At 35.1% G+C, this 107,150-nt stretch overlaps 9 protein-coding genes and 1 pseudogene across 10 annotated transcripts; 6 read left to right on the top strand and 4 right to left on the bottom strand.

The window, feature by feature from the left end:
* Window positions 1-1,774: 1,774 nt before the first annotated feature.
* LOC117916123 (small RNA-binding protein 11, chloroplastic) lies at window positions 1,775-5,842 on the top strand. The gene is made up of 4 exons (XM_034831982.1): window positions 1,775-2,010; window positions 4,796-4,864; window positions 5,414-5,520; window positions 5,613-5,842. The coding sequence occupies exons 1-4, from the start codon at window positions 1,890-1,892 to the stop codon at window positions 5,652-5,654; spliced, it is 339 nt and encodes a 112-aa protein (XP_034687873.1). The 5' UTR covers window positions 1,775-1,889; the 3' UTR covers window positions 5,655-5,842.
* A 1,251-nt stretch (window positions 5,843-7,093) lies between these two features.
* LOC117916122 (nicalin-1) lies at window positions 7,094-31,120 on the bottom strand. The gene is made up of 14 exons (XM_034831981.1): window positions 30,657-31,120; window positions 25,502-25,671; window positions 24,972-25,075; window positions 21,311-21,377; window positions 19,690-19,782; window positions 19,442-19,606; window positions 19,180-19,320; window positions 19,005-19,082; window positions 16,964-17,076; window positions 16,807-16,867; window positions 13,439-13,606; window positions 9,349-9,450; window positions 7,839-7,928; window positions 7,094-7,677 (listed from the first exon to the last, which is right to left on the bottom strand). Exons 1-14 carry the CDS (start codon window positions 30,931-30,933, stop codon window positions 7,615-7,617), a joined length of 1,692 nt encoding a protein of 563 aa, XP_034687872.1. The 5' UTR covers window positions 30,934-31,120; the 3' UTR covers window positions 7,094-7,614.
* Window positions 31,121-31,417: 297 nt separating this feature from the next.
* LOC117915636 lies at window positions 31,418-39,720 on the bottom strand. 2 transcript variants are annotated; one of them, XM_034831249.1, is made up of 9 exons: window positions 39,498-39,720; window positions 37,556-37,722; window positions 34,551-34,655; window positions 34,342-34,398; window positions 33,220-33,300; window positions 32,820-32,854; window positions 32,306-32,395; window positions 32,035-32,191; window positions 31,418-31,881 (listed from the first exon to the last, which is right to left on the bottom strand). In XM_034831249.1, exons 1-9 carry the CDS (start codon window positions 39,631-39,633, stop codon window positions 31,762-31,764), a joined length of 948 nt encoding a protein of 315 aa, XP_034687140.1. In that variant the 5' UTR covers window positions 39,634-39,720; the 3' UTR covers window positions 31,418-31,761. The 2 variants fall into 2 exon arrangements, with proteins under 2 accessions (XP_034687140.1, XP_034687141.1); XM_034831250.1 differs by lacking the exon at window positions 31,418-31,881 and adding an exon at window positions 32,491-32,507 and having other exon boundaries at window positions 32,041-32,191; window positions 32,306-32,400.
* A 6,018-nt stretch (window positions 39,721-45,738) lies between these two features.
* Window positions 45,739-46,905, top strand: LOC117916266. The gene is made up of 2 exons (XM_034832216.1): window positions 45,739-46,391; window positions 46,806-46,905. Exons 1-2 carry the CDS (start codon window positions 45,739-45,741, stop codon window positions 46,903-46,905), a joined length of 753 nt encoding a protein of 250 aa, XP_034688107.1.
* A 4,238-nt stretch (window positions 46,906-51,143) lies between these two features.
* Window positions 51,144-60,094, top strand: LOC117917118 (protein phosphatase 1 regulatory subunit 7). Its single transcript, XM_034833339.1, has 11 exons — window positions 51,144-51,338; window positions 51,510-51,581; window positions 51,689-51,781; window positions 54,690-54,771; window positions 54,898-54,954; window positions 57,977-58,041; window positions 58,126-58,221; window positions 58,412-58,498; window positions 58,595-58,675; window positions 58,783-59,432; window positions 59,887-60,094. Exons 1-10 carry the CDS (start codon window positions 51,240-51,242, stop codon window positions 59,389-59,391), a joined length of 1,341 nt encoding a protein of 446 aa, XP_034689230.1. The 5' UTR covers window positions 51,144-51,239; the 3' UTR covers window positions 59,392-59,432; window positions 59,887-60,094.
* Window positions 60,095-68,082: 7,988 nt separating this feature from the next.
* On the top strand, window positions 68,083-69,337 carry LOC117915882 (F-box protein At2g27310). Its single transcript, XM_034831623.1, has one exon. The coding sequence runs from the start codon at window positions 68,125-68,127 to the stop codon at window positions 69,133-69,135; it is 1,011 nt and encodes a 336-aa protein (XP_034687514.1). The 5' UTR covers window positions 68,083-68,124; the 3' UTR covers window positions 69,136-69,337.
* A 13,799-nt stretch (window positions 69,338-83,136) lies between these two features.
* LOC117915723 (photosystem I subunit O) lies at window positions 83,137-84,802 on the top strand. Its single transcript, XM_034831382.1, has 4 exons — window positions 83,137-83,301; window positions 83,387-83,459; window positions 83,569-83,748; window positions 84,489-84,802. The coding sequence occupies exons 1-4, from the start codon at window positions 83,199-83,201 to the stop codon at window positions 84,577-84,579; spliced, it is 447 nt and encodes a 148-aa protein (XP_034687273.1). The 5' UTR covers window positions 83,137-83,198; the 3' UTR covers window positions 84,580-84,802.
* A 4,125-nt stretch (window positions 84,803-88,927) lies between these two features.
* Window positions 88,928-91,786, top strand: LOC117915974 (uncharacterized protein At5g41620). Its single transcript, XM_034831753.1, is given in 4 exon segments — window positions 88,928-89,442; window positions 89,586-89,708; window positions 90,094-90,613; window positions 90,616-91,786. Coding segments are annotated over 4 exon segments (1,956 nt in total). The 5' UTR covers window positions 88,928-89,049; the 3' UTR covers window positions 91,536-91,786.
* Window positions 91,787-94,867: 3,081 nt separating this feature from the next.
* Window positions 94,868-102,066, bottom strand: LOC117916262 (bifunctional nitrilase/nitrile hydratase NIT4B; the record flags this gene model as incomplete). The annotated part of the gene is made up of 5 exons (XM_034832212.1): window positions 94,868-95,225; window positions 96,781-97,059; window positions 98,394-98,687; window positions 100,672-100,851; window positions 101,853-102,066. Coding segments are annotated over 5 exons (1,119 nt in total), but the record flags the coding sequence as incomplete, so codon positions are not given.
* A 1,143-nt stretch (window positions 102,067-103,209) lies between these two features.
* Window positions 103,210-103,957, bottom strand: LOC117916261 (annotated as a pseudogene).
* Window positions 103,958-107,150: the final 3,193 nt, after the last annotated feature.

The raw sequence follows: 107,150 nt of genomic DNA, 5'->3' as shown, positions 1-107,150 counted from the left end.
CATGAAATATAATGGTCTGTTTGATTGATAATTGTTTTTTAAAATAATTTTTTATTCTCTAAAATAAAAAATTAAAAAGAGATGTTTTGCAAGGCAAGATGTTTTTAGATAATTATCTTTTAGTTGTTTTCATTTTTTTTAAATTATAAATATAAAAAATTAAAAATAAAATACTTAATATAAAAATTATTTTTAAAATATATTTAGAAACATAAAAAAATGGATTTAAAATATTTTGGGTTTTCAAGTGTATTTATTGTATAAAACATTTGTTTTCATAATTGCTTTTAAATAGGGAATAAGTAATTTATTCTTTACTCCTCTTTTTATTTTCATACTAAATGAGATATATATGCATATAAAATAGAAGTGCTGAACATTAGTTCATTCTTAGTGCAACTTTTATGATATCAAAGTCATCAACATTAGATTGAACCAAAAATATATTTAAAAAAAAAAAGGAATAAGGGGAAAAAACCATTGGACAGCCATGGCATGCACCTTATTGTAACTAGGTGTCTTGGCAAGGCATGTACCATGGCCAAGCTGGGGGCTCTGCTCTTTCGTTTAGTTTGAAGAAAAAGATGAAGGGAACTATATACATAACTTTTCCTTTGAAGAAAAAAATATGCATGGTCAAATTGTCTTTTATTGATTTAAAGAAGGATGTGAGTTGAATTTAGATTTTATCCTCTACTTCTTCATTTCTTGGTTGGTTGTTAAGCAAATTCTTGAAGAAGCTTGATCTTGAATAGACTGAGTTTAATTTGAGTTTTGATTTGATTTAATTTTGAGACTAAAATCTTGTTTTGACTTAGACTTAAGCCTTTGAACAACCTTTGATTTGACTTAGGCCTTGACTTAACTTAAGTCGAACAACATTTACCAAAGGCTTAAGCAACTTGATAATTTGAGGCTTTGATAATCACATTTAAATAAAAAACAAAATTTAAAGATTTATTGAAGTCTCTTTTAAAAATTCGAAGAAATTTTGAATTTTTCTTGAATATCTCCCCTTATGCTTCATGTCTTTTGAATTTGTCTTCTTCAAATTGTATCTTGAAAGCTGTAAAACAAGCTTTATACCAATTGAAATATCATATTTGGATAATTTTTTAATTTCTTATAAATATTTTTCTTGATTAAAATTAATATTTAAGAAGATTTGAAAGACCATATTTGAAAGTTTTATCCCCTTAAAATATTATATTTTAATTAAAATAATATGTAAGGAGATTTGAATGACTATATTTGATAGTATTTTTTTTTTTAAATCCAAATTGATAATTACCTTTTCAATTATTAAATTTATCATTTTTATTTATTTTAATAATTCTATTTTAATGGTCATGTTTTCTCTTTTTCTACCTCTTACTTTATTATAAAATTATAAAAGGTTACATTTTGGCCTTACATAGTAAGGCAAGACCAAGGGAAAAGAAGGAAAATGAAAGGGAAGGGTGTTGACCATATCAAAATTTAATTAAGAAAAATGAAGATTTTAAGATGCAACAAAAAGTATTTTATCTATCAATTCATCATTTTTAGCATTCAAAAAAATCCAAATAATAAAAAATTGAAGAAATAAAAAAAAAAAAAAAAAAAACTATCTAAAATCTTCAAACAAATTATTCTTAGCAAAAAGTTAAAAAAAATAAATAAATAAGTAAAAAAAAAAAAATCAAAGAATACCTTGGTCACCTAATGACTCTTAGGAAGATGATAAAAACCGTGGTAAAGATGGTGATGAAAGTAACATTTAGTTGAAATCATGGATTGAAGACAAGGGTTTAAGGGTTGAGGGGTTTAAGGATATTTAAGAAAGAGAGGGCTTGAAACCCAGAATTTTACACAAATTTTTTACAGTCTTGCGGCTCCGTCCATCTCTCATGATGGCGTCATTTAGGGGAATCAGCAATACCTTCCTCAGATTCTCTTCCCTAAATCCTTACCTTCTCTCCTCACAACTCATCTTCTGCAGAGGAATCGCTTCTACGCTCTTCGTTAAAGGTACTCTTTCTTTCAAATATTCATCACCCTTTGCCCTTTGCTTGATCAGATAATTTGTAGCCTGTAGGGAAATAAGATATTATTATTATGAAGTAATTTTAAAATACTTTTGAGTTGCTTGGAATGGTGATACAGTAGTCAACCCCTTCCAGTTCGAATGTGGTTGAGATCAATTGAATTAAGGAAGCCCCCTTGAGTGGGCATTGTGGGTTTTGAGAAAAAGAAGGTGGAGAGATAACGAAAATAAAGAAATGGTTTCAACAAAGAGGGTTGGTTGATCTGATTTCAAGAAAAGAAATCCTCTCCAAACAAGCAAGCCAAATTTTCTCAAGGAATTATGAATTGTGACACTAGTGGCTCTCTAATTGCTGATGCACAAGTTCTATCTCATCCTTTTCAAGAGGATTTCATTCATAAATTTTTTTTCAAATTCAGCTCTGATACTAGGTGTAGATTATAGTAACATCATATTTTCATCAAATTTCCGCAAACAGGCTATGATCTCTAAAGGGAAGGTATTATGTTTTTAGTATAGCCTATCCAATCTGCATCAGCAATGTCCTTTACTTTCACATGCATGCGCTTTCTATATAACTTACACCCTAACCAGAAGATACCTTGGAAGTAGTAAAAATTTTATTGCCAACTTTAATCGTGCCTTTGGAGGGTGCTGTAAACGACTGATAACAATGATTGTGTTTACGGTATCAGCTCTATTTCACATATATAGAATGACTTGTTACTCTGATGACTATTGATGGCAGCAAGGGATATTCCTCTTTCTTCATTTCTGATTTGGATCAATGGGTTTAGTTTTGCTTTGCAACTTTAACATATAAATATCTGTTAGAAGATGAATAATATACTTTGTTCTTTGACATTGAATCCTCAATCTGGGGAAAAAGAAAAATCCTTAGTGGCATCAAGTCCTTGATTCTACTGAGTTTGGTTTCCAGCCTACCATCTCTTCTAATACCAACATAAACTAGTCTTATGGTTTGGTCCTTTTGCATTGATTTTTTTTTTATTGGCTCCTTTTGCATTGATGTAGGATAAAGAGGAGATTATAAGCTTTCCTGTATTCTATATTGTATTTGAGTTTCAGTCTACACTTGCCTGTCAAAAATAAAATCTTAATTCAGTGACCGCTAGACCTCTAAAATCTTGCCTGTAGGCGGAAAAAAGGAAATTAACTCATCATCCTTAGATGAGGACCTTTTCATATTCTAGAAGACATAAAACAGGTTCTTTATATGCCATTTGCCTTCAATTTTATGAATTCTAAAACCACTCTTTTAATTCATAGGTAACTCCCTTCAAGTTTGTACTGCAGACTTGAGTTCCAGTTTCAAACTGAGGTTGAACTTCCTTTTCCTCTTCTTTTTCCATCAGATTAAGAATTATTGGCATCAAACTTATAAGGACAGGTTTAGTTCCATAGGTTCAACTCTAATTCATCTTAACAAGAATGTTTAAGGAACATTAATTAATCCATCCAAAAGTGGGATGGCTATCTGGAAAGCCATTAGAAAGGGATGGTAGGAGTAAGGTTAGGAGTTCAATCTTGATGGGGAATGGGTTGAGGATCAGCTTTGGCTGGATAGTGGATCGAGAAGTGCTCTCTAAAGGAATCTTTTCCAACTCTTTGTACTCTTGTGCTGGTAAAAAATGCAAGAGTTGCATACAGATAGGTAGTGGAGGGTGATAAAGGTCATTGGAACTCCTGTTTTCACAGAGCCGTTCTGGATTGGGAGCTAGAGATGCTGGGTCATTTTATGGAGTGCATTCATTCCATTAGAGTGCTAGGAACAGGAGTGTATAGGATGGTTTGGAGAGGAGTTTTATAATATGTCTTATTGCAATTCTTTTACACTATAAGAGCAAATCTCTTTCCTATAAAGGAAATGTGGCTCTGGTCCACCTTTGAGGGCGCCTTATAGGCTAATTGGGAGGATATTTTTACTGTTGACCTGTTGATGAAGAGAGGAGGTCATTTGTTAAAAGATGCAGTTTATGTAAGAGGTCTGAGGATCCAACAAATCACATCCTTATTCATTGTGAATAATACATGTTTTCATGTGAGGGGCTTAGAGAGAACAATGAAAAAGATGTGGAAATTTGCTTTGCTTTGCCTATTCTAGTGCTTGTGTAAAGTGAGGAATGGGAGTGTTTAAAAATGAGTATTTGTCAAGTTGGTGCTATAGTGGTCTATAGCTCCTATAGGGTTAAGAGTCTCACTCTTTTTTGATGTTATTAGCTAAGGCTGTGTTTTTACTGAAGGAGCTTTTCATGTACTTCCTCTCTGTACATGGCTTGTGCCCCTTTTTTGTTAGGTGCTTCATGCTGGAGTGTATAATTTGCAATCTAGAGAGACAATTTAGTGCTTACGAATTTAGTGAGATTTTCAATCTGAGCTTTCATTCCTCATGTTTGAGGACGGTTGTGAAATTTGTGGCTCCTTAGCGGTCATTATCAAACCAATTCTTGGCCAGATGGTGTTGTTATTCATTAAATTATTCACAGTTCATGCAGCTACAATTTTTTAGGCAGTAATTCCCATGTAAATACTTATTTTGATGTTGACTTTTACTTGCTGCTGATTCCACAAGTTAATCTGCTATCTTAAAATTTGGAATGGCCTAGAAGGAGGAAACATAAGTAGATGGTTTTTTATGGCACTATTCTTTAATGTCATAACTCCCTGCATTTTTACACTTGATATCCTCTGGCATTCCCCAACATGTCAGACTGATTTGGTATGATGTAACCAATAACTTTATTGTAGGTATATCCTTCTCAACCACAGAAAAGACTCTAGCAGAAGCATTTTCACAATTTGGTGAAGTCGTTGAAGGTATGACTCAAATTCCTCAACCAGTTGAGCTGATCCCTCAATCGATTGAGTTGTTTTTGGCTTAACAACAAATTTTTTCAACTTAAAACCTTTTAAACAAGTTTGAAAAGCATTTAAGATAAGGTTTTAGTTGAAAATATGAAATTATCCAATTTTAAATATTTAAAACAAAATAACTCTTGGTTGATTTTGGTGCATAAGTAAAGAATGGAATGTATGAAAAACCTAGTGTATCAACACTCTTACAAAGAGATCTTATAAAGCTTAGGTCTTGAAAAACAATTCTCTTTAAAGTTTTCTTCTTCTTATTGATTTCCCTTTAGTTTGATTTTATCTTTGTGATTGTCACTTTGGAAATCATTTTGTCTAATGACACTTAAAATATAATTATTAGTTTCAAACCTTGTTTTGTTATCATCAAAACCGAGATTAACCAAACCTTGATTTCACACTTCCCATAGGTTCAATTCAAACTAACATCATCCTTTCTCCTAGTTATAAAAACCTTGAAGCATTAAGTGCTAATTCATTTGTTTGTCTTTTCTGCAGCTAAAATAATTATGGACAAACGTAAGCTCAGACCAAAAGGTTTTGCCTATGTGACCTTCACTAGAGAGGATGAAGCTGAAAAGGCCTTGACAGAAATGAATGGGAAGGTAAAGCTGCATCAGAGTGGTTTGTTTTACTCTTTAACTAGAAAATGAAATGAGAAATTCAAGAATAAGAATGTGGGTTGATTAATTTGCAGGTGGTGGATGGACGAACGGTTTTGGTGGACTATGCAATGTGATGAGGGTATGCCAATAGCAAGGGGGCCTCCTGAACCAGCAAGTAACAATTGATCTAAACTATTTATTCCTTTTATATAAATATGGTATATCATCTGTTGATATACGGTAGCAAGAATTGAGAATTGAGTGTATATAATGTTATTAGGGAAATGAAATGGTTCCATTGTTTTTTTTTTCTATCACCAAAGCATGGAATCTTCATAGTTTTCACCAATCCCCATGCATCTCAATGTCCTTTTCATTAGCAAACTTTTGCCAAAAATTCTCCCTTTCTTTCAACTTTTATTTTTTACTTAAAGTACTGGAAGTCGACTCCCGGAGGACATATTACTATATTATAAGATCACCTAGTACATAAAGCAGCACTTGTGTCATTAATTTTATGTAGGTAAAATATTTTAAATAAAAATAAAAACAAAAACCCTTATTTTTTTCGAAAATAACTTAAGGAACCCTGATTTCTCAAAATATTAATAAATCAAACTAAAATATTATCTTATTACCTATTGAACCCCATCTCCTTCCAGTTAAGTCATGGGCTCCTTGGGTTGTATACAGCAACCGCTTCATCTAATTGACCAAAAATAGAAGGAAGAGTTGCAATTCAAGGTTAGGCACATGGTAAGAAGTGAAATCCCATGGTAGCAGGCCGTTAGCCCCTCTAAGTAAGCATGCGGAACAGAGGCCTCATGGGATTTCACGGGGACAACATCTTGGCCCCATGAACGCAAGCAAAGCAAGGTGCAACAAGTGATTCGGACACCTCAGAAGCGTGCACAGGCTGCTGGCCCGCATAGGCAGCATGGGCAGTGCACAAGCATGCTGGCACGGCAGCATGCATGCCAACGCACAAGCATGCTGGCTTGGCAGCATGCATGGCAACGCACAAGCATGCTGGCTTGGCAGCATGCATGAGCAACACACAAGCATAGACACGGTGCCTTCATAAGGCCCAACCCATGGGCACGGCAACACAGGGTATGTACGAACTAAGGGTGTGTGCCTCGCCCAAAGGTAACATGTTGCAGCACAGGACAAGCACAGCCTTGGCAGTGAGGCATTACTCATTAGGAGGCACATGAGCCCAGCACGTGCGCAGGCTGCCTAGTGAGTAAATCTCTTGTTTTTCGTGGGTCAGTACTTGTGTGCAATGTCGTGCGGGTTTGAGTAGCCTGACTTAGACGGCAAAAAGTTGGTGTCTGATTTTGTGCCTGTGACAAAAGCCAAAGGCATTTGCCCAATGCCCCCGCCTGTTTAGAGCATCATGGGCTGATGAGAAACCATGGTCCTCCAGACGTCTTCAAGTCATGGTCCTGAGCAGAGAACCCAAAAATGGAACCACATTCCATGCTCTAACTAGTATCAATAAGCCAATCTATTAACTAGTATTTGAAAGCATCTTCATAAGGGCAAGGCATTGGATTTAATGTTATCATCATGAATAAAAAACAGCAAATCATACCACCTTTCTATTCTCCCACATCTGCTTGTCTTGCCTTTTATCTCATCCAAATTCCAATGCCTCCACCCCAAGGGCCAGGGCTCAGTCTTTAGAGACAGTTTATTGAACATATAACATCAGAACTTATGTTACCACAACCTCTGCCATTGTCTGTCGACAACTTTGACACTTATCTCTTATCATAAGACATAAAAACACAGCCCTCATTCTCATCTCACTTTCCCCTCTGTAAAAATGCTGGCAGCAGTATTGGATGAATAAATGGTTGATTCTTAAAACAAAATTTTTTGGGCACCTTTGATTTTTCTCATCCTTAACAATAAATTATCCTAGGAAGCAGGAACCAGTCACTAAAATGATTCCCTGTGACACGGAACTAACCAACACAACAAGAAACCACCAACAAACTCATCCACGGTGATTTCAGTCTAAGCTACGGGAGAGAATTTTCAGCACTAAAAGACAAATGGCTCTGACAAACTATTCTGCATCAATCATCAAGCTGTTTTCAGCTTCCGAGAGGGAGGTCGGCGGAATAGGCTGATGAGATCATCCAGACCCTGTTTCAATAGCATTGTTAGAATGTTTAGATTACTTTTATTTTTCCATTCCATTCAGTCTACAAGGGCACTAATTTGTAAAAGTACACATGATCATTATGAAACAGACATTTAGGGAAAATAAAAGATATGCTAGGTTTTGGAAAGAAAAGAAAGAATACCCTAGTTGTGATGACAAGAAAGCTGAAGAGCACTATCAAATATGATCCCAGCACTAGGAGCAACAGTAAGTCAAAGGTTACACTAGCAACCTGCAATAACAACAATTGACTTGATAAAAATTCATGCAATAAATAAATACAATTATCATGTTCTACTACTTTCTTTGAATGTTTTTCTCATGAATAGAAAGGAAAATAATACATCTGAGTAGAACTTTGCTCGGAATTGATTATAATGAAGTAAATTAAAAAAGTTATCCAGAATGTGGATCATGCAAAGTAACTGAAAAAACATTGTCACAACACAATTCAGTTTGTACAGTTACAAAACAGAATCCAACTCTCATGATTAGGAAAAAAAAGAGGGATGATGAAACCTAGCCCCAGGGTTGGAACTTCTTAGGATTTCTGAGACCTATCCTCATTTTAAGTTGATGATTCCACAGTTGGTTGTTTTTGCCCCTCAAAGTCATACTTAGTTTAAATATGGAGCCCCAAAAGAATAAATACATTTTGACATTAGCCTATGTTCAGGTATAAAATTAAAATTAAAATTAGACATTGGTTATTTACTAGAAAGTCTAATTTTGTTCTCCACTCTGTCTTTTTCTGGTTGTATTTCTAATTTGACATGGAAACTGGCTATTATTAGTAGGCCAACATCAGATTTCATCAGCCGTCCAAATCCTGTTGATGTAAAATCACAGAATGTAAGCTTCAACTAAATTAGATCTTTTAAATAAGTTTACTAACTTAACAAAGAATTTGAGCAACTAATCTGTAAATTCTCATCAAACTTGGTTGAATAATTAAGGATTCCTAGTTCGGAGAAAATCTTCAATTTGAACAAAAAATTGGCCACTGAAAAAAAATTGCCAACCACTTGCAACTATAAACCATCACTCAGATACATCCACCCAACCGCAAGTCTGCAACCACATGCACAAAGGACATTTTCCAACACTTGCCTAACCATCAGTGATTCTCTCTCCCCTAGTGGGCCTGAGAAACCGAATATGTTAATCCTCCTCAGAAAAATCATTTTGTTCAAGTTTTCTTCAAGTAGGCAAATATAGACGTGATTTGGTAGAATCAAATTAAAACAGAATGAGCTCACATGAAATTAGATTGTGTGTGTGCGCACATGCGTGAGGGGGAGAGAAAGAGATGAGTATGATGCACTTCAGCTCCATTTGTTTCCATGGAAACCAAAACCAAGAAAATTGTTTTGTTCATATTTATAAATATGCTGTTCATTATATCTTATCAAAAAAAAAAAAAAAAAATGCTGTTCATTATTGAGAAGTGAGAACACAAGATTGTTAGGTACATTATTCTATTGATCTTAATGTTATTCTCATGGTAGAAAAACTATATTTTTGAAGATTTTAGATACAAGAGTTGAATAAAGCTGATGTGTATAGTCTGTTAACAGCAAAGTACTTAGCATTTTCCTTTTTGATAGATAATTTTTCTGTCCCCAGCCAGAAAAATAATATACAACTTGTACCTGGTAAATGTTAAGTCTGGCCTTTGTAGAATCATAGAAAGTGAACATCCCATCAAGCACCTCATGTTGCACATTCACCTCAACAGTATGATCTGCTAATTCCTGCCAGAAAATAGAAACGAGCAGACATATCAAAGTCAAATGCTGAAGACAAAAAGACTTGTTTTCTAGGTATCATAACATGAATCACATATACAAGGGCACCAAATGGCAAACAAGATGGTAAGAAACAAAAAAGTTTCCTTCTCCTTAACTAGATCCTAACAAGTCAACTGGATCTAGAATAGACATGGAATTCACATCCATGGATCTCTTATTGCACAACAGAATAAAAAAAAAAATGAAATTTTGAAGGCTTGACCGGATTTCCTGTTCAATATTGTTTTGTATTAATGTTGATTGCAAATATATATTTAACCACAGACTACATTTCACCGGATGATAACCACACGAGCACAAATAAAGTAATTTTTTTTCACATGCTGAATTTTGTCCCTATTTTTTTAACCATATTTGTTCCTAGAATATGAGCATGGTTGATACTGAGTACACAAGAAATAACAAGTTCAGTACAGAGGAGCTATTTTCACAATATCCCTGATATTGATAATTATTGTTGATTGCAAATATGTATTTAAGAACTATTTCGACAATATCCCTTATATTGATAATTATTGTTGATAGCAACAATGCATTTAATAGTATCTGAGTCATAACATTAAATTATGGGTTAATAAATTCTTTCAGCATCAAGGGTATGTAATTCTTCACTAGTACTTGTTTGGTTACAATGATGACCTAAATTAGTGCTACAACAAGACAACTGGTTTAGGCAAAATTGATACCTAGACAACTTTATGAGTGGCACAAATACTGGGCCCGAGACTTCTTTAGTTTTTCAACAATATAAGAAATATTATCGTTCACAGTAAGACAAAAGCATTTGTATTTTGTGCATGAAGCATGGGGAATCAACAGATCACCTTTTCCTACATTGCTCCTTGACAATTGGGTTGTGGCATAGATTATTTCAGTTAGCCAAGATGGATTGGGTCCCCCCCCCCTCCCCGAGGAGCATCTTTGACATGATGTCCATCAAATTTAATGGTTTTGGTTCATCTAAGAGGGGGATAGTTTTGTGGCAAGCTACGAGCATCGCTTTAATTCGGGTTGTGTGGTGGGAAAGAAACACGAGGATTTTTGAGGATAAAGCAAGGAATTCATAGTATCTTTGGGATTCTATTGTTTTCCTTGCTTCTCTTTGGGCTTTCTGTTCCAAGGTTTTTAAGGGGACTCCCCTTAATGTGTTACAACTTGATTGGTTAGCGGTGTGTATTCCATAAGGAATGGTCCAATCTAGAGAGTTTGCTTGTTTTTCTGTGTACTTTCTCGTAGTTTAGTTTTCTTTGGTGGGAGGATTTCTCATCCTTCTTTTGTACTCCTTTTTTCTATCAATATATCTATTTTTCGTTTCCAATAAAATAAAATAAAAAAACAGTAAGGCAAAACTCTAGAGAGGGAGAAGAAAAGGACATTAGGGTTTGGAATTTAATTTTGGGCTTCAATATTTTCTTCTTCATTAGATCAACACATAAAACCACTTAAGAGGCAAGTAGAAACCTCCTAACTTGTTTAATGTTGTTTAAACATGGGATATATGCCCTAAGGTTATTGAACAATATTTAGAATCATGATAATGATTTTTGAGATTAATTAATTCTTGCATCTGTCTTGGAGCATAAATTGTATCTTTTCTGAAGTGGTAGCAAGAGGAAATTTTAAAAATTAAAGGAAATTTTGAATTTGAAATTTGTTTCTACAGTGACCTCATAAGAGTACCAAAAACTTTCTAGATAGTTCCAAAATCTTTGAAACCGGTATCTAGGATGTATACAAGGAACACCCCATTCCAACCTATCAACAAAATCTAGAATAGAGAGACTTTCATACTCCAAATGGACCTTCGACCACCCAAATGATGATTAAGGGAAAAGAAAATCTACTAGGTTCAAATCAGATAGCACCAACCCTTCAAAAGTTCTATAGTTTTTTATTTATATAAGTAAGAAATTGTATTAAAAAAAGTGTGAAAAGAGCGCAAGAGTATATAGGTCTTATACAAGTAAAACAAGCAAAAAGTAGAAAAGAGGGTGCAAAAAAATACTCCCTCCCTCACTTGACCCATATACACCTACCTCCACATAGAGAAATTGTTTAGGAATAAACTTTTTAGCCTTTGATCAAACAATTCCTCACTATCAAAAAGCTCTTGTTTCTTTCCTTCCAAAGCGTCCAGGAAATGCAAGTAGGGGTTGCTCTCCAAGCCTTAATGCACCTTTTCTCTATAAAAGTCTCATTCCACCCTAGGAGGGTTTCCCCAATTGTCTCAAAAATAACCCACCAAACACAAAAAATGGAAAACACCAGCTGCCATAGCAATCTCGCCTTGTCACAATGAAGAAGGATATGATCTATGGTCTCTAACTCCACTTTGCATAAAGCACATCTATTGGCCAAAGTCCACCCTCTTTCTTGAAGCTGATCCAAAGTCAAAACCTTTCCCCAACAAGCCTCCCAAGTAAAGAAACTCACCTTTGAAGGAATCCAAGGGTTCCACACTATTTTTAAAGGTAAAGGGGTTGTACTACCAGTCTCTAACACAGAATAAAGCCCCTTAACAGAGAAGACCCCTTTGTTCCCACCCTTCCAAACCACTCTATCCTCTTGTTCCCTTTTCACCGAATATCCTTGAAGTACAGAAAGAAAGCGCTCCATGGCACCTAACTCCCAATCATGCACGTTCCTAACGAAACGGAAATTCCAATTGCCACCTTCTCCTCTATGCTCCCACAGATCAGCTACCCATGCCTCTTTAGAATCAGATAAGGCAAACAAGGATGGAAAAATCTCACATAAAGGCTCCTCAGTACACCACCTATCTTTCCAAAACTTCACCCTCCTCCAATTACCCACTATAAAGGAAATCATAGAATTAAAAATCTCTCAATGCTTCTCAATCTCTTTCCATACCCCAACTCCATAGGAATCTCTCACCACTTTTGACCTCCACCCCCCTTCCTCCTCCCCAAACTTTCCTTTCAAAAGTTCTACAGTTATGCTCCAAAACACAAGAAGATGTGCAAAATTTGTTTCTACGATGACCTCAGAAGAGTACCAAAAACTTTCTCAATAGTTCCAAAATCTTTGAAACTGGTATACAGGATGTATACAAGGAACGACCATCCCAACCTATCATCAAAATCTAGAATAGAGAGACTTTCTTACTCCAAATGGACCTTCGACCACTCAAACAATGATTAAGGGAAAAGAAAATCTACCAGCTTCAAATCAGATAGCTCCTACCCTTCAGAAGCTCTATGCTCTAAAACACAAGAAGATGTGCAGCAGAGCCATCTCAACACTGTGAGATTCCTCGTACTAATAAAAAAAAAACCTATCAAACTTGAAAGGACATTGTTCACTGTGAAAGAGACAACCACAGAAACAAAAACAATATCAAATAACAAAACCCACAAACGATGCAAACTGATGATGAATGAGAAAGGGGTTTGTTGAATCCTTAGTGTTTGCACATGATTCACCAATTTATGAGTCCTACCCCTTCACATAAGCTGGACAACAGCAAGGATCTTCCCCCAAACAATTAATACTGGCTCAGTAGAAATGTGGTTCCTAAGCCTCTTCTCCAAAGGAGAAACTCAATTTCTTGAACAATGTAACTTGCAGGATTTGACTGAAAAATACTTGCACTAACCATCCTCCTCACACTCACAAACCACAGAATCACAACAAGGAGCATTATATGCTTTCAGGCATAATTGGCAGTCCCTACAAGATGGGAGGAAAGGCTGAAATTGAAGATGAACATGAATGCAAATTCACAGTATCAGTGGAATTTTGTTTCACCTATAAATGAAACTGTGGAATGATTTAAGAATTTAAACATGGCATAACATCAAGTTGAAATTTCCAGCAAAACTTCAAGTGAATACCATTGCCATAAACAGCAAAGAACACAACAGACATAATCCGAAAATGCACAAAAAATAAGTACGCAAAACAAACAAACCTTTTTCAGTGCCAGGATAAATGGGTCATTCTTTGAGCAAAATGGTGCCACTCGAGGTGTCCGTGACAACAGATGCAACCACGATTGAATGTAAGAAGGGTTAACAGCCAAGCTACTGTCATCTGCAAAAATTTGAATGTTCTTTCCCTCATGGCCATAGATGTGCCTCTGTGTAAGGGAGAGATTACATTAGAGAAATAAAACCAGATGAACAAAGTCATAACTAAAATTTCTTAAAATTTTTTTGGCTCTATCATGCATACCAGCATGCAACAAATGAACAATCAAGGAGCATTTTGAAAAGCTGAAAATAATTCTCAGCCAGCTTGAAACACATGTGCAAAATCCCACTACATACCGCCTCATGTTCTTTTGTCCAAGCAGGTAATGTTGAAGCTTTAAGTGACTCCTAAGGACTATTTATCTAGCACATGGATCATAGACTTGGGTGCTACCAATCATATGACAAGCCACTCCAATTTTCTTTTTCCCCACTTATGCAATACTTCCAAGTAGGCCAAAGTAAAGGTAGCTAATGACACTTTTTCTTCTATAACTGGTCAACACATAACCTCCATCAATCTTTCTTTGTCCTTGAAAAAAGTGTTACATGTTCCAAACTTGTCTTGTAATCTCTTGTCTATTAGTAAAATTACTAAGGACTTGAATTGTTTCGTAACACTCACCCCTTATTGCATTTTTTGGAACCAAATAACAGGGAGGATGATTGGGCATGAGGAAAGATGGACTCTACTACCTCAATACACATTGGTAGATTAGTGATCCTATTCCACAAGCTCTTGTTTCCACCATTGACCCCTCAAAAACTGATCAAATAGGGCTATGGCACAAACAGTTGGGACACCACCTTTCTGTTTCTTGGAAAAAAAATGTTTCCTACATCGTTTGGCAAAACTAAATCCCATGATTTTCATTGTGAGGTTTGTGAGTTTGCAAAGTACCATCATATACTTTTTCCAATAAGAAATGAAAAGAAAAAACTTCTTTTAGTTCAAGACATGAATATTTGCGAACCCTCTAGAATTCTAAAGATTTTGAGTTTTAGACAATTTGTTACCCTCATTGATGACTACAATCATACCACTTGGGCGTATCTCTTTAAAACCTAAGTTAATTCCATCTTCCCGATATTCCATAAATCCGTTCATACCCAATTTGGTACCAAAATTCACACCTTAAGGTCAGATAATGGGAGGGAATATTCCTATCATGATCTTGTCACCTATCTCCAAAATGAAGGTATTGTGCATCAATTTTCATATGTAGATACAAAAAAATGAGGTAGCTATGAGAAAAAATAGACATATCTTGGAAGTTGCTATGTCTTTACTCCGCCAAATGAATATTCTAAAATCATATAGAGGAAGCCATTTTGATTGTTACATTCCTAACAGATCAAACGCCTCCTCAAGTTCTTGACTTCAAATTCCCTATGGATGTACTTTGAAAGTCTTTTTCTAAATTTAAGGGTATTGAAACTCTTCCTCTGAAAATATTCGGGTGTCTTTTTCATTCACATTTCCAAACAATCTAGAGATAAACTTGACCCAAGAGCTCTTAAGTGTCTTTTCAAATTATTGTTCTACTTAAACGGGATATAAGTGCAACCATCCTCCCAAAAAAGATCATATATCACCAATGATGTCACATTCTTTGCAAGTCAACCCTATTTAACAGACACTTTCTTCAGGGGGAGATTGGAAGAATTGAAGATAAGCCATCAAAAGTTTTTCCTACAAATGGTGGGAATGGTGGGGATGTCCTTCCAGAACCAGTTGTCAAATGCCTCTACCTCAGATTTCACATCAACTTTACCAACTGTTCAAGATTTTTTCAGCCTAAAAAAAATTGGATTTTGTGCCAATATTCTTGGTTGTTTCAAATGTGCTAGCCTTGGATCCCTCTATTGAATCAGCCAGTGAACATGAGAAATTCCAGCAGATTTCCAATGAAGCAGTACCAAAATCTGAGGAAATTGTAGAAAATTTTTCATTGAAAATTCAGCCAATGAACTTAACAATCAGCTCAAGGAAAGGGAACACCTGCTGCCAAAAAACACCTCTAAACTAAAAGCGTATTGGAGGAATGGAAAATCAACAACATCCTCTCATATCCCATCATCTTGAATCAGGAAATGAAAATACTTATTCTAGTTCTATGAAAATTGTGTTCTCCTTTTGCATTGAGGAAAGACAGTAGAAAATGCACTTGGAATCCCAATTCAAATGCACTTGGGTATTATCTTCCTCAATAAGAGACTCTATTGGGTTGGTGTGGGTCTTTTGTTGGAAGGAAACTGAAAAAAGCGTGGGAAGCAACTCCTTTGTCCCTCTTTTAGACAATTTTGAAGGAGAAAAATAGAATATTGTTCAAAAACCAGAAGCTCTCTGTCCTAAGACTAAAAAACTTGCTCTTCTATAACTTGTTAAGTCGTACAGAGCTGCAGGCCCAATGTCCTTGGGTGATTTTATTGATTGGTTGGGTTCTCACTAAAGGGGGGAGTGGTTTTTTGTTTTCCCTTTCCCCTTTTTTTGGACATCTTTTAGCGGCCTTTATATACGTCCTGTTTACTTTGGCTCACTCTTTTTGGCATTTTTTAATGCATTTCTCTTTTACATATCAGAAAAATTGCTTATCTTCTACATATCATACGTCACCTCTTCTAGACAATTAGCAAAGGTATTAACCATGGGCCTATCAAGTCCCCATATTTTATACAATCTTAAACAAGTTGGAGATGCAAAATATTTTTACACCAGCTTAAAGGGGATTGTTAGACGAATAACCCCAAAAAAACCAGCAAATTATTTTGGATTGCTGTATGAAGATTCATATGTATTGCTATTATTTTTCCTGCCAAATATTATTCCATCCTAGTAAAAAGTTGACTCAATATTTTGTACCAAGAAATCTGGGTAATTCCATAATAGAACCCTAGAAAACAGATTGGCTGATTTAAAGGGATCTTGTCAACCCTTCTTTTGTATATGTGTTGTAGATCAGAATGCAATGGAATACAAGGGACAGTACCCTTTTTCTCAACAGAACGTATTATTCATCCCAATGAGATAGTGACTTATCATTCCCCTCTACACCAACCATTTGATGATATCTCCTCAGATGTGAATAGACACGAGTACCTGATTCCACATCCCTAGAGTTTCATGACAAAACCCAGCTCCTTTAGGTTTAAGGTTTCATGAAACACTGAGAAAATTTTCCATTTTCTTAAGATTATGCATAATTAAACAACAATAGGGACACCACAGAATTAGAACAAAAGTATATCAGCATGATCAAAAAGAAACTCCACAATCAAGTTCTAGCTCCCAATATAGAGATCTTACCGCAAGACTCTCAGCAACTAACTTTATACTTCTGATAATTGCAGCTTCATTCAAAAAGTGTCTGTACAGAATACCATCTCTCAGGATATGGCTACCTCAAAGAGAATAGAAATTCTAGGAATAAGAAAGAAAAATAATTCAAGTTCCAGAGCACAACCTGCTCTCAGACAGACCGCCAGTTCTTTCTAACAGTTCAGGTGCAACAGAGAGTTCAGAAAGGGTGGCAGCAGTAACTCTTAGCCTTGAAAACTGTTCATGCTCCCAAGCTACCTACAGCACGGCAACAGATTTAGCACCAAGTCTAAACAGTGCGATCTCAATATGGGACCACACTGAAAGCACTACATATTTACAGCAGTTTACAAAAAAAAATTATAAGTGTTATAAACTGATTATTTACAGGTATACATGAAAAAGAAAAAAAAAACAGAGTAGCTTCATATTTGTTGCAATAGCAAGATGAGAAAATGGCATATTTCTTTCAAAAAGTTTAACAGATTGCAGTCAAACGGTTTGTCCTAACAGGTCAGACAGGTAAATGAGGAGTTGTACCAGGGAGGGATAATTTGTGTTGGTGATGACACCACCAAAAATTAATGAAGTTATGTATCAATTCTGCATGAAAAATCAGGACAGACATTTACATTATAGTGTTAATTATACATTAAAAGTTCCATCCATTTCCACAAGTTACAACAATTTTCATTGTTAGTATCATGATTATTCCTAGATGACATTCAAGTTCAAGCATGTCATCATGGTTTCTCTTCCAAGCAGATTTATCTAGATTAAGAATCTGTGAGGCAAGAGTATCCAATTAAGAATGAAGCTTAGTCATATGATTCTTCGATGATGGGATGAGCATTTCAATTTTTTCAAAAATGTTATTAGAACATGTGGTTCTGTGGAGTCTAGAACTCTACTAACAATGTCTTTTGAATCTTGCCCGAACTGAATTAGTTGTTCTCCACCATTGCTCCATTGCCTGTTTACTACATAGTCAAGGTTTCTGTTTAGGATCTTCATATCAAGGTTCAGAACCATCTCCAATTCTACAGGTGTTTTTTTTCCTTGATAGGCAAATGAAAAGATATTTATAAAAAGCGCCAAGAAAAGAGCACCAATTCTACATGTTAAGCAAGTCAAACTTCAGGCACATGAATAAAGGAACAACATGAATTTATTTTAATTTTAAACAGCAAGCATGATAAACAATTGATGTGTAATAAGTTCCTCCACTAAAGTAATGTCTATCAGTATTTTTATTGTAAATAAAGTAGCATTCCTATATCAATAACTATTGTCAATCATTGGCACTTTAGATGCCAGGAAAGGCAGGAAATAAGAACACAAAGCTCAATTAGAGTTGATAAAACTGGAAAGAAACTGAAGAGAGAAAATGATAAAGAGAACAATAATAGAAATTCTAAACAGTGAGCCTAAATCTTCTGGTTTTAGCCTATCATAACATCAGTAACATTTTTTTTTTTTTTTTTGATAGCATCAGTGACAGTGAGCCTATTTTATGATCTATTTGAAAATAAAAATAGAACATAAAATTTACTTTAAAATTTCAAAAGCAACTAACAAAGAATAATTGAAATTTGTCATGCACCTTTTCTACAAAACCAAAAAAAAAAAGATCTCTCTTATAGATTTGTTTACCAGTAAATACCAGTATATCAAAATCTCACACCTAAATTTTTAAAATTTAGGTCACAGGAATAGATGCAGGCTAACCAAGATACCAGAATAGAATGAAATAGAGGTAATCAAGGAAAATAATTGAGATAGAGCAAAGTTCCTAATGAAAAATTCACCTAAAAAATCCATAGTAGTAACTATAGGCCATGATAAATAAAACAATAGCAATTCCAAAAATATATGTGCATGAACATCCTTTCTTCTAATCACACCATCACCTTTCGGCTCAGGTTGTTTAACTAGGTCATTTTAGTATATATGTCAAAAAGGATTAGAGGAAATAAAACAAGATCTATTTAACATATAACATAAATCTTCCTTTCTTTAAGCATTAAACTTAACTCTTGTGAATTTTCACAAACCAGGATCATAATTAGACTATGTTCCCAGCTGGTTTGCAAAGAAAGAAACCAAAACATGATTGTAATAGATAAGAACATCTAGTTTGTTCATTAATGTATAATGCAATTCCAACTTCCAGCAAATCCACTTACTCGAGGATTAGAAATATTTATTTTCTTGTGCTTCAAGCCAACTTTAAGCCCCAGTTCTTCTGCTACTTCTGTAAACCCCTGCACAGTTCATTCATCAAATCATATAGCACAGTGACACAACACTGTAAGTTAATAGTACCATTTTTATCTTCTATGTCAAAATATTTTAACTTACTTCAAACATTTGCTTTATGTAGGCATTTTCTGGAGGTTTAGACACATGAATCCATAGTTCATTATCCCATGAACCAATGCTATTCAAGCAGATTGCATAGTCAATACTCTCACGCAAACGTTGATCAAAACTTCGAAGCCACTGCACAAAGTAGAATATAAAAATATAACAAAGCAAGAAAAAGAACGGCAATCTTCAGTTTAAGTATATCCAACTTTAAAAGGAGAATTAAAAGTATAATCCACCAAAGGGAGGTAAGCACCTTATGTGTTCCATTGTAGTTATAAGGTCCACCCGATGTTAGTCCAAAAAGTAAATTGTACCTTCCTCTTGTCTTAGGATTTGAATAAAGTAGAGAGAATAATCTAGCTATCTCAAGAAGTGCCACAACTCCACTTCCATTGCTATCACTTCCCACTGACAATGCCTAAAAAATATATTTTCTCAGACATTTATACGGCTAAAAAGTTTATTTATTTAGATAGGAATGTTAAAAAGGAAAATACATACTGGGGCAGCCCCAAATGTGTCATATGACGCTACTATAGCAATGGTTGGTAGTTGGTTCGCATCTCCATCAACTTTCAAACCTGGCAACCATCCCTGTATCCACTCACAGGAATTGTTCAAGTCAGATAGGAATTCAAGAAAAATAAGCACATTAATATTATATTTAAAACCAAAAAAAAAAATGTTCTCAAGATCTTGACCTTGCAGTAAGTGGAAACAGTAGCTTAAGTGAAAGGAAGACTAGGCTCATATAAACCCAAATGTGCCAATTGAAAACACAAGGGCTGATAATTTGTAATAATTATGAATCTGAAAGTAGGCATACATAAGCTATGGTCTGCACTGCACTGTTACAAAGAAATGGTCTTCAAACATTCATTTCACATTCTTACATTCAGAATAAAATTTTGGACATTTTAAGAAAACTCATAAATATTTTTCTTTTCCACTAAGAACAAGAGAGACCCAAATATAGATGTGCAGTATACAGTGAAAAAGAAAACAAAATTACAACTTAAGAGAGTCAAGAAAGTCAAGAAGGAGCAGCTGCAAACATAGCTGATGGAGCTATTCCATAAAATTTAAAAAATATATATATTGACATCATCAAGAACCAATCTTAATTTTATAATTGCTCCTCTCTAAAGGCACCAAAATATCTTATGAAAAGGCATTCTGAATCTGAATTTTTCAGCTTTTCAGGTAACCCAACCTGCCCCTATTAAGACAGGTTTGTGTACACTTTTAAACAAGTATGAGAAAATTTGGGGGAAATGCTAGAACCTTTGCAGGGTTCCTGGGTACTGTGTGCCACCCAGCCCCCATCCTGATAGAATTTATATTATTATAATTATTTTATAATTAATTAAAAACATGCCATTATATCTAAAAAAACTCAGGGTCTGCTTATTAACTGTTCTAAAAATAGAATTTTTTTTTAATAACAAAAAAAGAAAAACAGAAAAAACATGTTTGACAACCACAAAACAAAAAACAGGGTGTTTTCTGAAAATATATCTTAGTTGTTTTCACTTGTTTTCTAAGGGCTATTTTAAAAAATAATGGGACATGTATGAATAATAATTGAAAATAAAGCACTACATATAAAATTTATTTTAAAAAAATATTTGAAAACATAGAAAAAAAGTCGAAAACATTCCAAGTTCTCAAGCAAACTTCGTTCTAGAAAACATCAAAAAACTGTTTCTTGAGAACAAATTTTGAAAACGTTCCCAAGCAAACCCTCAATTTCTCATGTCTTAACACTAATTGAAAACCAGAATATGCCTAAAGATGGACCTCCAGATTGAAACAATATCAACAAGACAATAAGAATCTAGAATAACTTCAATGATAGTTTTAATTCAGAGAACTGAAAGAATTATATTTTGATTTGGACAACTGAAAGAATTATACTATGGCATCAAGGATGTTCTCTCACAAAAATATTCAATGCACAGTCCCCTTACCAACAGGAAAAGGCACAGAAATTTACAATTGCAGACAGAGAGAATTAATGATTCTCTTTCTGGTAATACAAAATAATAAGTCTCTCATGCAACATACTCAATCCCTTTATAACCAGAAATCCAAAAAGAGAGGAAAGATGTTGAACTAGGACCTGAATGTTTGTGATGGTAGGAGATACAATTTTCTTAGGTTCTGGTGCTGAGACAACAAGCTTGTATCTGAAATATTTGACAAACAAAGTTGCAATCAGATAAGCCCATTGACAATAAAAGCATCAGTTCACAATATTCAACAAGAACCATGAACTAGGTGATACACAAGTAAACTGATATGAAGATAACTGACAAGAATTATCTATCTAAATGTTGTTACTCACATTTAAATATGGAAAGTCATAATAACACATTTGATACACAATAAGATCAATATTAATACGGTGAGCAAGAAGTCAAATCAACAAAATATCTAATGCAGAAAGAGGATTCCTTCATGCTATAGATTCACATATACAAGCAAAACGAAAGGCAGAGATCTCTTAATTGCTTTTAAACTCTATAACAACCAAGGGCTTGCATATCCTGGCATACATGTACCCTCATTTTTTTTTTCCTTTCCAATTTCATCTCTCCTAGAACAAATGCCCTCTAGATTAATTAGAAAGAGAACCCAAGCAACATTTTCCCTCTATCATTGTCTCATTCTCCTAAGCTGGAGAAGAGTCATCCTAAGGATTTAGAGTATCAACTCTCAAGTATGTGGAACCTTAAGATCGTAAAAATGCTAAAAAATTCAAGAAACAGAATCTCTAACAAACTCTCAGGTTGCATTCCTGGAATCTTCCAACCCTGCAACTTTGAGATCCAAAGTCATTAACCAAAGACAATGCCCTCACAACCCCATAACTAGTTGCGCTAAAAGCTCAAGATATATTGTTAATGAACTGTTGCTTCAAAAGATTTGATTCTGTAAACTAACCATCAACTACCTTTTTAACTGAGCTTTCATCACGGGCTCTTAAGATCAAGGTAAAAACCTAGCATATGCCCTATCTGACTAGCAAACATACATTTTCATTTCTGCATAGACAAATTATATGAATATATTAAAAGGACACCTAAGAGAAAAAGGAGCATAACCAGGTCAAGGGGATAGACAAGGTGCACAACAAGCATATATGCATTTGAGTTACCAGCAATGTCAACTGCAGTCATAACTTTCTCATGCACAAATTATATAACACCCTTCTTCAAGATATTAGGCATTCACATAAAATGAGACATTAAGTATTGAATGATTGCATATTTGGAATCTGATGGTACAATAAACAATTAAGAAAAATATCAAAGGAAATTAATACATAAAGGTGGTAAGTGTGTGTTATTCTATCAATGGTTTTTTTTTTTTTTTTTAAAGATCTTGAGAGCATCAACTGATCAGGATTTGTGCATACTATATTAATATAAAAAACATTTTTTTCCTTCTTTTTTTTTTGGCTTGATAATGAGAAATTCGTGTACCATATACTCACCCATGCCTTGTAAGGGATGGCAGGTGAAGCCCTAAAGCTCCAAAGACCACAACTTAAAAGATGAACTGTAGATACTTGGATCTTTGACTGAAACCTCACAAATTTGTATTCTTCTTGTTCAGATTTCTTTGGTATCCAACAATAACATTTCAAAACTTTTATCCTCCAAAGCAGTAGAATCTGAATCTCACATCCTCCAAGAACCATTTTCTTTCCAAACCTATTAAAGTGTGAGCAACGAAGCATTTGCTATTAGTGTGTGTGAAAGCACACACATACTTGGTTCCCAATCTGATGTAAAACTATAAAGTTGGCCTAATTCTAGAATCTAGACTTAAAAATTACAAAAATAACTAAAGGAAAATTTTAACATTGAAATGAATTAGAAAAAGAAACATCCCCCAACACATACACACACTCAAAAAAATTCTCTCCCTAAAGTTCTCTTGCTTTTGGAGCTTAAGAATCTTCATTTTATGTTGATCACATTGAGTTGCATTGAACCCTTCTACTGTTTGGGAAAAGGAACTTTGTCCTCACAAACCCAGACAATTATGTTTTTAGGGTATCTCCAATTCAAGTTAATAGAAAAGGTACTTTTTCCTTTTTCTGTTACATGGAATTGAAGTTGGAACCTCCCCTATCTACACCCCAACCCTTTGTCACTTGCCTCCAGGGTCACCTTTTTTTTTTTTTTTTTGTGATAATACATTATGATTGAACCGCAAATATCTGAAACTCTTCCAAACAGGAGGTTTGGAGTGAGAAAATTACTGCAGAGGATTAGCCAAGGTGGTATTTCTTACCAATCCTACTTGTCCCATTGTCACATTGTAGAAAATAGCCAAAAAATAATAATAAAAGAAAACCTCCTTACCATTTACAGTCCAATTCTAAATGCTGGCACGGAAAGAGAGACTAAGGGAGGGTTCCTGAGTACTTTGGGACACTCTTTTGGCATTCCTCTTTTATAATATTCTCCTTTTTACCCATCAAAAAAATAGAGAGGAAGGGAGGGAGTGAGGAAGGGAGGGGGGGTGGAGAGAAAGAGAGAGATTGAGCGAATTAAATGCTTTAAGGATGTAAAACATTGGAAAAAGGGACTGTTTTAAAAAGCAAAGCTATTTGAAATTTGAAATGGGGCTATAAACAGCCATCTTACTAGTTTGTATAGATCATTGTTGTCCTATTTAATTGCACCCAGGAGGTGCTCCTCCTGAGGGACTTTAGTTTAAGGGAAGGGAAAACAAGTTTTGGACATCAGATGATACCCAGTGAAATCCATGTTGGAATAAGTGGTAGTTCTCAAGGTGGATTACAAGAAAATGAACAACCATATCTAGTAGGATGTTTTACATAACTCCTTAGGATGTGCTTGGTGTAAAATTATCTTAACTAGGCAATGAGTATCTTATCTCCAAATATGAGAAAAATCATAAATGCAGTGCAATAACTTGGGAATTTTTTATCTGCCTGGACGTAAGATCTCCTTAAAATTAGGAAAATCCTTTACTCACGTAGGACCTGGTATCTTTTTATCCTCATTCCTAGGGAACAAAAATAACAGGAAAGTAGACAACCACTTTTTATCCCTTCTTTCTTTATAGCCAAATCTAATTTTTATAAATATTATTTAAAGGGTTGTTATGTAAGTTGCATTAATTGCAAGAAATTCTTGAGATAACCAAATACTATAACGAGAATATAACATGATGGGAATCTCAAATTCCCAATTTTAACAAAACATCAGAATGGTAATCTTGTATGAATTACATTTTGGCAATTCATTTCAGAAAATAAGATTTCCATTCCAAGTTTTGATGTCAGCTATTCAAAAAAGCCCTTTGTTAAGGCTTCTACATTGGTAGATGAGGGTTGCCTTTCCTCAACAATTTGCTATTCAGATCAACAGGAGTTTCAGGGGTTAGATTGAGGCCTCTAGAGGCCATTTGTAGATGTTTGGTTGGGATTTAGGTCTTAAGATCAACATGGCAGAAGGCACCTTGCATGAAGTTAACCATCTAATTTTTTGCACTACATCAATATATTTCCCTGGAGAATTTTCTGCTAAAAAAGGGCTGTGCTCTTGCACAGTTAAACCACACCTGCTTCTCTATTTGCACAGCTCCCTTCAGCTAACAAGAAACACTTGCAATGAGCATTAACAGCTGGTACAAGTTTTTCCAATAATCACAATCATACTACTTTGTAGTTTACCTTCTAGTGGATATAATTTTATATAGAGTTTGGAAATCTTCTTTTTATTGTAAAATTATCAACTAACCCGCCAGTTGTTGCAGTAGCAGGCTGACTAGTAGCATCATTCCTCTTGATGTCGGTCAACACATCATCAATATTGTCATCCTCAAAAGCAAAATACACAGGATACTGTAATATAAAAAATAAAAATAAAAATCATTAGGATAAAAACTAACATTAAAACGACATGAAAAAAATGAAAAGGTGAGAAGCACAAAGAGGCAGAAATCAAGAAGTGAAACTATACTATTCCATCATCTCAATTGCAAATTTAGATGTATCTTAAGAAGGACATGACATAGAAGTCGGATGCACCAAAAAACTAGTGTCTTTTCCATTTTAAGGAAGAGGAACAGCATTTCATACATCTGAAAGCACTGTAACTACAAATGCGTACTACACCTTTGTAACATAACAGTTTTCTTTGGAGAACATTAAAAGCAAGCCATAAATATCACAGTTACTATTTCCAAGAAAATGCTTCTTCAAAAGTGTAGGAAGAAGTAATCATGTGCCTTGAAGGAGAGTAATTGAAGTAATCCATGTTTCACTCACAGGTATACTGGCATGGATTAGTAACTGTTCAAGTTCCACCAACATGTTCCTCATAAGCTTTTCTTCAAAAGTTCGGTCACCTCTCCCCATGTCATCTCCGTTTTCAGAACTAATCATCCGAGGAAGCAAAAATAATAGACCCCCCAGAGGCTGTTTCTGTGTAATATAGTCTGCAATATGGTTGCCATAAAGATAGATACTAATTAGAAAATAAATCAACGAGTCATTAAATTTCAGCCAAACAGATACAGGTTGAATAACCGGTTAGACCATAAGGGGCTGAACAGATATTCTGAATATTTGAAAAAAGGATTAGCAGCATTCCAACTAGACATAGTACCAAGATTTCACAACCAGGCTACAAAAATCTCATATCATCATCATAGACACCAAATCGCTTCACATATTTTCCCACCACAACCTTCTCCATAAGCTATTCTGTAAATTGCAAATCTATGCAACCACTTACAAAAGGGTTGTACTAAACAAATCTCTTTTCTTTTTCTTTTTTTTTTTTTGATAGGTAGGGTTGTGCTAAACAAATCTTATCCACAACCCAGAGTTCCACTATGTACATTTTGTGGTTTTGGGACCTCACAACAGAAATAGAAGCAAAGTGCCATGTGCCTTCCTTATGTTGATTTTTGATCTATTTAGTTGGAGAAAATTTCTAGAGAATTTGGGTAAGAACAACACAGAAGACTTGGTTTTAGATGAAATCGTCTTTTTTGGCCTTTTTTTCTTTTTTCTTTTTTTGGATAGGTAAAGAAAAGTTGTATAAAAAGTAAAGAGGGGACACCAAAAATAGTGCCCTCAGAGTATACAGGAAGTATACAAAAGAAGCCAAAAGGCTCAAACCAAAGGGGGAGGGATAGAAATAAAAAACATCACCTTCCCTTACTCAGAGCCTAACCAATCAATGAAGCTTACAAGTGAAAAATGGCTCAAATCTACAGACACCCTAACCCAAGATTGCAGGTTACATCGTCTTTTTTGGCCTATTAAGCACATCAATTTCTAAAATACCCAAAAAGGTGCAGCATTCTACATTTTGAAGGATTAGCAAGAGTCGAGTGACTTGTGAAAAATGAAAATATGAAGCAGCCCCCCCTATTGGTCTGAAACCCTCAAGTCCTCCGCCCCCCCTTTCTTCGGGATCAAAACTAGAAAGGTAGCATTCAAGCTCTGCACAAAACAACCCGATTCATGAAATTCCCTTAAAAAATTCATCACCTTATTCTTCACAAACTCTCACGAAAACTACCAAAAAGCCATGGAGAACCTGTCTAGGCCTGGAGCTTAATCCCCGCTAAAGCCCGACAATGCCCCATGCATCTCCTCCTCCGTGAAAGGCCTTTCCAGCCCTGCCAACTCAAGATCATTCAATCTCTCAAAGGACAACCCACTTAGACTGGGTCTCCAATTGCCAATGGTAGAGAGCATAAGTTGGAAAGCTCTCCTCAATTCCTCTTTAATTTCATGTCCTCTATGATCCACATACCATTCATTTTGATTTTAGCCATCTAGTTCCTTCTTCTATGAGGATTGATCATTCTATGAAAGACGCTCGTGTTTCTATCCCCTCATTCAACCAAATTTCTCTAGATTTCTATCTCCAAGACATTTCTTCAAAAAGAACCCACTTTTTATAATTCTTTCTAGCATCCTTTCTAGATTCCTCCTCTTCCAAGATAGAGGGCGAGCAACCTCCTCCTTATCCCAAAAATCCACCCAATTCAAGGCTAGCTCCTTCTAAACTTCAACCTTGCCAAAAACTTCCTTATTCCAAATTCTCAAAACAGGTTTCAGAGCTTTCGACTTCTCAACCAAGATGAAACTGGCAAACCCACTAAAATTAAGCCCCTCCCACCACGTCCTCAAAACGCTTTTAAAGCCCTCCTCCTTTAACCACATGTTTTCAAATCTGAATGATGTGGGACCTTTCTTTAGCCCTCCCCCATCAAGGAGAATCGGAAAGTGGTCTGACACCGGCCTAGCGAGAACAATTTAAACAACCCCAAGAAAATGATCTTGCCAATCTTCATAAATAAGGAAACGATCAATTCACGATTTAGATCAATTATTTAGGCCACCACTCCAAGTGAAAAGACCTCCCTGAAGGGGCAGGTCCCTCAATTCTAAATCTTCAATCACGTTTGAAAATCTTCTCATGGTTGAGGACAATTTGCCTCTTCTACTACACTCTAAGGGGAATCTGATCATGTCGAGATCGCCTACCACACACTAGGGATCACTCCACAATCCTCTAACAGCCCCCAGCTCACTCCAAAAACCTTCCTATCCATCTTCAACGTGGGGCCATAAACCCTTGTAAAGCTCCAACAAGAAACCGTCCTCATAGTTCTTAAAACAACAAGAAGCTAAAAAGTTCCCATCTCTAACTCCAACAACTGTAACACCCTATTGTCCCAAAACACAACTACCCATCCCGCCACCCCCCTTGAGTTCACAGCTCCCCATTCTAAACATCTTCCCACCCCTAAACTTCGCACAATCCAACTGGTCATTTCCTTGATTTTAGTTTCTTGCAAGCATACTAAATCCGCCTTCTAAGATTTAATAACAGCCTTTATCATCTTTCTCTTATCTTCATCATTTGCCCCTCTAACATTCCATGATAGGATTCGCTTCATCTAACTCAAGTTGGTTCCCCCAAGAGCCATCCCACCCCCTCGGGCAACCCACAATAATTCACCGAATACTCTAATAAGGCTTTATTAAGCAAATGGTTATGGAGACCTGTTGAGAGAGAATCTATAGAGGAGAATAGTAATTGCTAGTGGGAGTCATTAGGGAGCTAGAGTTGCAAAGTGGAAAGAGAGGCTCATGGACTAGTTTCGGAAAGCCATCAATGGAGGTTAGGATGAATTTCGAGCAAGGAAAATCTTTTGGTGGGCAATAGAAATACAAGGTTTTGGCATGACATATGGTGTCCAAGGCTCCCTTAAATTACATTTCTAACATTAACATATTGGTAGCTCAAAAAGATGTATGCATGGTGTAGTTGTGGTTTGAAAAGCAAAGGCTCACTAGTCATTAAGCTCCTAAGATGAAGCTTGTAAGGTTAGGAGATAGATGATGTAGTCTTTCCTCCAACCCATTAACTCTTGCATCATTTTATGCCTTAATGAGGACAATTTGGTTCATATGACCTCTAAGAAGGCCTATTCTCCATGGTGCCTTCTACCTATCTTTATCTTCATGTATTGCCACCTTATTTCCTTCGAGAGAAAGTTGAGCACCAACTACTCCTTCTAAGGTCCTCTCTACAAGGACGTAGTATAAGGAAAGACAATATTAGCCAAGTGATGACGCAAGACTAGTCTCTTGCGAATCACGGTTGCTTGTACAAAAAAGAAAAGAATCATCCAAACACCTCATTATTCACTACCACTGAGCTAGAAGTTTGTGGGCTTTGTTATTCTCTCTTTAAATCGTTGGGTGCTCCAAAGTGCAATTAAACAACTTTGCTTAGGTGGAATAGTAACTTCAGGGGAAATAAGCACAAAGGCACGGAGAATGGACCCCTCATGTATGCTTTGGCTTTTTGGAGATATAGAATATGATGGACTTTCAAAGGTATCAAGAGGTCAAGTTTAACTCTTAAAAACTACTTTCCTCAAACCTCCTTCATCAATCTAGGGAAGTAAGAGTGCAACCTAGTATATCCTCTCTAAATTTCTTCATCAATCTAGGGTCTCTTGTACTTTCTTTTGTTTTCTTGTGTGATGTTCTTTGTATACTTCCTGTTTACTTGAGAACCACTTTGAAGGTTAGTTGCTTTGCATAGGAACAGTCTGACATTAGGTGGGCGAGATTCTAAGGAGAGATTGGGACTTAGTTTGGATATCATTTATGCAAGGACCAGGACAAATTGGGCAACCATATTCTCACAAGAAGAGGTTCATATGTGGTTATCAGTTTACTCATTATTTAGCATTATTTGGGTGCTTCCTAGATTTATTTTGTGGGTGAAAGGTGCTTGAAATTATCAAAGATGGCTCCTTAGTGTCTATTTTGGTTTGTGGAAAGAGAGATAGAAAGATTGTTTGATGATATTGAGATCGATATTAAGCATTGAAGACGTCATTCCTAAATACATTGTTTGTCCTATCAAGGAATTAGATAGGCGTGGATAGTCTTAATATGGTAGAGTTCATTGATTGTTTGGGGAATGATATTCTGTCAGGTGGAACTTTGTAGCCTTTTTCCTGCTTTTTCCTTTTATTAATTTGGCATTTTCTGAATATTTTCAATGCACTGGGAGTGTTCTCTTCCTGGTCAGGTGTATTTTAATAAACTTCATATTTTCTTACCAAAAAAATAAAAAAGAAAACTGGTTATAGAACAACAATCTCCTGCATTTTTTCCCCTTGTCTAATTATGTGAATTTCACCAATCCAATCAGTAAAAAAAACAACACTGGTCATCTTAATCTGGCATGATCATTTTAATATGGAACACCCAATAATTGTAATTTCACTATGGATCCCTGATTTTCACATAAAATTTATCAATATCAATAGTAAATGCAATTCTCAATTTGATTCGAGTAAGAATACAAAGGGATAGCAATTCAGCACTCGCAAATGCCAGAAGAGAGTGGAAATAAAATAAGGTCAAATTGATTCATTTCTAAACCAATTGCTGCATGAATGAGGGCAAGTTGGGTATGAATTTTGACATCGGCCACATATCTAGGCTTCCACCAAACAGAATATAAGTGGGTGAAGATGGCATCTCGTTTCTTCAATAGAGTGGTTTACTTATTAACTGATGTTCATTAGAAGTTCAGGCAGACTACGCAAGGTTATTTTCTTTTATGATCTTGATTAGTTATGTTGCTACTAGATGCATTTTTCCCAGTGGGATGTGAGTATCAATCGGAATTTGCGGATTCTGAAAAGTTGAGCCTATTAAGATAGTGATTAGAACCTAAGAAGTAACAAAACTTATATACTTTGTAACCATCAATCTACTTTCGGTTTGGTCATCGAGAAAATGCAGGTAAAAGGAACGAAATTATAGTACTCAAACTAACTTCATTCACTTCTCCACAGCTAACCAAAAGAGAGAAAGAAAAAAAAAAGCCTCCCCTGAAGCAAACACAAAACACCAATAGAGCGACGACTACCTCCGATGAAAGTGATGTTAATGTCCCTGACGGGGACGATAACCACAGTCCGGGAGAGATCTGCGGCAGGAGCAAAGCCGGAGGCGGCGTGGTGGTTGAGGTTGGCGAGGCGAGATCCGAAGGGAACGCCGGCGAGATCGTATTGAATGAGGCGATAGACATCGACGACAGTGGCAGCGTCGCAGAGCTCGACGCAGGCGACGAGCACGAAGACAAGTGCGATGACGGAGTAGACTGATTCGAGCATCTCGCCCTCGCGACCTTTCCTTGTCGCCATGGGACTGTAGGCTAGGGTTTTGGAGATCCGATCAGCCTCCTTGGATTGACACAGAGTGATTGATCCGAGCAAAATATAATAATACAAACAATGCTATTAATATTAAATTTTGATGGTGGTGGTCGGAGCGGGGCTTCCAGCCTTCGCTTGAGTCGGCTCGGGTGCAGTCAGATTGGCTCTGGTGTGTTCCGGTGCCCTCTCTCCTGTCGACACGTGTATAGATTTTGAAGAGACCCGAGCCACTTGGTCTCTGGTTAAATCCTCTACACATGTTTGTGCTCACTCGTCCAAGTAATTATCCTTTCAAAAACTAATGAGACGGCATAATTATTTTTAAAATAAATATTTAAAAAATAATAATAATAATTTCTTAATAATCTGTATGATTAGTAACATGGATTATTTAATCAATCATCACACTCATAGTTAAAATATGTAATAAAATTATGTAAAAATTGCATTAAATAAGAATTAAAAGGAATCATAATTGCAAACAAGAGAACTCTACTTGCATTGTTGAGAAGAGAACACATGCATTAAATTGAAATACACCCACTTGCATTGACCGTGTGACTGACCCATGAATTCTGTATCATTCCACCAGCTGGTGAAAGGTTTTTTATATACTCAACATAAATCTTTACCATTTACATTTACAAAATTTTTACTAAAAATCTGTTGTTTCCTCAGAACCCACCCACTATTTTGGATGCTCAAAGCAGCCCAATTTGTAGCCTTTCAAGCAAGCTTCTGAGTGCCCAGCTGGCTTTGGAATACTAAGAAAAATGGGCATCAATGCACTCCTCCAAGATATCTAAACTGGATTTCTTAGTCAATTGAGCCTTCCTCATTGTCTGGGAAGACAAATTGTAGATCTTCATTGTCCCTATAAACTTGAACCAGAGCAGCAGCTTTATATGCAAACATCCCAAACATGGCTGGCACCAGCTGCAAAGATGGAGGAACACCGCAGTAAATGACATGCATGGGAATCATCTGGTTTTTTCTTTGTCATGCTTTGAGCTCATTTGTATAAAACGTTATTGGAATATCATAGTCGGAAGAGAGTTGCATTGTGTGGAAAGTAGTTCTAAGAGCTACCTGAAAATCAAAGAAATCACCAGCAAAATGCTGAGACAAGATCCACAACCCATATATAGCTGCAGGGATCACTAGCCTTGGAGATGAAAGGGCAATGCCACTACCCTTGATGGTTTTCTCTAACAGATCCTCCAGGTCCTGGCTTCTTATTCCAATTCTGGATTAGGAAACAAATGTTAGCTTGCATAAAAGATGGGAGAAAATAATTAGTGAACTGCAAAAATTACAACATAGAGTGCGCATAATTCAAGGCGGAAGATTCTAGCTATACTTCTTTGACTTCTTTTTCATGAAAATCTGAGGAACGGCTTCCTTGGATAGATTGTCCGCATGTTGATACAAAAGCTGGAGGTACAAGCAACTGCACTGAAAATGACAATGGTTAAGATACCTGAATAAACCTGAAGCAAATGGATCACGAAGATGTTGGTAAAATATCAAGTGGTTTTCCCTAACCACAGTCCCTGCATCCTCTGTTCGCAAAAGGCAAGAATAAGCAAATGTTAATTAGGTTCACAAAGTGACCATCAGTCTGTGAATTAACAGCTGACTGAGAAAATATTATATGATACTCATTCATCCCAGTAGCAAACGTATTCCCATCTCTCTTATTTACATGTTTGAGGAGAGTGACATAATGATACCCGTTAAAGATTAAAAAAAAAAGTGAACAAGTGACTATTAGACAACTGATGCTGGGTAGTCATTAAAATTCACAGGTATAAATGTTACAGCTTGGCATATTGAGAGGTACTATTCAACAACAAGGTCCACAGATGACAAACCTGAAAAGAACTCCTGCTGCGTAACTAATAGCTGCCTGTATAGTTAATAAGTAAAACATGTCAGTTTTCTTTCAGCTTATAGACTAGGCTCCTATTCAATAGAAAAATAAAAGAATATGCTTGAACAAAGTTCCTAGTAACTGAGAGAATTTAAGATAAAAAGAAAACTTGGAATCAAATAGTTGTGCTGGAGCAGTTGTTTTCTGATTCCAGATATTTTCTTTTCCTCCATCTTCTCAACAATCAAATGGAGACCTAATGATAATATGTAGCAGCCATTTGATGTGTCAGTTTTTGAATTCCCCACAAATAATTTGATGAAAACTTCCTTTCATATCAAACAGGAAATCTAAATTGAAAAACTTCAAATTGAACCTCATTTTTCCTGTGTGGAATTTACCTGGGCTGACAGAACTATCAAACAATACCCACTACATGCAGTTCCAATGCTAACAGATAAGAGCAATATTTCCCTCTTAAGCTGCAAGAGGAAGGATAAAAGATCAGCATTTCCTTTAATATGAGTGATTGCAATTCTTGCATGGATTCCAATGCAGAAAATTGCAAGATAATTGTTATAAAGACACTTCCACATTAACATTTTTTTGCATTGGCCATGGGCAAGGCATGGCCCAGTCACAACATGTGGAGAAGCCTAGCAAAACAAGTGTCATGGCTGCAATGTCTATAATGTCATGGGTGGGCCTGATGGAACCAACCATGGTAAGTGAATCCAAGGGCCAAGTGTGTGAAAATTTGATGATGCAGAACAGGTCAATGATTGGCATTGGCAGCAAGGCCAAGAAACTGAGGGATGACAGGCAAAGGTCAGCATTTGCAGTGGCCCAAGCAGTCAAACAAATGGAAGCGCTGACATGGATTGGTTTGGCAATGGGCCAAGGACTTAGGGCATAGACAACATGGGGAGAAATCAGCATTGTGCCACACAACCAGCAAATATGGGCTTACCAATACATGCAATTGGTGATCAGTGTTGAGGGGCAACATGGCTTAAGGTAAAACCATGACTTAGTTACAGTGGACTGAGGTGGATGATGTCAGCTGGTTAACTGACACACCAGCCAAGGATAGCGAGAGCTGGTTGGTTCAGTAAAGCCCAGGCAATTGAGATATAACTATCACTATTGCCGATTTAAGGCATTATCTGGCATTACTTGAAGACATCTGTCCAGAGAACAGTGCTGGTGTGAGGCTTTAGAAAACCAGAACCAATTCTGTGTAACCTTTATCAGAAGAGAATAAAAGATAGGACACTATGCCTACAAAATGTGTGCTTTAATGCAATTGATATAAACTAGGATTGGCGAAAAAAGTATAAATAATTTATTGCCACACAAAGGCAAAAAATTCAAGAGAGAAACTAGCCTAGGTGAGAGCTGCCATGTTAGAAACTTCCAGAAGGAACTATCATCCTCTGGCTTTTTAGTAGGAAAAGAAACTCATTCAAGAAACAAATCAGAAAGAACCAAGGAAAGAATTGAGTTCATGACAAGTATCATACAGCTTCATATTTGAGAAGGTTCAGTCTCTTCCTTCTTTCACTGTCATCCTGAAGTACCTGCGAAATATATTCATGAATAAGTAACTATCATGTTAGAAGCTCCTATCCCACATTCATGAATAAGTGAAAATCATATTAGAGATTTCTTTCTATAAGGTACTATTTTCTAATTTCTTTAAACCAATTTGTGAGGCTAACTAAAGGCATACCTTAGCAATGGCTTTCTTGTTGATTGGTGCAGAGTTGTCACCTAGTACCCATTCCTGCGTTCTTGTCAGTTTCAAAAATCCACCTTCATATTCGGTTTCCTTGACCTAAAGAAATAAAGGGCATCAAAAAAAAGAATATGTAAAACAAGATAGTTTGTTCACAAAAAAATAAAAATTAATAATAATAATAAGTGAGTGTTTGGTAAAACTTAATATTTATTACTTAATGACTTAAGTTGATTTTAAGTTAAATTGTTCTTAAGTTGTAAACTTAAAGTTTGTTACTTATTTTTTTTTTTTTTTTTGATAAGTAAGCATAAATTGCATTAAAGGGCAAACCGCCATAAAGCATACAGGGAGTATACAAACGCAGCCACACCCCAAAAAACAACAGAAACAAGCAGCCCCAAATGGCCCCTAATAAGCCGCTAGCCACTCCAAAAAGGTTAAAAGCGAAGAGGACTCCTCTCCCATGTACAATCTAGCCCAACTCCACAAATTACAAACAAAATAATTTTTGAGTTTCTGTATGTCTAACGAGCCCCCCCTAAAGGCTAATCTATTTCTTTCCTTCCAAACCGTCCAAAAAATACACACCGGTATGGAATTCCAGATTTTTTTCCTCTTTTTCCCCACAAAGGAGCCCCTCCAACTAAGTAAAAACTGTAAGACCGTCTCTGGGAACACCCAATGAACACCAAACAAGTTTGTTACTTATTTTTTACTTTCAGTATTAAGGTTGTTTTGTAAAATTAACTTAAAATTTATTTTAAGTTATCAAATTGACATATTTAGCCTTATTAGTTGTAACTAATTTTTATCATCATTAATTTTAATTAATACTTATTTTCATTAATTTAAGCAATAAATTTGTTTATTAAGCATCCATACTTAAAGTATTATAGATATGTAAGAAACCTTAAGATATTTGCTATAAAAAATAAGTCATGGATGTGGAGTCATAGTTGTTCAATATATTCTCATTAGATGTGGGCAAATAAGACAAAAAAGATTTGAGATTAAGAATAAGTCAACTATTTTGACTTAACACTTAAAAGTGATTTTTAACTTTAAGTTGTGAGTAAGTTATTTTGCCAAACATACATAATATAATTAATGACTTAAATTAAGTTATTAAGTCATTAAGTTGATTTATCAAACACTCTCTAACACTTAGTCTTGAATTTAAAAAAAGAAATTCAACTAAAAAAAACACATAAACTGAAAGAACCTGTGCCATTAAATTAACTAGAGCCTCAGCCCATTAGCAGTGTTGTAGAATTTAGGAATATCTTGCAGTAACATATACACAGAAATTATGCAATCGAACTAATAGATTTTCAAACAAATACCAAGGAAGTGAACATCATAATTACCAGTTACATACCAGGACACAAGAAAGGTTCTTACTAAGATGAAGGAAAAGCATTTTGGATAATATAAAGGGAATCCTCCCTCAAATTCATCCTATTTTTCAATAGTTTGGTTAATTGCAAAAAATCATGCTCATGAGGCTTGATTGTCAGGCTGTACACTTTTGAACCTTACCTTAGTCTGACAATCCACGTTGATCACCCATGCAGACAGTACTGGAGTGGGTTAAATGGATCTATGCCAGCCTGCTCCTGTTGGTTTAGGATAATCACTTCTTAAGCACAAAGTTGAAATGAAATGTGGTACAGGCACCCACAATAGAACCTTTGTGATGTTCCAGATCTGTTGGTATTCAATCATGGCATTTTTAAGCAACCTAACAGGGGGGAGAAAGGCAGTAGTTTTGGCTAAAGGTTGTCTTGACTCTTGAGGATACAAATTGTTTCTAAGGGTGCATTTTCTCTTTGGATAGCAATGCAATACATACAGATTGAACATCTATCTTCTTGAAAGTTTTAGAATCTAATGCACATCATATTGGAAAAGTTGGGGCAGTAAGCATGCCTAGCAGTGCTACCAAACCCTGACTGAACTGGGCAGTTGGACCCATAATCAGTGACTGGGTACTGGAGACATGGTCGCACCATCTTGCATTGAAGCAAACCAGGCAGGTTAAGTTTCTTTGTTAATTTGTTAAAAACCAGAGAGAGAGAGAGAGAGAGAGAGAGAGAGAGAGAGAGTAGAAAAGATCAGACTACAAAATGTTACATCCTTGTTCAACTTTTGTTCCTTTTAACTTAATTGTAGCAGACAAACACATTTATGCAATTCCCAAACATAGATAGAAAGCTTAATCCAAAAATGCATAGTACTAACATAAGGTCACTTATTGTTTACTTAAATGCATATGGAACTAGAAATACTGAAATATTAATAATTTTTATAATACACACATTTTCATTCAAAAAATTAAGCATTTTTAATTTACATAGTTTATAAAGAATAAACATGTTCATATAGAACACTTGGTTGGAAAGACCTTTATTAATAAAAAATTTAAAACGTTAAATATTTAAAGAGGAAAAAGAAACAATGAAATCAAGAATTGTCTGATTCTGCATATAATTTCTTTTGTACATTTATTTAAATTTAAATATGGAATAGATTTATGATGTCATGGTCGAACAGTGTGATAATGTGATCTGTGAGTTGAACCAGTGACCCATGACCTGATTTAGACCTGTCTGATGACATGATAATATCATATTCAGTTTGTTCACAACGTCAATAAATTGGGTCAAGAAAACTGACTGTCCAGAAAACCAACAAACCATTATGAAAATTTCCCAATGTGAAAAAAGAAATTAAATCTTAAAGGAATAGATTGAAGTGTTAATTATGACCAGACGTTTACTCCCAAAAGGCTGAGAACCGATAGTGGCATGTTCTCTGCAAGGGAATGATTGATTTAAAAACTTGTCATACTGGAAGCTTTATGTTTTTTCCTTTTTCTTGTGCAAAGGAAAGGGTAGGGTCATATATATAGGGTTCAAAAGCAACAGTTAGAATTATACTACAATTCTAAACAAAATACCAGATCAGGCACACAAAGTTAAAGGAGCTCATCATACCCCCTCTGGTTGTTGAGGAGTGTCAGGTGGTGTGCCAGCTTCTGCATCAACAAATTTCATGACCTCCCTCTGCCAAAGCATATCAGAAGCTTTTGAAATAAAATCCCCATTCAATTCTCTCTCCTTAAAGAACATTCGCAAAACATCCTCCCCTGCAAGTTCACCCACTGGAAATGAAGAAAACAAAAGGAGAGAATCAGCATACATATAATTGCTTTGGGTGAAACCTCAAAGAGCTCAAATCTTAAAAGGTCAAAATCTCTAATTTTTGACTAATGATGAATATTATCCCAGCTATTTTGCTCAACCTCTACAATTATAACAATCTACATTGATTTGAAGTGGTAAAAATAAGAAACAAGCACAAGTACAATCAGGATATTAAGGTCGATGAGGATGAATCTCTAAGATATACATCAAGAAAGGGAATTCGTATTAGTTGCAATTAGAGTCAGATTGGTATCACTTGGAATCAAATTAGGATTAATATTAGTTGAAATTAAATTAGAATTAATATTAATTGGAATTAAATTAGGATTAGTATTTATTAGAGTCAAATTAGGATTAGTTAATTAGGTTATAAGATAATTAGAATTAGAATCATAATAGGTTATTAGAATCTTAGTAGACTTTGGATTTCTTAATGAAGCCTATTAATAAGGCTAATCAATGTAAATCAAAGCAATGAATGAATTGATTGATATTAATAATATTATGTTTTTTTATTGCAAGTGTTGCAATCCTCAATGATAAGATTCCATTGATTTTCTTCTAGGTGAGACTCCTAGACGGCCTTAGTAAGATTCTAAGATTTTCATCTTTTCTTTGTTGTTTCTTCTTTCTCTCTATTTTTTTTATATTATTTTTTCTCTACCATACCATGTCGAGCTCAGCTCTTCCAGTACCCTAATTTGGTAGCAACGATACCAGGTAAAGGTCATATACTTGCTAGAATTGTTACCAAATTAGATCATATGCACACCCTACAATCAATGACCTTATTTAACTGGATGGCTTAGTGGATTCCAAATCCAGCCAAAACAATGAAAACCTTCTAAGTCTTGAAATTTGAGCAAACATGACAACAAGCCAACAAATTCACACTGATTATCAGGTAACAATATGAACTTTAGTGAGCACATTCATCCTCAATTTGCATCTTCTTCCTAATGAACCCAATTTGTAGTTCACTAATTATTTTTGAACCAATTAAATTACCTGGATCTATACTACTTTACAAATTGGAACAGCTCTGCTATTTCAAGGAGTATAGCCCCTAACAAGTCTGCCATTTTTCCCCAAAAGATTGCTAATCACTCTACTTGCTTCAGTAGTGATTATAGTCAACCCATCTAATTTTAGCATTTCTTTTTTTTTTTTTTCAGCCACAACCACTCCCAACGGATATTTCAAAAACCTTCCCTCAGGTTATTAGCAATAATGCAAAAAGAAACACCAAAAGGGGGTGAATCTCAAGTATATGGCAAGAATACGCATAACTTAGCAACACCAACCAAAATTCTAATCTATATTGATTATACAGTTCACATCACATTCTCGGGCTTTCAATGGAGTGATATCATAGTCTTCCTTAGGCTATCACCTCCCCAGTTCCACAATAAACCCAAGGCGAAGTGTTCCCAAAATCTCACATCCGCCACTATCCTCACCTGCAAATGTTTGACTCTTCTTTATGGGATTTTGATTAGATAAGGCTCCAATTTATTGAAACCGTCCCACCATCATATAATCCACCCACTACTCGACCCACAAACAGAAATAGAATTTAAAAAAATAAATAAATAAATCAAGGAACTCTAGCAACTGTAAAAACACTTAAAATAAAATAAGCAACATACTCCGTTTGGTTACTGAGAAAAGAAAAATGAAAACTCCAGTTTTGTTAAGAATAGAGTGAGAACAAGGAGAAAAAGGGACCCACCTGGACGAGGAGTTCTAAGGACAGAGAGAGATGGAAGTCTGGTGGAATGGGACTGAGGAGGATAAATTGGAGATGAAGTTGGGAATGGGAAGTGCGTACAGTTGGTTAAGCAGCCCACCCTCGAGAGGGTCTCCATTTCCAATACAACTCCGCTATCCTCTTCTTCCTCTGTGGCTAATGGAAAGCAGAAATATCTCTCGATTATTTTCTGCTCTTCCCAGGCTTCCTGGTTTTTTTTTTTTTTCGCTGCTCTTTTTATTGAACGCCTAAAATAAAATATATTAAAAAATAAATAAATTAATTTTGGAATACTTGGCTTGTTGCACGTACAAACACGTGTTAGCTAATAGCATTTTTTTTTTATATTTATATTTAATTATTTAATGAAATTTTAAAAAAAATTTAATGTTCATATGTTTTAGGGTTGTATTTAAATATATTTTATTTTAAAATATTTATATTTATTAAATGATTATATTAATAGATCAAATCATTTTTTTAAGGAGAGAAGATAAAATTAAATTTTATTTATTATTTTAAAAAAAATATATATTTCAAATTGTAATTCTTACCCTTCATATTAAAATTTGAAATAAATTATTTTTTATTAAATTAACAAATTATAGTTAATTTTATTTATTTTTATTATTTAATAAATCCGATATATTTTATTATTTATTGGATTTTAAAAATTAAAATAATAATCTTATTCATATAACATTTATAACTCTTATAAAACTAAAAAAAATACGTTGTTTTCCATTGACTTTCTTTGTTCATGATTTTATATTGGTATAAAGTCAGAGACATTTATTTAATATTGAAATTTTTATTCAAAAACAATAAAATAAATACAAATTTTATTAATTTATTTTAAAACTTATTTCTAATTTTAATATAGATAGAATTACAATTTTAAATTATTATTTCTTTAATAACAATAAATAAAAGTTAATCTTATCTTCTCCCTAAAAAATCAAGATTTGACATATTAATATAATCATTTAATAAAATATAAATGTTTTAAAATAAAATATATTTAAATACAACCACAATCCACGAAAAAAGTGAAGTGCTAAACATAGTTTTTTTTTTTTTTCTAAAAAAAAAAAGTGCTCTACAGACCACACAAGCCCACAACTCTTTTTGTTTGTTTTCCCTATTTCCGTTTGCTCTTCCTCTCTCTAATAGAATCTCTTTCTTTCTCTTTTTTTTTTTTTTTTTCCTTCTTTCTATGTATTCTTCTTTCTAAATCGAAATGGTTAAATGGAAAACTGAAAGATCAAAGTAAAACCTGATCTATTAGAACTCCAAACCCCTAACTTTTTTCGGTTTCTCTATTTGAGTTGCAAAAAAATTTATTGTTGAATATAGTTTTTTTAAACATATATTCTACATTACTAAAATGAAATAATAAAAATATGCACACACAAAAAAAATAGATAACTTGCTTAGATTAATGCAAACTGAATATATGATAATAAAGCAAATTAAAAAAAGAATAACCTGATTAATTTGAAGGACAACCAATGTAGCAAAAAAGACCAAATTGTTGGGTGAAATTAGACTTTCTTGGTACAATTTGATTGTATTTTATGTGATGTTAAAGTGGGATTGAATGCACTAAATTGCAATGTTCCTCAATTCCATGTGAATACGAGTTTGAACAAAATAAGAAGAAACCTTAATATCGAGCCTTCTAACACGGAAGAAGAAAAACCTTAATAGGAAGAAGAAATCAAGAATTCTTGTGGTGTGAATGAATGGAATGACAATTCAGTAAATATTTGAAGAAAATATGGTGGAAAAACAATCACAACAAAACTTCTCCAACACTTCTCATTGCAACTTTTATATATAGTATAGATATAGATATAGATATGACTTATAATTTGGCTAGTGAAAGCTTATATACCCAAGCCCCAATTTTTCTTTTTTCTTTTGTCTCGTTTTAATTTTTTTTAGGACAAAAATACTCCTAAATAAAAATATTATTATGCTCTTTCAAATTCATATATAATACTTTTAAAGAGAAACAAATGGATCAGAAAGCCAAATGTTGCTTTTTTGGATCACATTTGCCCACCCCTAAAACTAATCTCTCTCATATTGCCCTTCCCACCCTCAAATCCTATTTCAAGCTCCGCCCCTAATTATTTTCCCTTTTTTCTTCTTTCATTTTTTTTTCATCCAACCTATTCATAACCTTAGGAAAAGCAAGAAGAAAAATTATATTTTTTAACATTTGATAAACAAATTATCCACCCTAACAAATGCTAAAAATGAAGAGTAAAGAGGTATGATTTTTGAAATTTTAGCATTTTCAAAGCTCATTTTTAGGAATGATCGTCAATGGTTGTCCTAAATTTTAGGTCTACACCCCTCATTAAAGGTGTCTAATATGTAAATCCAAACATTTATAGATCATTTGAAACCGTAGTTTTTGACACTCTTACAAATTCCATAAATATATTTTCTAGTCCTAAAATATGATTTTGGATGCTACAAGGACAATCTTACTATTTGATTATATATTGTTAACTTTTTTAAAATTGAAATATTATCCACTTTTTATATAAGATGATGTAACTAAACTAGAGTGATGATAGACTACACAAGTATCTTCACACCAGATGTAGTCCATCACAACAAGGAGGCATTGATTGAATGGACGTGAGGGACCAATAGAACAAGTAGGATGGTTATTATAATTGGTAAGGTTGATATGGGGGAAATTCATGAAAAAAAGCCTAAAATAACTTTTAATTGTAAAAGAAGTAGAGTGCCTAACGGTTCTTTGAAGGGTCATTTCAAAGATGAAAGTAAAAAGAGAGTAGAAGATTCACTAAGAAAGATAATATAAGTTCATGTTTGATATGTTTTTTAAAACTGTTTTTCAAAACAAGTTTTTAAAATTGTTATATAATGTTTTGTAAAATAAATGTTTGTGTTGAGAACCTAAAATATTTTTAACATGTTTTCTATATTTTTAAATATGTTTTAAAAATAACTTTTATATGTAATGTCTTATTTTTATAATTATTTTTTAAAACAACTCTAAGAAAATAAGTAAAAACAACTAAAATATATTATCTAAAAACATATTTATTTTAAGAACTGTATAACTATATATATATATATATATATATATAAATGCAAGAGAGAGAGAGTGCGACGGCGAGTGCGATGGTAAGGAGGGAGAGGAGAGCTCGGCGCCGCGGAGCAGAAGGAAGGAGTGCAATTTCACAGTGGAATCCAAGGCGTTCGAGATCATTATGGAGGATAGAATAGGAAAAATCCAAGGCCTCATTGTGGAAAAGAAAGGAGAGGTTTCGTCATGGGTCCGATTGGGATCAGATAGCCTAGGGTTTTTCTTGGAATGACTGAATCTCTGCATCAAGGGTGAGAAAAAAGAAAGATGGGGAAGGGAATGGAAGGAGCATGGGAGAATATATTCTATGACACTAGGGATAAACAGAGCGGGGGGGTTTATATGGCTAGGGGTCTCCGATATAGAGGGGAAGAGGTATTGCATTTTCATCCCGAGAGGTAGAAGGGATAAAAGGGGGTGGATGACCATGGCGGAGAAGCTTAACCAGATGGTAGGGCTTCTTGGCAAAAAAACCAGAAAACCAGGAAGGAAAGGCTGTGGAGAAGGCTGTTGTGGGAAGATCGTATGCAACAATGGTGAAACGAACACTGTCGGGTAACCCAAATGTCATTGTAATGAAGGTGAAAAGGGAGGAATCAATAGGATTATTACAGAAATTGGAACACTGTGTTGTGGCGAGTTGGAGAGATAGGTCAGGGGGAGAAAATGATCTTGAGAAGTTGGGGCAACTCTGGGCAAGGTCTTGGGACCTTAAAGGTAGTTTAGGGCTGGCTAAGCTGGATAAGGAAAGAGTGCTGCTGGAATTTGAAAATTTGGAGAAGGCTAGACCCGTCGTTTCCTTTGGGAATCGCGCGATGGAAGAAATCCAGGTAAGGTTGGAGCACTGGAGCCCTAGGAGTGGATGTTGGGCAGAGTAGGAAGAGAGAAAGGAAGTCTGGGTGAGGATAGTTGGGCTCCCAATCTCGTTATGGAGTCCAAAGATATTGAAGAGAGTGGAGGACGAATGTGTCGGTTTTATTACAGCCGATGAACATACAAAATCGATGGGTGAACTCCAATGGGCCAGAATCTTGGTGAGATTGAGAGGAGAATTTAGACCGAGCGTTTTGGAAATCGAATTGGAGGATGAGATTTATGCAGTGTCCTTATGGTGGGAATGCTGGCTGATATGAGGAGGAAGCGCAGAAACGAAGTCGGTCGTCATAGCAGTGAGGTTAAGGGTAAGGAGACCTCACGCGCGGGGCAGCGAGTAACGAAGGAGTGGGTGAGCGTGAGGCTCGAGACGCTGAAACCGTCAGACGAAGGGACGGACATGCAAGGGGCCGGGTCGGGTCGGGTTGAGGTCAGTCCAAATCTAAGCTCGACAACTCGGACTTGGGCTTTAACTGGCAAATTGCATTCTTCAAGTCCAATCGCGGGCCCAAAGGAGACAAGGAGGGTTGGTGGGCCTGGCCTGGTGAGTGGGTCCATGGACTTGAAAATGAAAAGTGTGGCTGCAAGTGATTTTGACCCAGATGCAGGCCCGTCGAATAGGATGGAAGATGTGGGCTGCTATGTTAAAGGCCCAGCTTCGACTATAGCCCGATCGTCAAACGAAGACCCAAATTGTTCAAAGGGTTGTTCCCAACAGTCCGATCCAGGTGGAAAACTAAGGGAGGACCCAAAATCATCAGCAGCCCAAGAGGAGACGGGCTTTCTATTGAAGTGTCTCGCCTCTAGTTATCCTCCTGAACCAGAGCCTTTTGTTGCGAAGGAGTCTGAGGATACAAGGAAGCTTCAAGGTGTGGTTAGGTTGACAGAGACGGATAGGGCACTTGAAGAGAAATCAATGAGGTATGGAATGGGGTCTGGTTCTTGGGGGAAAAGGGCTTTGGGGGATTCTCATCTCAATTCTTTTCTTTTTGATTGAACTCCGGGGGGAGGGGGGGGGGGAGTTTTACGATCATTCTGGGGATTTGGATGAGGAAGCTCAGGTTGATAACTCAATGTGGATGACAGTGTATGAGGCTTGTAATGAAAGGATTAATGGTCATAAGGAATTGGGTGTAGCCAAAAGTAGTAGTGACAAAGGCAGGGGGATGGAAGGGGTCGGTGACACATATGATGCTCAAGTTGAGAGAAGTGAGCTGGAAGGCAAATGGGAAGAGAGTGGCTTGGCGAGGTTCAGCTAGTTCCTGGGCTTCCCCACGGAGGGGCTGGAGAAGGAAATATTGAATTTTTTGACCAAAATCAGAAAAAGACGAGAGAAAATTCATAGCAAAAAGCTACTGGAAAAGTCTAAGTTTGAAAGGGAGCAAAAAAGATTGGAGTGTTCCATAAATTATGAGAGGGGGATGAAACAGAAAGGCTCGGTATAGGGCAAAGGGCGCCAAATTGTGATTGTCCAATGAAGGTGAAAATTCTGAGCTAGAACGTGAGGGGAGCAAATGATAGCTCCAAAAGAAAAGTGATTAAGACGTTCATAAGAAATCAGAGGGTGGACTTAATTTGTATTCAGGAGACAAAAATGCAATTTATGACGGATAGCATTGCGAGAAGTTTAGGCTTCGGGAGATTCCTAGATTGGAAAGCTGTGAATGCGGAAGGAGCTTCGGGAGCAATTTTTATATGTTGGGATAGAAGGTCTTTGGACATTCTAGATTGGGAGGAAGGACAGTTTACATTATCTTGCAGATTCTGAAACGTAGAAAATGGGGTTGTCTGGGTTTTTACGGGAGTGTATGGTCCTTTCTCCAAAGTGGAAATGGATGCATTATGGGAAGAGTTTGGGGCGATTAGAGGGCCGTGGGAAGACCCTTGGTGCTTAGGAGGGGATTTTAATATCACTTTGTTTCCAAGGGAAAGGAGTAGCCAGAGGAGAATTAGCTCAGCAATGAGGAAATTTGCTGAAATTGTGAATGATCTTGGGCTGGTGGATCTTCCTCTTTAGGAGGGAGAATTTACTTGGAATGGGGGCCAAAATAATCAGACTTGGGCACGATTGGACAGGTTCCTTGTGACTCCTAGCTGGATAGACCAATTCAGTGGGATTAATCAGTGTAGGCTGCTCCGTCTGGTATCCGATCATTTCCCAATCATGTTAGTGGGGGTGGGATAAGATGAGGCCCGACTCCATTCAGATTTGAAAATATGTGGCTTAAGGCTAAGGGCTTTAAAGAGCTTGTGCGCAGCTGGTGGCAAGGAATTGTTGTTAGGGGCAATGCTAGTTACAAGTTGGCTACTAAGATGAAGGAAATCAAACAGAAGCTGAAAGTTTGGAATAGAGAAGTCTTTGGTAAGCTGGAGTGCAACAAATCTGTAGCCTTGCAGCAGGTGGAATTCTGGGATAAGGAGGAAAATGAGGGAATTCTGACAATGGAGGAAACAGAGCTTAAGAAAGAGGCAAAAGAAAATTACAGAAAATGGGTGATTATGGAGGAAACTCACTGGAGACAGCTCTCAAGGGAAACATGGCTGAAGGAGGGGGATAGAAACACGGGGTTCTTTCATCGCATGGCAAGTGCTCACCGTAGAAATAATTCATTGGAGAGAATTAAGATCAATGGGGGATGGTTTCTAGAGGAGCAGGAAATTAGGGAAGGAATTGCTAATGCGTTTAAATATTTACTCTCAGAAGATACGGGGTGGAAGGCAGATATTGGGAGACTTCAGCTTGATCAGATTAGCCAACAAGAGGCTGTGAATTTGGAGAGGCCCTTTATAAAGGATGAAATCCATGTGGCTCTGATGGAGATGAATGGGGATAAAGCCCTTGGCCCGGATGGCTTCACTTTGGCTTTTTGGCAAAGTTGTTGGGAGTTTATTAAAGAGGAGATTCTAGAAATGTTCAAGGAATTCTACGAACATAGCTCTTTCCTCAAGAGCCTTAACAATACTTTCTTAGTATTGATTCCCAAGAAAAGTGGGGTTGATGACCTGGGAGACTTTAAACCTATTAGTCTCCTAGGGGGGGGGGGGGGGGGGGAGGGCTTTACAAGTTATTGGCTAAAGTGCTAGCCAACAGATTGAAGATAGTAGTTGGAAAGGTCCTCTCTACTTCTCAGAATGCCTTTGTGAGGGGAAGACAAATTCTTGACGCTTCCTTAATTGCAAATGAAGTGATAGACTCGTGGTAGAAACGAAAAGAAAAGGGCCTTATATGCAAATTGGATATAGAAAAAGTTTATGACAGTATCAATTGGAATTTTTTGTTGAAGGTGTTGCAAAAAATGGGTTTTGAGCCTAAGTGGGTGGGATGGATGTGGAGCTGCCTATCCTCAGCTAAATTTTCAGTGTTGGTTAATGGAGTGCCTGTAGGCTTCTTTCCTAGCACTAAAGGTCTTAGACAAGGAGATCTCTTGTCCCCTTATCTCTTTGTTATGGGAATGGAAGTGCTAGATGTTCTTATTAGGAGAGCTGTGGAGAGGGGTTTTTTATCAAGGTGTAACATAAGGGGTGGTAGTGAACCTCCTTTGAACATCTCTCACTTGTTTTTTGCTGACGATACAATTATATTCTGTAAGGCCAGAAAGGATCATCTAACTCATTTAAGTTGGATTTTATTCTGGTTTGAAGCGGCGTCAGGTCTAAAGATTAATTTAGCCAAGAGTGAAATCATTCCAGTTGGAGAGGTGGTGGAGATGGAGGAGTTGGCTGTTGAGCTAGGCTGTAGGGTGGGGTCCTTACCTTCTCAGTACTTAGGTCTTCCATTAGGGGCTCCCAATAGAGCGCCTTATATGTGGGATGGGGTGGAAGAGAGAGTCAGGAGGAGACTAGCTTTTTGGAAACGACAATATATTTCTAAAGGGGGAATAGTCACTTTAATAAAAAGTACTTTGGCTAGCATGCCAATCTACCAAATGTCTATCTTCAGAATACCCAAGATTGTTGCTAGAAGGCTTGAGAAAGTGCAAAGAGACTTTTTGTAGGGAGGGAGAAATATGGAGGGGAAAACTCATTTGGTAAATTGGGAGGTGGTTTGTATAGATAATGATAAAGGTGGGCTAGGCCTTAGGAAGCTAGCTATGTTGAACAAAGCTTTACTTGGCAAGTGGATATGGAGGTATGCTTGTGACAAAGATAATCTTTGGAAGCAAGTGATTAAGGTGAAGTATGGGCAGGAAGACTTTGGTTGGAGGCCAAAGAAGGCTAATGGGGCGGTGGGAGTAGGGGTTTGGAAAGAGATTTGGAAAGAATTAGAGTGGTGTTGGGATAACATGACTTTCAAAGTCGGGAAGAGTAACACGATCAAATTTTGGACAGATGTGTTGTTCAAAGTCAACGCCGTCCCACTGTTTTCCTCATCTCTTTGGTATGGCGGTTCAAAAGAACTCAACGGTTGAGAAAATGTGGGATCAAAGAAATTGGAATCTAAATTTTTTGAGGGACTTCACTGATTGGGAGCTGGAGTTGGTTGGGGATTTTCTCCATATATTGAGGGGTCACAAACCCTCTTTGGAGGAAGATTCAGTCCTATGGAGGAAAGGAAGAAATGGTCAGTTCAGGGTCAAGGAAGCTTATAGTTTGTTGGTGAGGTCTGATGATACAGGCTTTCCATCAAGGAGCATTTGGGTGGCAAGGGTGCCAACTAAAGTTGTTTTTTTTTTTTTTTTTGCGTGGGAGACGACGTGGGGGAAGGTTCTTACTTTGGATAGACTTCAAAGAAGAGGACTGCAACTTCTAAATCGCTGCTTCCTGTGTGGTTGTGAGGAAGAAAGTGTAAATCATATCCTTATTCATTGTACAGTGGTTAGAGCTCTATGGGATATTGTTTTTGGTTTAGTTGATGTGAAATGGGTTTTTCCAGAAACTGTAAAGGAGGTTTTAGCTAGCTGGAGGGGCTCGTTTGTGGGAAAGAAAAGGAAAAAGATTTGGGATGCCATTCCATTGTGTATTTTTTGGACGGTGTGGAAGGAGAGGAATAGATTAGCTTTTAGGGGGGGTGTGTTGAACGTTCAGAAGTTAAAGAATTTTTTTGTATGTAATCTATGGAGTTGGGCCAAATTGTATGTAGGTGAGGAGGCGTTCTCCCTTATAGGCTTCCTAGAGTGGATAGCTTCCACTTAAAGGGAGGTGATTTTTTGTTATTGTTTTTTGAGGCCCGAGCTGCCTTGTATACTCCCTGTATACCTTGTGGCGTTGTGCCTTTTGAATGCATATCCTTTACTTATCAATATATATATATATATATATATATATATATATATATATATATATATATATATATATATATATATATATATATATTTAGTTGCTAAAAGTGTTTTTGTTTTCTTTTTGGAGAATAGAAAATTGATTTCGAAACTATTTACTAAACAAGACCTAAACTTCTCTAGTATTAAGAAATATAGATGTCCATTTTCTCTTGAGAGTGTGAAGATATTGATTGATGATGATAACTTTAGTCCTTGTTCAAATTTTGGAAGCTTTGTTCTAAATGAAATAGTGTTGTTCAAAATGCATACAGGTTGCTCAAAATCTTATTTTGAAATCCAAGGTGATTTTGAACAAAGCTTATGCCATTTTGGTTCCCCTTTATTACTCATTCAAATCATTTTTCAAAATTCAAGATAATATCAAACAAAGCTTTTAATGCTCCCCCTTGTTTATTCCCTTATTCAAAATTGACATGTCCAAATCAAAATTTTCAAACTAGACTTTACACAATTCTGCTTCAAATTGTCATAATTTCCTTGTTTCAACTTCAATTCTTACACCGTTTGAAGCATTGTATTCTTGACATTTTAAGATTTGCACCATACCCAACAATCACCAAGAAAAAAACTCATCAAAGGGAGTTTAAAATTAGATTCAAACTCATGATTATTACATCTAGTTTGAGTCACTTTCTTCCGTGATTTCATTCTTGCTTTAAACCATTTTCAACATGATTGCATATTTTCTTACCATCTCCATGACCTTCATTACTCATCTCTCATGCTCATACCGTTCCTTTGCATTATTTTCATTCCCTTATTTTACAAATAAACTTAAACTAGATATTAGACTCATGGCTATGGTGCTAGCACTAACTAAGTTAAATTACATAATTTGAGCCTTATTCATTTTCAATTCAAAATAAATGAATCAATACTTGGTTTGTTCCATTATCCCAACTAATGAATCATCAAGGCTTGTTTTCAAGAGAATCTTTTTCATTCATAGGTTTTCATTGTTATTATCAATTCTTGATTAATGGTTAGGTTTGAATTCCACAATGAAACTCTTGTTCTTGAGTGAACTAAAAATTTATTTATTTTCAATCAATATTTTTTTTTTGTTTGTAAAATGAGTTGTTGGTGCATAAACTATTGAACCTTGGTCCGCTGCTAATGTCTCCAATGGCTCTAGTGGTTAACCACTCAAATTGGTGAAGAATCCTCAAGAACCTGTGACAAAAAGCAAACTAGAGGACAATCTGATTCTAAGTGAATGGTACAAGATGGAAAGAAACCATGAACATAAATGTTGATCAAGGGATTTAGAGAATTGGAAGAGAAGGCATCTCTTCCTCCTTTTGTTTTTTGGGAACCAACCCCTCCTCTTCGAGCCCAAGTTCTACTTATATAGCTTTTTGTGGTTTGATTGGTTAGCCCCTTGATCAACCCTCTCATTGAAAAGGAACTAGTCGATAAATTAGATTTAAGATATTGTATTGAGTTCATTCTTTGTTGATCAATCTTGTGTTAAGTGATGCTTAACAACTTACCTAGGATGTCATCTATTAGTGGGACATGTCATTGAGTTGTGTTTTAACCTTTTTGTACATGGTCATGAGTGGCAAGGCTTAAGGATAGTGGTAAATTCATTTCGGTACTAGGCTATGAGTAGTTTAACATGTTGAAAGGGGGCTTGCATGTGCTACTCGTACTCAAGTTGAGTGGGTTCATTGGAGACCTTTTATCAAGTTAGACCAAGCATCGATTGTCAGGTTACATCATTCTAACAACTATTGGGCATTTTGCATGCTTTTAATTAAGTTGAAGCTCCTTAGGTAAGCAAATTGCTTTGCATTTGGTATGGGCGTGTCTCTTTTTGTAGTAGTATATGTAAAATGCTTTCAATGGTCTCCATAATAAGGGAATATATATACTTATATTGGTTTTTTTAGGTAGAACTTTTTTTTTAGTGCATTTTGATCTATTCTTCTTGCTAGTCCTTTTTGGTCAATCCTTTGACCTTCAACTATGAACAAAATTTCGATTTAAGTAATCATCGAGTCTCTTAAGATGGGTGTGCCCATCCAAACACTTGTAACTCCATGAGTAATATAAAAAATTTAAAAATGATACAAAAATAAATGAGAGGAATAAATTAACGGTCAATGGAATATGTATATCTTGAACTTTGAATTATTATATTGTATATAAAATAAATATAAAAAATAAATTACCTTATCATTTATCATATCTTAAATTTAATTCATTTTTTAATTGCCTCTCATATTACCAAATAAAGTTTGGAATATTGCCTCTCCATCTTTCATTAGATGTATTACATATGACATTATTTTTTAGAAAAATGTTTCTCTTGCTGCAGTTTTTTTGGGCACCAGATTTTGGATATAAGTGGATATCAAATCCTGAATTATATTATTAAGTGGGAGTCTAGGGTTTTTGCAGGAATTGGAGTTTGGAACTTCGAAGTTCAGCATGACCCGCTTGAGCTCCAAGCAGATATTGCAGGAGAATCAGACTGACGACCACAACGCAATCTCTGCTCTTTCACTCAATCACAAAGCTCTCTCCCATGTACTACGTCTTGTCGTTCTTCCTCATTTTTTGTTTTTATTGCTCTCCTCCTAAAGCCCTACCTGTTCTTCTCTTTTCTTACGTTTGGTTGCTTGGAAAACAGAGAGAAAGCCTTATTTATTCTATTATTTAGTTTGATAATTTTATTTTCTTAAAACTATTATTGGGCAGATTTCATGCTTGGCTGACTTCAAGAACTTGGAGAGGCTCGATCTTAGCTTTAACAATCTTACATCGCTCCAGGTTCTTCTTCTTCATCTTCGACGACGACCATGATTTTTCTCGTTCTTTGCTTGGAATGGATAAGTGGCTACATTGGAAATTAACTTGGATTAACAATCTTATTTCAGGACTTGAAGTTATGCGTCAATTTGAAGTGGCTATCAGTTTTACAAAACAAACTCCAAAGCTTGGAAGGAATTGAAGAGCTTTCTAAGCTTACTGTAAGTTTTAAGAAATTTCACAATTCTCTTCTTCGCTTCATTTGCTATTAAAGCTAAGAGAATGTAAGGGCTTCTTTGGCGGCAGAAATGAGGATTTTTCTTTTTTTTTTTCTTCTTGTTCAGAAGCAGGAAAAAAATGGAAATTATGGGGAAACATGCTTAGTTTTGAATGTTTTTTTTTTTAAAATGTGGGCACTTTCACAATTGAAAAAAAAAAAGGGGAAATGTTCTTAGTTTGTGATCCAAATATTTATTTGCATTCTGCTAAAAAAAAAACAAGTCCTTGAGATATTATTTTTGTTTTCTTTTCGTGGATTGCTCTCTGTTTTATTTTACCCATTGCTCCCTGGGACTTTGTTTCAAACATGGGAACAAAATGAGGGTAAGGAACACATTGTTATTTGTTGTTTGGATGTGATAAGAAATATGAAGAAAAAGAAAATGTATAGACTTAGGTGAATTTGAAAATTTGAAAGTTTTATGTTTAACGAGGTAGGGAAACTAGAAAAGATGGAGGAGAAATCTATTGGGTTCAAATTTGTTTCTTATTTTCTTTTTCTTTTTTATCCTTTCCTTTTTCCCCTCCCTTTTCTTTTCCATTGTTTCTAAGAAACAAAGAGTGCCTGGAATCATGAATCCATGAAACTTTAATGCTCTATTTGGATAAATAAAGTACTAGGCAAATAAAAAATAAATGTAGGAAGGATCAAAGTTTCTCTTGGTTGGTTATTGTGATCAGTACAAAGGATAATCATAGATAATAAAAATTATTTAAAGATTTATACAATTTCAAATTCTTCATTCTTTTTATAGAAGAGTAAAAAAGAGAACTAAATTTGGAGAAGTATGTATGAAAAGTTTATTGAGTTTAAACTTTTATTTTATTTATTTATTTATTTTTTCTTTCCTCCCATTTTTCCACATTTTTCTCTTTCACTCACATTTTCCTCAAACATTCCAAGATCCAAATGGAGCCTAAATGTTTGGTAATTATAGATGTAAGTTTTAATAATCATTTCTCTTTCCTAGTGTATCTTGAATTGTTATGTAATACTTATATGTAAAGTTAGCAGCCGTTGAGATGCAACCTTCTAAGTGAATGTTTTGTCTTATACCCTGGACTAATCAGTCTCTGGGAACCTGTTCTGCAGTTCATGTGGTTTACGGAACTGTATGCTTTGTCTCATTATATAAAAACCTGTCCCTTGGAGATTAATAAGACATTCACATCTGTTTCCATCTTTCTAATTTGCATAATATTTTTGGTCAAATTTCAACTAAATTGGTGAGGGTTTATAAAATTTCGTAATGCTTGTTTTCCTGGTATAACTCATTCTTTAATTATGTGAATCTGGAGCCTTATCACTGAAAAAATATTCATAGACAAGTTATAAATAAAATTTGGAACATGAAATACATGTGATGCCCGATGTAGGTGTCATCTTTCACTGTTCATCAGCTGTAAAACTAAATGGGCAAGACAAGAGGTACCTACCAGCTTTGTTCTTTCTTATCTCTACCTTAAACCATCTCCCATTGTCTCTTAGCTCTCCTTAAAACAATTTTTCCATTTGCAACAATGGCCCAATGATGCTTAACAGCAAAGCCAGGCTCCTGCTCGTCTTGATCCACCTTGAATGCCCTTTACCTCTTTCCTCTTATCTTTATTGCAATACACTCCTATACATTGCTGGAGGTTAACTCAAAGGACTTTGAATCCACATAGACCAATTTTGATCCATCTCCCATTTTTTTCCCACTATGCCAAGCAATTTTGAGGGTTGTCCATAGTCAGCTGTAAGTTGCTAAAATTCAGACACTGCAGTTTAGGTATGTAATCCATCTCCCATTTTTCCCACTATACCAAGCAATTTTGAGGGTTGTCCATAGTCAGCTGTAAGTTGCTGAAATTCAGACACTGCAGTTTAGGTATATGAAAAATTATTTATCAATTTGCACATGTTTGATAAAATGTACAAGTATCATAAGTGAAATTGAATCCCAAGGGAGGGAATGAGGGACTTTAAAAATTTTGTGCTTCTTTTGCATTAGTTTCCAGAGGTTGGATTTCGCCTTCATGATTTGTGGAAATTAGGACATACTGGTTCTTTTCCTGCCATGTTACATATATTAAAAATGATGGATAATAGTACTATCCTACCCTTGAAGCATGTATTTTTTTGGCCATTTGATGTGAGAAGTTATAGGTCAATTGATAGTGTTTTTTTTTTTGATAAATGTCAATTGATAGTGTTTTTATATGATACTTTCTATTATTTTATTTTTTATTTCTTGTAAATAAATGCAATTGCATTCCTGAAAAAGCTATGTACAGAATGTAAACATAGAAAAAGAGAGAGAAAAGAAGTAAAAAAAGGAAAGAGCATAGCCAATCATGGACAAGTCAAATATCCTTAAAATTCCTTAAGCTAAGAGATAAGGTGTAAAGTCATATGCTGTCCAAAGTAAACCTGTGCTTGTCATTGGAGTGTTCCCCTCCTGCACCCCTTCTCTTCTTCCTAACACCCACTCCTATCATAATCATAATCAAGATAAACAAAAATCTCATGGTAAAAACAGAGTTCTGTCAATATGTGCTAGAGAACTCTTACTGCAATGGGTTATACAGAAGTTTATCGCATTTCATTTTTAATAATCTCCTTATAATTTGAGTTAAAATGTGGAGTCACAAGTAATATTATTGATGAGATTAATTTTTTCTTGTATGCGATTTTCAGTTGTTATGAATAACACCAGGTTGAATCAGATTATCCTCTTTACTTGTTGAGTACTGAAATCAAAAAATTAAATTGGGTTAGGTCAATAAATCCTACCACGCTCTTTAGCAATTAGGACTTTTGTTATGTTAATTATAACAGGTTCACATTTTGCCAATTTTGAAAACCAGGTGTTAAATGCGGGCAAAAATAAGCTTAGATCAATGGATGAGGTTAGGTCTCTTGTAAGTCTACGTGCATTAATCTTGAATGGTGAGCTTTTTTATTTAACCAACTGCTTTGCCCATTATTTTTAATTTTTAATATTTAAATTTGATTAGTTGGTATAAGTACAAGAAAGTTTACTTTTCTCACTCATGCTTTCCCCCCCTCTTGCAGACAATGAGATTGGTTCCATTTGCAGACTTGATAGAATGAAAGATTTGAACACCCTTGGTATGGTTTCCATTTGATGTACTGATGGCACACTTAACCCTAGGAATTTCTCTATACATGTGCTTTGAAAATTTGTAGTCCAGGATATCCACATTTATTTTAATTTTAGAGAAAATGGAGATATAACAGTAGAAGAGATCTCCTGAAGAACAAACACAAAAGGCAGTAAGAAAAGAATGGGGAGAACCACTTCCATTGGAGTAAAATTAGGTAGACATCTCTAGAATTGAGTGCTAATAATTTATTGCCTGATAATTTGTGAACTAATAACTGTTTGTTTATTATGGAACTCTTTGCCTTCACATTGGCTCCTAGGGGCATCCAAGAGAGGGAGATCATTTTATGTGGTCCTGATTGGGGAGAGGTGTTGGTCACAGATCTGTAGTGGTCAGTGGGACATATTCTAACTGTGGTGAGACCCACCATACCTGAAATAACTGATGGCCTTTCTTTCAATTGTTCCACTCAGTCTAGGAGGCGGTATTTTAAAATATTTCTCTCTAGTGGACTCCATTTTAACCTGAATGTTAAACATAGATGAGTTGATAGGATGTTATTGCAAGTAGGCATTATTCGAAGAAGTTTTTTGGAGACAAAAATCTAGAGAGATTTGGTTGAAGGAGGGTGACAAAAACACCAATTCTTTTTTTTTTTTTTCACAAAATGGTTAATGGCATAGAAGAAGAAACTTTTTGGGCAAGACCAAAATTAATGAGGTATGGCTCAATGAGGAGAATGAGATAAGGGAAGGGGTGGCCCAGGCTTTTCATAATCTATTGTCTAATTTGAGGGTGTGAAACCTAGCATCAAGGGTATGCCTTTCAAAGGCCTTAAACGGAGAGGATACTAAAGGGTTAAAGGTGCCTTTCTCTAAGGAGGAGGTGTGTAGTGCCTTGTCCGATTCAAATGGGGATAAAACTCTAGGCTAAATGGTTTCTCTACGGTCTTTCGACATTTCTATTAGGATTTTGTGAAAAATAAAACGTTGGGTCTTTTTAAGGAGTTCTATGACCAAGAAAGGTTTATACGTCTGAATACCAAGGATCCGTTTGAGAACGGTTTTCAAAAAGTAGTTTTGAGAACAATTTTTCAAAAATAGTTCTTTTATGTTCTCTAGAACAAAAGTCTATTTGGGAATCTAAAATGTTTTTAGCATGTTTTCAGATATTATTAAAAATAACTTTTATATGTAATGCTTTATTTTCAATTATTTTCCATATTTGTACAATTATTTTTTAAAACAATCCCCAAAAAGCCAATTGAAAACAATTAAAATATGTTATTAGGAAACACCCTATTTTTAGAACAAGATTTTAGAAAACTATTTTTTGTCAAAAATTATCAAATGCGTTTTTGAGTTTGGAAAACAATTTTTTGTTTTTTAAAAGAGTTTCCAAAAAGGGTCCAAGTTTTTTGTGTTAATTTCCAAGAAAGGGGGTGTTAAGGACTTGAAAGATTTCATGCCAATAAGTTTGGTGGGTGGGTTGTATAAGCTTCTAGCCTTTAGTGTAGGCTAATGGATTGAAGAAGGTGGTGGGAAAAGTGATTTCCAAGTTCTAGCATGCTTTTGTAGAGGGAAGGTGGATCCTTGATGTAGTGCTCGTAGCTAATGAGGGAATAGATTCTATGCTGAAAAGCAACTCTAGTGGTGTAATTTGTAAGCTTGATATCAAGAAGGTGTATGATCACATTAATTAGGGCTTCCTACTACCTATTCTTAAAAAGTGATGTTTGGCCAGAAATGAATTAGATGGATTGATTAGTACATTTTTACAACAATTTTTTATGTGTTAGTTAATGTTACCCTCTTCGGCCTTTTTCGAAGTTCTAGAGGACTGAGACAATGGGACCATCCTTATCCTTATTTATTTTTGTTGGTGATAGAAACACTTGGCTGTCTTTTGGACAAGGCTAGGTAGCATGGTTTTCTATTAGGATTTAGGGCAAGGGGATGGTTGTGTCTTTTCTGTTGTTTGCTAATAATACCCTTATTCTTTGCAAGGCTTCACAAACTTAGATGGTTTATTTAAGGTGGTTGCTATGTGACTTGATGCTATATCGGGTTTGAAAGTAAACCTTGAGAAAAGCAAATTAATCCCAATTGGGGGTTTGCCAGCATGGAGGTATTGGACTTGGAGCTAGGTTACAAGATAGGAGACCTTCTATCTACTTACATGGGCTCCCATTAGGAGCTCCATTCAAAGCAAAGTTGGTGTGGGGTAGTGTGGAAGAGAGATTAATCTGAAGGTTATGGAAAAGACTGTATATTTCAAAAAAGGGAGACTTACTTTGATTTGAAGCAACTTATCCATTTTGTGTATTTACTTCATTTCCTTTTTCAACACTCCTCAAAATGTCACATTGAGGCTTGAAAAGATTCAAAGAGACTTCCTATAGGGATGTGATGCTTTGGAGAAAAAGCTGCTTTTAGTGAAATGACTGATCATCTGAAAAGATAAGATAAAAGAAGGATTGGGCATTAGAGGTTGGTCTTCACTTAATGGGGCACTCCTTGGAAAGTGGAATTGGAGATGCCTTTTAAGGGAGAAGCATTCTGGAAACAGGTCATTTTTGGAGAAGTATGAAGAGGGAGAAGGCGGTTAGAGTTCTTGTAAAGTGAAAGGTGGGTATGGGGGTCAGGTTATGGAAAACTATCAGAAATGGATAAGACCTTTTCAAAAGCAAAGCATCCTTGAGGTGGGAAATGATAGGGGGTGAAGTTTTGAAAAGATAAATGGCATGTGAATAAACCCTTATCTGTGATCCCTTGGTCCTTGGGTGTGTTGCTTTTTGATGTTTTCAATATATTAATTTTGCTTACTTAGAAAATAAAAAATAAGTAATTAATTAAATAAAAAAACCTCTATTCTACCATGCTAAATGTCTGCTGATTTTTTCAACTACTGGGTCAGAAATTCCAAGATAATGAATTTTCTGCTAAAGATCATTTTTGTGTGTCAGACAGTGTTTTAATAGATTTAATTTGAATCTTGATTTTGGGTTCTTGGATGTTTATCTGCAGTTCTTTCCAGAAATCCAGTCCATGAAATTGGTGAGTCTTTGGTCAAGTTGAAATCAATCACAAAGGTATGGAGTTGTTTGCTGATTGATCCCTTCAATAGGAAGTTTGTTTATAGAGACTTAACGTTCATAAGATCATCTTTCTTTCAGCTTTCTCTCTCTAAATGCCAAATCCAATCCATTGGCTCTTCACTTAAGTCCTGCATCGAATTGAAAGAGCTTCGACTTGCTCACAATGATATCAAGGTATTGTTTAAGTTGCTGCTTCATTTCTATGGCAACCGAGCTCCCTCAAATGTGCTCTGCCAGAGTTATTGATTTCATTGCTCCTTTAATAAATACTTTAGTGCTTTTATCTGGACTTCTTTCTTGGTTTAATATTGTTAACTTAAATTGCTAATTTCCTTTTCCTTCTTTTTCCTTCTGAATCCATTAGACACTCCCTGCTGAGTTGGCATATAATACAAAGCTCCAGAATCTGGACTTGGGAAACAATTTAATCACTAGTTGGTCAGATCTGAAGGTAGCCATTGAAGGCAAACTTATTTCTAGCCCATTATTTCTTCATCTGATTGGAACATGTTTGACTTTGTATCTTGGCTACATGCTGAAATGGCAGGTGATACGTTCACTGGTTAACCTGAAAAACTTCAATTTACAAGGAAACCCCATTGCTGAGAAGGAGAAGTTAGCAAAGAAGGTGGTGGTTCTTACCATAATTTTCTTTTGTTAATCTCTTTCTTAAGCTGAGTCTTCTACCTTCTGGTCATTGTTATTTATTTATTTAGTTTAACAATTTTACTGCAGACAAAAAGGCTGCTGCCGAACTTGCAGATATTCAATGCAAGACCTACAGATAAAATCACCAAGTATGAGAAGGGTGACAAAGTTGATGATTTCCCACTTAATGTTGCTACAGAGTTAGAAGTTAAAAAGAAAGATAAAAGAGATCATGGCAGGGCAGAAAAGAACAAGCATAATTCGATGACTGAAAGTGGACTTGCTCGTCTTGTTAACAGTGATCTTGATGTGGAGAAAGAACTGAAGAAGAAAAAGCGGAAGGCAAATGATGAAGCAAAGAAAAAAGTTCCAATACTTAAGGAGGATCACACAATGGTTGAAAGGGAGTTAAATAAAAAGGCAAGGAAGGTAGAGCGAGGTGGACTTAGTGCAATTGATGATGGTGAAACTCCATTCATGGAACTTTTTGCTGCTGAAACTGCTGAAAACTCAAAATATAGTGTTGAAGACAGGACAGATAAAGCTTTCCAAGACAGCAATTCAGCTGGTGGCTCAGTTTCCTTCGGGGCTAAGAAAAAGAAAACTAAGAGGCGGGGCATCAGTCCTTCAATCCAGTGTTTATCCCTGCCAGTTGAAGTTGGATTGGGTGGGCCATCAACATGGGATGATGAGTAATTGTAGCATTAAGAAGCCATGGAAATGCACTGGGCTTCTAGGTACTCATTTTCCATTAGAAACAATGAATGTTATTTTCAAACTTATGCATATTCTCGGGTTAGGCTACACTCCTGTGAGATACCTTGGGTAAATTCCATGTGCTTATGTCTATTGAGTTAATCAAATTTTTAAGAAACCAGTTATGATGAGTTTTGACATTGCACTGTTTTTGCGAAACGCTCATGCCCTCCAAGAATTTGGTGGAAATGAGTGGCTGCTGAAATTATTAACTCAATACTGTCATCCAGTGGCTCCTAAATCCAGCCTTCCCGACCAGTTTTGATGGATACCCGTGATGAATTTGTTTCACCACTCAGCGCAAATCTTTCTTTTCTTTTCTTTTCTTTCTTCTTCTTTGTCTTCCTTTTTTTTTTTGGTCTGAAGTGAGATGGAACTCATTTTGTCAGGTGACAATGCATAGTGCTGACTATTGAAATGATGTCTGATGTGCAGATTGCTTGAAATCTAAGACATGGGGATGCAAGTTGGATGGAGTTGATAGCCTTCCTCAATCATATAACCAATGTAATGAGTATGATTACCCCAAAAACTGTTGTATTTTTATGTTTCTGCTAACATTATATTAGTACAATCAGAGTTTTTACATTAATTTAATGCTAGCATAACATGCATATTAGTACCTCCTGTGTCACAGAGGTCAGCCTTTGTAGTGTGACTCGAAGGAAATTACCAGGACACAATTTTGGCATGCACCAAAATCTTTGTCACAATTTTAATTCAGTTCATACATTCTCCATTATGTACTTAAAGGTATTAGGTACAGTTAGTCTCACTCCCTCTTAGAATTCATCCTGATCTTTTAGTCGTGGTCCCAAGCCCTGCAAGTTGCAACTTTATAAGTATCTTCAAACCCTGCAAGTTGCAAGATATACTTATTAGCCCTTATCTTAAATCCTTTCTTTTTTCCAAAAACTATCGATTTGGAAGTCCTCTTCAGTTACAGGTACATGAACCTTGTGAGAAAGCAAATACGCCTTCACACAGCAAAATCAAACCGTGTTTAGCCAAATTAAATTGAATGATATGTTATACAAATGAAATATCTTTGACTAAGTATGCTAAAAATGCTGTAGGACATAATGGTTGTCCCACTTCATTTTAAAACAAATTATAAAAAATTATGCCCTGGTGGAGAATTTTGGATACCTATCTTTTGCTTGCTAATAATTTTTCTTCTGTTATTGTGTTGAATGATATATTGTTATCTTATTTCCTGGAAAATGATTGATAAGAAAAGAGTTAAAAGCCCATTATTGGGGAGAGGCCACCACCATCCTCAGCTCCATTGCTCTTGTTGGCTTTTAGCATCATTTTCCACATTTTTTTAGCATCACTGAACCTCTTGAACTGTCCACATATTATCCTATAATTGTTAGAAAGCTACTAATCAAATCAGCCTTCTAGTCACACGTGTTCTAAATATGAGGCACAACAATTATATACACACACCCATAAACGACCGAATTTTGGCTATCGTGGCCTGCATCATTATCACAATAATGTAGTTCTGCCTAATAGATGTCTTTTTTTTTTTCTTGGTTTCAGTATTTGGCACTTGTCCTCCATCTTTATCCATTACAATTTCCAATAGACCGTCCAACTACTTAGAAATGATGGGCGGCTGTTTATGGTCTTAGGGTTGGCTTTTGTCTTTTCAACTCTATTCGGTTCTTTGGATGTTGCATTTAAAGTCTAACGCTTCTGATTATGAACAACACAAACCATGTTTGCTTTGGATTTGAAAGTTCCTAATGAGAAGAAGATAGAAGGAAAGGTTGTCTCAATGGTGGATAGTATTACATTAAAGAGGGAATGACTCATGTCTGAATATTCATCATGGGATGCTGGGATAATATGACCTTGATTCTATCCTTCATATCTCCATATGATGTCTCTATCCAACCTATATGTATAAGATTAAACTACTTAATCCATGGCTGTTGGGGTTATGTGTTTGTTCCCGAAATTTCACAAATTGGAAAGGACGATTCACCTTTTTTATAAGCCAGGGCTTCAGGCCATGACTTGGTACCCCTTTTGCATTATGACCAATATTATGGATCTTTGGATCATTGTACTTCTATCATGAATGCTTTTAGGAAGAATCAATTAGCTTTTAAATGGAGCTCAAAAAAGTATTTTTATTAAAATTTTTTGATAATGAAAGCCCTTCCAAAATTTCAAGAATCACTCCTTATTGGAGTTGGGTTTGGGTGTCCAAGTAGGCTGACCCGATCCAACCCAACTCAATAAATTTGAGAAAATGGGAGAGTAGTTATGAGAGTTTTAAAATTATCTAGAAATTGCCACTATTAAAATAAAATAAAATAAAAAGTTTTTATTTTTCTCTCTCTAAGAGAAAACACTCTCTCTGCGAGAATTCTCCTTCCTTGAAAAAACCAGAGAAAGAATACGTTTTCTCTTCTCTTTGAAAACCAAAAAAAGAAGAAATATATTTTCTTCTCTCCCTTGGAAACAAAAGAAAAAAAAAATATAATTCTTCTAAAGAAACAAGTCATTTTCTTGTAAGTTTTGTTTTTCTTTGTGAAAATGAAGATCAAGACTTTTGTGTTGTGAGAAAAAATTAGGTTGTGAGAAAATAATGCTTTTATTAAGGAAAACACGCAAAGGGGGGGGGGGGGGGTGAATTGAGTTTTTTTAATATCTTTTCAAACACAACAAGTTCAAGCACAATATAAACAAAAATAAAGAGATAGAGTTAGAGAATTCAAACTCAGTGGTTTAACACTTCCTTGCCTACGTCCACTCTCCTCAATCTCCTAACCGAGTGAGAGTTTTACTAACTTGAAACTTCAACCAAGCTTCCAATCTTTTTACACTTGGATTCCGGCTCTAATGGGCTCTTACACAATCTCGGTTGGAAGCTTGGTTGAAGCTTCAAGTTAGTGGAATCCTCACTCGGTTAATAGATTGAGGAGAGTGAACGTAGGCAAGGAAGTGTCAAACCACTATAAATCCGAGTTTGAGTTCTCTAACTCTATCTCTTTATTTTGCTTATATTGTATTTGAATTTGTTGTGATTGAAAAGATTTTAAAAACCCAATTCCTCCTCCCCCCCCTTTTTTTGTTTTTCTTAATTAAGCATAACCTTTGTTTTCTCACTTATCTCTTTATATTTGCTCATCTTGTGCTTAAATTTGTTGTGTTTAAAAAGAATTTTTAAATCCCAATTCACCCTCCTCTTGGGTGTTTTCTCTTTTAAGATTAGTCTTTATTTTCTCACATGTTTACTAAATTATTCTTCTTATTTAAACAAAATTTTCGATTTGTTCAATATTCAATTCTGTACACACTCAATAAATATATACAAACAAATATTTACAAAAACTAATAAAAATAAAATTAAATAGTAGTGAGAAATAAAACGTGTACCCAAACAAGTTTACAACAAGTTCAATGTCTTCCTACGGATTTTTGAGTCTCATTTTCTTTCATGAAATTTCATACTCTACGTATCATAAATATGTACTTAGCCAACAAAATTACAAAATGGGTCCATGTAAAAACAAAAATAACTCAAATGTAAATTTCTAGAAATGTATAAAATTCACAATAGATATTTAAGCCAAAAATCAAATTTCAAATTAGTCTAACAAATTTCGTCAATCAAGATGGGCCCAAATTAGCAAATATAACCCAACAAAAAATATCTCACATGTCATAAGCCTTAATCCAAAAATTTCAAATTAATAACCAAAATATAAACTCAATTAATTAAACCCAAAACATGATAAATTAAAATAAATTCCATTAGACCTAAACTTAATATCCCATAATTCAATCCTAATTTTATATATAAACCTAAATCCACAACCAAAATCAACCCAATTTAATATGCAAACGCACATTCAAAATATACCACAATATTATATCATGTCCAAATTAAATAATTCAAATGAGTACAATCATATAAATTATTGTTAGTCCAAGGGTTCTCCTAAACATGTTTTGATGATAACAAACCATGATTAAGTTACTAATTTGTTTGAATTATAAAGAATTTCAAATGTTAATTTGAAAATTCATCAAAAGACCTAATGGATGCAAAATCAAGACTTTTGAAAGACATTTTAATCATAGGAAACATATATAAGATGAATACATAAGTGCACTTAGGATTAACATATCATTTCACGCATCTTTGAAAAACTCGGTTTATGCTTTAAAGTTACATTTCCATCAAAATTATAGTTCTATCAAATAAACCTTAGGCAAAACGTTTCAAAATTGACATATTATTTTGCCTAAAGACCTTGCCTAAGTGCCAAAAGCAAAAATACTAGAAAAAATAGGTTTTCAGGCAAAAAAATGATGAATTGGTCAAGGCATTGGCCAAACCGGCTCAACCAGCTAAGGTACCTGTCAACCAATTACCCTTTCTCGATCGAGGTCCAGTTAAGAGATGCAAAAAAACAATCTCTCTCTTCCAGTAGCCTTTCTTTCTCGGTCGAGGGATTTGCCTTCCTGGTCAAGGTCCGGTCGAGGGTAACGATTACTTGCCGAGCATTAAATCCTCTAATGGCTAGTGAACCAGTTGACCCCTAACTCAATTGGTTGAGACTCTTTTTTGGTTTTTTAGCTCTTGAGGTTAGAAACCTATAAATTGAAAGCATCACTTCATTTATGAGTAAGAGAACACCTACATTTATTTGTTTACTTACTTGCTCTTGCCATAAAAGCTCTCATTTTTTTCTTAGTGCGTCAAATCTTCATTTGAGCCATTGTGATTCATCCTAGCCTTTGAGCTGTATTTGAACCATTGTTGAGTTAGGTTGAGAAATTCATATTTGTTAATTGAGTGTTAAAGTTTTCAAGAGAGTAGATACTTGAAGAGATTGTGTAAGAGCCCATTGGATCCGGAATCCAAATGTAAAAAGTGATTAGAAGTTTGGTTAAAACTTCAAGTATAAGTGGAACTCTCACTCGTGGATGTAAGTAAGGAAGTGTCGAATCACTATAAATCTAATTATATCTTTATATTTATGCTTTTTGTGCTTAATTTTATTGTGTTTAAAAAGATTTTTTTAAAAAAACTTCCAATTCACCCCCCTCCCCTCTCCCCCTCCCCTATCTTGGGTGTTTTTATCATTTTAGATTAACCCTTTATTTTCTCAATTATCAACTATTTTAGCCCAAATTAATAAATTCTAAATTAATTCACCAACAATAAATTAACCCAAATTTCATATTAATTCAAGAATTCAAATTTCACAAACAACAATTAGTATTAAAATCAAATCAATAAAAATAAATAGAAAATGAGTGTGATGGGAAAGTGAGGGAATGAGAGAAAAGAGAAAGGAGTCGCCGACTGATAGTGGCTCGTTGGTGGCGATCGGTAGGTGGTCTTGCCGGTGGCAGTGATGGTTGATGACTCTTTTGAAAAACGAAAAAAAAAAGAAAAAAGAAAAGGAAGATAATGAGAAAGTGGGAGGAAAAAAATGGGAGAATAGTGGGGAGAGAAAATGAAGGGTCGTGCGTGTGGGAGTGGTGTGTGCTGCTGGAAGTGAGTGAATGAAGAATGGAAGAAGAAGAAAAAAAAAAAGAATGGGGGATCGGGTGGGTGTTCCCGTGAGTGGCCGCGTGGAAGGGAGGAAAAAAAAAAAGGGAAGAAGAATGGAAGTGCCTATGAGGTGATGTGCCAGTGTAGGAGTCATGTGGCCGTTGGAGTGGAGGAAAAATCTAGAAAAAAAATTGGGGAAGTTAGGGCAAAAGTAAAAAAAAAGAAAAAAAAAAAAAAGAGGGGGTAGGTCTTGGATGTGGGGGGTATGGGCAGAGAAATGGGGGTAGGTGGAGGAGAGAGGAGAGAAAGCAGAGAGATGAGAGAGAAAAAAAAATAGTATAATAATAATAATAATAATAATAATAATAATAATAATAATAATAAAATAATTTATAAAATAATAAAAACTAAGAATTAAAAGTAAATGGATAAAAAATATCATATGTGATCAGGATTTAAAATCTAAGAATAAAAATTGAGTTTAAAATTAATATAAAAATAAAATTGAAATAAATTTTAATTTTCCATAATAATATTAGACTAGGGTGTGACTTGATTGTCACCTTTGACATTTGAACTTAATGACATTGAAATCTTGTGGGAAGTTTCATAATCTATATCACATGCTATCCCCTCTCTATGTTTTGTTCTATTTGTACTTCACCTTTCTCCTTAGCACCTATACTTATTTTTTACTTTAGTGAATAAAATGTTGTGTACTCTTCCTATGCTTGACTCTTCCCTCTCATGAGCATCGGATGTTTGGCTTTGAAAGGTAGTACATGGGTGGGTAGAAAATAAATGCTACTCCAAAGTCTCCACTGAAGGGTCATGCCATCAAATATCTATCCTATTCCTACCTAATAATCCTTATATGGGCCTTGTTGTCTAATTAAACTGTGGACGGGATTTGGGCCTTTTGTGAAAACGAGGTGGGTCTGAGCTAATGATGATGTATTTGCCTCCCAAACATCATAGATGGCAGGGAGTGTGAAAGCAAACACAGCCTTCGCACACCAAAATAAAAAGCTAAACTGACGAACATGTTAGTTTTGATGTGTTGGTGTGATCTGCGGGATCCATTCCATTGTATTTTATAATCAATTCCATGAACTATTGTCTTATTTGTTTCAAAATAATTATCTTTTGTCCTCTTCTCATCTGATCTGGCAGCCCCCTGTTTGTTGTTGTTCTTTTAAGTGTCCTTCTGTTCTTCACGACAGAGCAAAATTCTTTTCCAATGATTGATTCCTAAATTTCTTTTTATTTGGATATATATATATATATATATATTTAAAAAAACAAAAAGTCTCATACAAATATAAAAAAGTACATATTTTATGTATTTGAAAATATTTATTAAATTTTATTTTATTTCTTCAATTTTTTTTTTTAAATTTTGAAAAGAGAGATCTAAAAACAGATCTTATTTAATAACTTTTTTTTAAAAAAAAAAAAAAACTATTTTTGAGAATAATATTTGAAAATTATTCATTAATGTTTTATAAAATAAAAATCTATTTAAGAATTTGAAATATTTTTAATATTTTAAAATATGTTGTAAAAATAATTTTTATATAATACTTTATTTTTAATTATTTATATATTTATATAATTATTTTTTAAAACAGTCTTTTAAAAATAATTAAAATGCATTATTTGAAAATAAAAATAAAAAATAATTTTTTATATTAAAAAAGTGTCTTCCTTTTTTTTTTTTTTTCTAAAAAAAAATTAACTGTTTTCAAAAACAGTTGTAAATTATATCCCAAAAATTTTAATTTTTATAAAAGAATTTTTATGTTTACATAAAAAATTATGCTAAAAAATAAAAAATAAAATATGTATTTGAACAAATTTATGCTAAGAAACGAAAACTTTTATATATTATTAAAATATTACTATTCTATCAGTAGTACTACAATTTTGGACCCTGTCTGCCCCGTTTTTTTTGTAGGTAGCAGCCCATGTGTTTGAATGGCGAGTCCAAGCCTTCAAATATATGTTTCCCTTTTAGATTTCACGCTATGAAAGGTCAATAATAAAGTCCATAGCCTAATTAATATTTAAGCCTAAAAATGAAGGCATTTGTGTTTTGTATGCCGATTACTTTCTTCCTTCTCATGTTAAGTTTTGGATTTACCCACCAGAAGCCTAAAATGGTTTATGTGTGAGTCTGTGACATTGCCTGCTTGCCCGCAGCTCACCAGGATGACTCCGAATACAATATTATCACATTCTTTGCAATTTCTTTTCTTATTAGTTGATGGGTGATTGTATGATATAATATGGATTATGGAATAAATAAACAGAGAAAGATGGTGATGGAGGATTCAACGCGCTAATAGTTTAGTCGTCCACACCCCAATTCAGTGGCGTCTTTGACCCCTACAAAACATTTATTGTGTGAAGAGTATGCATGCGAGCAGAGAAAGTAAAAGAGAGGAAATAGCCATGCACATCATCGATCTGGGGGCTGACGTGACCTCAACTCTCTCTCTCCCTCTCCCTCATATATTAATACATATGGATAAGATTAATCTTCTCAGTCCGTGGGTGTTAGCAGCAAATTCATCTTACTTAATTGTTTGTATGAGACCATAACTAATAAACTAAACCGTGGGGCTTTGGCCGACTTAAATACGTTGAACGTCATTCAAATTGAGTAAATTATAAACTAGGGCAGTTGCAAAATTCTGTTCAAACTTATCAATCAGTTGAAAATACGTGGATTAGACACTGACAAGGGTTGGAGTCAGATTTGAAAAATTAAAGATCAAAGGAGGGTGGATTTAGAGCGAAATGTCAAGCGGACGCAGCCCGATTTCTACGCAGCCATCGAAGTGGATTCCGTTCGAGTAATGACTCTTCCTTTTGGTCAAAGCTCCCTAGTGGTCCCACAAAATTGTAAAATTAATCTAGGGCAGATGAAAGAAGATGATAAGTGTAATACATCATCATCGTCATCATCATCTTCACATTATAAACTTATAATACATGCAAGTGTTGACCGTGCCCCACATAAATCTCAATTTGAACCCCTCCTCTTGTTATTATATAAACCCCTCACTCCCTCCCTCCTCTTTCTCATTGCAATTCTCAGTTTCTCCTCCGGAGTCAGGACTCAGGACTACTTCAAATTCCCTATGGATTCTCCTTCCACAACCATCACCTCCGTCCATCCGGACATCATTCAGACCCATATCCTCACCCGTCTCGACGGTCCCACTCTCGCCGCCGCTGGTGCCGCCTCCTCACAGCTACATGCGCTCGCCACTGTAGACAAGCTCTGGAGGGACATATGCACCTCCACCTGGCCTTCGCTAAATGACCCAACCCTCCAAGCCCTCGTCTCCGCCTTCCCCGGTGGCCACCGCTCCTTCTTCTCCGACTCCTACCCCCTCCTCACCCACCCCCTCGACCAGTACCACGGCCAGTCCCGAAAAATTCCCCCCACTACTTCGTCTCCCACGTCGGAGCTCATCTCCGCTGTGGATATTCACTACAAAAATAGCCTCATCTTCTCCAAGGTCGAAGTCACCGAGACGGTCACCGGATGGTTCCAGTGCTCGCCCTTCCGTGTCGACCTCCTCGACCCAAAAGACACGGTGCCGACTCCTGTACAGTACTCCGTCGCCGGCGATTACAAGTGGCTTAGCCACCTCGAAGATACCCTCACCCTGAACTGGATCCTCATCGACCCAACCCGGAAGCGAGCGGCGAACCTCTCGAGCCTGAGGCCAGTCTCGGTGAAGCGGCACTGGTTGACCGGAGAAGTTCAGGTACGATACGCAACGGTGGTGGGCGGCGATCGGACAGTGGGTTCGGAGGTAGTGCAGTGTGGGATAGTGGTGACATGCGCAGGGAAAGAGGGAGGAGAGATGCAGGTGAGGGAAGTGAACTTACAGGTGGAGGACATGGAAGGAAGGCATCTGAATGGGAAGGAGAGTTTGGTAATTTTGCAGGAGGCATTAGAGAATGGTAGGAGAAAGATAGCGAAGGGAGAGGAAGGGAAAGCGAGGTACGAGAGATACTTGGAAATGATGGGAGAGAGAAGGGAGAGACGATTGAGGAGAGAGAAAACTTTGGACATGGTCTGCATTGCCCTTGGTGTCACCATTTTTCTGAGCTTTTGGTCATACTTTCTATTCAGATAGAAATGTAAATATATGATTGGGGATACAGTTACAGCCTATGAAAATTGAAAAGAAGAGAAAGAAATGAATGAATTATTAATTATTGTATCGATTTAATTAATTTTTTTATTAGGAAATGATATGCTAAAGAAAGGACGGCTGTTGTCTTATTTGATTGTAACAATTCTTGTGGAATATAAGAGAAGACCCATTTTTAATTTTACTATTATTATTTAAACAAAAAATGATTTGTTCTTATTTTAAATTAATTATTAATATTATTTGATAAAATTTAATACTTATGACTTATTAACTTAATTGTCTTTAAGTTAAATTATATTTAAATTATTGATTTAAAATTTATTACTTAATTCTTATTTTAAGTATTAAAATAATTTAATAAAATTAACTTAAAATTTATTCTAAATCATCAAATTGACAAAATAATAATTATAAATTATAATTAGGGCAAAATGGGGTGGTTGAGTAACAAAAAAAATTGTGGAGTTCACAAGAAGATTTGGGAGTAAAAATGTATGAATTTAAAAATAAGTTAATTATTTTTATTTATTACTTAAAGTTGTTTTTGACTTTAAGATGATATTTTTTTTTCACTTAATTTTAAATAAACCTTAAAACTAAATAATGTTTAATAATGTTAAATGTTAAGTTGTTTTTTTTTATAATATTATATTTTTATTAAATATTTAAAAATAAAGAAAAACTAATGTGTTATCTTTTCTCATTTAGAAAAAGCCAAATATTTTGATTTTTCTATTTAATAAAAAATTTATAATAAGTTATAAAAAAGTAGAAAAATAACAACCTAAAGTTTAAAAACAAATTACCTTTAATAAAATGTTAAAAAAAAAACACTTTTTAAGTTATATCATTAAGTTATTTTATTAAACATGTTTAATCATATTTAAATTAAGTAATTAAGTTAGTTTACCAAAAAACCTCTTGTATAAGGTTTTTTTTTTTTTTTTTGTTTTAAATTAGTTATAAAATATATATATTTTTGACATTTATTTTAAAGGAAAAAGAAAAAACCCTTAAAATAATTAAGATTTTATTCCTTCATATTACCCATTCAAATTAATCAAAGTAGTTACATCAAATATATGAAATTTTAATTATTTTTAATTGAATATATTAAATTTAGATTTTATTGAATACTTTGCTTTTTACCTTTTTTTTTTTTCCAATGTATAAGCTTATAAAATAAATTAAAAAAAATTGGAATAGAGGAACTCAATACGACTACCTTTCCACTTTTAAGTTGAACTAGCATCCAACCCACCTATTTAATGGTCTAACCATCAAATTATAACATCGGTTTATATTTTAAAACTTTTTATAATTAATTTTAAACTTAAATTATATTTGATCACTGAAAACCAAACATGAGAAAATAATTTCCTTAACATTTTTTTTTCTTTCTTTGATACTTTTTGAAAACCAAACATAACTTAAGTAAACTAAAGGGTAAAACCACAAAAACAAAATAATAATAATAATAATAAAATTTAAAAATTAAAAGTTTTCCATCAAAATAAAATTCTACTAGAGGTACGATTATATTAAATGTAGGTACATACAAAATTAGTTTAGTTTAACATTAATAGTCCTAACGGTTGGTGGTTGTTCAATCAAACTAGATTTGCGTACAATCAAGGAAATGTAAAATGTGGTAAGCAATCCCTTTTCTTTCTTGAAAGGCACCACACAACCAATTCATTCAATCTTGAACCCCAATAATCCCTTCAATAGCATCAATTTCATGCACTGCTCATAAATAATGATTAAACTTTTGAGAAATCAATATTAGGATCAAATTTGTACCCATCAAACTTCCCATCTAGGCCATTAAACATGTTTGAAATTTAAATTATTAGATGATAAAACAAATAAATAAGATCAAGAGATAAGATCAGTATAGACATAAAAGATTTAGATACAAACGAATAAGATTAACTTGCAGATGACATCATTTAATTGATGGTAACTTTTCAATATTTATCGGAAAAATATCCTTCATATGGTGTAACATGATCGAGCTCTATGAGCCTGTGGTTCATAGTAAACTAGTTGGACTTAGAAGATAAGGTGAGATTAAAAAGAAGAAAAATGTGAATCCCACATGCACTGTGAAAAGGGTAATAGATTGAGTACGCAGACTGGTCAAAAGTGGGAAAAGTTCATGAGATGGCATTCATATCATCTATACCTTTATTAGAGACTTGTGTTGTAGGTTTGGGTTGTTTCAGTTTTCCATCTTATAAATATTTCTCATGTTTCTTTCTTCAGTTCTTCTCTCCATGGCTCAAGTCATCCACATATCCCGTTCAAGCTGCTTCTATTTCATTACCACTCTTTTGGTTCATCAAATTACTGAATTCAGCTCAAAACTCTTCTGCAAATGGAGTATTAATTGCAAGTTGCAACCCCCCCACCCACCAACTGGTGGATATGATAAAGAAGCTCTCCCACGCCTCATGCTCTAAAATTAGGCCTCTTGGGCATGTCGGCTTCTCCCATGGATTGAAGTCAATATATATGTATATATTTATGATTCCCTTTTTAGAGGCTTTTAATTGCATGCATGGAAAGTAGGATTGATGAGATAAAGGCCGTCTTACTTTTAAAAAAGAAAATTTTTTAAAAATAGAAGAGTCTAGTTGTATGAAAAATTCTACTGAACCAATTTTTTTTTTTTTTTTTTAAGATTACATCTTGGCCATCTATTTTAAATTTGGAACACAAAATCAATGCAAAAGCTATAATAATTCACATTACTTAAAAAGAAGTTGAAGGAGCTACATTGAAAGCAAAGTGAAAATATGGGAATAATTTTTTGTAACATAAGAGTACTGAGTTAGAAGATATTATAAACAAAACCGACAAGACACGACTGACGAGAGGTGATGTAAGAATGGTGTGTACCATCATCAATATCAAAAGAAGCTAAAATAAAAATCTAGCCATATAATAAATTAGTTGCTATGCGCAATCTTTGGCCGACTTTGGACCCATCTTTTGTTCCCTAAAACTAAACCCTAGCAGAAACTGGGGCCAGGTTCAATGGAAACCCTCAGAGCTGGGCAGTGGGAGTTAGAGATAGCATTGATTGGGGCATCAAAATTGGGTGCTGAGGTATATCTCAAACTGAAAGCCGTGCCGTATTTCAAAAACTTTCAGAAAGTGCAAGTGGTGGCTTTTATAGTTGTGGTGATGCAGTGCATTGACAATTGGTGACATATGATATTGTTGTATTATCTTATATCAAACAGTTGTGACGTCCTTTGGGAAACATCTTGGGACGGTCTTACAGAATTTGCCTGTAGATGCATGCATGCGTGCCTCCAGTGATCACTGTTGCTCAAGTCTATTTCACCAAGTCTTATACATATATATAATCTATGCTGATCTAGGGTTAGTTTTGGTCCATTTCTTCAAGTTGGGCAACTTTTTATCTTAGTGACAACTAATTCTGAAAATGTCTTAATACGAGAGTCAACTCATCCTCTGGGCAAGTGGCAACCAAGACGTTGGATTGGACATATGTATAGTTTTTGTTTTTGTTTTAATTTTCCTTTAAAAATATTCTCAGAGAGAGTAATTTTGATATGTGTGACGAAACATGGTATCTATAGAAGAAAAAAGCATAGAAACATGGTGGGGTTTGAAGGGACATATTTGTACCATAAAGCATGGAGCCTATTTCGGTGCTGTTTCTGATAATTAAATGTGCGCGGTTCTGGGTTTGGCTCTACCAATAGGGGACAGTAGGTGGAGCTGTTTTGTGTTTGAAATACCTTATATTTATGAATTTATACATCCTCATGTTTTTATTTCAAAAATAATTTCTTTTTGACATAGATACTTTTGATTATTTCAAGTATTTATAATATATTTTTAAAAAAAAATTTTTACAAGAGAATAATGATATTTATAAAAAAAAGTAAAAATAAAATGTTATATTTCCAAAATTAGGTCTTTCTTCTTCTTCTTCTTTTTTTTTTTAAAAAAAAGATAGGTGCAAGAGTTTTTAGATTTTTTTTATGAAGTATTTTGAGAAAAATTGAAATTATGGAGAATACTTTACAAATTGTTTTTTTTTTAGAATGGTTAAAAAGGCCTTTGTGAAATAGAACCATAGTATTTTGATCACTGTTATTGTTATTTTCTGAGTGGTCATTACATAACAATGTAAAAAAACTAATTAGTTATTAATTGTCACATGCAATCAAGTGACAAGTCACAAAATGACATGTGTCCACTAATGACCAATTAAAAAATTGTCACCCATCATAGAACATATAATGTTGTAAAATAAAAGTTGTCAGTTGTTATTTGGTACCCACCATTTATTTTGGGGCACCTACCCACATTTCACCCAATATTAAATGACATTAAAAAATTTTAAAAAAACTTATAAAATCGATAAAAATTACATATTGAGAAATAGTCGTATGGATGTTATACATATCTAAATATTATAACTTTTTTTATAATTTCTATATTATATAATAAAAGTTGGAATGCACTTTTATTGTGATTGGTTTTTACTCTTATTTTCTTCAAATATTTACCATATTGTCATTTCTTTCATTTTATGATTAAGTTTGTACCATGTGCAAAACAATAGAAAATGGCAACTTCATACATTGTAATAATAAAATATATTAAAATTTATTATTACATAGGAGCAACATATCCATGCAATACCCAAAGAACGCCACATTTCACACACGCCACCAACACAACCACATATCCATGTAACCATTCATGCGTGCTACACATGAGCAGTACATGTGCATGCAATACCCAAAGAATACCATGTTTGGAAAAGTGGAAAATAAAAAAAAATTGTATAATATAAAATAATTACACTTATTTGACTAAAATAATATATTTTTGAAAAAAGAAAATCTTAATTACATCATCTTTTCACTTTTATTTTTAATTAAAATAAAAAAATATTCATCACGGACAAATAATAATGATAATAAAATTAATTGTAGACCCTCATTTTGGGTCATTCTTGCAGCTGCTTATTTTGCCACATGGAAGAACCTTAGAGATCCACTTGTCGTATTTGGAGAGGCCAATAGAGAATCAGAGGAGTGGGCTGAAGGTGTAGTGAAAATATGACACATTGTATGGGAATCTTTCGGGCTGTTAGAGAGAAAGTGTTTTTGGCTAACTGGGAGAGCTTGGGAGGCAAGCAAGCTGAGGTTACAGAGAGAGGGCTGTGGTTTGAGAGGAAGAGGGAGAAAATTGAGGGGAGAAAAGGGCAACGGAGAGAAAAATCGGGTTAGGGTGGGGGCCCAACATACGTGATTTTATGATTGATTGATCAATTTGATTGCTATACATGATGGATTTATTATGTTCTATGGTACGCACACGATTATTCTATGTTTGTTCACTAACATTTGCTTCCCATGAAATAAATCGATTCATCACTCAGGTACGTTCTTTGCCTCTCATATTCATTCGGGTATTTTGTTGTGATTTTCATTTGGTATTCATTGATTTACTTATCAAACGTCGTACTTACCTCATTTTATTAGTAGAGACCCATCTTTAGGGACTTAGAGGGGTGCTACGATTTTTACCATACCTTATCGATAAGTAACCTGACTCCCGAACCCGATCTGGTTTTTCATAGACCACATTTTCCAAAATAAAGAGTCACATTTAGGGTTTTCTTTTTTATTTTGTTTTTCCTTAAAAAAAAAAAGCTAAAATAAGTGGCGACTTTAAGTCATTTTCTTAAAAATAAAATCATTTTTCAAAATAAAAAGCGAGCTCGCCATCGAGTGGAAGCGTATGAGCAGGAAATAGGGGGTCCACAAAATGACGACTCCACTGGGGATCAATTAGAGGGTCAAGCTTGAACTTGAGTTGAGGCAAATATGACGTTTGATTGGTCGATCAGAGGGTACCTACCTCTCTTTATGCTTTTGTTTGCTTGATTGTTTATCATATATTAAGAGCTCTTGACATCACTATCCTTGATGCATGACTAATTATGGTATTCGTTTGAGGCATTGACACGTTGATTATATTGATTTATCATTTCATTTTTCCTCTCATATTGACTCTGTTGTATAATCACTTTGCTCACCTTGACATGTACATTTTTCTTGTTGCTTATCTCATTTATCTTGACATGATTGATTTTCTTGGTTGTATATTACCATGATTGTTATGGAGCATGTTATCCTTGTTAGATATTCATCTCGATTAGTTGTGTGTAGATTTGGATGATATATACCTATTTTGCATGACTGTCTATTGTATGACTTCTCTCATTCCATGTGATTGCAGGAGTTGCTTGTTTATGAGGGACACACACTTATCCCTTTATTTCCAAGTCTCTAGTCTCGATTGACATTGTTTTCCTTGATCTCATATTTGATATGAGACTTGTTGCTTTGTTTGCTTTTCGACCGAGCTAGTGATTAGGAGTCGGGTCTAGCGATGGGCTATATCTATGTTTGGGAGCATTCTGGAGGTGGTCAACATAACGATGCTAATTGGAATCCGAACTTTGAAGACTTGTATAGCCCAGATCTAAATTTCAGGATATTTGTGTAACCAGTGTGTTTTCTCTTAGTTTCATAGGATTTTCGGATGCACCCACACCACTCACTGAGCACCTTAAATCGTCAATGAGTGATCAGAGTTGTGAGATGCACCAGCCATTAGGAGAGCCTTCGCCATAGGAAACGCCCTAAGATGTGAGGTAGTGCATGTGTTGAGGTGATGACCACCTTGCATGGAAGCGTCCCATCTCTTTGAAGGCGTGCAGAGGGTTGCGTACCGTTAGAGGGTACGATCGCTTCTACTAGGGACCTTTTAAAGTTTATCATTTTCCCTTTAGGGCCACTTTGACCTTATAGGATGAGCTTAAATCCTTTGATTATGATTTCTTCCTCACATGTGGGTGCATCTGAGAGTCTTTAGAGTAGCTTTAGTCACCACCTAGGTTCAGTGTTTTTTTTCTTTTGGGTTTCCATTTGAGAGTGTTCAAAGATTGGCATGAGTTTGAGTATCAATTGGATTACTTATTGCCTTGTCGGCTTAGATTCTTGCTTTTCACTCGATGAGTTTAGCATGTTTTCTCCCTAGGGCTTTCATTTTCATTTCTTAGCTTGACACATCCTTTCGATTGGTTGTCACTTGTTGGATGCTTTAGGATATGTTCATTGATCATCTTTTTAGGCTATATACCTATCACGGCTCAGTATCTCATTTTTTGTTTGATCCTTGATTTGATTTTCGACTCGATGCTCATATTTTCATTATGAAATGGTGAAAGACACATTTTCACATTTACACGCTTTTCGAGAGATTTGCCTTGATCACTTTATTTTTTTTCTCTTCATGGAGCTCGGGTTGAAGGTTGAGTCAAGGATATGTGGTTATAAATGGAGTATCAATCTCGTGACAGCGTGTTTTTCACACCTCTTTCATCTTGGATTGTTGATGGGAATTCTCTAGTCACATTTGTAGCCATCTCACAGTGGACACCTTTATGACTCTAGAGTTCTTCCAGATTTTGGATTGCCACCACAGGACCATGTGCTTACATGTTGTTCGGTTGTCTTCTAGGGTTCTATATTGTGTCCTTCATCCATTTTGTTTGCATTGTAGGGAGTTAGTTTAGGAGTTGGTTGAGTTTGGAGTTACATTCTTAGAGAAGAGTTGAAGGTCGGTTGATTAGAGCAAATTCACACCAAAGTTTGGATAGTTCAATTGAGATGTTAGATGAGCTAGCTTCTACACTTGCTTCTATTTAGGAGTTCATGGTAGGAGTCAGTAGACGCTTGGATCAGATAGAGAGTTCTCGTCAGGATCCTCATCTAGTTGGCATGGTCATTGATGAGACAGTTCCTCATGCATTTTAGACAGCACGGGCTCTTCCACCTAGGGTTTTACTTGGTATTCCATTCCATCTGGCATATCATTATGAGACCATTCCACCACCTACTGTCACAGTGCCACCCCCCATTGTTCCCACTACTGATAATACTAGATTGGTCGAGCAGGAGGCTAGGGTTGAGAGACTTGAGTCCAGGATGAGACAGATCAGATTGCAGGATGGTGGTTTGACTTAGGATGATAGAGATGGCATACCAGCGGCTACCTTGCCCGCCAAGTTTCGCATTCCAAACATTGAACGCTATTGTGGGATTGGTTGTCCCAAGATCCACTTGAGACTATACAACACAATCATGAGAGCGCACGAGATAGATGATGCACAGTTGGTGGCCCTCTTCCCTATGTCACTCAGTGGAGCAGATCAAAGATGGTTTGCTTCAATTGAGTCTTCGAGACTTCGCACCTGAGAGGATGTGGCTCATGAGTTTCTGACTCAGTTCGCTTTTAGTGCCGACATTGATGTATCTAGACGAAAGTTGGAGGCCACCAGGCAGAGACCAAATAAGTCTATTTCTTCCTTTGTTAGTCGTTGGAGGGCAAAAGTGGCTGGTATGATAGATCGACCTAAGGAGCAAGATCAGATTGATATGGTTCTTCGGAACTTATAGCTGAGGTTCACTAGGCACCTTGTGGGCATTCCATTTCAGGATCTTAAGAGTCTGGTTCATGCAGCTTTCAGTGTTGAGGAGGCCATTGCTCGAGGATTATGGACAGACACTGCTCCTTCCCATTACAGTAAGGGGAAGAAGCCGGTTGGATCATCTACCAAATCTGAAGAGGTTGGTGCTATTAGCTATCAACATCAGAGGCCTGCACATCACTCATCTTACAGGTCTCCGACAGTCAGGGCTTATTTATTTCATCCACAGTATCAATATCAGTCGGTTTATGTTCAACAGCCTTACATTGCTCAAATTAGCATGCAACCATGACCATTACATCCGAGAGCCACTACTCACCTGCCACCTAGACCATATGCATAGAGGCCCGTGAGATAGTTCACTCTATTGGACATGACTTTGACTAAAGCTTTCGAGAAGCTCAGAGACGTTGGATTGATTGTTCCTTTGGCGCCGCGCCCCTTTCCACATCTTATTCCTCCTCATTTCCATTCACATGAGCACTGCTTATATCATCAGATTCAGGGACATGATACTAAGCGTTGTTCGACACTCCATCATGCGATACAAGACTTGATTAATTCAGGTTTGGTCAACTTGGCTGGGCTAAGTGTGACCATCAGTCTTCTGCCTCTGCATTCTACTCATGCAGTTCCTTCTCCTCCTAGTCTTTAGTAGATTGATTTGAATATTGATGGTACTGATGGCATATGGTATTTCGGGATCTTCCAAGTTGAGGACTTGACTCAGTCGACATGGGTACATTACTTTGCAGTAGTTCAGCTTAGAGCGTTTTTTTTTTCATTCTAATTATGGTCGTCATCAGAGTCTTTTTTGTTTTGTTGAGTTCGGTTTTTAGTTCATCAGAGTTATTTTTGTTTTGTTAAGTCCAGTTTGGTTCAGAGTCATTGTTTATAGTTCATGTTGAGAGTCCAGTCGTTTGTAGTCATTTACTGTTTCACACATGATGTATTCAGTGTTTCATTTAGTGATATGATCTTTTTATCCTAAGTATATGTTCTTTTCTTTCTCACGAGTATGTTTTACATATCTTGTGTTGATGTGTGTTATGCTTTCGATATGAGACATATTTCACTTACATCATGATCACTTGGGTCTGACCTATCATGAAGGATATTGAGCCTATTGACCTAAGGATTAGGAGATCGACTAGTGAGTTTGAGATGGTGACCCACTTCACCTTTTGATCAGAGTAATACAATTTCTATATCCATACCCTGACTTTTTAGACTTGATGACCTACCCATTTTGAGCCTGACATGACACCACCCCTTGGTACCATTATACGACTTTACCATCCATTGTACGCCTTAGCATATTACAGTACCATTGCCTATTCTTTCCATTCCTTCCTTGATCTGACAAAGTAGAGTTTGAGATGGTCAGACTTGAGGCGAGCTTTGCATGATGATAGCTGGATCACAATGAGAGAGTGGTTTGACTGCTTGATGATATTGTTGAGGTAGAGGGGTCGTCATGGAGCATCCAGATTTGAGTCATTGCACATGACTTCAAATGTTTTGGTATGATCAGAGAGACTGATTTTATGAGACAATGGCAAGTGGCATATGATGATAAAGTAAGGAGATCGTCAGAGGACATTGATGGTTATTACAAAGCATTAGTGGGAGCTTTCACATGATTTTAGAGGAGTTGTCATGACCGTGTTTGATGGATGCCAGTCTTTAGTATTAGTCATGTGAGATCTTGAAAGCACGATGTTCGAGGTTGTGGTCATAGGATGGGTGACCATCATTTCAGGAGCTTTTTTACTTTCTCACCCTCGCATATAGAGTTACTTGTTGCTAGCCCATTGAGCCTCACACGAGCACATAACCTTTTCTTTCATCACCTCATTTACCTATTACACCGAGTTGGGGACCCCGTAGTGCTTGCATGCTATGATTGGATAAATCATGAGTTCCAAACCTAACATACATATTCAAGCCTCATTCCTCACTCTTTATTGTGACATTTTCCACTTGGACATAATTTCATAACTATTTTCCGATATCACATATCACTACTTGTGATATTTGTTCTCTGCCATTTCTTTCATCATTGCTTACTCGACGTTATCCTTGTTTCACCTTGAGTGGTGGTTTTTCACACATCACTACATGGAGGATTGTCATATTCTTCCACCCTATTCACCTTATGGGCAGTGGTCCAGAGATCTTATTTTGAGAGGTTATCTTATTAGTGAGGATTCATGTTACATCAGTACATGAGGATAATTTATTCATTTATTTTTATTTTTATAATCATAGATGTCCGAACCAGCTTACGGGTGACCATTGGGGAGCAAACTTAAGACTGGACCTACTGAGCTACCCCTCAGAGTTCTCCTTATCTTCAATGTTGACATTCTTAATAAAAAATTTAACAAAAATATTTTTCATTTATTTATTTATTTGTTTGATGATAAAAAAATGTTAAATGGATATACAATTTTTATTTTTTTTTTTTTAATATTTTTCACAAATCTTATTTCTTAAAAATATTACACAAAATAGGTTGTTTTTTTTATGGTCAAATGACAAGAAGACAACTTTGTTGGTTTCCGGTACTAAAGTGTAGAGGCTAACAATCTATAAGGAGTCCGAACAAGTTGCACATGGTGAGGGCTTGGAGGGCAGTAGCATGGGATAAAATTATTGTCCCACATGTTTCACATGCTGGCCCATCAACGCCAATTAGGCACGTGGCTATTTTCTGGCCGAAATCCAATTAAGATTAGACACGTGTAATATCCTACCAACTCACATTGGTGGATCATAAATAAATAAATCCTACCAACTCACAATAATGTTTGGAGTGATTGGAGGAGTGACCTTTGGTACACTACCAACTCACAGAGTGGAAAGAGTCGAAACTATGGTTTGGATGGTTCTATTTCCCAAGAACGATTCCTACTCACGGAGGAGTTTGGAATGAGATTACTCGGAAGGTTTACCAATGGAATCCTCACTTGGTTAGGAGCTTAAGGAGAGTGGATGTAGGTAAGGGGCGTCAATCCATTATAAAATATAAGTTTTCTCTCTCTAACCTCATCTTTTTATATTTGTGTTTCTTTTACTTGAATTTATTGTGTTTGAAAAAGAATTTTTAAAATCCAATTCACTCTCCTTCTTGGATGTTTTCCTAATTAAAATTAACCTTTATTTTTTCAATTGGTATCAGAGCTATGCCTCTTGTTTAAGACTTAACCGTCTAAGAGGTAATGACTAATCCATCAAGTTCATCTCATATTGAAAGTTTTGCAACCAATAAACCCCCGTTTTTTATAGGAACCAATTATTCCTATAAGAAAACTAAAATGACTTGGTTTTTACAATAAACTGATTTAGACTTATGGAATGTCATTGAAGATGACTAAACTATTCCTTCAAAACTAATTGATGAGGTCATGGTTCCAAAACCCAAACAAAAATGGGATGAGCGTGATAGAGAAATGCTCAATTAAATGCTAGAGTCGTTTAAACTTTGCAATGTGCTATAGATAGAAATGGATATAATAAAATCTGTCAATGCAAATGGGCTAAAATTTGGAGATTACTTGAAGTAACTTATGAAGGAACAAATCAAGTTAAAAAGTCAAAAATCAATTTACTTGTTCATAGTTCTGAATTGTTTATTATGAAAGATAATGAAACTATTGTTGAGATGATTACTAGGTTCATCAACATTGTCAATGGTCTTGAAGCCTTGGGAAAGACCTACAAGGAATTAGAGATGGTGATGAAGATCTTGAGGTCACTTCCATCAAAATGAGATGCAAATGTCACTGTAATTCAAGAAGCCAAAGATTTGACTAAGCTACCTTTGGAGGAGCTCATAGGGTCATTGATGACATATGAGATCACTTTGGCAAAAAAGTAACAAGAAGGAGAAAACAAAAAGAAGAAGAGCATAGCTCTCAAGGCTTTAACTAAGGCAAAAAAAGAAGTTGAAGAAGGAAAAGAAAGTGAAGAAGATGAAGACTCAACTCTCATCACAAGAAAATTCAGCAAGTTCATGAGGAGTGAAAAGTTTAGAGGAAGAAATTCATTTCTAGAAAAAAGAAAAAAAAAACTCCTCTATAAAGGAATTTTCATTCAATGGTGACAATGAGAGATGAGAAGAGAGAAGAGACTTTGTGTGCTTCAAGTGCAAGAAACTGGGGCATATTAAATATGATTGTCCACTTTTTAAAAGTGAGGCCAATAAGAGAAAGCAAAAGGTAATGATGACTACTTTGAGTGAAAGTGAAGATGAATTATCCAAAGAAGAAAATTAGAAATAAGTGACAAACATGTGCTTCATGACAATAGATAAACTTGATAACTTAAACTCTAATATTAGCTTGAAGTTATACATGATGCTTTTGAAGAGTTGTATGAAGATTTTGAGAAACTTGGTTTGAAAAATGTTTTTCTCAAAAAGAAAGTCTAACAACTTGAAAAAGAACTCGAAGAAATAAAATAAATATTTTCGAATGTTGAAGATTCTAAAACTTATCTTAAAAAAAAAAAATTAAAAAAAATTAAGAAAGAAAAATAAATGATTGACCTCTTCTCTTTCAATATTTTCTTATGAACGAAAAAAATTTGAAATGATCATAACTAGACAAAAATGTATTTTTAATAAACAAAAACTAAGATTCAAATTCTCAAAGAATGCAAAAGTATTATAAAAACTATTTTGCAAAGGAATCCACAAGTACAAGTATAAGTGCAAGTCATTTTTATAATAAATCAAAAAAATGAAAAAAAAAAATCATTTTCTCAAACACAACCTAAGTGTGTTAAACTAGACGTGTCAAACTTAGGAGAAGTGAGGTGAAGCTGTCATCTTTGTAAGGGAATATTTTCGGGTGAGTCTGCTTGGATACTCCACAACCAATGTCTGATAATTAAGCAATCCAGTGACTTAACTGGGGCTAGCCCATTGGACCTGAGATTCGAATAACCTGTTGTCCATGATAGGTCTTTTTAAAAATTAAAACCTCTACTTGGTGGGCGTGCGAGTTGTACATCATACTCTCTATAATTCCAGAGTGTTACTGAATCAAAGTATCAAAGATTGGTGTAGCATGGTCAAATTTGTGATATAGTTTTTGTGGGTGTTCAACTCATATATATATATAGTGAGAATGCTGTGGTCTTTGTTGGTGTCCCCTACCTACTTGAGGCTTGAACCAGGCTGCAATAGGATAAAAGATTGGAGCTGGGCCTAGGTCCATGTCGCTGGAGTAGCTGTCACGCGCATCAGTGGCGCCTGAGGCCCTAAGAATCAAAATTATCAACCACGAACCCCACTCTATCCATGAAATTCCACATGGCATATTATCATTGATCTATATCCATTTCCAAAATCTTACTCTTTCCCTCTTCCATAGATTCTCCATCACATATCGCAAGACAAAACCACCCTCACATTTCTGCTCCTTTCACTTGAACTTCCAACCTTAGCCTCAAACCCACAAAGAAGAGAAGGAAAAAAGAAATGGCAACCACCATGGCCGCTGCATCAACCGTCATAGGCCTCGGGTCTTCCTCATTGTCCCCTGCTCGCTCCTCTTCCTTAAAGAGGACACACCTCACTTCAGGTACGCATAAAGCTTAAGTCTTAGCCGATTTGAGACATCTATACCGTTGATCCATTGAGTTATAATGGAGATGTTTGATACCCAGGATTTGTGAAGGCCCCAGTGGCGCCTAGGAACCCCCTGAGGCAAGCGAAAGCTTGTGGAGGAAAGTTTACTTGGTAACTAATCAATTACTCCTTGTATAAATTGATCGAGATCCATGTATTGGGCTTAGAGTTAATGACTGAATCCTGATGATGGATGGGGTTTGGATGTGTTGGATGATAGCTTTGAGAGAGATTGGCTTCGGACGGATCTGAACGTGATTGGGTTTGGGCTGATAGCGTGGTTGGCACCTTCAAGCATACCGGCCATCGATGGCAACAGTCTCACCGGCCTTTTCTTTTCCAGCATTGGAACCGAGCTCTCTCACTTCCCTACTGGACCTGCTCTCACTTCTCCCTTTTGGTCAGTTCATTTTCCATCTCTTCCTACCTTTTCCTCCTATGTTATGGCTAATATAGGGACCTCTCAATTTTCAATTTTGCTCCTAACCATCCATCAAATTAATTGTTTACCATTAAATATGTAAACTTGGCACATATGCGAAAGAAGACCTTCCTCATTCAACTCGTACCGGTAACACTCTGGCAAAATTCTGGGCCTGAGGCCCCCATGAATTATAGATTGCACCATTCTAAAGAAGCCCAAACTTCAACAAACCTAAGCCTATGTCCAGCCCAATACCCTGTGTTTGCCCATTTATAATACCATTACGAAGCCCGGCCCTACGCAGGCAAACGGGTCAAGCCTTACCCCATCATCTCAGCCTAGAAACTTTTGGCATTTTTTGAAAAAAAAAAAAGAAGGTGCTAAGACTTAAGTCTCATGGTTAAGCATGACCCATCTTCCACTAATTGAAAAGTGTTAAAAAAACCCTCACTAGACATCCTTTCTAACCTCACTAGACATACTTCTAATGATAGAGCCTGCAACTCCAAGCCGACTCTACTCAATTGGCCCAGTGCCACCATCTCAACAACTACAAGCCAATTTGGGAAATTCCCAAACAGGCTCTCAACTGGACCCTAGTGTGAAATTGGACCCATTGAATGATCTTCTTGTTTGATCCATTGCATCCATACCTTATCTAACATATATTGTGGATGGTTTTTATTTTAATTTTTTCAAAACTTGAATATCAACAGGTTGTGGATGGTCACATGGCACATTGGTCTATTCCTCTGCCTTACTTTTGGGCAAATTGGGTTCAAGGGCAGGACTGAGGATTACTTTTGAGAAGATCTCTCTCTCCCTCTCCCCCCTTTTTTTTAATTTCTGCTGTCTATCTATGTACAATAGTACTTGAATTTCAGTTCCTCCTTTAGCTTTCTTTCTTTTAAACTCTGTTCAAAAGAAAAACTGTCTCTTTCTTCCTTTCTTGCCTACTGCCTTGTATCTTTGCTTCTGTCTTGTGTCTTAGTCCCCATGTTTGAAAATAATTTCTGAGTTTGCTTTTCAACTTGGCCAAGAATTATTCTTTTGCCTTTTCCTAAAGAAAATTTCAGAAAAGAAAAAGGAGATAAGGGCAATGGGTAGAGGCTTCATGGGTCATTATTTCAAAAAATATCTATCCTTCTCATGCTACAGAAAGTATATGATATCAGTCAAATCATTTATAAACAAATCTCACTTTCTACAAAGCGGAGAGAAGGTAGAAAAAGGGAAGAAAATAACTTTAATTTAAGGGGTACACAGTCCAAATTAATACATAATTAAATAAACATCTTGATTTAAAATAAGATTTTGAGGAAATTATTTAAGAAAGTTAGAATAGAAATCAACCAATTTATTGATTCTCATTTTCATCATTTTAAATAGGAATAGTAATGGAGTGAGTTTTTTTGAATACTTATTTGTTCCTAATATGATGGGTTTGAAATTTAAATAAAATAAATTAGGGATATATTTAAAATTTTTTAAAACTCGGGATGGATTTGAGGGTTTAGGTATTACCTTGTCTCATTCCTTCCCAATTATATATAAAATTAATTTTATGTTATTATATTTTCCTAATTTTAATATATATATATATATATATATATAATAAAAAATTAATTTTCAATAAAATAAGTTATAAGAAATTATAATATTTTAATTATTTATAAAATATATTTATTTTAATATAATTAAAAAAATTAAATATATTTTTTAAAAAAATTCTATTTTTTCAATATATATATATTTCTATACCTGTTTAAATTTTTTAATAGGATGGGGATGAAAATTATTTTAAATAAATAGGACGGGATTGAGATGGGGTTAACCCATTTGGAACCTGTCTCATTGTCATCCCTAATTTCAAATGCTTAAGTTGTTTAGAAAAATCTTTTTTTGAAAAATGGTAGTTGATAAGTTTCCACCGATTTTCAAAATCCTTTTCATCTAGCGTAGATTATTATGAAATTCATCTCAATTTTTCATTTTATGTATTTATTTTGATATAATTTTAATTATTAATATATCAATTAAAAAACTTGTAATTAAATGCTTTGCTATTTTAAGTATTTATATGTAGTTATTTTTTTAAATGGCTATTATTATAAGAAAAAAATGATGACATTTTTATCAAAATGAGACCGAGAAATTGTGAAGAGTTAAATTTTAAATTTTGGGTTTTCAATCAACCTTTTTAATCAAATAACCCATAAAAATTAATTAAAAAGGTAGAAACTTTTTGTTTATGAATAAATACTACTTGTAAGTAATAAAATGTTCCTTTGATATAGATTTTTGACCATGTAAAATACCAAAAAAAGTTTTAAACAAAAATACATATAATGCCTTTGTTATTTTTATTGGAATAATTAAATTCTTTTATACTAAGATTTTCTTTGAATCCATTAAAAATTATGACTTTTCAAAAAAAAAAAAAAAAAAGAAGGAAATTAGGCAGCCATATAATTATTGGCTCAAATATATTTCCTATTTTTTATTTTTAAAACCAGAAAATAGTAAAATTATGCTTATATTGAAAAAATAATAGTTTTATAAATTTTTTTAAAAATTCAGATATAAAATAAATTATTACCTTAAATTTTAAAATGTTTTAAAGTAATTTTCAAAAAGAAATGATAATTCTATATAATTTTTTTTATAAGATGTAAAGAGTATCCAAACGGATCCAAAATGTTTTAATTTTATTTTTAATATTTCAAATTACATGTGAGTGGAGATGAAGTTTCATGTTGATGGGTTGTATTTGTGTGGTGTCGAACCTTAAATATCATGAAAATTTGGTTAATTCAAATATGATACAAGTAATAATTAGATTACAAATATAAATCAATATATGATTTAATTATTAAACAAGTTATTGATCTATAATTATTTAGCATATTTTTAATAATTAAGTTCTTATATTTAATAATTATGTTTTATATAAATCTATATAATAAATATTCCAATAAAATATATTTATGATTCAATTGAATAATTTATTTAAAAACAAATTTAAAATAAATCTAGTATGAGTTAAATAATTTAAAGTCATAATAAAGTTAATAAATATGATTATTAAATGAATCATTTTGAATTAAATTCGGGATATATTCATAATTAGTTCATCAAAAAATATTTATTTATTGAGTTATTTAAATTAACCCATATTTATGGACCCTAATTTATGAATACGAGCTAGATTCAAATAATATCAATGAATCATTTCAAACTTTATAGTAAATGAGGGGGGTGGGGGGTTTGTTATTGGTGGAACTTATTCAAATTGTTATGATAACTATCTTATTGAATTATGATAATCGTCAAAGATGAACAACATTCATTCACTTATAAGTTATATATCTTCAATGTTCGAAGCTCAGTTGTCATTACAACTCAACACTCAAGACAAATATAATTATTAAATGAATCGATTTAGATTAAATTCATGATATATTAATTCATCCAAAATTTTATTTATTTATTAAATTGAGTGGTTTTGATTAATCCTATTTTTTTGGAAAATATGTTAAATTCAAATTATATCATTGAATCAAATCGAACTTTATTAGTACAATGACGGGATTGTCAGTTATAATGCCCCCACAAATCCAACTTTTTTTTTTTTTTTTGTCCCTTAGAGAGCTTGAAAGGGTACAGACCTAAAAATTTGATTCCCCTGGGTATAAATTTGGTGAAATGAAACTTATTCAAATTGGGATGATAACTGTCCTAGTGAATTATGATAATTGTCAAAGATGAACATTCATTCACTTACATCTTCAATGTTTCAACCTTGGTCATCATCACAACTCATCACTAAACACAAGGATTGGGATTGGGTTTGTAGCAACTTCAAAATGAAGTTGTCCTTAAACAAATTATGTTAAAATGCAGCTTATTCACGAAGTTCTCAAAGCATTGGATTTCAACACCAAGGAAGATAGGCATCCACTCAAATAGATTAAACAATTTCGATACAACTTGTGGATCCAAAACACTTCACATGCACGCACACCGCACTTTAATCACGTCAATGCACCATTTGAGATCCAAACAAGGCACAAGATTAGAGAAAAGCTCATTCCAAATATCAAGTCATTGCATCAAAACAAGAGATAAAAGTTGATTTTGATACAACATCACAAATCATCACAAATCATACTATTTCCCATATCAGAAAGATCTCACATATCAAAATTTTTCTAACACAGACATCCCGTGTATATTTTCTTTTGGGGAAAGAAACAAAGAGGTGAGGAGAGGGTGGATGTGGGGGCCTCAAATTCTATCGGATTGTGGGTGCTAATACAAGGATACAGCGAAGAAAATCGCAACAGAATAGAAGAGAAAGAGCCGTTGGTAGTGGTAATGGAGCAGTGGGAGGCCCACCTCGTGGCCTCAAATTTATCAAACACTTTCCCATGTGTGTGGTTACACGACTCACTGATTGATGGATGTACTGGCACCCTATTATTTGCCTCCCCCACAATTATTACTCCCCCCACCCCCTCTTCTCTTCTTTCCCATTCTCTGCCTATCTTTCTATGTATTTCAATTTGTATCCTATTTTCATCTGCATTTTATTTTGCTTCTAAACTTTTCTTTCTCGGCATCTAAAGTACACTTCTTGATTCAAGCAAATTAAAGCAGACGCATTATGGCTATGGAGACCCTTAATAAAAGTGACTTCTTGTCTCATTAATCAAATAAATTAATTCGTCTATGTTACTTAAAAGAGGTCATGTTTGGGACTTTGGGTCAAGCGTTTATCCAATTTAACGTACAATTTGATGCATTTATTATTAGGATGATATTTATTAAATGAATTGTGCCGTTATTTTCGGAGACATTTAATGGATGTTAGAAATTGTGACGTCATCATTTAAAATTATAACGTTGGACTTGAATATATGGCCTCCACGTAACATCAACCTCAAATTGATAAGACATCGCCATCCAAAAGAGGTCCTTTCACAAATTTGTCAGTAGTACAGGGACGGATAAGCAAAATAAATGTGGAGAGAAGAAGACAGAAGAAAAATCCAGGGAACCTAGTCAAGATTCTGACCGTTCATTTACACATGCACGTCTCTGATTAATCCATTCTTTCATCTCACGTGTCGTCCATCCACGTCCTTCTCTGAAGAGAGTATGCGCTTAGTTTATGAGGATTTTGGTGGGAAATTTCTTTAAGCATTTGTGCGGCACTTGGACAGCAACAATTATCTTGAGGTGCTAAAAGACCAACAAACGAGTGAAGGTTGGCAGATGCTGAGGCAGCAGCACATGGAGGGGAGAGTTGGAGGGCGGTGCAAGATCAGAAAGCGGGGGTGCTCTTCTTCATCGTCGTCTTCTTTGGCACACAAGTACAGGTTTAAGCGCGCAATTCTGGTGGGCAAGAGAGGCGGGTCGAGCACCCCGGTGCCGACGTGGAAGGTGAACTCGAGATCGCCTTCTTCGGCGCTGAAAGCGGCTGAGAGCGCTGCAAAAGGGAAAGAGGCGTCGGTGTCTGCGCGGAAACTGGCAGCTACTCTGTGGGAAATCAATGACGTGAAGGAAATGAGGAATCAGAAAGAGTCAAGGAGTAAGGAGAGGGTTGCGAGGTCAGCACAGTTATTGCCGCCCCATTTGTTGGATCCATCGCACAGTCCGTTTTCGGAGGTGGGGTTCCGTTGGTTTTTTCTTTCTTTCTTTCTTTCTTTCTTTTTGCTGCAACTTGTTGGAGTATGAGTCTTTGTGAGCGTTGATTTGAGTGGTTGAAAAAGGTTAATTTTTGTTTCGTGTTTTGGTGGTGAATTGTGCAGAGAATGGATCGATCTAGAGGTGGCAGCCACCGGAGGAGAAGGTCGGCGGTTTCTCAGAAGCTTCAGACGACTGAGTGTAATTTGGGAGGGTTGGACTCTCTCAGCACTGCCAGTTTCATGGAGGTAAATTGAAATTCATGTTTAGGGCATGTTTAGTGTCATTTTCAGAGAAACAGTTTTCTCATGTGCAAAAGGAAAATTAAAAAGAAAAATGAAAATATCATGTTGTTTCCCGGATCCTGTTCAATTCTCCAGATTTTTGTTTAATTCACCGTATTTCGGAAAACAAGTTTCTGAATTTAGGTGTACAACAGTTGCACAGTCTGTTTTGGTGTGTAGGCTGAAACCAAGACGATTTCTGGGAATAATTAGCGTGAAAAGAAAGCCAATTGAAAAGCCCTTTTCTGAAACCAGAAATGGGCTTCTGATTTCTTGGAGAATTGAATTTTGATTGGTATTGCTATTGTTTGAGCACTTGTTTAAAGTGCTTGTGAATTTATGAATACAGGATCCAATGCAGACTGAAACTCAATCTAGAGGGAGGACTCATTCTGGATGCATAGTTGGAGTTAAGACTCGGTTGAAGGATGTTAGTAATGGTCTGGCCACATCTAAAGAGCTTCTCAAAGTTCTGAACCGTATTTGGGGTCTGGAAGAGAAGAATTCATCAAGCATACCGGTTGTCTCTGCCCTACGTCTTGAGCTGGATCGAGCCCGAACCCAGGTTGATCAATTGATCCGGGAACAGAGGTCTAATCGTGATGAAATTAATTACCTCATGAAGCATTTTGCAGAAGAAAAGGCAGCTTGGAAAAGCAAGGAGCGAGCTAGGATTCGTGAGGCCATTGCATCCATAGCTGGAGAGCTTGATGTAGAGAAGAAGCTGAGGAGACAAACAGAGAGATTGAACAAGAAGCTCGGTGAAGAACTGGGACACATTAAGGCATCTCTGTCCAAGGCATTAAAAGAACTCAAGAGTGAAAAGAGGGCAAGAGATATATTAGAACAAATGTGTGATGAGCTTGCCAAGGTATTGGAGAAGACAGAGCTGAGGTGGAAGAACTGAAGAGAGAATCTGCAAAAGTTCGCGAGGAGGTTGAGAAGGAGAGGGAAATGCTTCAGCTGGCTGACGTGTTGCGTGAGGAGAGGGTCCAGATGAAGCTTTCAGAGGCTAAATATCAGTTTGAAGAGAAGAATGCAGCTGTGGACAAGCTGAGACATGAGCTCGAGGCCTACCTGAGAAGCAAAAGTGGCAATGATAAAAACAATGGTTCCCCAAATCCCAATGGAAGTGAAGAGTTGGAAGATTATCTACGGAAAGCACTGATGGACTTATGTCAGGACCGGGAGAAAGAAGAGGATGATGGGGAAGTGGAAAATGCAGAAGAGTGCGAAGCAGATGACTCAGCAGAAAGTGATCTCCATTCCATTGAATTAAACATGGACAACAGCAGCAAGAGCTACATGTGGAGTTATGCTTGCGGGACTGAGGCTCAGGATGACTCCAACAGGGTTTCGGTTGATAGAGAAATCAGAGGTCGAAAACCTACATCTGGGAAAATACAATGGGGAAACATATCATTCGAAAGAGTGACTTCCAATGGTATGGAATGGGACTTTGACAATATAAGTCAAGAGAATTCATATGCTTTTGACAAGGGAAGAACAGCTGAGCATGATTCAGAAGCCCGGAGAAAAGATTATGAAGATGAAATCAAAAGATATAAATCAGTGAAAGGCCTCAGAGACCACATATTGTCCGGTTCCAAAGTGTCATCCATCCAAGGCTTCGCCAGCCCAACTCGAAAATGGGAGCAAGCCTCGCCTTTGCAGGACTGTAGCAGTGTGGTTCTGGAAAGTTTAGCAGTGGTGCAGGGGAGTGGTTCAAGGGTGGTGAGGGTGGCAGGAACCAGGGGTGAGCGGCAGGCCCTAGCACATTCAAAACAATAAAAAGGTTTTCGTGCCCATGTCTTTCTTTTCCTTGATATTAACTTCACTTGTCTCCTAAGAGACATACCAGTCTATCCAACTGCTGCTGTATCTGAATGAATCAAGTGCCTTAAATGTAGAAATCCAAGGCTATGTCTATGTGCATATAATTTTGTACATTTCTCTTTGAATCAAGTGCCTTAAATTTCCCTGTACAAAAACTGCGAGTTCTGCATATGCTCAAGTTTTGTAGCTTGTGTTATTTTCTTTCACAGACTTTATTTTCCTTACTGTCTCACGCCTCGGTACATATCACAAGGAGCCATTTCAGAGGCCATCTGACTCTGACTTCAAGGGATTCATTTGATTGTAAGAAACTCTCATATGGTCTGATTCTGGGTAAGAAATTGTCAGACGTGCCTGTGTTTCATGCAATGTTTTGTCGATGATGCTTTACCTTGAAAGGAACGGCAGTTGTGATCTTTGACAGGGTTGCCTCTTCTTGAGATTTTATTTTTCTATAATCCATCTTTCCACAAAATAAAGTGTTCACGGCATGTGCAGTACAGCAGCGGCCAGTAGGGTACTAAAATCTTGTCATCTTGGATTGCCTTGGGAGTCTTATGGCTTTTATACACACAACCCATCATTTTTCCTTTTTGCAGTTGTACATCATGGCCTTCACTGGAATGAGGCGTTGTACAGATTGAACTTTCTCTGCTTCGCATGTGGACAGGCCCTATTATTTCCTTGGAAAGTAACCATCCCACTTTGAATCTTGGCCGTTGGTACTAGACACGATAAAATTTGGATTGTTAAACAAAGGTACAAATCTATAAGACCATAATAGAAATAGAGGGCATTAGGGTGTAAGAAAATAAGAATAAGGCATCAACAATTAGGCCAACGATATATTAGAATGTGAGCAATGGATAAAATAATAGAATCCATATGTGGTATAAATCAATGAAATATGATATAAATTTATAGGACTTAAATTACATATATGATATCTAGGGCTGCAACTTGGGTTGGTTGATTGACTTGATGGTTAACTCAAACCCAACTCGAATTAAGAAATAATTAATTTGAGCTCAACCCAATCAAACCTTTAATCGAAAGTATTCAACTTAAGCCTAATCGAATCCCATTTCTTTAAACTTAGGTTGAGTTTGGGTTATTTAAGTTAAAGTTAGGTTGGTCAGATTAGTTGGGTTGTATATTTTTAAATCCATCTATAATATTTTTTAAAAAACTTTTTTTTAATGTATTTATATGAAAATTTAAATAATAAATAGAATAAATTTTCAAGATAACAACAAACAACATAAATTTATACGTTTTTCTAAAAAAATAAAAATATGTGATATAATATAATTTGATATATTTTTTAAAAATATATAAAAAATAAATATTATTAGATAAAATAATATGCACCATATATATATATATATAATAAAAACACTAAATTGATTTCAGTTAGATTTGGATTGTCTTGAATCCTGGTTTAAGTCTAATTTACATTGAGCTCAAGTTGAAAAGACTTCAAATATTATAAATGATTGCCTAAATCATCTCAAACTTTAGGTTGGATTGGACTCTTATCATGTTACACCCCTAATGATATGATATCATTGGATTGGTGATGTTTTTTTTTTTTTTTAATTATATCAAAAAAACTATATTCTTGTGTCGACCTCTACCTAACCATTCAATTATTGGAGTCTTTTCATCAAGAAACGAGATATAGGTTAAAAAAAGAAAAAGAAAAATAGAGAGAGGGAGACGAGAGATTCATATAGAATAATTTCGGATTCGGTGGTATAGAACAAAATGGCTGGCACTTGTTGTGACTAGGAATAAGATTTGACCATTAATTCATATGGCAAAATAATCACATTCATTACAATAATGGTATAATTTGATTGATTGATTGTCAATTGCATCAGTCGATATTGCAGTACAAATAATATGAAACTTGCTCCTTTTTCTCGTCACTGTAGAAATAGCCTTTGAATAGAAAGGGGGAAACCAAAATCTTTATTTTTATTTTTATTATTATTATAAAAAATACAAAAAAAAAAAATCAAATATAACAAAAATTATTTAAATAACTCATACATGCTAAAATTCTTCATTTTTTTTTTACAAAATAAAGAAGAGGAGTGAAATCAATTCGAATAAACAAATGAAAATATTTTATTAAGGTGATGTTTGTTTTTTGGTTGAATAAAAAAACAAAAATATTTAACAATTTTCTATTCAATTAAAAATAATACGTTAATATCAATCAATATAATTAAACTAACTTATTGATAACAAGTTTACTTTAATTATGTTGATTGATATCAATAAAAAGTTAAATATTTTAACTTTTTTTATTAAATAAAAAACCAAATATCATCTGAGCACAATAAAAGGGTTTTCTTTTATAAAAAAGAATATTAATTTTTAAAAGTCTTAAAAAAAAATTTATTGTTAGGAAAATAAATGCAAAAATAGGATTTTTTTTTTTAATCAAGATAATACTCCCTGAGTCTTATTTTTGTATTCAACAATATTAAATCCTTTTCGAAAGACAAGTTTACCTCTTTCTTTAACGAATTTTAACTCGTATTTTCAAAAGACAAGTTTCACATAAAATGTAACTTGAAATTAACTATGATAATTTTAGAATTATTTTTTATAGAACAATATTTTAATATGTATATATATATATATATAATGACCCCACTTGTGGAAAAACCCCAATATGAAGAATCATATGCAAACAAAGGTTTTAGGTTACAACAAAATAACTCAATCTGGCAAAGACTGACCTTTTCATTGGATCACAGAATTGTATTCACCTTATATCCTTCTGGATGATTACCTGTAGGGAGTGAAGACACTAAGATGTGTCAATTTTCATAGAGGGCTTTGAGTAGCTTCTCAGTGTTCTGAGTGTGGGAAAGAATATAGTTTTATACCCACCTCCAGCTTCCAGGTCTTCCAACCCTAGTCCTGCTCCATTGGCATTTGAACAGGATAACTCTCTCACTAGCTTATAAAAACATGGTCCAGTATTCAATCTAGAAATGTAACTAGCACCAAGCCTTGGAAAATTTCAATCTACAAATATGACTCCTGTTGATGTGATCTAAACTGAACCTATCCAACCCATCTTATTACACTTCATCAGGTCGAAAAAGGATCAAGTACCATGGGGCAGCCTGAATCAGGTTGGAGATGTATAAAACCCCACATATAGTATAGCAGCACATTCAATCCAAACAGGGGGGTGGGGGGAGGAAAGTGTTCCTAATTTCTTGGTCATGGACTTATGGCACTTGACAAGCAACCCAACCCATGGAAACACATAAAATTGATTAGCAAATATGTAACTATGCACAAGGCACAAGGAACTGTAAAAAGAGAAGCATATTACTTGTAGCAAATCCCAATCTTTTAACGAGGACACAAGTAGCAGAAAATGAAAATGGACTCTGAGCTATCATCCTCATCTCATTATTGAAGAGACCAATACATTTTGCAGGGCCAAGTCAAACAAAAGACTCAACTATTTCTGAAAGTCTTCAGTTTTAACAGATGCTGATGTGAAAGTAACTGGCTTTGTTGGATTGTCCTTCACAACCAAGCTCAGCACTTCAGGCCTTGAATAATGTCCAACCACATCAAAATCGAACTTTGCTCTAGCTATTTCTCCAAGATCTACACATATATTTTGATCAAAATCAAAATCAGTGCTCCATTTCAACAGAGCAAAATCATAATTCAAACTTCCTGAGACAACATATTCAACTCAGGCCATTTTAAGAGAATAAATTAGAAGATAGGAGAGAGGGAGGAGTAGAGTATCCATCTTTGAAACAAGCTACACAGCATCAATTCACAGTTAGTATCAAATCAATATCTTTGCCCAAGTTTTGGCTATGTGCATGTGTGTGCCTAGTTGGCAGACCCTTATCATCCAAATATAAGAACAAGGAAACAAAGGTTAAATAATCTAAAGTCCCTAAGCTTTCTTCTTCTAGACTTGAGAGCGCTGTTATTAGAGTTGGACAGAACCAGCCAGTTGGACCAGAGAGTTGGCAAGCCAATCAGTCAACCAGATCAAACAATCAAGTTGGCAAATGTACTATTTATTGAAAAAAAAAAAAGAAAAAACCCTCGGGTGAAAGTTACAGCATTCAACATACCAAACAAAAAGTATAATTAAGGATGACTATAAGCTCTGTTAAACTTTAAGGCTTTTATTATTTTACTCCTTTGCAAACCTAACTTTTTGAAACCCTTTAAGTAAAAGGCAGCTTTTTGGAGGCTAGTCGAAAAAAAAAAATGACACAAAAGAGGCCCTTTTATCAAAAGGTATCCCTCCCCTCAGTAACATGAATCTTCTGGGTTAAATGCTTTTGTTCATGATTTATAGTGCCGAGAAATGCTCCAATGAAACCTTTCAAGTAAAAGGCAGCTTTTTGGAGGCTAGTCGAAAAAAAAAATGACACAAAAGAGGCCCTTTTATCAAAAGGTATCCCTCCCCTCAGTAACATGACTCTTCTGGGTTAAACGCATTTGTTCATGATTTATAGTGCTGAGAAATGCTCCAATTATAAAGAATAAGCATGTTCCATAAAACTCATTGGAAATGTGGAACACTTGTGCTTTGATCTTGCCCTCCTAAACTTTTATAACCAAACGCTGACTTAAAGTAAGAGAAAAACATTTTGGTAGAGCCACGTGAAAGGCTTTTAAACCTTGCTTCCATTGATGGGAGACAGAAGATGAATGATTACTTGAATTTGGAGAGGTTAAAGGGCAAGAAATCCCTTAGAAAGGAATCTAGACATTCTCATTTGATGGAGAGATTTAACACCTCTTATATCATTTGGCTACAACTTATTGTTGGAGCATCCTTCAGCTAATGATGATGATTATTATTGTCTGGATTGGTTTTAACAGGCGAAGATACTGAATATCAAGGGCAGACACAGCCTTGTGCTCTGCTTGGCTGCTGAGAAGACAGGGAAAAGAGTAGAGATCTTTCAATTGTTCACATTGCAATGATTGTGGCCAGATTCTATATTTTTTTTTCTTTCCCAATGAAGCTGTCAAAAGGCCAAACTTAATCTTACTGAGAAACCTAAAATTCATGTTGCTTCTGCTAATTGTTAAAGAAGCAACAATATACAGAGAAGTTACTCTGATTCAGCATACCTTGTACAGAAAATTATATCCAAAGTTTAGGACATAAGTTGAAGCAACATACCAAGATCTGCTGAGATGAGAGCCTCCCCATCGTAATTGGGTCCAGCCAGAACAGTCCCTGATGGTGAAATGATGACACTGCCTCCAGCACAGACAACAGAATCTGGTGTAAGATCATCTGCACCTGAAAACTCATACTCAGGAGGAGGTGGATAATCTTTCCTTCGACAGAACTGGTTTGCTGATAGAACAAAACATCCACCCTCAAGAGCTATATGGGTCATTGATGATTGCCATATATCCCTGGCGTCAGCAGTAGGTGCACAATATATTTCAATTCCTATAAAAAAAAAAGAGGTGTTTTGTATATGAAGACAATGCATTGAAGAGGAATTTATACCCCAAAAGAGGTAAACCAGAAGAATAAAATCATGAAACATTTATAAAACACCATTACATACTATGGGTGTATTATCAACAATCATATCCATGCCGCAAATCAATATTCGGCCTTTTCAATCACAGTTGGATACTTCAGTATATTTAACCTAAAATAAGTGAGACGATTCTCAGTTATTTAGATCCAAATATGACGCAAGTAGAGGATTTGAGGCATACAAACTTTAGGGACCTTTTCCAAATTCCAGGACAGGTGGAACCAAGGGAAGATCCTTATTATATTCTTATCAAGCTCTAATCCAAACCATTAAGACCTAAACATTTAAAGTAAGCAAAGATTGAATGAATGAGGATAGGACTGTGAATTTTCCAATCCTAACACACCATAAAATATAAATATTGCAAGCTCAGACCTGGGAAACACATAGTTGGACCTCTGAATGGCATGCAGCCTGTTTCCGGTGTCAGTTCAACTCCAATGTGATACAGCCCTATTAATAGGTTAAAAACATGAACCAAGTCCTATCTTGTTGTATTCATATGTGAGTGCCAGCATGGGCAAATTTTTTTTTTTTTGAGTTCTGCACAACCCAAAATATAACCGGTTCCAATTTTCTTTATTAGTATGAGAACTGGGACTCTCGATTGAGCTGCTCCCCTCCATAGGAAGCCTGAAAATGAGCCAAGCTCAATTTGAAATTGGATGGCCAGGTGAGTGTGGCCCAAGATAGCACCTGTTGTAATATGATCCTAAACCAACTTGTCTTTCTTCCAAACCAAATTAATAACAAAGAAATAGGAGAAAATTCCAATTTAAATGGTAACAAATGAATAATGAAAGAAATCAAGTAGCTTATAAAAAGGATAAATTTTCCAACTACATTTAAAAAAATTGAAATAGGAAACCAAGTGTCCATTTCAATACACTTTCTGTTTTTTGTTTTTTTAAAAAGAAAGTAATAACTTCCATATAAAGTACCTTAAAGGCTAAAATTGAAAATGTAATGATTTTTAAAAATTGCTTAAAAAAATATTAAGGTATTAAAAAATTTTTACTACCTCAAATTTTAAAACTTCTGAAAGTAATCTTCAAGGACATAAGGAAAGTTTATAGTTTTGTAACAAGAGTTTCTCCTTGTTATGTAAAAGTTTCTATTTTTAAAAACAAAAAATAGGAAGTATATCCAAACGAAGCCTAAAGTATGAGTTAAAGGCCACACAAGATACAAGAAAGTTCCAGTGGATATAAGTAAGTTCCAGTGCAAAATGACCAACCTTTTGCATACATTGCTGTCCTTAAAAGTGGCATTCTATTTTCCCAACAAATGGCAGCACCTATTTTTCCAATTGGAGTCTCATAAACTGGAATTGTTGATCCATCTCCGAATCCCCAGATTATACGCTCCAATGATGTTGGCATGACTTTCCGGTGCTTTCCAAGGTAATGACCTTGAGAATCAAAAAACAAAACTGTACAATAAAGTGTGTATCCATCCCTTTCTATCACACCCATGACTAGATATACCTTATATTTTCCAGCCATAGCTGCCAAACGGTCAACTTCTGGACCTGCATATTTGTAAATCACAGATGTTATGCCAATAGTGAATCTACATTATACAGACCCATCGCAAGCAAATATTTAGGTCCAACAATGACATGGATGCTAAAATACAGCAATTTCAGTGACTAAACCTTTTCTCATTTTTGAGACCCACAGAGACCTAAAAGCACCTCCATTTGGACTTCTAAATTCCTGAATATTTTACACAAATATTTGAAAATCCACATTGATATTCATGTATTAAAACCTAACAGCCAACATCTTAATAAATCTTCCCAAAGAAGGAATCTATAAATGATGATATGATTGAAAATGGTCCATCAATTTAAAGCTTTGCACCAGAATCATAATTCAATTTGAACTCATATCTTCCTGGAGGCACACTATCTGACTTGCTTACAACTCCACAAGCATATACTATCAAGGTGATATTAGAAGCTTAGAAATCAGCAACACGATTGGTAATTATCATTCCCTACCGGTAAACCTCTTGGAGCGTATTCAAGTTCAGAAAAGGATTAACAGACTCTATTAATTGAAACAAGTCAAAATAGATTTCACTATTCAATTAACTTCACAATCAGAATTTGCAATGACTCACAGGTTATAATAATTTAAGATCCTGACCTTCCATGGATCCTCTTCAATCCATCATAGCTAATCTAAATCATTTTCCACACAAGTTTCATCAAACCTATATAGTGATCAAGGTTTGGAATGCAATCCATACAACAACACATAGATAGGAGCCAAAATAGTAAAATATGTATTAAAAGACAAACCATGCAGAAAAATAATGAAGAAAGATACAGATCATTTTTCAATGCCTTTCTTATGAGCACCCTTTAACTCACCAATACCTGATCCAAAACATTTTCACATTGTTTCATCAATTATATACTGTCATCAGGATATTGAAATGCAATCTAATACTTATTGAAGAAAGATACTGATATCCTTTTATGCCACTAAGGTTTAGAAATGCAAGTCTTCTCTGAACTTCAGGTGCAGAAAAGTGGAAGCATCAAGGATATATAGACAAGCGTTAGAACCAAGTATAGCAACTTGCAAGAAAAATTAAACCATTGACACTAGAAATACATGTGATATTCAATCAGTAGAAAATACTGGACCACAAGAATGCAAGTAGCATAGAGCAATTATAGAAAAATCCAACTCTTGTTATGACGAAAGCATTTCTGCATTATCTTCTTTGCTTCTTAACATTTTTTTTTTCCTTTCAATGCTTCATTCCCTTCCTAATATCCACTTTAGAACTAATGAATCTTCTATATTCCAACATTATAGTCCAAAAAAGAAACAGAATAGAAAGGAAATATACTGCACTGTTTGTTTCTAAGGTATGCATCATTAGGCAGATACTTTTTTTCTTGGTGATAATTCATTCCTGTAATCGGGTCTAGCTAAATCTAGGCTGGGTAAGGTCATAAGCTACCTGAAATGATTTTTTTAGGCACAAATCTGAACCGAGTCCACTAAATTGAATAACTTAACAGGTATTTGAAATATTAAAATCCAGAATTCAATAATTCAACAAGTATTTAAAATATTAAATCCAGAAAAATTACATAACAAAAGCGAAAAGGGGGAAAAAAGGCTATCCCAAATGGCCTTAGTAAATCACAATCTTGATAATGAGCAGCTAATCTGTCCGTAGAACCTTTAGTTTTTCCTGATTTCCATTTCCACTGAACTAAATGGAGCCTCTAGGTAGCCCTGTTCCTTCAAGTTGGTTAATTTTTGAATTCGTTCCAAAGCAATAGTGGGGTTTTCTAGAAATGTTCTAACTGACTTCCCTACAATACCTAGGGTTCCCTAAAACATATATTTGAATAGGCCCTGATTCCCCACACTTTAACAGATTTCATATTGCTAATAACAATGTTGTAATAACTCTCATAACTTCTGGTTTCCAACACAGCATTAACTCACCAATTGAACAAAAACAAACATCTCAACAAGTCTTACCAGGCACATCAATGGCAGCAGCATGGTACTTCCGAAAATCTTCTCTGCCCTTAGCTGTGCGGTTACCAATGGTAACACCAAAATTTGAACCACGGGGATAACCACCAATGAATGCTTCTGGAAACACAACCAGTTGAGATCCATATGAAGATGCTTCAGCTAACAATCTCTCTGCCTTATCTGTTCATACAACAGAGATTAATTCCATTATACAAATTACTTTGATTTTCATCAACACTTCAATAAAATTTAAAGTGAACCATTTGTTTGGTTGCAGAGGAAATAAAGGCAAAGAAAAGAAAAAATAGTTTAAACACTCCAGGGCCTGTTTGATAGCAGGAATCAGAATTACCACCTTTTTAAAAAAACATAGGAAAAGAGAATTGGCATAGGAAACATATTCAGTAATAAGATTCCAAAAATTGCTTTGGTAGACATCTTACTGGAAATGGATCATTTTTCTTTAGAAAATGTGATAATTTTGTTTTCATATTTTAAAAAATTCAAGCATTTTGGTAATTGAAAATGATCCAAAAACAAATCTATCCAATGCTTGCTGTAAGCACTCTACCAAACAAGCCCCACAATTTTATTGTTTCAAATTTCCAGAAAATGAAGTGCGCTCAATCTTATTTCACTGGAAGCTTCTAGCTTTTTGTTTCCTAAGGCCCCATATCACGAAATTCCCAAAATTCAAAATCTAGAATTCTACCAATCAACCTCAGAGTCCGTTTGGCAGTGATTTTAGGAAGTGTTTTTAAATTTTTTAACGCTTAAATTTTTTTTATAATTCAAGTGTTAGATAGACTAAAAAGGTTTTTTTAGAATCACTACCGAAGCGGAACTTGAAGAAGTTACAAAACACTACAATCTTAACTACGCAACATAGATGTGTTGTGGATGACCCCAACACATTCTTTTTACCAAAAAAAAAAAAAATATTCCGATTAGGAATTTGAGATTCCTCCCAACAAGATCACCCCAATTTGTTGGCTGAGAAATAAACGAGCAAATAAATTACTGTGAACACCGTGTTTGTTTGCACTGGTCTCCCAATTCAGCAAAAAGACAACTCAAAAGTAAAAGCCAAACAACTTCATTAACCCGAGCAATGAAGAGTTGCAATCAAATTGGAAGAGGTAGGCTCAAAACTAAAGAAAAGAGAGAAGGTGGTAAAGAACCGAGAGTGGCAGGAGTGTCGTAGAAGACAGTGGAGGCCTGGACGACGGTGGCTCGGACAGTGGGTGCGGAAGAATCTGCGCCCATGTCCACTTCAGCGAAGAGTGGCCCGTCGTTCACTGTGGCTGGTATCAGCGCCATCCTGTTTTGGCTCTTATTGCATATGCCACCAAAACCTAGAGCAGCCTTATCTATAGTATGCTGTATGCATACTTTCTAGAATCTACCCAGAGCAGCCTAATTTGGCTTCTTTTTTCTCGAGGATGGCTGCATTAAAAAATGTTTCTTTTTTGACAGTGGAGTAAATGAGATCTATTCGGAAATATGATTGATCATTCAATTTTTGGGTCTGTCAAATGGGGTGAATCAATTTTTCAGAATCGGACCGGACCGGCGGTTATGGATGTCGTAATAAATATATAATTTATATATTATTAAAATAAAAATTATTATAAAAAAATTAAAAATATATATAAATAAATTAAAAATCAATAATATTATTTTTTATTTTTAATATTATTAAATTAATTCGTGTATAAATATAAAAATATTAATATTTTAAATTTTATTAAATGACATATGTATAATATTTAAATGTGAATATATGGAAAATGAAAAAGAATTTAATTTTTTTAATTCGAATGCTAGAAAAAATATATTTTCTTTTGTTTGTTATATTAAAAATCAAATGGTGTGTAGTCAACTGACGCCCTATGCCTTTTCCGTTACTAGAGGTCCATGTTCAAGTCCTTGTGGGCTCTAATAGAGTATGGGTTGTAGGGTTGGGGTTTTGTCAAAAATAAGTGTAGAAGGTGGGCTGGGTGGCCATTTATAAAGCATGGAAGGTGGTGGGCTTGAATGATAAAAAAAGGAGGCATGCTACTGAACCATTTGATTCATCAAGAATTGTTCAGTTTACTAATCCAATTGTTGGTTCAAGCGGTTTGTGATGGGTCCAAATACTAGACGGTTCAATATAGGGAATTGGACCAGAGATGTCATCGATTGGAGGTTGAATAAGTCCAAAGGCTCAGCACATCAGGCCTTGAATAATGCCCCACCACATCGAAATCAAACTTTGCTCGGGCAATCTCTCCATGAATATCTACATACAATTTGAAAATTAGAAAAACGAAGAAGAAGAAGAAGAAGCTTTGAGTGCAGGATAATTGGAAGAGTAAGTATACCAAGATCAGCTGTGATGAGGACCTCTCCTTTATAATTGGGTCCTGCTAGGACTGCCCCCGATGGTGAGATGATGACACTGCCACCAGCACAAACAACAGTATCAGGAGTTAGATCTTCATCTGTACCACTGAATATATACTCTGGCGGAGGCGGGTAATCCTTCCTCAGACATTATAATGTGTAGCCATCTCTCTCAATTATGCCCATCACTAAGTAGACTTTGTATTTCCCGGCCATTGCCGCCAATCGATCAACTTCCGGTCCTGCAATGCAAAAAGTTGAAGATTGAAGACAAAACAAAATGGACACTCATCACTAACATATATGCTATGTCAAGTGAACATTAATTAAGACAAATTTAAGTAGTAGAGATCTATTAGCCAAAGTGAAATTAAAGTTTGCCTTTCTACTTGCTGGCTTTTACAATGCAATTTGCTCCTAACAAAAATCACATTGAAGGTGTCTGAACATCTAATGAAAATTGAATGACTCCATTTTCTTTTGCAACAGAAGAAACAAATTGATCAAAATTAATGGAATCAAAACAAGAGGAGAAACATTCTCATGACTGAAGTTGTTATCCAAGAAAAACATCCATGTAGGAAACATACTCAATGGTTTGATTCCTTAACCATTTAAAAGAGAAATAGAGAGATCTGACCAGGCACATTAATGGCAGAAGCATGATATTTGCGGAAGTTTTCTTTCCCTTTAGGCGGCCAGTCAGCAAAGTTGGATCCACGAGGATAGCCACCTAGAGTTAAAGAGAGTCACCTAGAGTGGCAGGAGTGTTGTAAAAGACAGTAGAAGCTTGAACAACGGTGGCTCGAACAGTAGGCGCAGAGGAATCCACTCCCATGTCTACTTGGTGTATCATTGATGGTCTGCTACTGCTGCTTGGACAAGGCACCCAAGAACCCACTTCTTTCTTGTTATTCTTTGCTTTCGGATTCTTCACAAGGAGATCTGATGTGTGATGATCATGGAAAAACTTTCATTACTTGTAGCGCTGGTCTCTCCCAAAAAGTTTTTCCACTATTATTTAAATTGAAGAAACACTTCCAATGTTTGTACCACTCGTGTATCCCAAAAGCACTTTCGCTATTATTTAAACAAAAGAAACAGCAAGGAAGAGGGTGTCCTCATTTTCTATTCATCAGCTCTCCTCCAATTAGGTACCACGCATGCGAAGGCTTGTACTATGGCCCATTCACAAAATTAATTTGATGCTATGAGCAGGTATTTGGAACTGCATATACAACCTATTGAAATTGAAGAGACTAATGAAGCCCCGAGAATGTGAAGAACAGTAGATTTGTGAGCCAACATGACTGGTTGTAGTCCTCGATTTGTTGTTTGAGCTTATTTTTGGGTTTCTCAGTCAAAGTTAGTTAACCTGTCTTTGGAATTGTTATAAAAAAATAGTGTTTTTTTTTTTTTTAAAAAAAAGAACAAAAATAAATAAAAACATGTTTAGTTATCAATCCTTCTCAAAAACAAGTTTGTAAAATCTATTTTGAAAATAAAATATTTTCTAAAAACATATTTTAATTATTTTTTTACTATTCTTGTTTTTTGAGAACTATTTTAAATAATAAATATATAAATATAAAAAATAATTGAAATCAAAACATCATGTATGAAAGTCATTTTTAAAAATATTTGTAAATACAAAAAATATTTTAAGAATATTCCAAGTAAATTTTTATTTCACAAAACATCAAAGAATTGTTTCTAAGAACTATTTGAAAAAAATTATTTAATTGTTTTCGAAATTGGTCTATGTAGAAGTTAGCATTTTCAAATGAATTCTACAACTCCATGTATTCACTAGTAAACTGGATAACCTTCATGCTCACTAGTCTTAGAACGAGAATATCTATAATAGACAAAATTTTGATAGACAAGATTTTGGAAGCGGCGTATTTGGTAACTATTTTTAAAAATAATTCTGAAAAATAGTTTTTTAGAATAGTTTTTGAAAATTGTTCTTTGATTTTTATATATAAAAAAAAGGTATATTTAAAAACTTAAAATATTTTTACTCTATTTTTAATATTTTTAGTATGTTTTAAAAATAATTTTTATATGTAGTGTTTTATTTTTAATTATTTTATATGTTTATATAATTATTTTTTAAAACAATTCTCAGAAAACAAATAAAATATGTTCTTTAAGAATATTTTATGTTATATTCTTAAGAATAAAAAATATAAAACAAATTTTTTATTGTCAAACATATTTATCGTATTTTTTGTTCTAAAAAATAAAAAATTATTCTAAAAAACAGTTTCTAAACAAACCCCTAATTTCTTTGTTGACATTACCACGACGCAGTCGATGGTTGAAAATTATCACGGCACCCATTACAAATCATTTGTCTTTTGAAAAAGGGGAATGCTAATGCTAGAATGAGATAAATTACAAAGCCCTCAATTTAAAAAGGAAGAATTACAACTAACGTTTATGTGCCAAGGAAAGATAATGCGTAGCTGAGAACTCCTAGCCCCCTCCCCACGGCCTTCCAAACTAGGGTTGTAATTTAAATGGGTTATAAGATTAACTCACACCAAACCCATAAGTAATTGGGTTTCCAATTATTAGAATATTATAATTTTTTTCCTCTTTCTTTTTATGTTTTTTTTATATTAATTTGAATAAGATAATATTTAATATATGTATAAATAAATAATTTATGGGCTTGGCTTCGATAGGGTTATGCACAGGGGTGGAGCCAGGAAAAAAAGTCGAGAGGGGCAATATATGAAACTTGTTTCAGGGGTATATCAAACTACTTATGTAACCCGGTGGTAAGATAAGGATCCGGATCAATTCCCACTATCCATAATATTCTTATCAAAATTTCATCTCCTAGGCACTATTTGGCTCCACCATTGGTTGCATGTACCTTCAATTCACGTCAATCCTACTGTTAAAATCTTGTTCATACCAAACCCAAGTAGCCGGTTTGGGCAAAAGTTGGGCCGGTCCAAGTTGCAGCCATATTCCAAACCTCATGCATGGGGACCAAACGTAGATAATGTGTTTGAAGTAATGTATGGAATATGATATTGGCTTAACCAAAGAAAGATTCTTGATTCATTTCCTTGGCATGCCTCCACTGATAACGTAGATAAGGTATTGACTGGGCCAGGGGCAAGATTCTATTGCACAATATTGTCGAGTAAAGTTTGTTAGGTGGGTAGTTGCCAATTTAAAGCTGAGCACTGAACATAAGAGACGATAATGGGCATCGGGAAAGCCCCTCCTTTATTTCTTTTGTTTTCTTTTTTCTCCATGTTCTAAAGCCTTTTGCTCTTTCGCCTTGATTGTTGAGCCCCATTATACATTAAGGCTCCGTTGGTTCTCCTATTTGAGGAAAATTGTAAAAAAAAAAAAAATAGAGATGAGAAGTAAAAGAAAAGAAAAAGTGATGGAAAATAAAAAATAGAGTTAAAAATAATAAATTATTTATTTTAACTCATTAATATAAAAATTAAATAATTTTAAAATATATATGTTTCTAACTAATTTAAATTATATTTAATTTTCTTTAAAATATTTTATAAGACAATCAAATATGAAAAAATCATTTTTTTTAGCATTTTTTTCCTTCATACTTTCAAGAACTAAATATAACCTAAGGGAAAGAAAGAGGAAATAAAAATAATAACAAATCTTATCTTGATAAATTTTAATTATATACTCTTTTACCAACTGGTTGATAAAGTTGGAAGTTCAAAAGCTTGATTATTTTTTTTTTCCCATTTTTTTAATATATTTTTTCTTTTCGATTGCCCCATGAAATTGATATGGTTTGATTTTTTTAAAAAAAAAAAAATTATGAAACTTCTTGAAAGTTCAAAAGATTTCTTAGAAGAGATCTGAAGACCAAAGGTTTGTTTTGATGCTAATTGTAATCACAACACCATAAAGTAAACAGGAATCACCTTCACTAAGAATAACCTTTCAAAGCTTAAAGACACCTTTTTTGATTCCTATCTTTTTGCAAATCCTCATTGGTGAATGAAGCAATATGTAACATACTTTATTTCTAATATGATGCCCCACTTAGATGAGATTTGTACAAGTACAATAATTATTGTTTTAAG

This window comes from Vitis riparia, chromosome 6 (genome assembly GCF_004353265.1).
Source record: "Vitis riparia cultivar Riparia Gloire de Montpellier isolate 1030 chromosome 6, EGFV_Vit.rip_1.0, whole genome shotgun sequence".
In the NCBI taxonomy this organism is placed as follows: domain Eukaryota; kingdom Viridiplantae; phylum Streptophyta; class Magnoliopsida; order Vitales; family Vitaceae; genus Vitis; species Vitis riparia.
This window is presented reverse-complemented; position numbering and strand designations above follow the sequence as displayed.

What these genes read in the sequence shown, in the direction of transcription:
- LOC117915882 (XM_034831623.1), top strand. Translation starts at nt 68,125, where the DNA reads ATGGATTCTCCTTCCACAACCATCACCTCCGTCCATCCGGACATCATT.
- LOC117916266 (XM_034832216.1), top strand. Translation starts at nt 45,739, where the DNA reads ATGTGGCTTAAGGCTAAGGGCTTTAAAGAGCTTGTGCGCAGCTGGTGG. An exon ending in GGCTTCACTTTGGCTTTTTG is followed by an intron (nt 46,392 to 46,805) that starts GCAAAGTTGTTG and finishes TTTTTGTTGAAG; the next exon opens with GTGTTGCAAAAAATGGGTTT.
- LOC117915636 (XM_034831249.1), bottom strand. Translation starts at nt 39,633, where the DNA reads ATGGAGACCCTCTCGAGGGTGGGCTGCTTAACCAACTGTACGCACTTC. An exon ending in ACCTTCTCAAATATGAAGCT is followed by an intron (nt 33,301 to 34,341) that starts GTATGATACTTG and finishes TTCCTCTTGCAG; the next exon opens with CTTAAGAGGGAAATATTGCT. An exon ending in GCAGCAGGAGTTCTTTTCAG is followed by an intron (nt 32,396 to 32,819) that starts GTTTGTCATCTG and finishes TTTTCAGTGCAG; the next exon opens with TTGCTTGTACCTCCAGCTTT.
- LOC117916122 (XM_034831981.1), bottom strand. Translation starts at nt 30,933, where the DNA reads ATGGCGACAAGGAAAGGTCGCGAGGGCGAGATGCTCGAATCAGTCTAC. An exon ending in TAATCCATGCCAGTATACCT is followed by an intron (nt 25,076 to 25,501) that starts GTGAGTGAAACA and finishes TTTATATTACAG; the next exon opens with TATCCTGTGTATTTTGCTTT. An exon ending in CTACCATCACAAACATTCAG is followed by an intron (nt 19,783 to 21,310) that starts GTCCTAGTTCAA and finishes GAGTGGATACAG; the next exon opens with GGATGGTTGCCAGGTTTGAA.
- LOC117917118 (XM_034833339.1), top strand. Translation starts at nt 51,240, where the DNA reads ATGACCCGCTTGAGCTCCAAGCAGATATTGCAGGAGAATCAGACTGAC. An exon ending in ACGTGCATTAATCTTGAATG is followed by an intron (nt 54,772 to 54,897) that starts GTGAGCTTTTTT and finishes CCCCTCTTGCAG; the next exon opens with ACAATGAGATTGGTTCCATT. An exon ending in TTGCTCACAATGATATCAAG is followed by an intron (nt 58,222 to 58,411) that starts GTATTGTTTAAG and finishes TGAATCCATTAG; the next exon opens with ACACTCCCTGCTGAGTTGGC.
- LOC117915723 (XM_034831382.1), top strand. Translation starts at nt 83,199, where the DNA reads ATGGCAACCACCATGGCCGCTGCATCAACCGTCATAGGCCTCGGGTCT. An exon ending in GAGGACACACCTCACTTCAG is followed by an intron (nt 83,302 to 83,386) that starts GTACGCATAAAG and finishes TTTGATACCCAG; the next exon opens with GATTTGTGAAGGCCCCAGTG. An exon ending in GCTCTCACTTCTCCCTTTTG is followed by an intron (nt 83,749 to 84,488) that starts GTCAGTTCATTT and finishes GAATATCAACAG; the next exon opens with GTTGTGGATGGTCACATGGC.
- LOC117916123 (XM_034831982.1), top strand. Translation starts at nt 1,890, where the DNA reads ATGATGGCGTCATTTAGGGGAATCAGCAATACCTTCCTCAGATTCTCT. An exon ending in TTCTACGCTCTTCGTTAAAG is followed by an intron (nt 2,011 to 4,795) that starts GTACTCTTTCTT and finishes ACTTTATTGTAG; the next exon opens with GTATATCCTTCTCAACCACA. An exon ending in TGACAGAAATGAATGGGAAG is followed by an intron (nt 5,521 to 5,612) that starts GTAAAGCTGCAT and finishes ATTAATTTGCAG; the next exon opens with GTGGTGGATGGACGAACGGT.